The sequence below is a fragment of the Balearica regulorum genome, chromosome 8 (genome assembly GCF_011004875.1).
Source record: "Balearica regulorum gibbericeps isolate bBalReg1 chromosome 8, bBalReg1.pri, whole genome shotgun sequence".
Lineage (NCBI taxonomy): Eukaryota > Metazoa > Chordata > Aves > Gruiformes > Gruidae > Balearica > Balearica regulorum.
Window position 1 is genome coordinate 13,981,769 of NC_046191.1, and position 121,896 is coordinate 14,103,664.

Below are 121,896 nucleotides of genomic sequence, written 5' to 3' on the forward strand. Positions count from 1 at the left end.
CAGTTCAGAGGGGTGCTTGGACGTACCGTTTCAAGGCTTTGATCTTGGCAGCATGAGGAAGGGCACGTGTATCCTGAATGGTACCGTGTTCATGGAGCAGCAGCATCGGCTGGTGAGAAATTGCCTGGTCACAGAACCACCTGCATCTGAGAAAGGAATATGAGAAATTATTTTCATTTGCTTCATGGAAAATGTTGTGGTTTTGTGTTTTCTCTATACTTTTTTGACTTTTATCACAGCAGTAGTGCTTTGGGAGCGCCTCCGAGCTCCGAGTGCCTTTAGCTTTACAATATCTCCAAAAGATTTACGCAGCTCCATTTTAAGGGGGGGTAAATATGGAGCACATGGAGGCTAAAGATGTTTTTGCAACCTCAGCTACCTTTAGTCATCTGAATCTTTTCTGTTTCTCGTTTGGATTCTGTGTTTTCTGAGAGAGACTGCGACCCTGATAGGGTAAAGGTCTTTCTCAGACTAGCTGACGATAAGTAAGCTTGCGTGTTTAAGGATGCACATCACGGCCAGTAGTAGTTACCATCCTTGATTTACCTGTTTTGGACTAGAACTTGATTTCGGGATGTAGACGCAGATTTTTCCCCAACTGAATAGTGAGCCAGTGGATCTGTTGTTAATTTTTAGTGGCTTTATTATTTTTTCACAGAAGAGTACACGGGAGAAAAGGGGACTGCGTTTTTGCCGCTGATCCTGCAAAACTTTATGCATGGAAGTGTTACATCTCCCCTTAAAAATACCCTCTGGACTTTAATGTGGAGGAAGACTTGCTAACGCATTTTGTCTTCTCCAATTCCTTTTTAAGTACGCATTTAAAAAATTTAAAATCATTATGCTCAGTTAAAATTTACTTGTTAGCCCAAATACATATATACAGCCCAATATATACAAGTATGGTCCATGTTTTTCTTTTAAAAAGGGGAAGGAAAACATTAGGGGAAAAACATGTTGCAGATCTATAACGTAAAAAGCATTATGCGGCGTAAGTAGTACAGTGTGTGTACTAACATTTTGATGGCAGAAGTGGTGTGCTACGTATTTTTGACTTACATGGAATCACATAAAAATAAAATGAAGCATACTCAGCTTTGTTGCAACAAATGCTTGGTTTGTATACTGCAATATCTATATAGCAATGTTATAGGCAATTTGCTGTCAGTGTTTCTTTTCTAATGGCTGTTCTTAGGAGATAAAAAATGGTACATAAAATATGAAGATAGATACTTTTTGATTTCTCTCTCCTCTTTTGCAAATTTTTTCTTAAAGTTTGTGTTTATAGAGTATTACAAAGTATCTTCTGTCAGCTCTTGCCTATAGCAGACTGCAGCTTCTTTGTAGCATGTATGAATAATGGCAGTTCCAAAAACTTCTGGAAATTCAAAATAATTATATATTTTTTGTTTCCATAGAGTGGGACATAGTGAGTAGAATACTGCCTTGAGTGCTGCGTGGTTTAGGAGAAGGGGATATGCACCTCTGGATTCGACACAGGCATCAGTGACAAAATGTAAATACTCTGCAAATATTGAAAAGAACATACACTTTCTTCCATTAATGACAATTCTCAGAACTGCTTGTAATGAAATCCAAAGGAAGAGGAAGAGGTTTGGGAGGGTCTGCAAGGTTCCCACAGGGAAATGGAGCCTGACGGCTGAGCTACAGAGGAAGAGAATTTCTGATATTTGTTTGCACGTAACAAAATCGGTCTGTCTGCTCTGCTTTCCGTGTCAGTCTCTTGGTGACTGGTTTTTATTCAGTTTCCTGAAGTCTAGGATAGAACCTGGATTTAAAGCCTGTGTGCTGAAATGCATCAAAGTAGTATTACAGTTTGCCCTGTTTCCTAACTATCTGTAAAGTCTGCTTCTTGTTTTGACTGGCTGTCCTTGAGTACTAACAGGAATGTGACTAAGCAGCACTGCCATTTAGCTTATTAGTTGTTCTCATATAATTGAGATCCAATTGGAAGGGAAATTAAAGACATGCTGTTTGTATTTGGAGAGTGGTGTGAAGCTTTGGAGCAAATTTTTTTCAGTTTGTTGCCCTGAGCTTTGTCGCTAAGGGAAATGGCAATTCTCTGAATGCTATCTGCTAGATGCGAAATTGTAGAAGTCAACAGTTTCAAGATGTTTTTAAAACTTTTCCATCAGACCTTCTGGATCTTGCACAGTGAGCTTTGGTTCTAGTGAAGCCTAAAATTGGACAAAAAGGATGGAGAAGTTTCATGTATTGTGTCAAGTCCTTGCTTGACACAAATTTGATTTCTCTGTATTTATTTTTAGGGACAGGGAATTCTCAGGTCTTTCCTTAAACCAGCAAGGACTAAGATGAGTCAGAGTAACTTTATACCTTACAAGCAGGCAGCCTTGGTTCAAAAAGTCACCTTTAGAGTTATGCTTTTATAGTTACTTTCCTAAAGAAAGTTTGAATTGTACTGGTTACACCATGTGATACTTTCATTTCTTTGCAAACCAGGGAGACATACTACAGCTGTGTCCATGTAAACATTGTATAACTCAGCAAAACACTACTTGGATTTTTACATTTCTAAATATGTTAGAAAATGTCATGAGTTGCGTTTATTATTTACCAGCTGGGGATTAATTTTTTGAGTCGTGCTGCTGAATCTGCATTAATTCTAAATTCAGTTGTAGAGATCAAAGGCAACCAGATATGATGCAATCATGTTGCCTCTTCCCGCTTCCCCACTTGTGTGCCGCTGCCTACAGAGGACAGAATTCCGTCATCACGCTAACCTGGTGGACCTACAGGGAAGGAAAAAGTCAGTCTTTGAATTGGTTTCTTGACTTTGAAGTAATTATTGAACAGTATTAGTCAAATAAGAAGAAAAGAAGTGCCCTTGGGTGCCTGCAGAGGAGGTCCTGCTCTCGGAGGGCAGCTTAGCACTGCAGCAAGCTCTGGTCGCAGTTTCTGAGCCGGTGACTTGTGCCAGTTCAGGGACACGACTTTCTCACGCCTAGGGAGCAAGTGCCGACTGTCTGCATGTTTTGATTCAGTAAACAGTTGGTAGTGTATTTGGCCTTTTTATAATTTATGATTTCAAAATGACTTTGGAATAGTATTTTAAGAATTTAAATTAAAACATTAGAATGAAAATGTGATAGAAATAATAATTTATATTGACCTTGCTCCATTCTACCCCTATTCAGCTAGAGTTTAGGGTCTTGTTCTAGAAATCATCAGATGGCTTTTTAGAAAGGCTCCAGTAGCCGGGACATGGTCTCCTCTTTGCCCTCTCTTTGCACGCACTTGGCTTCAGTTGCCTGCAGTTTTCCGACGTGTTTTCTCAGAAGACGTGGAAGAGCTGCCAGTACAGTGCAGGCTCTTTGGAGGAGTGAGAAGCTATCATCTCGCTTCATACCCAGAGACAATGTGATGGTAACATGTCTGTCACTACCACTGCTCTGCCACCAGTGTTTTAGGATAAAAATGCTTAGGAATCTCTCGTGCTTGAGATTGGGCTGAGATTCTCTTAGTCCAGGCCTATGCAGAAATCTTAGCCTCTCAGAACTTCAAAAAGGTGGGGTATCATTTTATGTTGGTTTTAGTGATACGAGAAAGGAATCATTTTTTTTATTTCTGAATAACACTCCCAAATAATATAACTAACATGGCCAGAAAATTCTTATTTTATGAAACAGCATTGTAGATAGGGTAGATTTTATCTTATTATTTCAAATACAGGGATACACAGCTGAGTTGCTTAAGCATTTAACTATGTACATAAGCTGTACTTGCTACTTGTGAGTTCAGCTATATTATTTTTTTATATGTCAGTATTCAGAAGAGGTCACTTAAATGTTTTGGATGAAGCTTCTCCAAGTATCAGAATCCATAAAATTATGTATCAAATGTTCTTGTTGTCTTGATTTACGTTACGTAAATCCATAACCAAAACAGAAGTACTTTATGTTGAGCCAGCAAGTCAAACAGCAAACGAATGGATTCACTTAGAGGTGATTACTACTAAATGGAAAGGATTCTCACAAGTTTGCTAGATAACATGCGAGAAAATAGCACAGTTTTACAAAGTCCGGATGCCATCTTTTCCTAGATGACAATGTCTGCTGCCTCCTCCTCCAGGCATGAAATTCCCAGATTTGGCATTTATTAACTTTGCAGAATGCAAGAGAAGAACCACAAACCACAAACGAAATTTCAAAGTACATCACGAGGCAGATCAGGAAGCTGTATGTCTGTATGAAGTCAAGCATAGGATATATCCGAGAAGAACATTGGTTTATGAGCTCTGTTGTGCTGCCATTTGCTGCCCAGTCTGACTTGCATGAGTAAGGAGTGCACCCTCTGAGTCTGGCTTGTGGTGTTGGACCTCTAATAAATAAAATGTAGGACTGTCCTGAGAAAACATCCCGTGCAGAAGCCAAAGGAGTTGTCCAAGTTTGGGTGAGCTGCTGATGCCAGAGAGGAATGTGCCCAGCAGTTGTGGGGTGAAAAGCAGATTCAGGGAACTGACTTGTGTTTGTGTTGGCTCGGTGCTCAGACATTCCTCCTCCTCCTCGCACCAGTTCCCAGCTGTGCTTCTGCCAGTCTTACCAGCTTCCTTAGGAATGTTCCTAGGGGCTCTCTTCGCTGCTCCCATAGATGTCCATACAGAAATGCTTGATCAAATGCTTAATCAAACAAGTACAGTCTCCTTTTATGCGTTCACTCTGCTCCACTCAAGTTTAAACTCAGATGTGATGACCAGGAAGCTATAGGTAGGGCCTAGGAATACAGAGAAGCATTGAAAAAGGAGTAAAATAGGTTTGCTGGGATCTTGAGCGGTAGTTCAAGAAGAAGTTCTCGTTCATTATTATTTTTTAGGGGTTTTTGTTTTTTGGGTTTGGGGTTTTTTTTACAATGTATGTTTGTGAAAATACGACCCTCTGCACTCAGACAGACTGACCCTACCTCTCATCGCCCAATAAATCAGTGTGCCCATAGCATCAGTTGTAAAATATCCCGGTTCTTAGTTAAATAACTGTATCACTTTAAAGGCTTTGGAACTCAAAGCCTTACAGTGTTTCATCTTTCTACCAAAAAAGTCTTCATATGCTTTTAACATTAATAATAGAGAGAGAGAATTTACCGCCCTCTGGCAGATTCCTGGCTTTGCAGAGTCAGGCTTTCTTCACACAGGAACTCAGGTTACAAAACCTCAGTGGCAGAAAGCCTGCAAAGGAGGGCTCTGCAGGGCAGGAGCCCCGGCGGCATGTGTTTCGCTAGGGCTGGTCTTCCAAAGCCTAGGTTGCGGCTCTGCAAAGCGGGGAGGCCAGCCACAGCTTACTGGGCTGGTGTAGCTCTTGGGTATCCTCTGCCAGAAGCAGTCCTGCTGAGCCGTACTGGAAGACTAATGCCTCCACCCGTGTGAAACTGTTGGCTCCGGCAGCGTTGTTGCTGGTGGAGGTCTGTCCATGTGCAGCACCTCCGCAGGTGAATGAAACCCCCTGTGTCTCCACTGGCAAGAGGAGGGGTGTCAGCGGCCCCTGTCATGGCTTAAATTTTTCTAGAATCCTCTAAACCCTTTGGTGTTAATAAATTGTATTGTGTTGCAGCTTAAAACGTGTGAATCTTCTTGATGGAATCAAGGTGCTGTATTCCTTATGCAGACTTTAAATTGGAAAATGTGAAAAAATAAATACCTTTCATAAAAATGTTCTGACCTAGCAGTGGCCTCTCTCCTTGAAAAAACTCATCCCTGGAACTGTGTTGGCATGCTTTGTTAGCTCAAATTCTGGATAAGTCTTTTATTCTTTGCTCAAATGAGTCCCTGGTTTTGGAGGATATTCTCTGACTGGTTGCCATCCTTTGCTCAAGGTTCAGTAGAAGTAGTTCAGCAGAGACATATGTATGTCCTATGTAAAACATTAGAGGATTTCTAGGATGATAAATGTTACATGCTTGCAATTATTTACTTTGCAATTGGGATGCATTGGTGCTCTGAAGATAAGAGTTAATGCTGAAACAATCTCGCTCATTTACATGCTGTCTTGGTGCAATTTTTTGATGTATAATTTTAAAATATTCTATTTTCAGGTGGCAATGGCCAGAATTGGGATAAATGAGAGTCGTTCCAGGGAGAACTGTGAAACAATAATTTTCGCTCTCCGAATGGCAACGTGGAATCAGATTTTAGATCCCTGGGTGTACATTCTTCTCCGGAAAGCCGTACTTAAAAATCTGTACAAGATCACAAGGGGATGTTGTGGTGTGCACATCATAAACTTGCATATGTGGGAACTGAGCTCCATCAAGAATTCTTTGAAGGTTGCAGCAATATCTGAGTCACCAGTAAGTTCCAAACAAATAAATCTACAGCCGCTCAGCTCTATGGGCCAATAAAGTTAAACACAGTGTACGAAGAGATGATGGAGGCAACGCTCGCACACGGGCAATGTCTTAAAATTAATTCTGAGGCTCAGTGGTTTGGCATTTGTTTTAAATTGTGAGTGGTTTGCTCTTGTTGCTTACTGGTTTAATATTGCTACTTCAAAAGATGCACTTGAATGTTTTAATTCCCTTTAGAATACATCCCTTCCAAAACTGGTAGTAGAATGATAAATCATCCTGTAGTTCTCCCTTCCAGGTACTAAAGTGAACAGGGTTCCTTATAATAGTCCCCACCAAATCCTTTACCTTAGCAGGCTTCTTAAGAACACGCGCAAGTGCAAAAGTGATCTCTAAGGTGATTTTTAAAAGGGGTAGATTTTACTTGCCAGTGATACCCCCAGATCCTTTGCTGAGTCACTGCTTCCTAGGGTAAAGTCCAGCGTCCTTTCCATAAGGGTATTCTGTGCTTCTAGGCATTGAATTTTCCAGCTGGACACATGCAAGGCATTTTGCTTGTGCCCAGCTTATTAAAAGATCCAGTTTGCTTCGTTCATTGACTTGACCTCTTAATTGTTTACTGTTCCATGAATTTTTGGGAGAGCTGCAAACTTCACCAGTGTAAGCGTTCCTTTCAAACCACTGACAAAACACGAGGTTCCCTGTGGGAACACAGAAGCAGATTGACTCAGCTTGCTTACGGTTACATTTTCAGATCTATCAGTGAGTTTTTAGTCCTTTCAACAAATTTGGTTGAAATTAACAGGCATAAAGCTCTGGGTAGTCTGTGAAAAGACTAGGTTCTTTTTTTTCCCCCAAATTGAAGGCAGTTTCTTGAAGCGTTCCCCTAATGCATATACTGAAATGCTTGGGAGGTGCCTCTGCTTCATTTGCAAAAGGTCACGCATGTCTCGTGAAAAATGTGTGTGGCCAAATGAGCACCTCTGCGGGGAACTGCCCTGGGAGCGGGGTTTTGTTTGTGAAAGCAAACTGCACACTCTGGTTTTGCAGGGTCTGTGTCTGAAGAGCTGAGGGCATTCAGTATATGCGAGGGTGCCAGAAAGTTTTCAGGACTTTACACAGGAGGCCCTTCACCTTTAATGCTGCTAAAAGAAGCTTTGGGTTTTGTGACTGTATTCTGTTCAGAAGCAAAAATGAGAGCATCAGAGACTTTGTAGCAGAGGGATTGTTTTAAGATAGAAATGTGTATGTTATTTTTACCTACTTAACTTCAAATAACTACATTAGTGAATTGCTGGTATATTTGGACAAAGTAGTTAGAAACTGATTCACCAAGAAGACAGTCCGAGGGACCAAAACTATTCACAAACTACATATTCATGTTGTATGCGAGAATAGTTTAAGTCAGAAAATAAAAAACCCAAAAGGTTTAAATATTTCAATTTTTTGTTTTAAGAGCGATTTCCTTTTTGTTTTAAAAAGGTTGAAAAATAAGTGGGTTAAATAACCCGGTAATGAAATGAAATAGCTTCATTTACCCTAAAGAATTTCTGTATGTGATTTATTTCCTCAGTCACGGAGCTGATAAACCATGGACAGGTTTGATGCTGGTATAAGCTCAGCACTGTTGCTTCATGTGGGTTCTGCTGAAATCTGGAAGCGTTCATTCAGTGCTCAGTTTGGCTTTTTCATTACATAGAATGTGATGCCAGTGTATCTGTTGACATAAATTATTTGTTCTTTGTGGAAGATTGTTGTTTTAGCAGCTGCAAAAAAATGTTGCTCCGTAAATTGTTGAGATATTTGATCCGTGAATGAAGCTCATCAATGTTCCATTTTGTTATGTGAATAAATGTAGTTTGTGTAGTTCATACTGGTTGACTTGTAAAACAAACAAAAGTTTATATGTATATGTGATTTCTTATATTTTGTGTACTAATACATATTGAATGTAAATTGCAAAGCCTCATTAAAGTTATCAAACTGTATCTTGAGAGTTACGATATTTTTGTGTAACAGATCTGAAGCTGCTAAAAATAATCCCTCTGACAAAAAAACTTTACAGTGGCTTCAAGCCAGCCACTGCCGTTCACACATGTGGTATCAGTTGTGAAGGTAGGGAGGAGGACAGCGAGAATTCAAATAGGAGGTGCCAGTGTTTGCACACTTCATTGTCACTACCCAGTGCAGTTGGTGGTCTGAGGCAGACAAGGTCAAGTTCTGATGATCCATGCTTAGAAAATGCAAATAAAAGTGGAGCTGAGGGAGTTCGGTGTTTGGAATGAAAGTGTTTTTATCCAAATATCTGCTGACATGTTACACAGACTGTGATAAGTTTCACATACACTATGAATCTGGAAAAGAATGGGAGTTTTGCTCTTAATATTTTATCTTGTCCAGTGACGTGGTAGCCTGCAGAGGCAGCTCAGGATGCAGTCACCCAAGGATCTGTTCCCACTGAAAGGGATTTGATTATCACTGCATTTCATCTCACAGGAGAGCCAGCAATGTGCTGTGTTGTATGATTAGCAAATTATATGTTTTATGGAATATGAGACTATAAAAAAAATGGGACAGCTTCACACTAGGATCTGAGTATTCCCCAAAGGGCAGTCTGCTTAGCAATGTGCTGATGATCTCTTTAGAGGCTGGCTAACGATGTGAGCAGTCACGAGCTGCCTGTTTACTGCCAGGCAGTAATTAGTGTCTCCAGAGCAGGCAGGGGCAGTAAGTGTTCTGGTGGGAAGAAAGTGAATCTCATTTCTGACTAATGACCGAGGAAATCCTCAGGGTGGGAGAATATTTTAATCTAATTGGGATCTGAAGCAATGGCAGGCTATATAGGAAAGCACGTTATCCTAAACCGAGGTCCTAGCCTGGGCTGAATCAACCTGCTGAAGCAAACAACGCATCGGTGACAAGTTTCTCATCGCAAGGATTAGGCAAATATCTGTAGTTTGGTGCAAAGATGGAGAGCAAGGTTCAAGGTCTTTTTGATCTGATTCTTGAGGCAAAGTGTCCATCTTGTGTGTTTAATTTCAGATATTTGTATATAAGTGTTCTTATTACTTTATTCTGATATGTTAGGAATGATTTCAGGAACAGCAATACGTACCAGTTCTATAGCCATGGTGATCCTTTAGGACAAGATGTTGGGACCTTTCAGATGCGCCTTGCCTGCCGAAACACTTCTCCAGGATGTTACCGGTAGCACAGCACACCGCTGGTGAACTGCACAGGTTGGCATGAGATTTAATTCTCAACATTTGGGATGCTTGGGAAAAGCACTGAAATCTCAAGGGAGTTTGCAACATCTATCGTGACTTTTGTTGCTTCCTAAAAAAACCCAGGTGCTTTTCAATTTAAACTTCCGTGATCTGCCACCATTAAAACTGGCAAAACTTGTCTTTGATTTCAGCGAACGATGACTTTCAATTCAGTCTTGCTGCTTTATACTGAGGAAAGTGTTTACTCCTTGAACAGACAATGTTTTCCTGCTGAATGTGAGTTAATTTTAATACTTACTAGGAAACCTTAAATACTAACAGTGTAATGCGTTTCTAAAGATGAGATAAAAGAGGGGCTATTTAATACGAGTAGTTGCATTTTGTATTCTTGAGGTAACCCTGAGTTTACTACTTTGTGATGAGGAATAGCTGCAAGGAAAAAACCCCCACAATTATGAGTTCCAGTAACCATTGGCCCTCAAATAGTATTGAGTGTATATCTCAGAAGGAAAATATTGCACATTATTACTATGTTGACTGGTTCAGTAATGACTTGCTTTTTATTCTTATATAAATGACTTTTCAAAGGTGGGTTGCTCCTTACCAGTGGATGCGGCGATGTGGGGAGTGGTGGTGACGGGTATGGTGTGTATCACAGCTTCTCGCCTCAGACACTGGAGCTGGGTACACAATGGGAAAAATATCATATTTGGTTCTCTACATGGAACGACCGTTATCATAGCTGGAAGGAGACCTTTTTCTGTTGTAAATACAACAATTCAGCGCTTTTGGAGTGAGTTGTCTGAACCACAGCTGGGAGGACAAGGTCCTCCACATGCTCTTGCTGCTGCCTTTGCACTGGTTTTGGTGTTTGCACCGTCAGTTGACTGAACTTGCAAAAATGGGAAAAAAAAAAAAAAAGAGTGCAGCAAGGGAGTAGCTGTTTACAGGCATAATGTGTCCAATTGCTCTATGTTGCAGTGCCAGAAATTTTGCAAGGGTGAAGCAAAGAGAGCGTGGGGGGAAGAGCATCAGCAAAGGGAAGGACCGTGAGAGAAGGGCTGTGAGACCTTCCTCACCGAGGAGCTGTTAATTTTACTCAGATGTTTTGTGAACCCATGCCCTTGATGGGACGACATCAGGCTGGTGAGCAGGACCTACACTTGCTTATTGGTATAAGATTCTTAAATGTAACTCACAGATTCATTTACTTATTCTTTCTTCAGGCTTTTCCAAGCTTTCCTGGTTATTTAAACCAATTAGATCACAATTAATTTCTTTGTGTGAGGGCTGAAAAAGGTGGTGACTGTTGCAGGTTTTTTTCTGTCATCTCTTATTTGTCATTTGTTGTTGTTGTATTTAGTAAGTAGTAATCCATACTTTTTCTTGTTTTATTTCACTTCAGTAGTGTCTGGCAAATCAAAACAGATTGGCAGTGTGACCCTTAGTGCAGGTGGTACTCTGCTTTCATGCAGGTGGATGCACTGTACATCCATGACCCACAGTTCCCGCCTCAGGTTACTGACACGCTACGGCTGAGTACAAATTCTTATTAGCAGACTTCTCTTTCTGAGATCTGAGCTAGAGAGTGTTCAGAAAAGATCCAGCAGAACACAGATGTGAGGATTTCCAGCTCTGTTCTCCACACTCCTTCAGGACCAAATTTTTTTTTTTTTAGGAGAGAAATACCATAGGAAAAAAATCCCATCCAGCCCTAGAGAACTGTAGTAGTCTGATGACTTATTAGAGGTTTTATGTTTCAAAGGGGTTGGCAGTGTAATCGAGGAATATATCTATTGGTGGAAACCTAGGGATCTGACCAGAGAGATAGAAAATTGTGCAAAACCTGCAACATTAGGTCTTACTCAGTACAATTTATTCATAAGAAACAGGAAAACAAAGATCATATTTGAAGCAAGTTACAGGAAGAATTAATAACACAAAAATACCACACACCTAGTCGATCACAACTGTTTACCATAATAGATCTGCCCCTCCTCGTGTGGGGAAAAAGGCTTCCTGTGAACATTTCAGCAACTCCAAATGATGATGCGTTAAGAACAAATCTATTTACCTCACTTGTCCCTTTTTTCTACTCCCTCCTGTAAACAATGTAATGACTGAAGTGATTGGACAATCATTAAATATTAAAAAATAATTTCAAATGCAATTTTAAAAAAAAGTTTGTAATTAAGATAAGTTAGAGTGACATAGATATCCTAAGGACTTTGTTTCTTAGCAACACATTCATGGAGTCTCTCAAAAAAGTCCTGTGGTTGCAGGAATATAAACATGTATCTATCTAGTTGTTTAATTTCAGCACCATGGTTGCAAAATAAATATTTGCTACAGAAGTTTGCAAAGATAAACCCATTTCACTTTTTTTTTTTTAAAATCTACTGCCAGTAGTAGGTTGACAAGTTAAAATACTTGTGGCAAAAAATTGTTACCAGTAAAACATCACTATCAAATAGCTACCATTCCCAGCAAAAGTTTGTGTGTGTATTTACTTTCTTCTGAGGCCAGCATAAGAAAAATATTTTAACTTCCATTATCAGTTATAAATTCAGATATTTGTAATCTGAAACAATTTCTTCATTGGATTACATATTTCAGTCCTATTTTTGCTTCAGACGTGCTGAAGGCAGACTGTGTGGAAGTGAGGGCTCCAGCAGGACAGCTTATAATAGTCCACGCCAAAGCAGCCTGGTAGCCTAGAGCGAAACTTTTGCAATGATGTCACTTGGACAAGATTTAGAAAAAGTCTAAATTCCATTTCAGGATTCAAATTTTTTATTTTTATAATCCCTGATGAGCAGTGACTTCTAGTAATTTCTAGGGTGCCTTAATTTTCATCCATTAAGTTCCCCAGTGCCTGGAACACCATGTCCTAGCTGCTGTTCCTTCTGGTCTACGTAACACTGTCAGGAGAGGAAGATGAAGAAGGCGAAATTTTAGTCCATGATTCCCTGAAACACTTCAACCCCCACTTCCTAAAGCAGTGATTTGACATCCGTCGTCTGTGTTGAAGATACTCTGGTTTGCAAAACCCAGTGTGACTGACCCCCGCAGCAGGGAAGGATCATGACTCTGCAATGCATATCTGGAGTGCTCACCCCTCACTGTGAGGGTGTTCACCCCTCACCCTCAACTGTGCTGAGCCCCAGGGTCCAATTATTGCTTAACTCATGACAACCATGTCCCTTGGTGAGTATGAGACCTTGAACTTCATCCATTCATCTGGTCTGTGGGTGATGTGACTTTGTTGTTTTCCCTTTTCTTTCTCTGGTATTTTTCCACTGCAGTGGAGGCAATATCTGAGGCCTTTGGCTGATCCGTCTTGGCTGTTACCAGCCCCCATGTGGTCGGCAAGATTTCTCTTTCCATGGTGACAAACTCAAGGAAGCCGTGCCACCAAGTTTCAAAAGAACAAGGTGGTACTTGCCTTCAAAGCTTGCCTTGCTCTGAACAGGGGGTTGGACATGATGCACTCCAGGATCACTTCTAACCTAAATTATTTCATGTTTCTTGTGTGAATTCTCAGCCACGTATCTCAAGTTGGGCTTGTCAAAAGTAGAGTTTATTGTCTTACCTGTATTTGTGGCTGATGAAATAATAGGATTTCTAGCGGCTGGGCTTACTCTGTCAACAGATTTGTGCCTTCTGGCCAAATCTTTGGTGTGCTCCGTAAACTTCTGATGTCTGAAGTTCCTTGCAGTTACCCTTCTTCCAGCCCATGTTGCCTGCTACTGTGGGAGATCGGCAGTGATCCCCTTTAATATCAGCTTCGCACAATCCAAACTAAATACCCTCTTTGTTTGCACATCCTGGCTCTTAAAACTTAACAGAGCACATCATTAAAATTTCTTATTTATGGTTTTACATCATCTCCCAGAAAAGAAGGGGTGATTTTTAAGAGCAGGTGGTGGCAATATAAAATTTTAGATGATGTAAAATTAAATATCTCCTTCGGATTTATCTCCTCCAAATGTACCCACATGTTATATGCTTCTCTGCAAAGACGTTTAACGAGGAGATAATTTTTACTGCTTTACTACAGTCCATATAGAATCAGAAACTTGCAGACTAATAGCACATAGAAAGGCAATGGTGAAAGTTTTGGGGGAAAAAGCTGGAATAAAAAAAAATTCTTCTCACTGAGAGCTTTAGCAAATAACCATAAAAAAATTCCTCTGCCACTTTATTTAAGAAGTTTAAGGTGTCTGAATCTGCCAAGATATAAATGACACCTTACTATTTCGGTGATCCTCTGCCTCCTGCTTTCACACAAACATCATACAAAGCCTCACGTCATGCAAATGGCAGAGTCTCTTGGGAAATGTAGAAAATTCCACAAGAAAGAAACGCACTCACTTTTAAAGCAAAATTATTTAATTAAAAAAAAAAATCTAAAATAATCTGTCTAAGAGAAATCACCGCTTTTCATTACCTACTGGTGTCTGTTTGAAGACTGCCAAATCAAAGCGGTAGGGCTGCAGCTCAGGGGTCTGCTCCACATGCCGCACCGACATCTCCTCTGCACGTACGTGTTGGGTGAGCCGTCTGCTGTGTGTGAGTAGCTAGCGGCCAGAAGGAAGGATGGGGGTTTGGATGATTTAGCCTTCAAAGCTGAGTAAACTATTCTCATGTATGTAAGATGTGTTTACAGTTTTATACAGAAATATCAGTCTTTATACATAGCTTTTCAGTAATCTTCTCTTCCAAGAAACCATTAATCCACTTTAGTGAGAGACTATCATTCTTAGGCTGTTGTGTTTTATTGGTTCAGTACAACAGAATGAGTAAAGTGATTTTTAAAGCGTTTGCAATGTTTAATATTACATTTTTTTTGCTATACTTACTGCGAGCCTGTTCCTCTTGAATTCACTGGCAGAGTTCAGATTGACTTTGACGGAACAGTTTTCAGTTCTAGAAGATTTGACAGAGCTATAGTAAATCATTCACTGAAGAAATACTGACATGTTTTAAAATTACTTCCTTCCACCAAATAACTTGCAACTTGACACAAGTGAATCCCACAATATATCACTCACTGCTTCATTTCACTCCCAAATAAATGTTCACATTTTGCCACGTTTGGCTGGTGTATTTCTGCTCACTTCAGTGTCTTCTTGGGAAATAGTTTATATGCTTTCAGTGATCTGAAAGGAATACACTAGATAATTTGCAAATATATGAGAGAAACAGGTTTCTCACTTGAACTTTTGTAAACTTTATTTCAAATATTTCTGTTTTGAAACAAAGGAAAAGCAATTGTCAAGTGAAAGTTAGGATCATTCATACATAAAACGTTACTTTCCTTTTTAAAACACTTCAGGTCATCAGACAGGAACTATGCTTTTTGCTGTAATTAAGCAGGGATGATTCTCCCAACTTGTGTACCTCTTCTTTACTAAGAATTGTCCAACTCATTGTAACTAATTTAAGAGGATGACATTTTGATGACAGGAAAATGAATTATTGTAATACTGATATCCCAATAATGGAATATCACCTACTACGTCAATAAACTAGGCGCTTCGTTTTGGTCAGCAGATTGTGCTGTAAATAGTCCTGGTAGTGCTAAAATGTCAGCAGTTCATGAAGATGCTTAGGGTGGTAACGTGTAGAAAAAGAACGTTCTGAGTCAAAGCCTTGTTAAGGTTATACGTGAGTGCCAGTGGCTCCTGGCAGTGCAGTAATTAATGTACAGTCATACATACTGCCACGTCTCAGTTAATTCCTCTTTCTTAGCTATGAAAATTTGAAATGCCACTTTAATTTCAGAGCTATGCAGCGAATAACCAGGGACTCAACCCAGGGTGTACGTGTCTGTGCGCCACATGTTTTCCATAGAAATATGGAAGTACTGTCATTTTGCTGTGTAAATGTTCAGCAATGAAATAGAATAAAGCAATAATTTTAAATAGATTATTAGGAGTCGGTGATGATATTCAAAGCTGTTACTTGCATGCATTTTTTATTTTCTTCCATAAAAAAATCTTGGTAGATGTAAATAAAATAAAATCAAGAAGGATGTTAGACTATTGTAAGTACGTGTCTCAGTCTGATCTCAGTGCTAGTGTGAGGCTTGGCTCTCGGATATGTTAATGATAAGTGAGATCACAAAACATCTGGAAAAATCCTGGATGACAAAACCAAGCCAGTATAACTTCATAAAAGGTAAAAATCTCAAGTGTGATGTTGTCTGGTATACTTATTTTCAGGGAAATTATGCAAAGAACAGATGGGGAAAGTTACAGCTGTAGCCTTCCTGAATTTCAAAATAGCTTTTGACAGAGTCCAGTACCATGGCTGGATGGATGAGCTTAGTCCATATCTCTATACTTAATCCATATCTCCAAACAAGGGAAAAATTTGGCTGGAGACAAGGCAATGTGTATAATGTGGGTTAAATGATAGTGTCATTCACACACCAGCAGAATCCCAGCCAGAAGAGTCACTCTGCGTGATCATGCTCTCGCCAGGAGCCAAGATGATGCGGCAATGCTTCCCCATCTGTTTTACGCTGCAGGTCGCTCCGGAGACACCCCAGATAAGTCCCACTTGACGTTGCCCCCCACGTTCTTCTGGGTGATGCTCCTGTGGTGGGGATGTGATGCTTCCCAGTGTCAGCGACTGGCCTGCGGAAGCCCTGTGCAGTGGGGACTTTGTTGAGCGCAGCTGCTGTGACATCCCAGATAAGTCCTCGAGAGGCTGGGTGGAGCGGCTGAAAGCCCTGCCAAGCCTCCAGCGTCAGCAGATCTGCTACGCAATTTCTGAGGTAGGTGAAATCTCTTATTTATATTCTGTCCAGTGCAAGAAAGGTTGGTCTGAAGCCGGGATGGTGAGATGAATATGGATTCTTTTCATTGTGAAAAAGGAGAAAAAGATCAGTCCTGTAGTAGATTATTTTTTAAATAATAAAACATTTCACCTGAAATACAGTTCTGTGAGAGCATGCTACCCAGAGGGCATCAGCTCCTCCACTCTTCTTGGGACCCTTATTCCTCAGGGAGATAGAGGTCACCTGAGAGCAAGAACTAATTATAAATGTTCCCACTTACTTCAGGACTTAGTGACAATGTGCGGTCAGAGCAAGGAAATCTCTCAAACAAGGCCGTGGGGACGGTAGGTGCAGCTTGCAGGAGCGGAACAGGAATTCTTCATTTGCTTGAGACACTTTGGTTTCCTGCCCTGGACAACTTAATAAAATCAACCTGCAATGTGGGCAGTAATCCCATGCCAAGGGGTTCACCTGGTGTGGAGCCGGCTCAGAGAGAGGCAAGGACACAGAAGTAGAAAGTCTAAATAAATTCAAGGAATATTAGCATTTTCTGTGGAAAGCAGTATTGCTACTTCTGTGAACTGGCAGAGAAATCAAAGCAAGGCTGGGTGATTTTTGTTGGTATTTCTGTTGTTATGTCCTGCTACCCGATATGGGAGAAACTTTGTGTTTCGTTTCATTTGGTATGAACGTGGGACTCATTTCTGAGGCGACCCCAGGTTCGAGTTCTATAAATCCCAATATAGCAACAGTGCCCCTTCAAATTCAGATTTATTAAATTAAAATGGTGCCCACATTGAGGCTGAATCAATTATTTTTACTCACATGGAAAAATAGCTTAATCTGTAATCCTAGCCTGCTACAGAAGAAACTATTAGGAAAACAAACCAATAGAGAGAGGAAAAGCTACCCCGTAGCACTTTTAATCAGCACTCTTGTTGCCAAACTCTCTTGTCATTTCTATTTTTCATCTTTCCTCTGGTTTTTCCATCTCTTTCTTCTCCTTTCTGATTGCTTTGTATTTTCTGTGTCAGTGATGGGGATTTATGGTAGAAATAATCAGATTTTACAGTGTTACAATTCTGATATGCTTTTATATCACAGTTCCTTCCCCCAGCTGTCCATCTTTACTGCTTATCTTCAGGATGACAAAATATGCATCTCCTCCGCTGTTTTGTACATTAGTAGTTAGCAGCAAAATCAGTGCATAATGTCTTTCAAAATTAGAAGTGATGCAAAAAGACTGAGTTGCATCAGAATAAACAAAGGGAGAATAGCTATCAGTGAAATGCCTGTGGCAGAGGACTGAGTGTGATGCAATACACCGTATTAGCACGGCAAATTCAGAGCTGCCGTCCTCTCAGCCCGTGCACTGGGCAAAGCAACGAGCACAAGGACAGGGCTTGCAACTGCGGCCTTTTCTGAGAAAATTTCTGACTGGCAGGCACATGCTGAACAGAATTAACTCTCTGCTGGGGGGACATGAATAGCACCTACAGCCCCCATCTCCTCTCCACGAGGGTCTGCTTGGCCAAGGGAATCAGATCAGCTTTGCTGCATCTTACCTGCTTTCTCTGCAAGGAACAACAGCGAGAACATGAAGGCAACTTAGGACTGTGCTACTGATTTCTACTGATTTAATTACTTTTATGCACTGTGCTTGCTAATGCTTTTTTTTTTTTTTCTTTTTCCCCCTCTTCTCCCCTAGTATTAACAGACATTTCTTACTCTTTGCAAAGAAAATGAGAAATGATAGCAGTCACTCACTAAAAGTTGATTCTCCAATGCCTTTTCAAATTGCCATAATCTTTACTACCAGTTTAGAGCGGCTTGTTCTGATTTGGGGATGAGTTATTCTTACTGTGATATGCGGTGCATGATTCCACTGCTGCTAAGCAGTGATGACTCATGTTGCAGTTTTTCGTGAGAGCAATGTGTCTGCTAGTCCTACTCTAACGCCTCAAGTAAAAATGAGAGTCCACAACCACGTGGCCTGCCTAAGATAAAAATAGACGTGTGCGTAGGGTTAAAACAACGATGCTCAGTAAAGTCACTTGTGCTGAAGACACTATGTTCAAGTTCTGCCATCAGGAGGAAAGGAGGGTCCAGGTGAATTCTTCAACTTGCATGAGAGGAACTCATCCTTACTTGGTGGGACTCCATTCCAGCTATGGTTATGAGGAAAGTTTCTACTTATCTGGGGAAGATGAATAAGTAGCTCCCTCCCCCATTCCCTCAGATATATAAATATGCAAAACTTGTTCACTGTTAGCTAATGACTCTGTATGTGTGAGGCAATATGTGTGAGGCAGCATGCCACTATTTAACAAACTGTTTACCAAAACAATGCGGGGGTTGCAGGAGAAATGTTGTCACAGTGCACAGGCTCCATGCTTTTCTGACTCTTTCTTTGTGTGCCATTAAAAATGTAAACTCTCAGTTTGAAGCTCTACCCCTTTGTTTGATTCTGCCCAGTTTGTTTGACTGGATAGAACTCTATTTATATTTAACACAATTTTTATATTTAAAAAGTCCCTATAGCCACAAAGACCTGACAAATATTTATTAAAATCTTTGCAGTTACTCTAAATTTATTAATATGTAAACAAAATCCCTGATGCATTAAAGGACTAACCTGATAAATGTCTTCTTGAGACATCATGACAAAACATAAAAATAGCTACTTGGTTCTTTAAAAATATGCCAAGGCTATAAATTAGCCCATCAGAAGGCTTTATCGTCTTTCACCCGACAAAGAAACACAGATGCCTTCTTCAGTGTCAAAACTAGAGGTTGTTGTTATGCCAACATCCAAAGCTTCAAGCCAACTTCGTTTCTCCAGACTGCATATCTTTCCAATTTATTCAAAACTCTTTGCGTGATAAACATAACTAGCTCTTATCCATCTAGTTAAAAGTGTTATAGCACTCTCAGCGGAAGGAAAAAGCTGGGATTGTGGAATGGTTAGAAAAAGCAAGACAGAATGAAGATTTTTTTTTTTTCCCCGGGCAGCCTGAAGAGAATTTGAAAAATAATGAAAATGAACATTTTAATTGAAAAACAAAGTCTGGTTATTTTTTTAAATATTAGTAATGGGCAGAAATTGCTATTCAGTCAAAAATGAGTAGTACGTAATAAGTTTCTGTGATCACTAGAAGTTGAAAAAATTGCATTTATTACTGTTTTAATGGTCATATAACCTGTTCATTGCATGACCATAGCACTCAGGGTAAAATGCCAAGTGCAGGATGTTCCCTATCTCTCCGCTTTGGCTTTTTCCTTGTGGGATCTCTGTAGATGTAGAATGAGACACAGGGTCCAGAAGGCACTGGTGAGAATTGCTTTGAAATATTTACTTTTACTAACATTTAGTTCTTTTTCATTTGTAGTATATTTTAATACAAAACAGTTTCCTGAAATAACCTGAAAGGTGTGATAAAGATTTATGTGAAGTCCAACTTCCCATTACACTTCAGAAGTCAAAGATGGCTGAAATACACTTTATTTAATTTTTCCACTTATTATTTGATGTGGAAATTCAGGTGCTGTCCTCTGTGTTGATGCCATGCTTTTTTCTTTTTTCTTTTTTTTTTTCCAATGTGCAAAGAAACGGGACTTTGGATTCTCTTGAATGTTCAGGGATATATTTGGGCACTGAAGCCATGGAGATCTTTTTTAATGCTGATCACCTCAGCTTAATGTCATTATTCTTGGTGAGACAATAAAGGGACCTGCTTTCAGTTATGTGTCAGTAAACCCACTTATGCCAATCTACAGAAGTTTAATGGTGCAGCAGTAAAAATAGACAGAGACGTTCGCATGGTTTTCATTTTCTAAATGTGATTCAAGCTCAGCCACAAAAAGTCCTGTGAACTTTTATAGCTGAAATGCAAATACCTCAGAGAACGGAGGGCTGTGTTTTTAAGGCTCCGAAGGCCAGATAACTCCTTTGACATCCAACTTCCCTCAAAGCAAGCTAGCCTCCTCGTTACCATCACAAGCTGTAGCAATTGCGTGCAAGTTTCTTTGGTGAATAGAGCAGTATTTATTTCTTATGCCTTGAAGGTAAAACTGTTGAATATATTTCAGACCTGTATCTCCATTGCTTAAGTTGTGGTTTCTTGAGGAGAGCACAGTTTGTGTAAGAGCAGTTTATAAAAGTTCAGAGTCCGAATTGTGAAAACCGTAAGGAGCTAGCAGAGGATCCCTTGTCTGGATGTCATTAGCAAAATGCTGTCTGATTGCTGCTGGCAGCGTAAAACACCTCAGCCACAGCTCTGCTTTCTTAAGCAATGACTTATACTTTTTTTATCTGCTTTGAAATAATTTGTTGAAGACAAGAAATTACTTCATTTGAGCTGGTACAATAAAGATAGGTATGTAGATAGGTATTAAAATGCTTTTAAATTACATTTAAAACAAGGGAAGCATGATTAAATCTGCAGAAAGATTCAGTCTTGGATTTGATTCTGTTCTCAGCGTGATGGAAATAAAAAGCATTTAATGGAAAAAGAAAACCACCCCAAACAATTTAAAGATATGCCAACACTTCACGCTCCAGTGTGCAGTGGAGTGATACCTTATCTAACTTCAGATAATGTCGCAGGAGTACCAGAAACAGTCTCAGCGCGGCGTGGAGCTTCGCAAGGCAGGAATGCATGTTGTAATGGAATTCAAGAGATGGCCTTGCATTCATTCAGGAAATTGGCTCATAATAAATGCACATGGTTCAAATGAACATGAAAGAAATAAGTACATAGTGAAATAGGCCAATTTGGTTCTATATTCTAGAGGAAATAAAATGCTAGAGTTATATGTAATCACACATCAAAGTCGTATCATATAAATGATACAAAATCATATTACTTAGTACTAGATTTAATAATTGCGAGAGAGATAAGATTTGCTTGCAAGTCTTTTTCATGTAATCTAATACAGACCTCTTGTTAGACCGTGTTACGTGGGGCAGGAATTTAGATGATGTTCCTAGATCAAACGGCTGAAGGAACCTCCCTGCCTTTGGCTATGAGTTTGCTGTGAAGATGAGCCAGTAGTATAGTGCTGAATGCCCAACCTGGAAGGAAAAAGCAAGCAGAAGTACAGATTGTAAAACAGCGGCAGCCAGGCTTGCTGAGCAGATACATGTATTTTATCTTGAGATCAGGCAGATAAGAGGACACCGTGGGACAGGTCAGCACAACTGAATGGGGATTCATAGCATCTGAGGCAGATCTCAAAATGGTCAGGTAGGGTAATATTCATTCAAACCGGTGCTGTGAGCAGCCGCATGGATCAGATCCGTACGATGCAGTCTCAGTCCTGAAATAACTTTGTGGCCCAAGTGTAACGTTCATAGTCTCCTATGCCATCCCTTGCCTGCTCCCTGCATGGCAGAGGAGGGTAGGTGAGTTGTGCAGTGGCTGGACCCTTTTCTAATGAATTCTGTGTCCTCAAATCCTCGCAAAGGATGGTCATTGTCTATATCTATGTTTGCAAAGATGTGGTGGCCTTGTCTATGGGACCATCTGTGAGATTCTATGAGAACTCAAAGTACAACCGGTTGCATTTGCTGAAGTTTGAAGTGTTAACCTTTTGCTTGAAAAAGTCGTGTTGGATGGCTTCCTGAAGGGAGGCTTTTTGGGAAAAATTCAACTGAAGCAGTTCAGCTGTCTGTGGAGATGGGACTGGGGAATGAGATATTATTTGGCTCCCAGCCGGTGGGAAAAATAGCTAAGGATTGTTTTGTGGTGCACATGTAGATGCAGTGTAAACTTTGACTGCAAAGGGAGCACTAATTTAGGTGTTTCCTAACTTCTGAGCGCTTAACTTTCAAACCTTCATATCTTTAATGAATTTTTTTGTTAGTTGAATATGAGATAGAGAAGCTTGCCTTCATAAAAACCTTGATTATATGAAATCCCATCAGAAATAAACTGAGAAGGTGTTCACCAGCCAGAAAGTAGTCTTTCTTGGGGCTGTATCCATTCTGAATTTCTCTGGAATTGCAACACACTCGTGCCTTTAATGAAGGGAATGGTATATGAGGTTCTTGCAAAAGGGACAGGTTATGGGAGAAAGCACAAAAGTGTCGTGTGGGAACGGAGGTGGTGTGGAGCAGAGGTGAAAGAGCTGCACACAGGTTCTGGTCCTTGGAGAACTGCTTGCTGGAAGTCTGAACTCTCAGACTGTAGCGTAAAAATACCTTTTCATACAGCACTGAAAAATGATAGCAGCTAACAGGAGAGCCTCCATCACTGAGTTGCTCTACTGATGCAGTTACCATGAAGAGGTAAGCTGGTTTCTATCTTATGAGAAAAAAAATTAAGTCAAAAGTTCAATTTGTTTTTTGGAAATGAAACTTACCTTTGAGCACAAAAGACTACCAAAACTTCATAAAACTTCCAATGTTTTTTGTTGGAGAGGAAATATTTATTAGCTCTTAAAAAATAACACATTTTCCTGATTCCTCCATCTCCTAGTCAGATTATGCATATAGAAAAATTTAAGAATATATAGGAATCTTTAATTTTGGAAACAACAATATGGTTTCAAACTAAAAAACCCCATAAATTTATCTGCTTTCAAGTAAGACACTGCTAGTCTCGTAACTGCTATCAACAAACTCATCTTATCTGTTTAATTGTTTGTAGATGTTCATATATTTTTCACAGAAATATATGCTTGCTTGGGATTATATGCTAAATAAAAATATTGAATATGCAATGTGAAAACAAGAACAATACTGAAGTAGTGAAGGAATCAAATTATTAAAACATTAGTTTTCTGCTAGGAGTATGTCAGAACATAAACAGATGTGCACACATGCATATGTATGTATAACCCAGCATAAAGGTTTTAATTTATAGGGATTGAAGAAAGCTCCAAGCCTTGTACTTCACTTTGTAATTATTAAAAGGGCTGGTATATCAAGAGAAGGGACAAATTCTATGTGCGGCAATTAATTATGTGAAAACAATCTGTGTAAACAAAATACACCTCTTCAATATGTACTTCACCGGTACTTTTATTGGTGCAGAGGAAAGACCAAAGCACTTGTACCCTCTGTAAAAGGGATCATTATTTTCGTCATTTTAGCTTGACATATTATTATCCTCATCTGAAATACTTTTATTACTAATGTTGTAAGTTCATCTTGGAAAGTTGTTTTAACTCTCCACTGATTTCAGTTTACCTAATTCATCATTATATTATGTGGAATATTGACCAGCATATTACTCAGCTGTAATTAGAAAACCACATGGGACAATGTGATACTTTACACTTGTTACTACCACAGTAAAATCAGTGCCCGTAGTGTTGCAAGGCATTACAGTGTTCTAAGTCAGTCTAAAAACACAGGAAAATGTGATAATATGTTATTCATCTCAACACTCCAATCTTTATTATTTTGTTATTGTTATTTCTAAATGAAGTTGTTTGGTTTCCATTTTGTTGTTTACTACCAGAAAAAAAACCCAAACACCCCAAACCATAAAGAGCTGCAGCTGAAAACATCAAGCCTTTGTCTTATTGGAATTTTGATTCATTTGAAATCATTGTGTCTAATCATGTATTTCCTTCAGATAAACATTCTTTACAGATAAGCCTTTATGCAAATAACTTGCACTAGGGAACTATGTTTGAATGTGTGTTGCCTATTTTTGACACAGGAGGGATCGTGATGTCAACTGTTTGGGGTTTTTTCCTGAAAAACATTTTATTAAAATTACTGCTTGCTTGCTTTTTTTTTTTTTTTTTTGGTCTCTCTCTTTTTATTTTTTTTTTAATCAGTATTTTCCAATCTGCTAAATTTCTAGCTACCTCTAATCAGACGGCACTGGTTTGCCCTTAAAGTTGTGAGACGTGGCTCCAGGCAGTAGGACGGGTGAAGGCTGCACTATGGAGGTGTTTGTGTAGTGGAATCTGGGCTAAGTGAAGCAGCAGCTCCCTTCAAGTTGTATCAAGAGCTGAAGCAGCCGCTGATGCCTGCATGGTGTTTCATCCTGTACCTCTGTATTGAGCAAACTATAAACTGCATGGGGGATCAGAGAGGGACGTGGGAACTTGATCAGCTTCATCCATCAGCTGGAGGACAAAGAGATCTTTCTGCCAAAGCCGAGATGCTTATAAATATTCAAAGAGCAGGTGTCAAGAGGATGGGGCCAGACTCTTCTCAGTGGTGCCCAGCAACAGGACCAGGGGCAGCAGGCACAAACTGGAACACAGGAAGTTCTGTCTGAACATGAGGAAAAACTTTACTTTGAGGGTTACTGAGCACTGGGACAGGCTGCCCAGAGAGGTTGGGGAGTCTCCTTCTCTGGAGACATTCAAAACCCACCTGGACAAGATCCTGTGCTAACTGCTCTCGGTGATCCTGCTTTAGCAGGGTGTTTGGACTAGGTGATCTCCAGAGGTCCCTTCCAACCCCTACCATTCTGTGATTCTGTGGGTATCCTTGGAGAAATGAGGTGCTTGTGAAAGGAAAGGTTTTCCAGGATTGTGACATTGGATTTGTATGACTGAAATCCATTTTTGGATCTCTATGTAGTCTTTAAGGAGACTCCTGAAAGTCTTTACCCCTCTGCAAGGACAAATATGACAATTTCCAAGAGCAGACAGATGCAATGCTTGGCCAGGATTCCACTTGTCTAGCAACAGAAAGCAGAGAAAACCTAGAAAACTAGAAAACTACTGGCAAATACCACTCTATTTCCTATCTGCACCATTAAGTTCATGGGCCATACTGATGCTGCACAGGCCAGTATTCAGTCTCTGCACGTAGGATGGAGTAAAATGCTTCTCAAAATGATGCAAGTTCTCTGCAGAGAGCCTCTGTGCTGAGTTTCCTTCCTGTCCTGCTCCAGTAAAATGATCCCTGCTCCCATACTGGTTATCCTGTGGAGAAGAGCTTTAAACCTAAGCTGCTGCTGTTCTTTCCCTCTGCATGAACCTGGGGCTTTTGGGGCTTGGTGTATAATCAAGATCACCAGACAGGACACTTTGCATCAGATACTTCTGCTTATATGATGGGCTACGTATTACAAAATACACTCCTGAAATGTACTTCATGTTGTGACTGAAATTGGTTTATGCTCATAAGAATATAGAATTATTAATGATTTTCAGTAGTAATTTTATTACAGTTTCTAAAATTATAAGACTCGATCAGTTATTTAAGGGATTTAGATTTATTAACACATTTTAAAGTTGTTCTTGCTGAATGAGAAAATGGGAGTGGAATTCCTATGGGCTAGACATTAACTGAGCTTAGTAATGGACTTGTCAAACTAATAATTACTTTTCTCTAATCAATGTCAGAACTTTGTTTATGACATCTAAAGGATTTTGTCTAAATACATGAGGAAGCGCAGGAAAAAATTACTTAGTGCATACATTTGTGAGAGATGATATATTTTGGTTGATCTATTTTACTTACTATATATTTGTTATAGCTTTCATCCTCTAATGGCTTACACTATTTTCTCTTTCGAATTCTACATTGCAAGACTACCATAAGTAAGTGGATTATCTCCTTAGATGTATTTGACCTAGATGGCAATAATTTTGCTATGTCTGCTTTGGGTTTTGTCTTTTGGGCTTTTTTGTTTGTTTTGTATTTTAGCTTCCAGGAGATTGTACAGATGAAAAAAACCCAAACCCCAAACCCAAAATAATTGAGTGTAATTTTCTTTCCCATCTGCATTTACAAGTCCAGCAGGAAGAAGTTCATAGCTGAACAGATGGAGTCAGTACAAACTAATTACTACATCTGTTAGATTTTGAAATTATGACAGGGTGCTTAAAGCCCAGCTCTGTGCAAGGAAGACATAAGGGTTTATGAAGCCAGAGCCCGATGGATATCTGTACAGAGGGGGTGAAAACTTGTTACCCATGAAGAAAGATGGAATCACGAATCGCCGGTCTTGTGGGGCCATCAGTTCATCTTGTTCGTTTTGCTTCAGTGGTAAAATTCCTCATGTGGAGAGGAGCAGCTGAAGTCTGCCCGGGTGATGCTAGAACAGCTGGAGATGTGCTCTCTGCCTCAGGTATTTAAAAAGAGAAAATCATCTTCATTTTCCAAAGTCCTGAAAGAGTCTAGAGCAGAAGATGAAAACAAGCTGTTGGTCATACTTTCCATCTGATCCACAGGTTTAATGTGTAAAACAGGAAAATCCCTCTTCATGCAATTATCCTCAAGTGTGCCTTAAGCACATCATGTCATTTTTAGGATGACCGAAAAGTTCTGAATTAAATAAAACCAACCAACCACATGTTTATGTTAAACAAAACAGAAAAAAATATTTGGGCCTGGTTAATGATCCAGAATATTTTACTGAACACTGTGTCAACAAATCAAATGAAGGGAGGTTTGGAAACTTGACATAATATGTAAACAGAGCTGTACCAGGGCAGCTGTAAGGAAATACTTTCTTCTTCCTTTTTGAAAGAGAATGGGAAAATCCAATGTGAAATTACTTTGACCTAATTTTATTTTGGGATTCTTTTGCATAATCCGGAAGCTATGTATCCAATATAATGTTGTCTTTGTATAGTATCTGTATAGTAATGTTCCTGACAAATACAAAATAGGTAGGGTGTGAGTAGTCATGTAATACCTAAGACTTTGTTGACTGTGTTCCTCTTGAAGTTTAATGTTTTAGAGAATAATTCCAGTCACAAATATTATTGAGCAAATCTGACTGGGAAACATCACTGCCTTTTCTTATTTTCGTCTCTCTCTCTATTTTCTTGAATGTGTATGTTCTCTGTGGCATGTGAAGTACTGGTGTGTTGGTCCAAAAGCTAGGCATTTGGAAAAGCTCTGCAGCTGAATTTCAGTGTAAACTCTACAATAATTTCTGAAATAAGGTATAAAAGTGTCGTGGTTTAACCTGGCAGGCAGCAAAAACAACGACACAGCCGTTCGCTCACTCCCCACTCCCAGTGGCATGGGGGAGAGAATCAACATTATTTTCATCCTAAATCCAACACACAGCACTATACCCGCTGCTAGAAAGAAAATTAACTCTATCCTAGCTGAAGCCAGGAGAAAAAGGTTCCTCTTTGAAGCATATTCAAGTATCCCTGAACAATTGTACATGCAACAGCATATGAAAATGTTATTATCTGGGAGGTAACTGCTTGATCCTGTTCACAAACTAGGTAGTTTACATTTTTCAGCATGAGATTAAAGGTCAAGGACTATATTAGTAGGTGTATTAGAAAATATTGGGCCAATGTGGTCCATTACATTGATCTGTCAGTGTACATAATAGTGCTGTACGAATAGGTTTTAACTTCCTAACTTATTATGTATCTATAAATGATCAACTTTAATTGTTGATGTTCTTAAAAGAAACAGTTTTATTGTGGATTTTTAACTTAAGATTGTAAGGGAGGAGAAGAGGGAAAATAAGTTTGAATTTTTTACTAGCAAAGAAAAGACAATAAAAGCTGTGATTAAAATTAATTTCTACATAAACCCAATACCTTCTAATGATCAAGTTTCACATATAGTAGCTTTAATTCACTTAAGGACAATGAAGAACCAGAATGAAATGTAAATATGCAACAAAGCAAAGAGTTATGATCTCTGTGGATTCCTGTATAATTCACGTGGTATGGGGTCTGACATTTCTGCATACTGGCAGTAGAAGTTAAGAAAGACCATGTATTGTTACTGACTTTCAATACTTTTTCCTCTTTTAAGGATAATGAGGTCCATAATTAGGTAAGGTGTGCGATATGTGTTTGTAAAGTCAACGGTTCACCACAAGCAAAGACATCAAATTTTCTAGTTTGAAGAGTATAAAATATATGCCAAAATATTTCACTTGGAACTCCTGAGTCTACTTTTACCCTTCTAAACCATTTGTGAATTTAAAGAAGCTCCATGGCATTCGAAGGAATAGTTTTGGATTTCTGTTTCTTTTTTTCAAGAGGTATTTATTTTCCTTGCAGATGTCATGAATAAAAATTCTTCATAGAAGTAAATGTTTTAAAAAAAATAGTTTATTTTCCTCTCTTGCACCTTTTCTAATGAGTAATTCTGGCGGATGGTGCTCAGTAGCACCTCAGAAACAGTATGCACTTGCACGGTGTTTTAGTGCGTTTGCCAGTGTGCGTGTTGTCCCACCACAGCCAGCCCCACAGCTCCCCACCAGCAGTTCTTTAAAGGAGCGAATCCTCACATCTTTGTTTTCTAGGTACACATAATGCCAGCAACAGGTAAAGGCACAATTTCAAATTCTTACAAGCACTCCATTACCCAAATTACCAGTGAATGTACTGTTACAGTCTATGATGACTTGCCTCGTGCGAGGAACTGTGATGTTCCTGAAGGAGCCTCAGAGCTGTCAGGAGAAGATAAATCCACCAGTTCTTCTGCTTGGTTGTTTAAGTACGCTGTATGCTTGTTCTCATTGGAGATCACCACCTCCACATCAGTATCTATTCCTTCCTTCTTTCTCAGTTCTGGGAATAAAACTAATTTTGAGCTGCTTGTGTCTATCCGGACCTTATGCTACTCTCTGTGTTGACAGTGTTTGCTATTGCATGTCTAATACAGTATTATTAGCTTAAAGCGTGGACCCCCATCATTTAGATATTATTTTTGCATTCCTTTCCCTCTGTATTTGCATTTTCTCAGTAATGTGACCAAACTTCTCAAACAGTGCATTCCTGTTTTAAGTTTTCAGTTTAAAATAAGACCTTAGCCAATGACATTGTTTGCTTTAGGACAAAGCTTTGTGGTTTTTGCCGTTTGTAAAGCTGTGTGCTTTAACACATTAATAAAGATGGTTCAACTAATTCGGTCAGAGAACTGGAGTAACACATGTCTCAAATCATACTTTGCTGAAAACTGCTTAAATTCACGCCACTACATGATGGTGTGCTATCAGATCTGGCAAGTACTTCATTGTGGTGTCTTCCAGGTTTGAATCTGTTTTTAACTGAGGCTTTAAAGTGGTTTAAAAAAACCATCTGCTAGAATGCATCAGTGGACAACTTAATTGTTTATTGTGCAGGAACAATATTATAAATTCCAGATAATCAGAGGTGGTAGAAATGTGCAAAGGTCAGCCATGATATGGAAACTTTTTGGCACTTTGGAGTATTTCTTTGGCTTGGGCATTTGAGTCCACTTAATGTGAAGCCAAGAATATATGCCTTTAAATTTAAATGTTGTACTGCCTTTCAGATGTAGCCATTTATCTTCTGCTGTAATATTATTCACCAGTTCTCTGAAAAATTCCTTGGAGTTACTGTTACTCTTGTTATCCTTTCTGTTTATGCTGTGAAAACTCTGTTGATATTCCAAAATTCTTGCAAAGCGATAGAATCCTTTGAAGTTTTTGTATCTTTCCCCAAATACAGGGGTTTGTTTAGTGATATTTTACCCTTCTGTTTTGTTTTACAGTCTTGAAGATTGAAGTTCACATATCTCTCTTTATCTCCCACTTTATTTTGAATTTTTTCTTGTCCTTGGTGTCAGGACTTCAGCCTTCAAACTCAACTAACTTTTGCTTGCCAACAAGTAATTCCTAAGTTTTCTAGTCCTTCTGAATGTCCTATCGTATACTCAAACTGTAATAGAGTCTGAAAGAGCTCAGCTCTACAAAGACTAACTCTTTTCTTTTAAAATAGTCACAGACTGTATGTCCTTTTAATACTTTGTCTAAAATTCTCTTCTAATTTTCAGTATGGTGTGTGTCATATGTCAGTATACAGTACTGTAGTTACTTCTCTAACCAGACCAAAGCCTACTGAAAACTGTTTCAGAACTAGCAATATCCAGAAATAAAACTACCTTCTGCTTGTCGTCCTTCTTGCTCGCTCCCGCTGCTTGCTGACACAATCTCTGCTTTTGCTGTCCCCATATTTCCTGGTACGTTAATGCTGCTGCGGCTTTTTTAAAAAAGAAAAGTCTTAGCTTGCTTTTGCCTACTGTGATATGTTTTGTCTGTAGTTTCAAACAGGTCTGATGGAGGTTTGCTTCCAAGGGTCTTTAAGTTCCTGTATCACTTGAGCAACAGAGTCTGCTTTCATAGCCGGTCCCAGTTGCCTCAGACCACTTTCTCTTATCAATAGTTATTTAGTAAGTTCTCTGAACAGAGAAGCTGAACATCTGGCTCATCCCTTTAGCAAGATGGCATATGCCATTCAAAAATCTATTGAATGGTGCCTGGTTAGAGACAGGCTTTTGGTTATATTCATTTGCCAATATTTATCTAAATAAATGGTAAAGGTCATTCTGCAGGAAAAGCTAGCGCTCAATTTCCCTTCTCACAGAAGCTTTATGAAAAGAATTAAATGAAATATTGCATTCTAGTTGCAATCTCTGATAACCAATGCATACTGTATGGTAGTTTGATCAGATGGATCACAAGCTCTCTATTTTTATGAATAAATGAGTGGTTTAAACTGTAAGAAACTAGGTAATGCTCTTTTGCTGTGTTTGCTCAGGTCATGACAAAATGAGATCCAATTGCCTGCTGGTCTAGCAGGGACAGAAGGTGGAGTTTAGTCCTGTATCTGTTTCCAAATCACTGTCCTATCTAAGAAGTGAACTTACAACTTCCCTTTCACTGCATTGAACTGCTGCTGCTCCGTGAAGTATGACCCTTTATTATTCCTGTCTCAGTCTGCTGCTGCTTTCTTCTTCTGCTTTGCTTTCTGCCTGTGATTTTGTTTTTGTTCAGCATGCAGAGGAGGTGGGGGTGACATGGGTTGACAGATGAGGAGAGAACTTGGCCTTTAAGATATGAATTTATACTAACCTCAACATCTGTGAGTGGTCCATGCAAAAAGGAGCAAGTGTTCAGCCCAAGCAAGCCATCCTCAGCCCAAATAATCTGCTGTGGAGAAAAGGCGTATAATGGAACTAGAGGAGGTTGTCAGACACATCTGTGAAAGTGTTTACATGACAAAATAAATTAGTAAAACCATAACAAGGCAAACCCAACAGGAAATTACTGAGTCTGTATTTACTTCTTGTCTCCTTCTGAGGTTGGAGGAGAAAGGTGGCCTCTAACAGCAATGGCAAAGGCACGAAACTCAAATTACAAATTTGTGCCATATGTTTTCTAATGCGTGAATATAACACTCTAGCACATTTGTGTGTGGAGGTTTTACTGCTTAATGAAAGGCTGTCATGGAGCTCATCAGGTTTCTAACAAAATTGAATCACGAGGGTGTGATCAACGAACTGATGAGCAGAACGCAGGTGTTTGGAACAATTGCCCTTTGCTTGCTTTGTTTTGGTGATAGGATTTATATTTTGTGTGAGCACTTTCATAGATCTCTCTCGAGAGCTTCTCTATGTCAGTAGTTCCACTGTGTGCCTTTTCTCAATTGCAAATTTCACATGTTTGGTGTGGCTGGTTTAACAAGCATATTTGCTCCTCTTTGTAAACTAAAACTGGCTAATACTTCTTCCAATCAGCTGTGACTGTACTATCCTCCCTCTTCTTCTCCACAGATAGTGTCTCTCATTTATACTAGGGACAAGAATGAAACGAAACTGCAGTGATAAAAACATCAAGACAAACCAGTTTTTTCTCTCCATTTAACTTTATCTCTTCTCTTATTCTTTCCTTTCTCCTCTTTCATACTGCTCTCTCTCACCTCTTCCTTGCTTCATTCTCATTTCCCCTTCTTAGGTGTTACAGTAGAAGGTATGAAGGTATTGTCCTTCAAGACCAAAGGACAACCACAGAAGGAGGAGGAAAAGGATGCTAAAATATATATGTATTTGTTATATTTAATTTTTCACTTTTTATTTTTTTTTCCTGAGGATCAGAGAAGGAGGGGAAAAAAAAGTTTTATATATATATATATATATACACTACATAGATACAGAAGATAGAGTGGGCTTTCAGTAGTTTGATGCCACGTGTTTGTGTTTAATACATGCACTCACTGGTCAGATACTGCCTTCCTCATTGTAAAGGTGGGAGCTTGATGGTCAGTTCTCGCTCTCACTCTGCTCTGATCCAGGTTCACACATTTCCCTGTGTATTAGTGCACACTCTGGGTCTTAGTCTTCATAACAGGTTACCTGTTGTGAAAGCATGTGGCTTTCATTTCTTTATGCTATTCGGGCATAAATCCTATGCATTATGTCTTATAATTAATAATATATTGACTAATAAATTAGTTACTGGTGTATTTGTTATTTCTAATAGACATGATGGATAGTGATAGTGTTTATGGTAATGCTGTAATAGATAATATGGTGCAATATGTTGCTGTGCTGAAATAATGTCCTGAAACATTGCAAACACCTGCTTCCTTCTAATTATGAAAAAAGAATGAGTTATTTTGGTTTTTAATCTTTTATGTCAGTGCTCTGGCCTGGCAGTGATTCAATATGTTATAGTAGCTACTTCTAAAATGAATGAAAGTTGCTTCAAAACATCTCCACGATCATGGAATGATCTTTTCTCTTTGCTATGAATTAAAAAGAATTGCAAGAAATTCAGGATTACAGAGACAAAATAGTTGTTTGGAGAAAATTTCCAGGACTGCTAGCCATCTACTTGACCTGCCAGTACGGTAGGTAGGGAGCAACCACATAAATCAGCATAGGGCATTCTGGTGCCCAACTGTTGTAGTAATGCAAAATAGAGTAAAATATGAGGAGAAACCTAGTAATTTCTGAGAATCAGGGGGCATCAAAAGACCCAGTATAAATATAGTTGTATGCTTTCACCTTGCCAGCTAGTTCTGTCCTTAGCAATTATAAGTTGAGGCAGGGGGAAGGACGAGGGAAGAGAAGCAAGCCGCGTGAAGGCTGTGGTGGGAGGGCAGGGACTGCGAGAGCTCTGGGGCTCTGGCTTCTGCGGTGGCTGGGTGCTGACTGGCGCAGGGAGGGGGACAGAGGAAAAGCGTTAGAAGGAAGCACAGCATTTATTTGGAATTGAAAAATAACTTTTCTCAGCCCTGGCTACCATACCATCATTTGAATATCTCTTGCTTACTTAGAACTGAAGGAGCGGCCTATTTCTCACACACAAATCCCTGTACGTATAATCTCAAGAAGAATAGAAATTAAATGATATCTCTTGTTCCTTAAAGTCTCTGACAAACAGTGTATCTTAACACCATGAGTCATATCTGATGCCCGCTTGAAAATAGTGAATGGTGAATCATTTCAGAAAGGACATTCAGCTGCAGGATACCATTTTTCACTTTTATATTCTCTTCCTCAGGATCAGAGCAGGAGAAAAGAATTAGTAGTTTTAAATAATTTTTGGGGAAAAAGCTGTTAATTTATTAGTAAAATAACAATTTCTGCAGCTGACAGGTGTTTTTCTATTACATGTTGGGAAACAAATTCCTATATCATTGCATAACATTTAGGATCATTCACGCAGGAGGAAAATGCTAAAACAGTAGTTTCAAGAAGGATTCAAAGGACTCGCAGTAAAGAAACTAGGCTCATTTACTGAATTCTATGCTTTTTACTGGCTTTAGAAATGTAAGATAGGATTTATTATGGCTGGAGACACCTCCACTCTGTCAATGAATTGAGATAACGAGGTTCACATGTCTCATCTCTGAAAAAACCTAGCTGGATGCAGATTAAATTAGGCTTTCTGGTACTTCAGACTATATTTGTGAAGCCTGTGTTATACAGCCCTACATACATGCTTTTAATGGCTGTAAGAAAACACCTTTTTGTATTATTTATTGACTGGAAATTAATCTCATGGAAGTGGTCTATTCAATAAAGCCATTAAGATAAACCAATTTAACACATCAAAACCTAATGAGCAATAAGACCAAACCAATTATTCTGTCATTCATTAGTAAGTATTAGACTAAGAGGTGATAAAATGCTTTTCACCTGCTTATCATAAAGCCCTTTCCAAGTCAGCATCCCTGGTCCACGGAGAGAGACTGATGTGCTGAAGGTCAGTAACAGTAAATAGGCAATGGAACCCGGCTGGCCTGGGGCTCAGTCCTGTGCCCTGTGCAGAAATAGCCCAGTGACACTGAGATGGCTGACCTTTTCTGGAAACATTACTGAAACTAATGTCATGCATTGCCGCTTAAAAACATTTTGACTTAATAAAAAATTCCATTTTGAATTCTTTTTTTACAATCAATAATGTTTTGTTTCCAGTTACTGTAAAATTACTCTTCAGCTTTGGTCAGAATATTCAGCAGTGGAAAAATGATATTTCATTTATTTCAGAACGGTTTCAAAATGTCATGAGTTGACATGGGAAACCCAGATGTTTTTAATTCTGAAAATTGAGAAATAGATTTTGAACAGGAAAGCTATCTTGTTTGGTGTACATCCTCAGGAAGGAGGATAACAGAACATTCCCCAGTTCTCTGCTACGCTGTCATTTATATAAAAAAGATGGAGCGGAAACAGTTTCTGGGCATCTGTGCAGAGCCTTAGGAAGATCTTGGAGGAATAAGAGAAAACTAATGAGCCCCACAACCCCTGCATCTTCATCAGCTATTAAATCCCCTATCAAACTTCTCAGAGTAAATCTGATTGATAGGTTTTATTTTTCTTATCTTTTTTTTAAATACAGATAAGGGGAACTGAAAACACAGCTCATCAAAATACGATCTCAAAAATTAGCACAATAGTGTCAGGAAATGCTAACTTTAATTTTTGCAAAGATGTATTTTTAATTTTATTTTTTTTTAACCCAACTAGGCATGCTATGACATACTTCCATGTCACGCTCAGCAAGCAACATGGTAGGATTTCCATGCAAATGTGGAGAAGAGCACTAAACCTTCAGTTTTGATGGTAGCTGGCATAACGGTTCATGCAGGATCTGAAGCAGAAAACTTCCTTGCAGGGCAAGCCGTGTATTGCAACATCTCTCAGTCTTCTGCAGTGTGAGCCACTGTGGAACGAGGGACCCAAGGAGAGCTCTCCACGGCTCTGATGTGACTATTCCTCCAAAACCAACTGTTTCCAAAGGAATTTCTTTGGGTTTTTTTCTGACTACGTAATTCAAACAAGGTATGCGATGTTTCCTTCATAAATTTGAGTGAGAATCTGCGGTTTATAAATACATTTGAATGCATGGGTGATTTTTAAAGAAAGACTGTTAAAATAATCTCACTTATGAATCACACAGTATGGACAGGCATGGATCACGTCTCTCCTGCTCCCTTGGTGACTTTTCTATATCCTGCGTTCACTAAATGGGCCCAATGGCTAGCACAATGTTTTCCAGCCTATAGATTCCATCTCCTCTTTGTGCGAAATCTCTTAGGAATAAGGTGGAAAAAATAACCGGTGTGGTACTGGGATTGCCTGTAATACTGCCGAAGGGTTTGGAATATTCTGTGCAATGGAACCAGGGGAATGCTGTTGTTCATATGTTGTGTTCAGGAGCTGATAGCAAGATGTGGCAAAATGTGTAAGAGACCAAGAATAAACAAAGGTATTGGCACGAACCGTAGTGGTTTCCCACGTACAAGTCAGATGGTAGAGAAGGTGATGGTTCAGGCAGTTGGTATGGTGCTATCTCCAGCGCTTCACCTTTTTTGCTATAGTGTCCTCTTGTCTTGTCTTGTACTGCAGAAGCAAACCGATCTGCTGCACTTAATCTCGCTTGGGATAAAAAGATTGACTGAAAATATTTCTCAACATTGAACATCCATCCTAGTGTTCAGGAAACTCTGTATATAGATTGCAAATTAAAGAAAATTTTGCAGCATTTTTCCTCTAGTAGGTTCATATACTCGAGGCTGAATCCAACTTTCATACATCTCAAATGTCTTAGCCTTCACTTGGTAATCAGATTCTGCATCAGGATCAGTAACTGAACACCAAATTTCAGTGACACAGAATGGAGCATGAAAAAATCAGCCAGTTTAAACCTTTTAATGAGCCAGGAAACTACTTTGACACAGAAAAGCAAAAGTAGCTTGCAAAAAGGAAAGGTGAAATGTTCTTCTCTCTTTCATCTTATATTTTCAGTTCAAGGTTTTTTGTTCCAGAAAAGCTGGATTTCTGTAGAAAAATCCAATTTTCAGCCTGTCTTTGTAATCAAAACTTCCACAATACAATTTCATTTCCCAGTTACTGCCAATTGCTTTATTTCAGTTCACCTCTAAGTCTTCAATAGAATTTTTTTCAGAAGTAAAAATTCGTATTGGCAATTCCTGAAAAACACAAGTTGAAAGCATTCGTGATGCACCTTTAAATGTTTTGCTCTTTGACTAAAACTTAAAAAAAAAAAAAAAAAGAAAAAGAAGTTAACCCACTCAGGTGACCTGAGCAGTCCTTCCCCCCATATCTGTGGAAAGGGAAAAAGGGAAGTAAAACATTGAAACAGCTGTTTTTAAAAGCTGGAGAAAGTGGGGGATATATGTCTATAAAGTCCGTGCTATCATGCGCCCTGAAAGGCTCGCTTGAACATTTTGAGTAACTCTTCAAGAAAATATTTTTCCGCTGTTATTTCTGTCTCTGCACTTTAAAATCTTGTTTCTAGCAATATTATTCAACGATTCTGTTGAGGTTGCTGTGAAAACATCTCATGTTCTACTTCTGTAGTTTTTCATTTTACCTAGTGATTTTTTTTTCTGGGAAATCACAGAATAATTTAGGTGGGAAGAGACCTCAGGAGATCATTTGATCCAAACCCCCAGTGTAAGCAGGTCTAACTTTAGATCGGGTTGCTCAGGGCCTTGCACAGTCAAATTCTGATTATCTTCAAGGATGAAAATTTCAATGTCACTGGTAAATGTCACTTTGATTTCCATGGTGTAGGACTTGGGCTTAATGTATTTTAGTTTAAACACTTTAATACTCAACATTCAGGTGGTCATCAAAGTTGGCATTTCTGTGATGAATCCGTGGCTTGGGACAGCCCTCAGAAAAGAGTTAGATTTTCATAGCCATGTAGCCTCAAATGGCATGATGAGAAAGTCATTCTCGGGACTCAAATAAGGGATGTTTTCCTGTAAAGGAACAATCGCTGTTGAATCAGTTTGTTCACCAGTATTGCTGCTGTGTTGTCCGCTAATACAGATAGTTGTGACAAGCCAGTTTTAAAGTGCTTAGCAATATAAACACACACTCTGTTTCATGTTTGAACAACATTGTCTTGTTTCAATGGAATCTTGGTATAACTTGGATTAATTGAAGAGCATCCTAATATCTCTGTCTTGTTCAATGACAGAAATTATTCTCATAATTAAGATTAAATGGATTGAATAGTGGGACACTACCATTTAATACTTTAAGAGTCAAAACACTAGGATTGTGACTTTTTTGTTAATTTTTTTTTTTTAGTATAATGTATACTGGTTTTGCACGTCTGTAAAGATTTCAATGCAGTTATTTTACTTCCTAAAAAAAAAAAAGAATCTAGCCCAGCTGAATAGTCTATTCAGAGCTTATTTCTGCTGACTAAATTTACACATCTGAAATTGTTTTAATAGATATTTTAGCTATATAAGTACTAGTGTATATGGAAGCTGCATATAGCATATTTGGATTAAATATGTCTATTTCTACTAAGTTGTTGTAGATTTGCATTAACGTATAGAGTTCTCCTAAACTAAGCTATGAGAATATACCTCTTACAGAGGAACTAAGGGAAATGATTACACCTTAGAAATGTTGATATACCACTTCTATGTTGCCATAAAGGAAAAGATGACAGAAGAACTCGAGACTCAGAAATTATTTTTTTAAAAAAGTTAATAGTATATAATTTTTTTCATATCTCTATTCTTCCAAACTCAGAGGCTATATCTGAAAAAAACAAGGTGTGAATTTCAAAGGTAAACCACATACATTTAATTTTCTCATGTCTGTTTTGGAGTTCTTTGTTTTTAAATGCTCTTTTTAGCAGAGGGTTCTGTGGAAACAGTCTTCTTTCTCCACATCTTGCCTCCTGGGAGGGCTTTACATCACCAGGGTACAGTGAGGAATGGGAGTGAGCATCTAATATCAGGAAACTCATTCAATTTTATTGTGACCTGCATTGTGGGAAATGCGTAGTCATATTGCTTTCCTAATTTCTCTTTCATGCTGGCTCACTCCCAAACAAGATTTAGGAAGAGCAGATTCATCTGGAAATGTACTTTTTTTTGTTGTTCTTGTTTTTGCCAAATTTTCAATTAAAAGTGTTCAGCAAGCCAAGAAACCTGCCTCTCCTCTCTGCTCCCCCCCTATTTTTATTAAGTTTTTGCTATTTGGAATATTTTTGTACTTATATAGCCTCACTTTATGTGTACACACATAAATATTTGAGAATATTTTCCATGAAAAAGCTTGACAGGAATAGTCCATAATTTTTAGAGAGCAGAGAGAAATGCCAAAATTCATCTAATGGGGACAGCTATGTAGCTTATGAAGGAATGAGATTCCAGGCCTAAAGGGCAGAGCAGGCCCTTCAGTGTGGATCTCTCCGCTCTATATGAACATATTACCATGTGGATTATACAAATCTGTCTCATAAGGAATTGCTTTCTTTTAGGAAAAGGGATTTGACATCAATAAATGTCAAAACCTTAAAATCTATAGTGAATGATACTCTTGTCACTGGCCAGCTGGACTTTTTTTTTTTTCTTCTCTTCTCTTGTCTCCCCCAAATTTGTTTGGCCCTTCCTAGGAAAACTGGAAAACTTTTTGGGGTAGTTCAGTTTCACGGTATTAAGAGCACTGCTCTAAACCTAAAGCATGGAATAACAGCCTCAGTAACAACCTGGGACCGGTGACTTTCCCTGTTAAATGAACAAAGGAAAGCAGGATTTTTCACACACAAAAGAAAGCTGCATAACTTAGACCCTGTCTGGTAAAAGACTCAGTCTGATCAGTGAAAAGCTATTCAGGTATTCTGTGATCATTTACTTGTTCGTTTTCGAGCTAGAATTAAGTCATATGAGCCATTGTGTTCCCTGTAAGAACCAGAGCATTTCCAAAGAAAAAGACCTTAATGCGAATGTGGTCTGTGGCCCTTCTTAAGATGTTTAAAGGAGAAAAAAAGAAAAAAGAAGCAATAAACTCCCCCGTCATGCTGAAAATGTTTGGGACTGAGATATGCTCATGAAGCACTTCCTCTCTTCACCTTGAGGAGAAAGAGTGAATGGACTCTCTGTATTATCTCTGATTGAGAAGCTAACAGAATTTAATGAAATGTATACTGAGCGGGGAGGAGGGCTGATTCCCCCCACACGTGGTGGGCGGCACATTGGTTGACACCAGGGAACTCAGCACAAGAGGGAAAACGAAGGTAACACTTCAGGTAGAGGAAAAAGAGCTTGCTGGGACCGGCTTTGTAACACTCACTGGGCAGTGCACAGAGGAGAACTAACGCCTCAAACACCCCGTGCGAGTGGGGAATTGCTGCTCCACTTGAGCCCTCTCCCAAAAGACAGCTTACGGGAGGGGTTAGGGCAAAGGCAAGTGGCTTCATCAAAAGTTTCAACTTACTGTTTTATGTAGAAATAATTCAAAAATGGAATAAAACTAAAACTGTCCACCCAGGATCAGACAAAGCCCTTTGCTGAGTTTCATTTTGAGCCCTGAGTTTTTTATGCTGTAAATTAAACTGCTGAATTGCCCACGTGGCCAGAAAAAAGAAAGCTTCTGCTAAGCAGGTTGCTGCTACTTCCAGTTTCAGTGCCAGGTGTTAAGAGCAATGCTGGCACTGGAACCAAGATGCCAGCTGGATTGCTCTGGTATCCAACATTGCTCTGGGTAAATGTGTAGGTCACATAGTTTAGTTTAAAGGCTTAAGATCTCTGTGTTTAAATAGGTCTATACAGTTGTCTCTTGTTCTAGGGAACACACAGTTGAATAGTTTCTTGTCCAAAAATCCCTGTGAGCTCTCAGTAGGGAAATGCCCTAAAAACTCTGCTTCTGTTCTGAAGACAGCTGTTTCTGTCACTGGAAAATCCACAGATCCCTAAGGACATGAAGGAGGAACTGGGTCCAAGGTTACCGTCTAGCTAGACTACCCTTTATCCAAAGATTTACTGTTAGGTAGCTTGGGAAGCTCAGGAAGGAATCTATGGAATTAGCATTTAGTTATATAAATGAAAGTACTGACAAGAGACTTTGAGAACTTGTAACATTCTGAAATTCTTCATTCCATAAGATATGTGTAAAGTACATGTTTTTGAAAGCAGTGATTAAATAGATGTAATGATGATCCTGCTTGGGCAGCTGTTTAGCTGTGAGGAATGGTACAGCATATACTTGAAAAGTGAGCCAGGAGCAAAGGCATGCGCTTCTCCAAATAATGGCCCCAAAACATTTCTCTTTAAAACTCTGGTCTCTAACTATAGGGAAGTCAGAACTGGAAATAGCAACTCCATGTTTCAAGCTATTGGATCTTCAAAGTGTTTTGCTCTTTTGTTTCTGAACAAGCGAGAAGCTTCCTTTCTAAAGAGGAATCACACAAAGTGCTGTGCATTTTACTATGAATGCTGGATCCCAGCAAAGTAAAACATGGTAGTACTGGGGTTTCCATTAAGCTTTCCTAAATACAATTAATAATATTATATCCCTTTTTGGATTTTTAGCATGCTGTGACTCTCTGATGTCTTGTTCAAGTTCAGTATCTTTCAGTCTTGGCTATGAAGTTATTGGACAAAATGAAAAGCAGTCTGAAACTGAACCTCGTGTTTGGCAAGGGGAACAATTTTTCCATTAATCTTTCCCTGATTCCTGTCAATTAATCTTTGCCTTCAGCCTTCAGAGATGAGGGACCTCACACAACCCCATCAAACAGATGTAACACTAGAAAGAGTTTCAGGACTCATGGCTGCAGCCTCACACTTTTAGCCACACCAATTCAGAGTATCCAGGAAGTCACCCTGAGCCCAGTCTTGCCATGTTTTCTTCACTGCTGAAATTGGGCTGGTTCGTCCTCTCACTTCTCATTACTGCCAATCAAAATTGCACGGTGATATGCAGGGATGCTTTGATTCCCTCAACCGCAATGAAGAAATGCTTAGCGTGCCCTAGGAAGACTTGCTTTGATGAAGTAGAGCATGTTGCCTTTGGGCTCTGAGCTCTACAGGGTTTTGATCTCAACTTTCCCAAACTGCTCAGCAAAGGAGATTGCCCAAGAGGTTTGTTGAATCAAACATTCACAAAAAAATGGTACCTTTTACCACATCTCTGTCTGAGGGGAGGCTAAATAGGTGAATGCGAGAACCCCAAGGGTTAGTCTGGAAAGAGAGTAAGGACGTTTATGGCAATTTAGGAAGGGTATCTCTGAGATATTGAAACCAGAGGGTTCCTTGCCTCCCATATTTGTTCTACATTAAAGACCAATTTCAATCTCAAATGTGTTTCAGGGGTCTATTCAAATTGTGTGCCAGGAACTAAAGACAAACATCTTCAGTATGTAAATGAAAAGAATTTTATTTTTCCTGTAACTGCCAGCCTAGTAAATTAATTTTTGGCCCTGGAAGTCAAATCATGTTCTTTACTTCTATTTCATTATCAGTAATAAGTGGTCATCAGGTCAAATTATGCTCCCAGAGAAGTACGTAATCTGTTCTGATGGCCTGGTAGCATCAGAGCAGGAGCAAAACTGGTCTGTCACCAGGCAGCATCTCTGATAGCACTGCAGAACAGTAGATTCACCGGAGCAGGAAAAGGCTGATGCTCAGTGAAATAGAAAATGGTGTTAGGGCTACAGTGAAGTTGTATGGCTGTGTTTTTAAGGAACAGAGCAGTGAAATAACTGATAAGTGTAGATGCTGCTAGAATATTGAAAAAAGAAGCTGTTTTTCATAGAGAGATGCAGATATCTCCATGGTTTTAATTTTGCATCTTTGCCTGCCATGAGCTCACACTTGGTGCATCCTTTTTCATTGATAATATGTGATAGTCAAGGGCTCCTGACTGGCAGCTCTGAGGGACGGCTGTCTCAAAAGGACACTTCTGGGCGAGGGTCGGAGGGTGTTGTGTTCTCTGGACCCATCCATTTCTACCATGGCGTGTTTCCCCCTGCCCTCCCCTGCCACCACCTTTCTGGGGCTTAGTGGAGCAAATTGTTTCTACAAGCACCAAAATCTGTCCCCAGTTTTGTTCAAAACCCTCAAATCTCAGTCTAAGGTACCCCAGCAGCGCCCAAGCTTTGCTTGCTTGCGCTACAGATGCCGAGGGGGCTCGCGTGGGCCCCGTACAGGGAGGATGTAAATCCTGTAACTGGTTCTGGCAGCTGCTTCCCACACCTGTGCCCAGTGCCGGGGCAGGGTAACTGAGAGCTGCTGCTGCTTTACTTGTTCACAGCACGAAGAAGGATTTCTGTGATGGATGTTGCAGGAATGAGTGCAACTGTTCTTTTCCATGGACACAAGCCACAAAGGCCCATGATACAAAGCCACAGTATGAGGATGCATATATAAGTATATATACACAGGCATGTGAGTATATATTTTATATATATGAGATTTCTTCAGAGAAGTGAATATGGGAACAACAGTGCAAATGTTTTCTGAGAAGAATTCCCTGAAAAACTAGCCATTTTGCAAGACCTGGCCTTAAAGATGTTAGCGAAGAAGTATTGTTTCAAACTGGGTAATTGGACAAGTATAATTATGAAGATGTGGATTTTTGAAAGGCAGACTGTAATTTTAACACATTTCAGTGTTTATGAAAAGCTGTGAGATTTTTCTTGGGAAAACACAATAATCATAGCCGAACAAGGCAATGGTAATTGATGCTATGTAATATTTTGACAGGCTCAACTTCACTGAAGATTCCGTCAAGTTACCCAATTGATTTTCACCAATTTATGCTATGTTTTGTTTATCTGCTTTTATTAATTTTAGTGGCATTACTCTCAATTTGTCCTATCGTAAGAGTAAGGAGAGAGAGTGTATTATGAATAATGGATTAGTAAAAAAGTGTTTTCATTTAATGTTGATTAGGGATGAGAGGGATTCATTTAATGACGATCAGGGATCAGATTCTATGCCCTGGTTTCTCCCTGTTGACCTGTACTCTGGTGCAGGGCATACATTCAGAACGTTCTCCAGCCTCCTTCCTCTCTGATCCTTCCTCATACTGCGATTCTCTGTTGGTATAGAGAGATTCTGTGTTGATATATATTCTTCTGTCTATAGAAGACCTGTGATAAAAGCATTAAGAGAAATAATCTGCAAAATATTGATGTGTGCAGTATGATACAGTATCTTGTATCATTCAAGTCATCATGAAAAGGAATTAGTTTCAGCAGCTTCAAGGAAATGTTAGCTCTGGCTGCCAGTATTAGACAATCATTTTGGATAACTCATGGTCTTATTTCAGCAGTAGACGAAAGCTGCGGGAGCTGGGACGCTGTAAACTGCTAGCAATGGCAGAGGCTGTCCTAAACTTTTCTGGGATTTTTTTATTTTATCAATGTTTCTGGGACTGGAATTTAATTTATGGTTGAAACTCATGTATTAACCAGGTAGAAAATCATGTAATAGGTTCCCTAAACGATTTGTTCTCTTAGATCATCCCACTTTCCTATTGAAAATTGAATCTTACCTTGGATTAAACTGAAGTTTGAAAGTATCTTTTTCTTTTAAAGAAAATATAATGGATTTTAAAGAAAAAATTAATGTATTTTAAAGAACAAGTGTTTATTTCCTGTTAGTGGTACCTTGGATACTAGTCTCAAAAAAACCTGAAATGATTTAATTGCATCTTTTCTTTTTAAAGCCATGTAAAAATTATTTGGCACCAGTTTTTATTTTTACCCAGTATTATACTTTTCTGTGGCCTCCTTTGGTTTATTGTCCAGTTTGGGTGCTATGGTGGAGATAGTCAGGGACTCATATTATTTTTGGTTAATACTTATATTAATTGTTGTTAAGTACTTTTATATAAAATTATCTTCCCACTCTTATTGCTTAATTTTGGATGCAAAGACTGAGCCCATTTATTTTGCCTCTTGGCAGATGGCAGGGAAATAATGAAGAGCAGAAAGAGCCAAAGTTCTGTCTTTAATGCACCTGCCTCTGCAGCCAGGCAGCAGAAGCAGCACAGCGACAGAAATTGGTCTGGATATATTCCACAGTGACTTACTGTGCATAAGAGCAGCAGGGAAGACTCTGTGTGTGTGTCTGTGTGTGTGTGTAAGAAGTTTTTTTCAGTGATTCAGGCTCCTCCTCATTATGGAGACTGCAATGTTGCCCCATTGAAATCAAAAGAAAAAAGCCCCGATTTCTAGTGCCTCAATGGTTTGAAAAATATCTCTTCCCATGAAGACTTTCATGCTTTTTGAGTCTCATTTCTTTGGTCCCATTCTGGGCAGAAGATATACATTCTGACATAAGGGTCTTTTTTTTTTTTTTCTCTTTTCTTCCATGGAAGAGCTGTCAACCAGATGTTTCAGCATGATGGATGGTTCCCTGGAAAAGATTTTAAGTATTCATTTCTCTCAGGACAGAGAGAAATATGAATCTTAAAGCTGCTGGACACCTTTTACCTCCTTTTTCCTCCTATCTCACCTCGGTTGCCAGAAGCAGTGGGGTCACTTCTGCCCAGCTGCTTCATTGCGTGTTGGCTCCTTGATATATGACTGTGCAAAGGCTCTTCTTGCTGTTCGTACCTAAAGCTTTTTCCTCTGAGACACCTGTTTTCAAGCTTACTTGAAGTCCTACACCAAAGAGTTTGCTTGGCAGTTAGTTCTAGAGAAATCACATTGAGAGCAATGCTAAAAATATTATTTTATATATCCATAACTGCAAATTACATAAAGCCCATAGAACTTCACAGTAAAGAAAACACAGTAAAGAAGGTCCACCTTCAGGATGGTGAAGGAAGAGTAAGTGGGGAGCCAACTTTAAAGAAAAATTAATTGATAGAGGAGTAATAGAATCGTGTGTGAGACATAGAAAAAAGAGGATTACAGGGGGCAGTGAGAAAATGCCATCAACAAATTTTCTTTGTGATAGTGAATAAGTCCAGTTCAGATCCAGACATATTTTGCTGACACTGGAACGAACCAATGAAGCACAGCTTCTGTAGATATTTGCTGATTTGTTTTTTTGCTTTGAATTTTGCCCCCTCTGTGGTTTGCATTCAAATGGACCTAAAAGCTCAAACTCAGAGTCTGCCAAACTGAAGACACGAAGGCAGGTTACTGTAAGCATATGAGGGTGCTGCATTTCAGTGTACTCTGAGTTCACCCAAACACCCACACACCTTGACTCATTGTGACTTACAAATTAATGCAAGAGTTGCAAGAACTTTTTTTTTTTTTTTTTAAAGAAAAACAATGAAAAAACCTAAGGCTAATTTTCAGATTTGTCATTAAATCTAGGGAAATTTCTTTTAGATCCAAATTTCCTAAGAGATTTTGCACTTCATGAATCAATGGCCATCCTCTGCTTAGGGCTGTGGAAGCCTGCTACTGATGTGTGTGTGTTAACTAATCATGCTAAGAGAAATACACAGCCTTCAGTTTTGAATTCAGTATTGGAAGAGTTCAGTAGGTCCAGAGGCAACAGTAATAATACTGGGAGAGAACTGCAGGGAGGATGCTTGCTCCTGGATAGTCACTAACTCAGGGGAGAATACGGAGCTAAACTGACTTTGGTCTGATATATATATATGGCCGTTGTTTAATTCTTGTGCTGCTTCTGGTAGTCCAAACTCTTTTATAGGTCACAAATTTAAGAGCTGGTACGCCATGGAAATATCATGGATTGGTTCCTCAAAGCCGTACAAATAATTTTTTGTTTTATTAGGGAAAGAGGGAATTAGATTTCATTCCTTATGGAGAAGTCTTAATTTGCATTACTGGCATCAGTCAACATCTTCAGCAGCTTAAAGGGGATATGAAAGTACACTGACTGCATTAAATGATAACTGTCCTATTTAGCTATAACTGGTTTTGGCAGGTTATCTGTCTACAAAGAATTATTTCTGGTTTTACAGATGCAAAATTTATTGTTCTTTAATGGAATACAGAGCTCTGCTTTTGTATTCAAATTATGTGTTGGAGTGATAATCAAGAAATAATTGTTTCAGTGTGTCTTCAATGCTTTTCTAAGTTTTCTGGAACTGCTCAAGGATGCATCTTTCATCCTTTAAAGAACTGCCTTATTATTGGGCCTTTCCTAATACCTCACATAAGCTTTTCATTGTACTGAATTATATATGATCTGTAATCAGCTATGCAAATGTTGCTAACAAATATGTTGCTTAAGATTGGCATTACGGGCTGAATTATCTCCATTTTAGCTTGCAAGTACAGATCAGAGGTGAGTGACAGACTGAAGTTGGAGGGGGTGAAGCTGGCAAGTTTGGCACCCCCAAAACCTCAGCACTCAAGTTCCTTTTCCCTGTTAAGCCCTATACATCTAGAAAGGATGGAAAGACCTGCAGCTTCTTTTCTTGCCATGGGGAACAGAGAAGTCCTAAAATTTGCCCCCACAGTGTGGAATTAGAAACAGCAAAACATTGTCAACTGAAATTCATAATGTGTGTTGTTTTTTTTTTTGATTATGCTTATTGTCACCATTTTTAAGCACTGAAAGTCCATGGGAAATAGGCATACCTGACTAATATTTGGAGCATAAATTATTACTGCTCTTTTATTCAAGAGGCATGTTTGAAGTGTGATTGGTACCCCATCCTGTTCTGGAATAGCCCCACACTTTACCAAATCAGCATCATATTGTCATGAAACGAAGCCATGTTGTCATGATTTTAGCAAGCCTTTCATCTGGGCTGAGATGGGGTTGTCCTTCCTCCCACTGGCACTCCTTGTTGTAGTACTTCCATTTTAAAATTCTGAACGCGTTCAGGCAGGAAACTAGAAGATTTCTAGGCAGAAGACTATATGGGTCTTTAATTCCTTGGTCTGCTTTGAATCATCTTGAGCTAAAATTTCAGGAAGTGCTCTCATGAAATTCCCCAAATCTAGACTGGCATCAGCCTTAAAAGAGAGACACCTGAGCCCTGTCACTACAGCTAAGGGCTGCAGAGGGTCCAGCGTAAGCCACAGACAATTTAGTTTCCTTGCTTGATGTCACTTATTGGGGAGAAAACACAGGAAATGAAATAATGCCAGGTGGAATATGCCTGCAGATGGAATACCAAGAATCCTTGAGAAAACAATGACAAACAAAACATCCCGATGGGAGAGCGAGGAGGAGCTCTGCTGGCCCGGCGTCTGACCTGCCTGCAGCAGCCCCTGCGATGGAGAAAAGGATACACACAACTGACTCTTTCACAGTGGCTGTAGGCCTGCAAAAGTTGTACTGCGGGATGTGTGGCCGTGTGGAGGTTGCAGAGGGCAGTGCCAACGTGCGCTCATGGCTGTGCTGGGGCCAGTGTGCGAGGTCCTGTGCCCTGGGACAACTTAGCCACAAACTCAGCCTGAGGCAATCACTCGCCCAGAGTCTGCGAATTGATCTGACGGATTCAGGATTTTTGCTTTTTCTTCTGCTAACAAAAGGTAACAGAGGAGAAATAGACTTTAGATATATATAAAGAAGGAGAAAAAAAACAAAGGGAAGCCAGAATATTACAAGCTATGCATCATAAACAAGGCAAGGATGTTGTATACCTTAGTACAGACAATATACTATGAGGGCCATCTTGTGGTCAGAGAAAGTTTGTTCTCTGTGAGCATAGGAAAAAAAAAAAAAATTTCCCAGAAATTTATTCTATACCTGAAGATAGTGTCAGCTAGATTGTAATTCTTAGAAATTGGTTCTGATCTGTTGTACTGAATGGACCTGCTCTGGTGCTGGTCATTAATTGGGTCATTAATCCTCATGTGACTGACAGCAGAGTGAGCTGTGATGCTGTGCTGACGAACAAAATAATATGTTCCATGGGTTGGGAAGGCTGTTGCAGACTAATAACTGGAGTCAGAGTTTTCCCTTGATGAATATTTTATGCCTATTTGCTTTGGAAATTTCTTTCATCCTCTATATTGCAGAAAAGCTCTTTGAAATCCATGGATTAAATACCATCACAATGCTAGAGTTAAGAACACTATTAGCTATTGTCAAATAATAGTTCAAACCAAGAATCAACATCCTTTTCATGGTTATCATCCAATGAACCCATTCTGTGCAAGATAGGTTTCTCAGCTGCACAGCTCTTTAGCTCTATATGTCTGCGTTCTGGATGAAAGACTAAAAATATTGAATTCAAAGTGAAGCCTGCCCATTCAAATCAAATGTGTTCTCTGTCAGAGACATGGAAAGTTGAATATGATCTTTTCTGTATCACCTAATCCACAGTCAGAATTATTGCATTTCCCCTTTTTTGTGTGCTTCCCAGTGAATCCAGATGCTTCCCGAAGAACCCAGGAACTGTTCTCTAATGCTTCCCTAATGGGAACCGTCAGCCAACAGTGCTGGGCAGGCACAGCTTTGCTTGGTTTATAGGACCGTGATCCATGGTCCATTAACTGGGCTTTTTTGGTTCTAGAAGAGGTGTGTTTGCAAAAAACCAGCCCCACCATCTGGTACCATTGGCTGTAGGTCTGCTGTAGATCGGTCACAGTGAACAAATATTTTTCTCATTTGTCAGCCAGCCTTTGTCCACACACAACTGACTTTTCTAATAACATTAAGTGTTCCTTATTGTGCCATTTTACTGCTACTTATGGATTATTTAATTCTTTCAATGGTTCTGCAATGGTTCATTTGCTTTCTAAAATTATTCTTTAAAGCACTTGTGCAGAGGGAGAAAGACAGGGTTGATTCCTCTTGCAAGGAGCTGTTGATAGATTCGGAGATTCTGGCTGCTGAGCACTGCTGTAAATATTCACTATCTCAGCTCTGCAGGCTTAGCTTCTTTGTAGGGTGTTTGGGAATATCTGATAGTGCAGAATATAAAAGCAGAGCAGGGGAGAGCTGCCTTCAGCTTCCAAATGAAAATGACTGATTATAAACCCCGTATTTTAATGGCATTGTCTCTCCCAGGGACCTTTTGAAAGTTAAGGCAGCAAAGTCTCAAGCAGACTTTATGGGCCAGGCATATCCATCAGTTGTGCAGGCATGCGTTGTTCACTGGTAGTGTGCGTACTGATTCCCAGAGTCACGGTTTTATAGCTCTCCGTCCATCTTCTCAGCAGTACTACCAGCTGCAGGGTCTGGAGAGATGGGCTGTCTACACTAGTCACGAACCAGCCCATGAGAGATTTCACTTGGAAGAAGGTTTCATCGACAGCAGCTATTCAGTAAAGACGCCGTTGGCCTTGTTGATAGGAGCATGGTGTGATAAAACAGCCTGCCTCCTGGATGCCTGCTCAGAGGGGGAACCACTGTCACCTTTCCAGGAGGGGAAATGAGAGAAGCATCAGGAAAGGAGGCACATGTGTCCCCTGGGTGGGGGGGGATGTCCCTTCTCCCTTTCCAGCTCTTTCTGTGCAGGACTGTAGCGTATGGTGCTTTCGCAGTGCCCTCTGCTGCAGGCTCGTGATTTAAATCACAGCAGAGCGCTCAGTCTGTTGTACATCAGTTGGCAAAGCAAGTATTTCTCAATAGGTCAGACCCCAACACTGAAGTATGTCTATGCGCAAATAAATCCTTGGCACAGTAAAGGGATTGTCAGCTGAGCGAGTTGTGGCATTAAAGTGTATTTAAGGATTTGTATTTTTTAAAACCAAAAAGATTTCTTACCTTCATCTGTCAGAGTATACAAGTATTAGAATCCTTATTAGAGATATTGGTGAGTTTTCTTGTGACACTGAAACACTGAGGCGCTCTGTTAGAGATGGAATACACAGTTTGGCAGAAAGCATACCAGATATATGTATATAGTGTACACAATACGCCTTTTTACATTCTTGAATGGTCTGGCAAGAAATAAAAATTAAAAAAAAAAAAAAACAAAACCCTTAAGAAATTCAAATTAGAATTGGTTCAAATAAATAAGACTTTTTTTTTTTTCAAATGAAAGCATGCACACACACACATATATAGATATATGCAAAGTGCTATTAATTCCTTGCTTTCCACCTGAAACAATCAAGATCCTTGAACTGCAAAACACCTGGGTCCAAACTTGCTTGGGACTCTGTCAGTGAGGTGCATGTGAGAACTCGAGGGGGCATTTTGACGTACTTCTGCAGCTTTTGGAGGGGTAAAGATACTTGAGTCCAAGGTCAATTGGCAGGACTTGGCTTCACGCTGACTTTTGTCTATCTAGTCAGACTTTTCTCTGGCAGATGGAGGAAACCTGATTTCAGTTTTCTCAGGGAACCTGCCCAGAGGAATGAAGGAATCAGTGGTCTGGTGTAGGGCAGCATCTGCCTCTGAAACCCCTTGGAGGGACCCTGGTGTGAATGGTCTGTGCTGCTGAGTTTTCTGTCTTGGCTAGGAGAAAGGCAAGGCAAGAGGCTAAGTCCCCTTTCTGTCTGTGCCAACAAGATCATTTACTCCCTTCTGCTTTTTCATTTTGCTGGAAGGGTGGCAGGATTTAAGTATTTCTCCCACTTGTTCATTTCCATTTCTGACAGCATTTGTAGTAAGTGGCGAGTGCACAAAATTATAGCTCTTTAGTGGGTGAGAAAGCTGCTTGCTGCAATCGAAATGAGACAATTAGACACTTGACAACAGACTTTGGTGCTTGCACGGAAGAACAGAATAAATGAGACGTGTCAGGAATGATTCTGATGCTGTACCTAAACCTTTGGGTGCATCTTGCCAGACCTCAGCCCAGATCTTTAACCCTCCCATCTTCTTATGGCATTGTCACTTGTTAATCAGATGTGGCCACTTAAAGAAAAAACAAGATTTTTCCATGTGTGACCGTGCTAAATGCCATGTCCTGTGCTGAGACATTTCAGAGGGTTCAGTCTGTTCTTCGGAGGGATTGTAGCTGCATTACCTTCCTTCTTGTAGGGAATAATTGCCTCTTTACGAAAAAAATACAGTCCGACATCTATCTACTACACTCTCTAAGGAAAGCCTCAGCATGTTTTCATATTAATAACAAAGAACGTTGAGCATTGAGATGTTCCTTAGTATTAAAATGTTAGCAAAGTTAGGAAAAACTAACACTATCATCTAGTTAATGAACCAGACGTCACCAAAGAAATTGTTAAAATCTGGTTAATGCTCATTGATTTTTTTTTTTTGTCTGTCCCACAGCTGTCTCGTATTTTACATAAGGATATGATCACATATAGTTCAGAAATAGTTAATACAATTGATTAATTATTAATAGTTACTTTGATAAAAGCAGACCATCGTGTTATTACACATAACATGCAGACCAGCAAATCGGTATCAACAGTATATATCTGTATCTGTTTCTATTAATTTACTTTTAGCTCTCTGGAACTTAAGAGTATTCATGTGTAAAGCATGCTCTTAACATTTTAATTAATTAGTTTATCTAGACCAGTAATAGAAAGAGGGACCCTGTGGCACTGGTGCTGTCTGGTTTATTATCATCCTTCTACCTTTTTGGCAAACAATGCACAAATTTTGCTCTGTAAGAACTCCCCTTGGATTTACTAAGGAGCAAGAGAAAGGGAAATGAGAAAGGATGTAGAATAAGAATGCTATGTTTGCAACTTGTGCTCACTTTTTGTCCCCTGTGACAGTATAGGTTTGATGCAATATTTAAATACAAGCAAAGCAAAGTCATTGATACAATTTCTTTCTTGTGCCATGATCTATTTAGGCTGAATTCTGTTGACAGCTGAATAACACTGTTACCTGCCAGTATGATTACAGCAGTGTCCGCCTTCATTTTCAAATCCAATTTGCATTTAATAAAATGAAAGATGAAAGCAACCTGGCTGAAAGTGCATCATCAGCACCAGCTTGCTGAATAATGGATTTGAAAGACTGGAAAGAAGTCACCAAACTAGTTACAATGTTGGAGTGAATCTAGGGCAGGGAAACTTCAACATGACTTATTGTAAGCTGATGACATAAATCATCCAGGAGAGGCCAGTGAAGACCAGCTACCAAGCTTATTTATTGTAGAAGAGATTGGCGTTAATGAGCTGGGGGAGCAGAACGCATTCATCTGGGATCAAAATATCAGCGTGTCCTTCAAAGTAACGGTGACTATCCAGAAAACGCTATAGCCGACGTGTCCAGAAAGATCCCTTGCTTCAAAACAGGGGAGTGTTTCCTGCTGAGTGCCGTGTCGTGCCAAGGCATTCCATTTCCCTCCGTGCAGCACCAGGAAACACAAGAGCTGGAGTGGTCCAGCCGCGGTGGCATGGGCTGATCCATTGCACTGCCAAGGTCAACGGGCCCGTTCGGGGAGTGGAAATGGGGAGATGAGTGCTGTAGCTGTTGCTGCTTTTACAGCTTGGCTCTCCTGGGTTCAGCTGCCGTTACCTATTTTATCCAGCTCTGAGGGCATTTCCGCGGTGCTGCCGCAGGCATGGGGGCTGTGGGGAAGCTCGCGGCGGTGTTACTTACAGACCGTGGCAAAGCAAAAATCGAACCCTAGTGAAAAATGCTGGGTATCTCTTCTGGTGATTCTTCTTTTTGGGCACAGGCAGAGAAAATATTTCAGCTTTGGTTCACATAGGTTGAAATATTGCTGTTTGCTGCCTTTGAGCAGAGAGGATTGAAAGTTTGTGGTTTTGAGACTAGTCTTGATTAAGGCCTTTTTTCTCCTCTAGGGGATAAATATTCAGTACTCAGTTGGACTGGGATATTTTCCAGTGCAGTTCTGTTTTCAGCTGTGATTGCCGTTTGGCTTCCATTTCTAAATCAAAAACCTTTACAATGATGATTCTGGATGCAAAAAAATGGAAGTAGCTGGGTTGGATTGTGGGGGATTGGATGTCAGGCACCTTCCCTGATGACGTACATATGTTATTTTCCTCCCTTTATCTGCTGCACTTGTAAGGCCTGTTACCTAACTGTTATTTTCCTGGCTGGATTTCCTGGTTTGTGTTCTCGTCCCGGGGTATTTATTTCTCTTCTGTCTGCACCTGGTGCTCCTAAGTGTCTTAATTTTGTTTTTTCTTGACATGAGCCTGTGATGCTTTATTTTATGAAAGAGGACACCTGGCAGGGAAGCCTTGTTTAGCCCATCAGTTCTCAAGAGTGTTTATTGAACCAAAGAACTTCCTGATGTTTCTGAAGGCGTAAACGAGTTTGGCTACATCTAACATTCAGAGTTGTAAGTTATTTTAGTGGTCGTCCTTTGCAGGAAATGATAATTACACAACAGTTGTTTCTTTCAATTTTTAGTATCGCATGGATTGCAAGGCATGGGCGAAGCTCTTTGGTTTCAAAAATCTATGGATCTTAAAAGGGAAATGGCTTTGTTTGGGTATTACTGTCAGCATGGTCCCTATAATGCTTGTCATTTTAACAAACTGAAGTAAATATCTAGAAGTTAAGCTATATAAAACATGCTTTCAAGCAAGGAAGGAGGAGTTGAATATCCCTAACCAGTAAAGCTGAGCAGAAAACCTGTCTAAATCTTACTCTGGGAGCTGATGTAGCTAGAACCAGGACGTTGAAACTTTCAAGGGTCTGACAGCTATCAGCAGGACCTTAAGTGAGGGGAAGCTTTTGTTCAGTGGAGTTGATGAACAGCTCGCTGATGTTAACAGGATATTTTCCATGTACTTCAAATTTTGGGACTTTGAATCAGGTCTAACAATCTCACTGAATGTGTTATATTGCACTCCCTCTGTTGTCATAAGAATGACACCTTCTTCAGAGGAGGTTATTTTCTTTTGGAAAGGGAGGGACCCATGAAGGAAATAATTGATAGTCTTAAATCCTGTACTTTGGAAATTCAAGTTCTTTTTTATAATCCTCACAGAATAGGAAAAATGACTAGCAACTTCACAATACTTAAAGCACACCTGATAATGGAGTAATTATTTTACAGAAGAGCACATTCTTTATTGCAAAGATGAGCATTTAGTTCTATCTATACACAGCTTTGTAATAAAGGTAATAATTTCCACCAGAACATGTATGATTAACCGAGCAACTCAGTATAGAGTTGTCAATCCTGAATTTTCTGGTAGCAAGGAAAGAACAAGGACACCTTGTCACTGATTATTGTTATTGGGGTGGGGGTGGACAGAAAGATCTTATGAATAGTGTCTCAACTCACCTTAGGTGTATCCTTTATATCCACAAAATACAGAATATAACTGAGAATGGAGGGTAAGGGGAATAAAGAAGCTAAAATGAGTGCCTGCTTGCTGCTGAACAAAGCTGTCCCTAGGAAAAATCAAACCTGAAGTAGAAGCAAAAGATGGGGAAAATACATGATCTGTACCTGAGGAAAAAAAATATGGAAGTAGAGAGAGAAAAATGTAGCACAACTTAAACTTTAGGAGAATAACATTATCTAAACTAAAATTATAGTGCCTTGAAGACAATAAAGATATTTTAAACCATAATTGTCCCCATTTTTAATCTGGTTTTTTTTTTCCCTTTAAATTAGTAAGAATCAGAAAAGTGAAGTTCTGAGTAATTTTGTTAAAAGATGCAGGAAGCTATGTTATTCTTTCTAATGGTACATATAAGTGGATTAGTGTAGCTTTAAAAAATTGATTGTATTTTTTGTTGCTGCTTAAACCGATAATTACATTAGTGGTTCATAATCTATTAATGGCAATGTTACTTCCATGTATTTTGGGTAAAAGGCACACTCCAAAAAAGAAAAAAGCATTAGAGATGTGCAGTACAATCCTCAATGTGCTGGTAAACTACTTGAACGGAACATAGTGGAAATTAAAGCAAATTTTTTAGGAAGAAACATTTGTAATTTACTGTTTATATCAATGATGTGTCTTTGGAGAGCTGTGGATCACAGCAGCCGGAACTACAGTGCCTACTCGAACCAGTAACCTGGTAACGTCTTTGGAAGGCGACCGCTGCAGCGCACTTTAGGGTAAGCAGCTGCTTGTGCCGAGCACTGCACCTATCACCACAATACAGAAAATAAAGCGAGCTCTTTCTCTCATCCCTGCGATTTTACATTGCGTGGCACGAATTCTGATTAGCTCTTGCTTACATGTTGTGTAAGCAGTGGAACTATCTGCAGTATTTCAGTTTGTTGTGTCCTGTGGCATTGAATTCCACAGACTGCATTTGCATGAAGTGTGGTTTGTTTAGTTTTGTTGTGGTGTTTTGTTTTGTTGTTTTTTTTCTTCTGACTTTCCTGTTATTTCTCTACTTTGAACATCGGTTTGTGAAGACAAAGGAGTATGATTTCTGTTCCTTGAGCCCTGTTGCAACAACAGTTGTTTTACAGGAACAAAGCACTGGCAGAGGACAAGGGCAAGGATGTATTTGTTGGTGAGCACACAACTGTAGCAAGACATCAAAGGCTGTGACTGAATGTCACATCAGTGTTTAATTTGCCCATTTTCTGATTCGCTATTGTCCAAGTGCTGTCCCCTTTGGTGGGAGAGATGGGGTCTGAACAGATGGGGCTTCTCTCTCCATCCTCCTGAGGGCCTCTTGGCTTTTGAGGTGTTAGTGCTTTGCTACCTATGCTTACGCAGGTACTTAGTTGTGAGTGAGGTGTTAACGCGTATATCTGCATTCTGTATATATTGAGTAATATTGCTAAGAAACAAATCACATGTTTCTTAGTACCGAGTGTTCTTAGTGATGTAATTTAATGTTTTCTTATACAACCTGAGAAGATTTGCTATGGCACATGGTTTATTATAAAATGACTGGACAAATAATATTAAACTCTATTTATAGAACCTAAGCTATGCAATAGCACTGTGCCAGTAAAAGAATCAGTACAAAGATTCAGTCGCCCTCTCATCTTTGTGAAGCCTACACATACTGTGAAGGCAGATTCTTATTAGTTTTGAGCTACTGAAACAAGATGTGCCCTCCGTAACATTTACCATGCTACCCATCTGGACCGGGCATTCTGTAAACAAACATGTTCCCACCAAACTGCTGAACCGGGTTAATGCATCTTTGTTCTTTCTTTGCAACTGGTAACAGTGAAAGCCATCTCATTGTGGGAATGTGTTATTCATTCTGTTATTTTCTGCCCCTTTGAGCTGCTGGTGGTTTCATTTCTCTATTGAAAGGAAACTTACAGAGCGTAGGGAGGTCCATGCCAGACCCCAGCACTCACTAACTCACTCCTGCTCATTCAAAGGTATAGGTAAGTGCTATAAAGCTGTGGATCTGTGGTTTAAGGAAATCTAAGCTCCCACAGTGGAAAAACTACCCCGTGATAAAAACATAACGCCCCAATTGCTTCACAGTCCAAAGCTGCAGACCAGACTGGGGAGGAAGCATCCTTAGACATATACATTTACTTTTTGGCACAGAGATGGAAGAAAGCAAGTGGTGTCCAGGGAATCTTCGCAAACCTCTTTCTAAAGAGGATATAGTAAATGAAATAGGGACTGCGAGGTATGTGTGAGAGGAAAGCCAAAGTGAGCCTCAGCAAACCTGATGTCCCTAAAACCAGAAAGGATGAGCCATGTCTATATAGAAGTGGACAGGCTTGGGTTTAAATTTCATACTGGTTAAATCCTCTTATAAATACACAAGAATGGGCTATAAACCCTTAACTTTTGCTGGTTCAAAATCTGCTTATATGTTTTAGTGTGTCTATATGCATAGATTGGATCCTTAACATTACTGCTAGACCCTTTCCACCATCTCGGGGAGGGTTTTTCCACATCCCATTCTCTGATCAGCTAAAATCTTGCTGAAATCCCATCCTTTTGCCAGTGACAGTTTTAAGAAGGAATGGATCATAATGAAACTGATTTTTTTTAATCTCCCAATTTGCTCGGAGTGGAAAAATACACTTCTTTAGATGCAAATATTGCATAAAGAAACAGAGTTTTCCAAAGAAAACCCCCTTAAAAGGAACATTATCAAGAAACGCACAATGAGGTCTATCACTGTATAGTTGAACCCAATGTTTGTATTTATGAAATTATGTTTGTAGAAGGTATTTACGGCACCTATGATGAGCCTGATGTATTTCATTCTGAGCAGAGTTACTGCCTTTTTCTTAATTCAAAATACTTCTATTTCTATAGGATTGTAGCAATGCCACCAAACACTTAAGTATACAAAGCTGCTCGTTCTGCGCTGCAACTGTTTGTGAGAAACTATTCTTTTGTTCTCTGTAATATTTTTCCCTAGTGTTTTTTGGTTTTGATCAGGTGATCTTCCACAGTGACCTAACTAAAACTTTGTATAAATCAGTTTAGTAAGAAGGACTGAATGACAACCATGCCTAAAGAACTTTGAAAATAATTTCCTTGGCTTTTCAGGGAACAGTTTATAATCTCCTCACTTCAGATAGTGTGCTGTGTCCAAAAGAACTTGTGGGTCCCTCTCGTTAAGCACAGAGCAGGACTGTACTAGTGGTTGCGGTCTGGTGGTTGTGTCAAAGCATCCCTAAGATACAAATATTTTCATTTCTTTGGTTAAAAATCTCAGCAAGGTGGGGAAAAACGTTCTAAAATTGCTCAGCAAGTTACTGAAATTAAGCTGAGGCAATGAGACTTTGAACGCATCCCTAACTAGCATTCCAGTGTCACACCAAAGGCACCGAGGTGTGGCTAGTGGTAGCAAGACTGGGGGGCCAAGGGAAGATGCAGTCATCTTGGTATTTGCAGGATGAATTTCTGCTCCCAGTAGGAGAACTGTTAACTTCAGTGGAGCCTATGTCCTCAGCTCAGAGCAGTGCTTTCCAATTATTTTTTTTTCTCTGAGTGTAAAGTAATGAAAACTTCAACAAGCAGGGCATGCTACTTATCTCTTGGATTTGTCTGTAAATGCATTGAGTTCAATTTTTTCTCTTACAGAATAATCATTCTCTATAAAAGTGCTCTTAGAGTAAGAATACATATACTGATGCTTATAGCTCATTATCTCTCTTCCTATATACAAATACACATTTTATCACTTAATTCTGTGGAAAAAATCATGTGAAGGTTTAGTGTGTAAATCCTTTCTAATTGTGTGTCAAAAATCTCGTTCCTTTCTTGTGATGATAGCTCTGTTGGATCAATATTTGCATTCAAAATTATAAGTGATTAGAAAATGGAAAATAAAATGAAGTTCTTTTTTTTTGGCAGGCATGTCTCAGCCACCTGACTCAGGCTTTAGAAATGACAGAAGCGTCAGAGATACTGAGCAGACTTTCAGTGCTGTGAAAACAGTGGGGCGATAGCAGTCGCTAACAGAAGAAAATAACTTTGTTTTCTGAATTCCTTCATTCAATGGCATCAACACTCAGAAGTTCCTATCAGGTAAGAAATTCCTGGTCTGACACTCTTCTAATCAATATACGCAGAAATTCAAAACCATATTCCCAAGTTACAACCGTATGGCTGAGACTGGAGTGTGCCTTTGGGAATGCGTGCTCAGCGCTGCCTGTGCCACACCGCTAGTCTGGTGAGAGTGCTTCTCTGTGGGAACCCCGGCGCTGAGTTTCAGATCAAGTTCAGGCACGTAATTCTGTGGGGAACACCAGCGAGCGTGTTAACCACGGCCCTCTCTCTCCATCTGCAGGCTAGGTGACGAACTTTCAAGTGACTGTAGCACAAGAAATTAAAACATTCCCTCGGCAGCAGAGATAATAATTCGGTCTTTGTTTCCAGGTAAAAGTGCGGACACTCGCTCGCCGCCGCAACAGAAGTAATTTCAAAACAGCAGGTGTTAGGGAGCACTCCGTGGGCTATGGTGAACTACAGGTTTATTGCCTTTCAGATCTTTTGTATCATTTTTAATCTGCCTAGATTCAGATTACCCGGGAAATCTTGAAAAGATTCTTTTAGATTGTCTGGGATTGAGAGGAGATAATGTACATATTTGAGGCAAAGCATATGCATTGTGCCTTATGAAGATTTATTTTTTAGCATCGTTATCAAAATTCTGGCTTATTTACAGGTAGGTGACCTAATGATTCAAAGACACCTTTTGGTAATACAGAATAAGAAATGTGAAGACAGTCTGACACACTAGTCAGGACTTTGCAGTCTGGGCTAGGCATACCTAACCAAAAAAGGACACTAACCTTGTTTGCAGGCTGTTTTCACATCTGGCTGAACAGCAAAGATTTTTTCTGGCAAAGCTATCGGTATGGAGAAAGGCAAAGGGCACAAGCAGGGTGTGATAGAAAAATAATTCAAAGAAGAAAACCAACAGCTGGTTTGAGTTGGGTCAACCCAAATACCAGTTCATGACACCTATGTAGAAAGAAGAGAAGCCAAGTTGGCTAGGAAAATGCACAGATAAAGTTGATGTGCTCTTTACAGGATGCAATTTGCTGGAATTCCAGAACTCGAGAGGTTTCTGTAGACAATAAAAATGTCAGCAAAACAGTCTGCTCTATGATCAGTCTTTATAGAAACTCTTATTTAAAATACGTCTGTAAAAAATGTATAAGTAATGCAAAAGATTAGTGAGGACATGGATGTAGTTTTCCTTGTGCAGGACTGACTAGTCCAATGCTTGTTGACGGCCTTTACTATGCTTAGTAGACACAGAAAAACAGTCACCCCAAAAAGAGCACAGTCAATGAGCCTGTACTGATTTATACTGGTTAAAGAACTGTCGTCTTGTGCTTCTTTTCCTTTATCTGAAAAATGGAGGTAAAAACAATTTTCTTCTACTCTTGTTTGCCTTGTTTGTTCTGACTCTGATGACAAGGACCATCATTTTGTTCAGGCAGCTCTCTGACCTCAGTAGTCCTGACCTCAGGCTGGTGTTTCCAAGCATCACAGTTAAAACTATAACAATATTAATGTTACCAGTAATAGGCATGGCATCTGACAATGCGATATATCTATAAATATTTTTTTTTTTACGTTCCCTTTCAAGAGAAAAGAAATACCTCCAAATTACTGGGATGTAATTTTTTCTCTTCTTTACAAGAGCAGTGTCCATGGTTACCTTGTTGCTGCCAGTCACACCAAGTGATATTATCGAGGTCTGACTGTTGCAGTCATACATAATAAAAGTGATTGTGTTTATGGAGGTTTTATTAGTCAAAATTATATTTCAGCTGAAAGGTTTACTAAAGATGAAATGGAATTTCACTTTGTATTAAACAGGAAGGAGTACGAAGGAAAAAATCCTATTACAATAAGAGACAATGCACTGTATGTGGGTTTATAAATTTGACCCTCATTTTGGAAATGGATCTCTAATCTTGCTGTGCAAGCGACGCATACCACACAATAATAGCGCAGCCATAACATCAAGTTTTAAAAACTGCACATTCAATGTGTCAGGCTTCCTTGAAAATGATCTAACTTTTGTGGACTCTGAGTCAAAGGCAGGTTAATGTAAAAAAAAAATAATGTATATTGTGGTGAACTACTTCTAATGTTGCACTACTATATCTCCTGGTTATTTGCAAGTGTCTGACATTTCCACTGAGACAAATTGCATGGTAGTAAACCCTTGCAACAACTAGTCATGACTATTGTTGGGCAAGTGGCTTATCTTGAGAACTAGCTAAAGTAGACTCATGTTCTCCTAGCAGGTCATCTAGTTGTCTTTGATACTTGAATCTTAGGAACTTCTCCATCCCTATGAAATCCAAATGCCTTGCAGGTTTAAATGCACCTACGCTCAAACTGCTTCAGTTAGATAGGAAATTGGACAGAGTAAAGCTGAGGGCTAATTCTCTAAGGAGGTACAAGACATTTTATGCTTGGAGTTGAGGTATCTATCTCTTGGGTGCCCTGATACCCATGGGATCAGTAGGGCCCAAGGGTGGGATTCATGAAAGCTGCTATGCTGAGAGCCATTTCATCAGGCCAGGTGTGTACATCCTTGCCATCTGATAGGCACTTACCTCCAGGCTGTAGGCAGAAGGCTTGGTACACCAAAGGCTCCATCCGGGGAGGAGGAATGAGGCAGTACCTCTTGCATGCTCCCCGATCTTAGGGTGCTGACCTGGAAATGCAGCTGTCCAGTAGATCTCATCCCCATTGTAGGGAGGGTGAGATGTGCTAATAAAAACAAGAGCAGATGAATTATAACATCTTACTATTCCTTGTCAAATCATCTTTACTCTGAAATCCTCAAGGATATTTATTCTAAAATCCTTTAGGGTATTCATTCTTGGGTAGGGGTTTCTGAATTTTACTTTCCTTTTTCTGCAACCTAATTAAACATTACTTGAAACAGGGGGATGATGCCCCAATTAAATGGATGACTGCTGTAATCATGGAACATCTTTGCAATTAAACAGGAAGGATTCCTGCTCCAGGTGCAGGCAGTACCATGGATACCAAGGATATGTACAGTCCCAATTAGAAATGCATAATAATAGTGAAGCAGTAGTAGTTGCATTAATGTTACTATTACGTTTAACTTCGCTCTGATGCAGGGAATGGTAAGGTAGCGTGTACCAAACTGCTTCAGTGAAAGAGAGGAAAGTACATCTGCACTGTGCCATGGAGAGGCAGTACAGAGGCACATACCTCGTGGCATTCAAGCTGCTGCAGAACTGAAATGATATAATTGCATCAGCACATTGCAAATAAGGTCTGCCAAGAGGACTGGCATCGTTATCTAACCTAGTGATTATGGAGCTTGGCCAAGAGTGATGTATTCTTGGTCCCAGTCTCTATGTCCTTGATTATTTCTGGCTTGTATCTGTTTTTTAATCCAGATGCCATCTAATGTTAGATATTTGAATATCCCAGCGAACAGAAACTACGTCCCAGGTCTCTAGCACTCGGATCCAGATTTGTGCTTCTTTGTAGGCTCTGCCTGGCTCAGTCCCCCCGCCCGTGTTTTCCCACAGGAGGTGGAAGCCATAGTTTCAGCCCTCCTCAGCAGGCAAAAGCCTGGAATCCAGGTCTACCACTTCCTAAGCAAATACTCTACTCGGGTATTATGCAAAATGCCATGGCTGTGAATAAAAACTTGGCACGCATTAAGATTGCTCAAAGCATACCAAATAAATCAGACTCTTCAGGAGGGACAGCTAGTTTGTAAATCCCAAACAGCCTTTGTTGACAGAGAAGTGCTTAGATTGTCAGCTCAGCTTGGGTTTTTCAGAAATCTAGTGCAAAATCCCTTTGTGTCTTCAGTTTTCATTACCCCCTGAGCTGTGAGGCAGAGTATTCGTGTTCGGCATCCAGGATGAGGTGCATTTTCGCTCTTTGCCTGTCCTGCGCACCTATAGCAGCAGGGCCCCAGAGCCCCTTTTCTGTAAAAGGTTTTGTGCCCAGAAAGCAGGAGCGGAGTGAGAGCAGGAGTGGTGCTAGCACCGTTTGAGGACACAAGCCCGGCAGCGTGTGGGACCCGGTGAATCAGGATTCAGCACAGGAGGCTGGTGAATGCTTCAACAGGGAAAGCACAAACAGGTCCCCAGTCTGCTTGCACTTTCAAAAGCCGCTTTTGAAAGAAAAGAAGAAAAAAAAGGTTATAGATAAAATAAAGAAGTTAATTTTAAGAGAACCGTATGAGCACAAATGGGTGGTTTGAATTCAGCTCTGAAAGGAAACTGCCATACTTGTGCAGTTAATGCCTGAACCTTACTAGTTTCCCAAAAAAGTGATGCTTATTGCTTGCAAACTGAGTGCTCAGAGCAACTGTCCAGAGGCTGTGGCCCTTGCCTAAGCAGCCAGATAACTTAATAACGAGCAACAGAATGTTCTTTTGTGCAGCTCTGCTGCACTTGGCTAACTGCTCAGGATGTCCCGGAAACTGATGTCTAACGTCAGCAGCATAGGTGAGACATTTGTGTCCTGGTTCTTGTTTCAGAAATGTGATGTTGGAAAGCTCGACACGACTGTCCTGGGCACTGTTCACCTCACGCTTCTTACTGCTTACTTCTTACTACGCTGGCATATCTCTTCCTGGACAATATTAATTCTCCAGTTGAGCTACGCAATGGCTTACATATGCTAAATCTATTTATGTGTTCACAGTATAAAGCTTGCCAGGCCTTATTTGCATTTGTGGTTTATAAAACCTGAACATGATTTCCTGAATGCATGACGGTGCCATATATCGTCTCCTGATATGCTCTGAAAACCAACCTCCTAATGACTTTTAGCCTATTCCTAAGGCTGCTTACATTATTGTAACACTGTTGAGTTACCTCTAACAGAGCCAGCAGCTCACTACAGAGATTTCATTCCCTTGTGAGATGGCAAAACAACTCTTTTTCTCGGCTGCATTAGTTGTCTCGCTGCAGATAACTCGGCCCAGATTTGCATAGGTGTTGAATGTCACAGCTGCGTGTCCCAGTGGCTGTGAAAGGCACTGGGGAGTGCTCAGTGCTTTCTGAAAAATGAGACTATTCAGATTTCAAATTTACCACTGCAAATTAGAGGAGTGGAAAGTATGAGGCAAAGAGGGATGGGATTTATTTGCATTCTCCTGATTCCAGTATACTGGTGTGACTACTAAATATATTTTGAGATCTCCTGAGTCTTTGAGAGCATGTAATATTTTTATCTTAACAAGGAAAGGAAGAAAATGATGGATGAAATCGGATCGTACAAATTTTATTTAAACATGCTGTCATTGATTTGCATTTTATTTCTTGGTCCAACTGGAGCAGGAAAATCCTGCTTTTTCAGCTCTGCAAGTTCTATGATTACACGAGAACCCCCTGAAGAGCTGATAAAACAAGTGTGACAACTCAAGATAAATAATTGCTTCTGGCTAATTGTTTCCAAACTACAGATGCAGTCATATAGTCAAAAATCATCATGGCCAGTTCATGGAACAGCTGTTTCATATAGAAATGCTGTGATTCATTTTGTATTCCTGTCCATTATGTGCTCTTGGTGAATTTAGTACAATTACGTGTAGAAAAAGGTTATTGCTTTTTTTGAGGAAGGCATTGGAAGCTGCCATTTTTCAACAGTGTATTTCTGTGCTGTATTATCCCCCCCTGACAAAAAGCAGCCAGAAAGGTGTGTCAGAAAGACAGATTATCTACAAAAATGCATAAAAGGTGGCAGTCTGGTTTCAACACAGTTCTGTGTAATTTATAATTGTTTTCTGTTGTGTTAACTGCTAACTGTCCTGTTTGGTAAAGATGCATGTAGATAGGGAAAAAAATCCAATGAGAAGTGACAGGATATTCTGAAGAAAATTGCTTGAGAGAAATTTTGCTGGGCTTTTCCTTCTATAGCAACAAATAAACAAACTACCACACAAATAGAAGAGATTCTGCCCAAATTTGGCTCTCCACCCATAGGAATGGATGCGGAACTGAAGCTGCAGTGATCCTGGCTGTTAATTTTTCTGGGTGTTTGCTCCGTTATCTCACTTTCCTCCCTGTAAAATGGGATATTAATCCTTCCTTCTTTCAGAGAATTAGTTAGGTTTCGTACAGTCCTTTGGCACTATTAATGAAGGATTTCCTCTGCAATTTAACTCGCCTCTCCCGCTTTGCACAGATACTCCCGACTACACCAGGAACCTTTCTCGGCAGAGTCAGATTTGCTGTTTTGCATTAGGAGCTGATGAATGTAAAGCTGAGATTTTCCCTGAGAATCTGGAAGAGAAGCTGAATTCGCTTCAGTGAAAAGTGAGCCAGCGTGGTGAGTTTTATATCCCTAAATTAGCACTGAAGAGAAGGGGAAAACTTAAGAAGTAATTTCACAGTAAAGCCTCAGTGTGCTAGTGAGTAGGAAAATAAAGTATTCTTCATCCATGAATCATGCTCTCTCCCAGGGAGCAGAGATAGATACTTATTGCTCTTGCCATTTACCCTCTAGCCAGCTGCCTGGAGAAGAGTCATGCACCTATAGCCACATGTTGAAAATATCTTCTGTGCTCTCTCGAGTTGTTTTAATGGTTAGAACAGAGAGGAATTGTGAAGGACTTCATTATTCTCACCATTTAATTTTGCAGGATGCCCTTTGGTGCTTCTGCTCTGCGGTACAGCAGAGTCATCCTGATTGATGTATACATCTGGTGGACACCAAAATAAGGCTACCACTACTAAGAAATAGTCACTTTGATCTCATGAATTTAAAAAAAAAAAGGCACTAAAATTATTTTGGGAATATGAAGTAGCAATGCTTATTTATTTAGCAGCTCTAGCACAGGAGGAGAACACCAAAAAGCAAATAAAAACCCCCTAAAGTATGGGAGTCTAGTGCAAGCAAGCACCAGTTCAGTCTTATCTCCTATGGATACAGTTGGACGCAGCAGCAGGAGTGTTATTTTCTCCCTGCATGATGCGAGTCGCTTCCACAGGAGACAATATGCAATCCTAAGAGCTAAGCGCTAGGTGTTTCATATTTGCTGAATCTCTTGCTTTGAGTCATTGATTTCTTCACATCGAATCTCATCTCTGGCCCAGTTAGTGAGCCATTAAGTGAGGAGTCTACTGTGCTGATGAAATAATAATTCTGTTTACAGAGCGCCTTCTCACCAAGGCACTGTAGGTGCAGCACAGTATCTGCTTAATTCACACTCTTTTAATAATTAAACCTTTTCTACCTAATGCCTTTGTGAAAAACTGAATTCTTGTGCTGTCTTCAACCAGGAGCAATTGCAGAGAGGCTGCTTGGGGAGCAGTTCCTAGAAGGTTGCCCATTTGTTTGGCACCAGAGCATCCTTTCCTAGGATGAAGAAAACATTTCCTTCTTTTGAGGAAAGTGCTCAGGCCATGTACACAGCACATCAGCTGAGAAGCAGAATGCAGTGGTACTCCATTTCTGCCATGCTTTTGTCCTATTAGAGACCACCATACTCCGAAAATATAATTAATGGGACACTTCAAAGTCTTTTTTCCCCTTCTAAAAAATTAATATAGGCTGAAATTATACCTATCCCTTAAAGAATAAATTAGCTGATGATAACAGAGAAAGTTACCAGAAACTTTGGAAAAGTAAGGGCTAGGATGACTTGCTGCATCCAGCCCAATTCAGACCAGCAGGAGTTTACCCCCAGCTGAAAATACCCAGCTTGAATTTTTGTAAAAAGAGACATTAGGGCTCTCTACATAGCTTATGTAGGTGTAAAAATGACACACACACACAAAAGGGATGTAAAGGATCAGATGTCATAATCCTAAAGTGCCATCACTAGAGATTTGCATCTGCAGACCTGCTTTTGAGCTAATACAGCATAATTAATTAGTTATATTGGCTGGATACTCTTCTGCAGTGGGAAGTGAAAAATGAACCTGAGAAACCAGCTATGAAGGGTGGTGACTCTCACACCTGGCTGACGTGACTTCCCTTTACCTGTGGGAAAGGCTCCTGGAAGCTTGAGCTTTTGTAGCAGAGTTTAGGCTTTAAGTCACATTACTGCTTGTGTTTGAAATATGCTTTGAGCAGGACGAGAGACTAGCAGGGGAAAGATAGTCTGTGCTGGCAGGAATGAATCAATCTGCCTCTTGCACCCATGCGAACGTTGGCTTCAGGAAGCGATGTCCCTTCCCGCTGCCATGGCAGGTCCCTTGGTGGCTGTGTCAGGGGACCGCCAGCATACTCGATACATTACACTGGTTAAGCTGAAACATCTTGGAATTGTCTAGCTTTCTAGCTTTCTCCCAATGTGCTTGAATTTCTGTGCCCTCCCTTCGCATATTTGAAGGGTCCCTGGGTAAGGAAGGGTGTAGAGATAGACAGTCGTTTCAATTCACATTGCGTCATCCCAAACGCTTCTCCTGAAGGTAATAGGCTGTAGTAGTAGATGAATAGTTCTGGTGGCATCAGCCCACTTCTGAGTAGTCTCTTTCCTGAAAACCATCATCTGTCACGGTGTCTGGGTGCTGACAGAGGGCTGGAGCTCATGGGGGAAGGGTGACCAGCCCCCCAGGAGAGGTGGTGGCTGAGAGCAAACTGGCGTTGGCCACACTGCACCTGGGTGGCACTACTGCGGGCGTGAAGGCATGGGAACAGCTAAAACTTACAATCTCCTCAAACAATACCTTTGAAAATATTTTCCTAAGATTTTTACTTTGCTTCTGTCACAAAAAGCAAGACTGGAAAATAGTTTGAGAGCTCTTTAAGATAAATCCTTTTGTGCCTTTCTTACAGATGCAGGTAATTGCAGAGAGATTTGGGATCTGTCTAAGTCAGATCCTGCCCATTAAAAAATATATCTCAGGGTTGGATTTGACATGCAGTGTTGACATCCTTCTTTCTATAGTAAGGCAGATGATATGTTTAGCAGACAGCTTCTTTGACAACTTCCCTTCTGAGGAGCTGAAGGAAAATGCCGAAAATTTCCTGTAGCTTTTGATATTTTATGTGCTTGCTGGGCTAATCTTTATAAAATCCTGATGCTGGGGGGGGGGTCACACGAGGCAAATGCAACTCCAGAGACATCAGTGGAATTGCATCTCATTGCAGTTATGAAGCTGGACCTCCCTTTGAAGAAAAATATTGCCTTGGTTACATTAAAGGGAGAACAGACTTGCCAACTTCTGAGCGTTGATACCAGTTCTGCAGGCTTGTACGACTGCAGGATCTTTCCAAACCTATCATTTCTTTCCATTAGGAAAATCACCTGCATAAACCTTTCAAGAAATTATAAAAAATATTATTTCCTCCTTGTAGTTTAAATTCCATCATCAGTTATTCCTTACACATTCTCTGTGTTCTTTACTTTCTTCCTTTCACTTTGTTACACAAGAAACTACGTTCTGTATCCTAATGTTGAACAGCTAAATGCCCATATTATGTGATAATGACTAACTCCAGAAACAGACCCTGAAGCCATTATAAAGAGCTGTTGAACGAGACTTGAACTGCCAACGCGCGCATTCAGAATGAGGTAAAAGCCAGGCAAGTGCCTTGGAGAGAGAGTCAGTCTAGATGTTTCATTCTATCATGTCCTCCTTTACCAGAAGATTCCCAGAGCAGGGTGTCCACAGTTTTCTGGAAACCTTCCGACTGGTTACTGTGAAGTGAATATATTTTTCAAAATAATTATTTTCCACAAGGTGAAATGTATCTAGTTTGTTTTCACTTGTATTGGTTTGAATCACATCAAGAGGTATACCAGATTTTTACTTGAATATTTGAGAAGAGTGTTTGACTTGCATATTTATAAGATATTTAGGGCCACGTGTAATGAAGTGGCAATGTGTTTTGGCACAGTTGCAACTGTGAATACTTTTAGTGTGCTTGATACTGGTGTGTCTGGTAAAAGTTACCATTACTGCATCTTTTCTGAAGGTACAGTTAGACAGAGAGGCTTCTTTTCACACAATAAGACCTAGTTAAAATTGTTTATATATTAATGTAGAGAGATTTCTTTTGTTAATTGGCTTGGTCACGTTTCCCTCTAGTGTCAGTGAGTTTGCAAACGACGGGCCCCCAGGAGCCAGACGAGGAGGACCCTCTGCAGAGAACATAGTTAATGGATTTTATTCTACTCTGTTGTTTGGTCTATGGTTCAGTCTATTTATCAGCCCCTACTGGGAGCATATACCTGTCCAGGGAAGGCTTCTCCTCTCCTAGAGGTCAGGGTGAAGTGTGAATAAGCCTGCTTTCCCGCTGCTTCATTCCCTCAAAGGCAAAGTCGTAGAGGAGATCACCAAGTCTCTTATCTAGAAGATAAGCACAGCAGCAGCTGGTGGGAGCGGAGGGGGCTGCAGTTAGGTTTCCTGGGGGTTTGCTGTAGGAATCTGTTCAGCTTGTTGAGACGCACTTGATTACGTAGAGCTTTTATTGCGACCCTGCTTTCTGCCTAACAAGGGAAAAATAAGCTCTACAAGTAGCATAATGAAGAATTTGGGCAAAGAGAAGAACTTAAAGTAGGAAAGGTCTTTTCATACAAAGGAAATCTTTTGGGGAGGGAAGGGGGTGGGTAATGAAACCCAGTAGCTGTGAAATTGCTGTGTGATAACCAGGTAAGCAACCTCTCAGAAAAATTATTGCAGTTTTCAGACTTGAGTCATTGGGGTAGTATGGCAGACTATGCCACGTATTTTATTTCTCATACACTGTTTAAAAGATCTCCCAACATTTTTGCAGCAGAAGAAACTTTTTTTTTTTTTTCTAAAGTGCATGTTGATGTGGAGGAAAATGACGAGGTTCAGTGATTTCAGTGCTGTTTGTGCAATTATTGAGGAAATGATTGAAATTCAAGGATGATGTAATGTGGAAATTATCAGGTATCTTCCTAAGGGGGCCAACCCTGGGTGATCCCGCTTCATCTGTATTCCAAACACCCACTGACTTGAGGCCGTTGGTTTTAAAAAAGTACTATTTTTTACCATCTTGATTGCCTTAGGATGAAGGGCTTGTAGAATGGTGGAAATGTAACGAGAGCCTTATTTGATGAAGGACTTCCTGAGCTAAAATATGAGTCTAAAGCGCAGAGGTTATCAGAGGTTATGCAAATGTAAGCTGTTGTGGCAGTGCAAGGCTTGTCTCTTGTGCTCGATATGGAGCTGCAGTTAAAAGGGGACTTGATGACTGGAACAATGGTGAAGGGACGTACGCAATTACAGAAAATATTTATATTGCCATAACATGTGGGGCAGTTCACGCGTACAGTCCTGATTACCTAATCTCAAAACAAATCAGTTGCGTATATAAATAATTGGAAAAAAAACCACCACCACCTTTAAAATGAGACTGTTAAGGAAGGAATATTGTCCAAAAGGATGTTAATGATAAGGCAAGAGTTCAAGAGGAGCAAAACCATATATATTTCAACCATTCTCCAGTGCCATGCTGAAAACTTGCAGCAAGTGAGTGAAGGTGACATTCAAACGTTCATACCATAAATGATTTAGCCTTAGAATTGGTGGTAGAAGCTTTGAAAGAAATGAGAAATCCTTCTTAATTATATTTATATTTATATTGACATGATAGAAATCAATACTGTAGTCTGAGCTACGACTCTGCCTTGGCCAGGCCAGGATTCTCTCTGTAGGTGTTTGTTCATGCAAAGCTGCAGATTTGGTAGGAATGAGTAGTGCACAGAGCACAGAGCTTTGCCTGTGCCCCTAACCTAAACCTTGACCTTTAATTCAGGTAGTCTGTGCCTACCCACCAAGAGAAATCTGGAATGGGATGCCAAACAATGTACAAAAAAATGGTGCTTTGGGTTTCAGATCCTTTCAAAAATATAAATGAAATAAGCTCATCACACCGCACCTGAAAAGCTCCTCAGTCCCCTGCGCAAGTGAAGAAAGTGAGGCGGAGAGCAGCCTGTACGTGCTGCAAAAAGGAGCTGCGCTCAGGGGAGCTTCGAGCTGTCACATTGCGTCTCACTCTGCGCAGGAGGGAGCTGTCGGCATCCCAGCATTTCTCATGAGTGGAGCAATCCATTTTGTCGATCCACCAGCTGGCCAAAAGGTGGAGAGAGTGCCAGGTTCCCTGTCTGCCTGGTGCTAACCAGCTGGCCCTGGGCATGCTCGGGAGCCCGCGGAGCCAAGCTGAAGGCAGGAGGCAGCGCAGGGGAGCTGGCTGGTTGCTGGACTCGGAGCTGGCAACCTTACCTGGTCCAGGAAGCTGTGTAATCCATGTGGCTGCAGCTGGGGATCTGAGGACTTGGCAAGGGGGGCAACCTGCCTGCCAGATTTATTTTGGTCTGTCGGGCAAGGTCACCAATTAATTCCTCTGGAGCATTTCAGTTGGGTTGCATCAGGATTTTCCAATGTGAAGCTGTAGCATTGTAGAGACTGATGCCCAGCTTCACAGAAGAAAGTAAAAGACTTAGATACAATGTAGGTGCTTATACTCAAGATTGAAATCCTTAATACTCCCTTCTATACCTTTAAATAGCAAAGTCTATTGGTGCCTAATTTTCACAATATCTGTGCAGCGCTCCAGCATCCTAAAGAACAGCATTGCCTCTGCTCAGAAGTGCTGGAAAAGCTGTGGGGCTCAGCCCTTTCTCACACGTAAGACATGAAAAGCCTCACACAAGATGTTCTTCCCTCTATAGCCCTTAATATCTATCAGTGAGTCCTACAAAAGCACAGTATCTGTGACTGTGCTCATTCAATGATACAATGGTGGTTCCCACCTATTTTCAGACGATTTAAGGGGTTGAACAGTCACCTGAGATGTGAGATTTGTCCCCCTTCCCACCATCCCCCAGCTGTGTTTCAGAAGGGGCAATGTAGCTGCCAGAACCTAGAAGATGATTTCAGGTATGGAAACCTGTTCCCAGGGAAGCCAGGGCCCTGGGAAATGGGATGTATATGACGACATCTTCAGCATTTCCCATGGAATAATGTAGGTAGCTATCAGGCTGGAGGGGGAAGATACCTTAGATCCCACCCTTATACTCTCCTTAGTATAAGGAATTTAGCACATCACTCTGGGGAGAAGATTGTACTCTGGCTTCAGACACATGAAAGTCAGGTCTTGTAATACAGCAATGATATCATGATATCATTGGGGGCACGGTGACCCATGGTGTAGAGATGTCCAAGTTAGTGTCAAATGGAAGGGGTATAGCCACATTTCACAAAGGTGAAACACCATTCAGAGACACCAATGTATCTGCATTGAGTCTGAAGTAACGTAGACGGGTTAGTGTCATGGTGAGATAAACATTTGACTCCCAGTTCTAGCCCCAGCCTGACCCTGTGCCAATCTCTTATGCCCATAGTGAATCTAATCTGTATATCATCTCCCAAGTCTCATGGTCATGAATAATCTTGAACATTAATAGTTTTGTTTTGACCACATAAGCAGGAATCTAAGTAGAATTCTAGCACGTTAGCTTATTCAGCCCAGATTCTTGGCTCTATTTCTTTTGCTATAATTATCTTTTTATCAGCTGGCAAGAAAACAAGGCATCGAAGCACAGTAAGTAGAGTAAATTCTCAACCGCATGAGAGACAGATATGACCACTATTAAACAAGGCACTTAAATATTGTTTCATATATAATCTATAAAAAATGTTGAGTTACTGCTACTTGCGAAGGTTAAGATGATACGTGGAGGAAATAATGTAAAAAAATAATGGAGATGGGTTTGAGGGGAGCTAGTCACAACATTTCATGCGTTTGTCACCACTTACTGTATTTTGAATTTCATTTCATTACCGAGAAGAAGATTTTAAGAGTCATGAAAGTGCCCTGAAGCTTCAGAATGAAAAGAGACTGTGATCCATTTTCCCAGTGAGACAAAACAAAGACGTGGCAAAAGCATGAGGACTGTTACTTCGGCACCCTAATTTAGCACCAAATACAGTGACCCTTGCAGAGTTTATGCACGACTTGAGGTTTGATGGTGCGTCTCCAATTGGTATTTTTTCCTCCAAATTGCTCACAATTTACCTAAAGGCAAAATGCATCAAAGATGATGGAGAACGTGGCTATCCAGTAACAGGACCCAAGTTTACTCGGACTAACAGTATGCACAACCTGATTAATACCAGTTAGCTGCTGCTGCAAAGATTTTGATTTAATTTTACCTCTATTATGCAGATGGCAATTGGAAAATTCCAGGGTAATCCACAGAGGTCTTGGATGTTCAAACTCCTTCTTGGCTCTGAACTCCAACCTTGTCTAACATCAACAACCTGTCTTATACAAGTACCGTGTCACACGTGTCCCTGGCCCTTAGCCTGTTTGTAATCACAGATGAGTGAAGGATACTGCAGAAGGAAAGCACAGAGAGAAGAGAGAGAGCATGTCTGTAAAGCTCCGAAAGCTTCATCAGGTGGGGTGCAATGTGAATTTTCAAGCTGCCTGAATAGCTTCTAGGTGGGGCACGGTGCACATCTGCAGGGCTGCCTGCTCCCTCCGGGAGCGGGGTGGAGGTGTGCTGAGGGGTCCACGTTTGTCCTGCTGAGAGAAGCTGAACAGGCCAGTGGACACAGATAAATAGGGAAGGGAAACTGGGACGTCAGGGGGAAACAGGCTACAGATAATGAAGGGAAGTGCTGTGATCAGATCTATCTATATATAATTCCTGCTTCCCAAAGCCCATCTGAAAGCAAACTTAATAATATTAGGACATATAAGTGGTCACTGTGAATTACAGATCAGTGAACTGCAAGGGTAAAAAAAGAGGGAAAACCAGATATTTTTTGTGTGCATTAAAGCATTTTCAGGGACCAAAATAACCTTCTCACACTGATTGAGGAAGAACTGTAAGTGCTATTTTCGAACAGCTTTGGATTTTCTCAGTAAACTGTTCTCCCAGCCCTGCTTGCAATGTAATTACTGCTTATCCAGCAATAACAGAAATGAGAATGTCTTAGGCAATGTCTTTTTCCTCTAGAGACAATGTGAAATGGTGTTCAGAAAGGCACAGAATTGTAATGTGCTTACAGGAAAAAAACATACTAATCAAATGTGGAGGTTAGAGGGGAAAAAACCCACCCCAAACCTTGATTAGAATTTATATAAAACTGCCTGGAATGTATCAGACCTATAAATAAACCTGGAGGAAAAAGATTTAAACCATTGTTAGTAAACAGAAAAGCCAGTAGATGGCATGAGAGACCTTGAGATTCAACATAAAGCTCAGATGGCCACTAACAGCTACTCTCTTCTGCAACCTTCTGTGCTGTCTCTGATTTTAGCCCTAACTACTGTATTTGCTAGATTCCTGAGGTTTCTTATTCATCAGCTGCACTTAGATCCACACAGTACATTTATTTTTAGGGACAACTAAAGTTCGTTTAATAACTCATTCAAACATGCTGGGTAAAAGCCTAGCTCTGTTGAGTTTAACCATTGACTTCAGTGGGGTTAGAATTGCACACGTTATTTTTTTTTAACGCTCATGCTGTGGAGCAGGCATTTCATTTCCAGGAGGGGTCTGATATTAACGGTTTTGTCCTTTCCTATCACACTGCAGCTCCTTTCTCTGGAACAGAATGACCATGCTTTCCTGAGAGTCACTGTGTCATTTAAAATTAGTGAATCAGAAGAGCCAGGTCTGATAGACAAAAGGTTTGTTGTCTTTGTCTAGCATACAAAAGACTGTGTCTCCAATAGCCTTCTGCCTATCCCACTTTAATAGTGGGATCCAATTCTAGGCTTTTATGAATAATCCATGAAGGTTTAACCAAAGCTGACCGTGAACAAATTAAGTACATCATTGTTTTGATTTTTTCCAAATGTATAGTTATTTTACAGTTGGATAAATCTGAAAATGAAAACCTTCAACTTAGCAATAAAATATACTCCTGTGGTTAGGAGATCTAGTGGAAAAATTTACTTTTCATCTCTAGAATCACTGAAGAACTTGCAAAAGACATACGGGACTATAAATTCATAAGCATTTCTGACTCCATCGAGTAGGTAAGTAGTCATATCCTTCTGATGCAGAAAACGAGGCACAGAAATCCCCAGCCTCATGCAAAACTGCATTACAGAGCTGGAAAGGCAGGATTAGCACTCAAGCCTGGCCTATGCTTAGGCCTGCATCTTTTTTCTGACACTCATTTTTTTAAACAATACTGGAGTACTATAATTGCAAGGTCATATTCCTTGATTACTACAGTAAAGTCCAGAGTTCATTAATTCATATCATTGAGAAGCACTAGGAATGAAAAGTAGAATGCATAACAGCTCAGACTGTGAAGTACACATTTTAATACTCGGTAGGCTGTATAACTTTGGTTTGCTTTATCAGATAGGACAGGCATGATTTCCAAATGAGGTTTAAATCTGGACTGCAGATAGCGTCCCAGATGGGTTGGAAATGTCTATGTGGTGCATTAGAAACTCCAGAAGGGCTTTCTCACACTTGTACTGCTAATGCTCTTAATTCCTTTGGCAAAATGAGCTGGTTCTAAGCATTTTGCTTTGCTGTGCCCACTGCCAGTCTCAGGCTTTACTAACTTCCATTATATTTGGATTTTACAGCTGCAGCATCAGTGGAGTCTTTCGGTCAGTCAAAGGCATTCAGCTGTCCCAACGAGAAGGCACTAATGAACAGAACTGGGCAGAAATGAAAGCTGCCCCTTCGAAACGGAAATAAGAAGAGCTGTGCCTGAGCCGTGCCCTGCACCGAGCAGAGGAAGGAGTGTGCCTGGGTTTTGCTAGCGACTGCTTTCCCCTCTGTCCGAGCCTGCACCCCAGCTGCGTTACCGATAGGGTGATGGTGAGTGAATTCCCTGGCCGTGCTGCCACCGTGGGGCATTTGCACCTTTCTTTCCTTGTGTCCAGACAGCGTGCGTTAGGAGTTTCTTTAGGGCTTTTGGGCTCAAGCTGTTGCAGGCAGCATCTTGCTGTTGGGAGCTTTATTGCCCGTGAACACCACAGCCAGTGGAAAGTGCTGACCGGGGGGGAAGGCACGCGTGTGTGGTTTTAGCGAGGAGCCCTTTTCCCAGGCACGACAATTTAGCAGAAAGAGACATGTAGCTGTTCTGGTGGCTCCCTTTAATTGGGGCACCGGAGGTGCCTTCTCGTTGGTGCAGGATCCAAAGTAGGGCTTCAGCAGGGACAGGCCTGACCTGGCACGCTTATTGGTTTTTAATGTTGTACAGTATGTATTATTGTATATCCTCATTGTAGAATAAACAAATTTAGGATTGCTGATCAGTCTCTGCCTTCGAGTTTTATCCAGTGACTTTAGCAGTCTGTAAATTGTTTCTGGGAGAAGGCATTTGCCTTTGTGAGCTGCTTGTATTTTTTGTACTGTACATCCCAGCTTGATCATTGTTAATTAGTGTCATGCTTCTGTGTAGATGACTGTGTTTTACTGCGAGCAGAATTACTTCTCTTACTAATGGCTCTTTGCTGTTACTAAATTCCTGTTCCAGTAGTTGAGCACGAAAGTCCATTTTTCTTCTCTCACTACATCTCTTCACTACCTTTGTCTTATCTGAAGTGGTTGACTGGCAAAAGTTTATCTTTTGTAAACAAGCGGATTAAAGAGAAAGGTGTTGGATTAAAGATGACAGTCTGATCCTATGAAAGTCAATGGCAAATCTCCTGTAAGCCACAGTGAAAACAATACCAGGAAGAAAAGGGCTCTCCAGGTGTGTAATATTAGTGTGATTTTAGAGGAAAGTGGAATGGAATATTCTTCATCTCCCCTCTTGTTTGGGGCTACCATTTTTGCAGTGTGGCACTTCTGATGAGTTAGCAAATCACAGCTTTTGTACAGGGAATTTGTGAATGCTTTTTTACAAATAAAAATACAGTGCAAGAACTCATGTTAATGGTCTTAGTTTGAGCATGCTTGCATGAAAAAAAAGCTGTTGAATAGAGCACCGGCTATCCGCATGTAGACCCAGTACACATGAAAGTTCTCAAATACAACATAAAGCCTAAATTAAGGCTTGGGGAAAGGAAAGAGGCAAGTATCCCACTTTTGCCCTCTGTAGGTTATCCTCCGGAGACAGGCTTGCCGCAGGGTACGCACCAGGCGTCAGGGCTCAGCCCACTCAGCCCTGGTTTGAACAAATTCATAATGGCTTATATTCTTCTGGAAATAATGAAGTAAGTGCAGTACACTGAGAAAAACAGGGTCTTTTCTAATTTCAAGCGGGTGACAGGCTGCGACTTGAGAGTGAGAGGAGTACCATACGTTACTCATGTTTCTGCTCTTGAAAGAAAAGCACTGAGAAATGTTACCCTGCAACTGCTCAGCTATTTAGTCTTCAATTGTCTTTCTGATAGCTCAATTTTTAGTTAGAAAAAAAAGTATTTTCTTTAATGACAGTTTCCTGACAGCATTTGGGTCCAGCAGTACCTTGCCCACGCTAAGGCTTCTCTTGGAAGAGCATGCTGGCTGCTATTGCCTGTTAGGGAAAATGTATCACGGCTCACTGCACGGCTGATTCGTGTACAAGGTGAAGAGGCATTGTGCCATTGCTCGGGATTTGAAGGTGCCACCTATTCCTGGTCCCCTGGGGTGGGAGGGAATTGCCTTTCTGCATAGGCCAGGTGAAAGCTAGCAGATTGACACTTCACTGGTTAGACACAATCTAACCGTCCTGCTTGTACTTTATTTTAGCTTTATGAGGCTAGTGCTCATATATATGTTTCTATCATCTATTACTTTTTTGGAGTATTTGGAATGCTACCTGATATATTATTGTTCCCTGAAGTTTTTGAAGGCATCATTTTCATAGATATACAATAGCAGATGGTAAACCAAAAAAAAAAAGTTCCTATTCATACTTTTAGCTCATGAAGCAACAGCACATCCATTGAAATTTAAATGAAAATGGGGACTGTGTCACACACTATAGCTCTCTGGAAAGCTACAGTGGGAGTCTAGCAGTCCAATTCATTCCTTTGTAGAATGTACTAAGGCTAATGGTCTTGCTGGGAGTAAAATGTATTTTTTGCAGAACGGTTCCAAGAACAGACTTTGCTCTTTACCAGAAAACATAAAAGAAAACAAATGCTTACTGTGTCTTTAGTATGCTAAATATGAAATTCTTTGCACAATGGAATGTTAGCAGTAGCCGTAATCATGTTTTCCTTTCATCACTTAGTGAACATAATTTTAAGAGAGGACTGCTGTAATTATATTTCAGATAAAAGGAAGCAGAATTTCTGGATAATATTATAGTTGGTCTGATTGTTTTGTTGATAGGGAAAAATAAAGAGAGAAACCACATGAATACTTATTTAATGAACAACATATTTATTAAGCAGTGCAGACTGTACATAATGCATTTGACTTTGGATGCAATGCAGTAGGCTTATTTTCTTTAAGCACATTTCTTAATATTTTACTACAGCTATTACGTTACCTTCTTATCTGTCCAGCTATTCAATTATTTGTATAGTATGTCTATAGCACAACACTAAAGCGTTTAGCTTAACTACAGTTGCCAGTGCAGGTACAATCAATGTCGGCATCCACAGACTCCACAACATCCTCAGATGCAGATTTCTTATCGCCGCTTTTCTGCCATTCCAGCAGGCTTACAGCAGTATCTGTCAGAAGAGTGAAGCCATTGTTAACTAATATGAAGCAAATTAACACATTTCAAGGAAATACTGTTTTGATGGCTGCCAACTCCCTCATCAGGTAAAGAATGAAAACCTGCCCCCACAACTGACATCTGACTCATTGACTTGGAGCAGGATTTTCATCCATTATATGCTCCCCTAAAAACAAAATGAATAACATTTTGTGAAGCACAAAGACAACAGGCAGGAGGCTGTAAAAGTATTGGAGGTAGCCACTGTCAATGTAAGACCACCACGTACCAACACACAGCAGCAATCTCTTTTTATGTTAGTGCTGCATATCACTGCGTATTTCAGCTGACTATTTGTCGAAGTTCATTCTGAAGGATAAGCCCTTTGGAGAATTTTCAGAGGTTCATAAACTTCTAATTAAAGTTTCCCATATATTGTGAGATCTGGCAGAGCATTGTCAGTTGCAGTATTAACCTTACCACACTGCTTTATCAACAGCAGCTTGAATAAGCCATATCCCTTAATGCTGAAATAATCTAAATGGAATAATGATATTCATCCTCCCAATAAATATTCTTAGCTAGTTGGAGGTTTATCATTGCATCTGGAAGAATATTAGGACATCCATTTAGATTAAGTTTGTATAATGAGAATGGGTAAAGCTTTCATAATTTTACCTCCATTTGTTTTATCCCTTACTTGGACACTACATTTATAACATGCCATCTCTCATCACAGGGAAATCTGGAGGCTGCTGTACGGGTTCAGGTTGTATCAGTCACTTATCTCCTGAAATGCTAACACGCTCCTTGGCTAAATTACTGTCCAACTTGAAGCACAGGTTTTGCATAATAAACTGGATAATAAATATTTCCCAGAAGGGTGCTGGAGATGCTTTTAAAAAATATATAGTATTTTCAAGCTGTGAAATGAGAAATTCTATAAAATGTCTGAGTTCTGGTTTTTACATACATTAATTCTTGTTATGTCTCTTACTCTTGGGCACACTGTGGGTCTGATCACATTCACATCCATGTAGAAAACAGTTCCCTCAGCAAACTGGATCTGGCTCAGTAACTATAATCCCTATGGGCAGGGCTTGTGGCATGTTTGAAATGTAAACCAGCATGTGGATTTAAACTTGGACTGATGTCTGCCTCAGTCAAGATCCTAAGACTACGATTTCACTGATTTGAGGACAACAAGGGAAATTCTGCATCCTTGTACCTCATTTTATCCCTGCTCTGCTGGTGACAGTGATGTAGGCCCTCTCTTTTGAAACAGCAGACTATCAGGTCTGAGTTCTCATATAAAGACCTGAGAAAGGTCTTTGCTCAGTGTATGCAAATACATGCTCTCAGCTCGAGAAAGATGAGGATTTTGTTTCTGCCGCTTCTCCAAATCATCGAACAAAGAAAGAAAAAGAACAGTTTTTAAGGGCTGGCCTTGCGTTCCTATTGATCCTTAGCCCGAGGAAAAGCAATCATCTTGCTAAAAAACCACAAATGGCATCTTTTTCTTTCCTCCTCCTCATCCTTCTTTTCTACCTCCTTTTCCTCCTTCTCCTCAGGATAAATAAATAAAAAACCCCCTTGATTAGGAGTGCTGCTAGCAGACTTCCCAGTCTCTGGTTCAATAAATGAACCAGAGAAGCCTGCAGTTACTGTAAAAGCAGCACTGGCTGCGACAACTAACATATCTTTTTTTTCCTGATTTTCCTCTTTTCTCACACATTTTTGTGAGAGAACGAGACAGCTTTATTATAGCCTAATATTCTGAGGCAGTGAGTGGCCCGGGGTGATGACATTTCAGAGATACAGACTTGGACACACAAAAGAAATCTGTGAAAACGTGGATATGACAAGATTTTGGAAGGTTTTTTTGTTGAGGGTGGGTTTTTGTTTTCATAAAAGGATGCATCTATTCACATCTCAGGGAACCATCAGAAAACTATTAGCACTTTCTCTGTGCTACTTGTTGAATAGGCTGTTGTAGATGGTGGGCTATTATAGAAAGATACTCATTGCTTTTATGGGCTGATTCAGCACATATTGCAGATATTAATAACATGAGCAAAGTGCAAAGTTCTACACAGACGTTGTTTAAAATGAGACATAAAATACTCTGTTCCTCTCCAGTATTACTCAACACAGGGGTCCATTGGCTTCTGTGAAACTACACTGGATTATCCCAGCTAACAACAACAGATTTGGCCAACAATGGTTAACACAGAGAACAGACCACTTCAGTAGATACTCCCTAATGGTAGGTTTCCCTCTAAGGTATATATGTACTAATTCATTAAAAGATTTAGGAAGGAATGCACCAGAAATATTTGTATTCTGGATTCTCCTCTCTTGCTTGTATAACTTCAGTGTGAACCTGTGTTAGACAATGCATAGCATCCATGACAAATTGGTATAAGCGAAAGGAGAAAAAGGCTCAGTATTTTTAACAATCTGGAGCACGAGTGTGTGTGCGTAAAACACCTTCAAAAACAAACCATTTTTTTGGAACAATCTAGAGAACATTTCAGCAACGTGTTTTTTGCTGATGTATTGCACAGTGGCATAGCATGGCAGCCTAATCACAGCAGTCATGTCACACTACTTGACTGGCTTTCAATTGCCTTGCTTGCCCCGGTCTACACAAAATTGCAGGCTGTAATGTGCATAAAAGGACTCAGTGTTGCTTATCTCAACTTTATGGAGATCCTGAAAAACGTGAAAAAAAAAATTATCGATCACTGCTGCCCCTTTTACCACCTCAAATGTTTTTCTCAGATGATGCTACCTGCCATCATCTAAACTAGCTTTTAGCTGGCCAGTACTGTCAGTGGTTATAGCAAATACTAATGGGATTAAAAACAGCAGCTCAGAGAGGAGCCAGAGCAATACAGGTCTGTGCGTGGCTGTGCTGTATTTTGTTCTTTTGAGTGCTCTGACAGAGCTCCTACAGTACATGACACAGAAAGAGAAAAATATCATACCTTTTGGGAAACAGTGGAAGCCAACCTTAACTGAAGTTTTTTCGATTGGAGTACAGTCTTTCATACATTTCAGTACTGGGTCAACAGAGTAGCACGTAGATTCCTCTCCATCAATAGTAGGATTTCGATTCAGCTTCACATAACTGCGCTGCAGCTTGCACCCTAAGAGGAAAAGGAAAGGTAGTTAAAATTGTAGAAATAAATCCCAATCGATCCTTGCAATAATAAACATCCATATTTTCTCTTCAGCTTTTATTAAAACACAGGTGCCTGACAAACCATTTTCACAGTAGCGAGGTTATCGAGATAGGATGATAATAAGTTGGGGGATAGAGGAAAGAGTCTGAAAGGGGAGCTATTTTTAAAATCTAATTGCACAATATAACCCAAATGGAATCATGTATACCCAGTTTTTTAGAACTACATAATACACAGAAAATAACCTCTCATGTCTGAAAGCTATTAAGGATAGATACTGCAAGCACAATGGCTACTTCATTGCATTAGGAAAAATGTCAACTGTAGTGAATGGATAAAAAAAAAAGGCAGCATTTATATAATAACATCAAGGATAATTTTTGTATTGGATGATTTTTATAATGCTGCAATTATCTCACTAGAAAGGTATAAAGTAACTTAACAGGATCCCAGCTATGACTCCGTTTCCTGACACACAGATAAGTACAATTCTGCTGCCACTGAAGTCAAGGAGAAAACAACCATTAACTTCAATAAAGTTATCTCAGGTCCAAGGTAAATGGAGACCTACACAACAAAACTGCATTGATGGTATGGGAGACCATCGTTATTTTTCCAGCTACATGTGAGAGGAAGCTCTTTTACTTTAGGAGTATTTCTAAATATTTCCCTGGGATGGCACCCTCGGATGGTGCAGAACAAAACCAAAATTTTGTGCACTCTGAAGATGTACATAAACTTAGGATCTGACCCTGCATTCATAGCCTGCAACATGTTTGATTAAGTTAAGTCTGCAGACAACAGCTGAAACTGCTTTGATTCAGTGGTAAAAATCACACTTACTTCAGCAGGAGCAAGATTAGGCCTGATTTTTGCCTCTCCAAGAAAAAGCTACTCAATGTAAGAAATTATAGTAGAATCAATTATTTAACATTGAACTGTACATGAGACAAAGACTTTAGCTATAGTATGTACTCCCTATATTCACAGGCAGTGTTTTAAACAGTCAGTGGTTAATGAAGTTAAAATGGATATATATTGCTATTGTCTTTTCTAAGTAAAAGAAGATATCTGCTGCTTTTAAAAAAAGATTTTCTAGCTATTGGCAGAGGAAAAGTGAAATCATATTCTCCCCAAGCATAAATTGTTTTCAGATCTACTCACCACCAGAGCAGGTTTCTTCTAGCAATACCCATGAATGAACAAAAGCAGAACAGCTGTGTGCCAGCTTATGATTTGGCATTAGGAGTTCATTGTGCTTTTCTCTGTCATTATTTCCACAAACTCCACAGGTCTTTCCTCTCATCCATGAAGCAACGGTAACCTATAAAATAGCACATCTTTGTAGTGAATACTGAAGTGTTGGTCCGTTACATTGCCAAGGTACTAAACAGAAAGAAAGTAGTAACCTTGAAAGTAAGCCCAATACCTTAAGGATCACACCATCAAAAGTCACATTCTTCAGTCCATGTGTTGGAGCTTCCACAATAACTGTTGTTCCATTTTTATAAATTTTAACATTGTCTGTAAAAAGATAGTGATTCATGAGGTGATCTGCTTAATTTCAAATTAATGGAGAAACTGAGTAGCACAAAATACACCATCATGCATTTTCCTTCACAATGATCATTTGCTGCTACAGATGATTTTTTTTTTTGTGGCGAGAGAAAGCAAAAATATAAGAAATTATCTCTTTATTTGCAAAAATATTCTACTGCTGTTCCCTATAGTTGGAATTGACTTTTGTATCCAGTCTGCTAAGTCTCAAAATGATAACAACATTGGTGGTGCTCCAGCTCCATATCTGAACCAAAGTATCTAACTGTGACTATGACAGGCACTTTTTTCCTAAACAATCACCAACCTGGACATACCATATATATAAGAAAGGGCTTTATTGACCTGTCAGTTATGTTGGGGGGGAAATAAGAGCATATATACTATAGGAAACAGGAATGTAAGTCAATATAAATCTTAAGAAAGTAAAGTCTCTAGTTTTTCTTTGAATTAATCCCACTTGTGTTTTCTTTACATTAAGATTTTTCTGTGGAATTTATAAAAAAATCTTGAAGCTATTTAGTTTCCACATCAGTCCTTGAAAAGTGGGTATCACAGCTTACCTTTTTCATACTCAGAAACTCCACTGTGTGATAGAACTGGTTCTTCATTCCATGCCAGGAGGAGAGATGAATCTGCAGCAGGACAGATTGTGATGTTCCTTCAGAAAAAGAAAAAAAAAAAAAAGGAAAAAAGAAGAAACTAGTGGTTAATTTAAAATTTGAAAAGTAGAGATATTTGTGACAAAAGCTAGCAGAGAACCAATTTGAATATCTGAATTTTGAATGAATGAACAAGCTGTTTTCCTTCCAAGGTGCAAAATTCATTGGGACATTGGGTTTTGAAATTCAAACTTTAAAGAAAAGACAGCATGGGGACTTAATGACCAGGTTATCGCATATGGTGCCTGTGAAATTGAGGATAAGAGCAACTAAACCAAAGATTGTCTGATGAGGGTTCCTTCTGGAAATCCTGTCTTTCCCCAAATATCTGATTGTAAACCAGTTTCACTTAGGAGCTAGACTTCTCCCATCCCCAGACCAACTTCCTGAGATTTTGTACCTAATTCCTGAGCCCTCAGGATAAACCACACTTACGCTGAGGTTGTATTTATGTGAACCTCTCTTGAGAAAGACTGAGGATCAACCTTTCTTGTAGTAATGATGAATTTTGGGTGTTCTGTACAGTCTTGGGCCACTATCAGGTTGCAGCTTTTATTGAAAGAATATGTACGGCTCGCATGATCGAATGTTTTGAAATCTCCCTCGCTGACTTCACATGTGGCTGCAAAACAAAATCAGAAAAGAAATGGCAAATGTGACAGTAGCGTGTGTGCTGCTGCAAAGTATGGAAGGCCACCTCTGTGAGATTGAACTACCCAGGGAACAGGAAAGAAACTTCAACATCTCCTTGGCAGAAGCTTTCAATGCTGCCAGAGCCTGTAAGGACAGGATAGCACTACAGAATAACTACCAGATACAGACTACACTAGTATCGATTTTGATTACAGGCTAAACACAAAACTCAAGCTATCAAGGACTAAAACGTACCAAATTCTTGAGAAACTAGAAATAGTAACCATGATAAAAAGTAGCTCACATTTCTCACAGAAGTGCTAGGCACCAACCAGTTAAGGCTCACATGACTCCTTTTTGAAGAAAATAAGCAGGGCAGAAAATACATGATCTGTCTTGTACCCATCGTCTGATGCCTCTCAATGCAGAGATGGCACCTTAGAAGGGGCAAAAGACAACCTGTAGGACTTGCAGACAGGAGTGATTCCTGACCTCTGAATATTTACATCAGTTTGAAGGCTCTTCATTCACCTGCCAACAAACATGCTTCTAAGTGAAGGAACGAGCTCTTGAGAAAGCAGGGCTAGAGACACTATGCCTCCCTATAAGACCACTACAAGGAAAGGCAAGGCCCAGTCATGGAAAAAGCCAGATCTACAAACATTGCTTATTCATGAGACAAACGTATAAGTAAAATTTACATTGATCTTCTTGTGCTATTTGCGAAGCTATTTCAGGAAATAAATTCCAGGCAGTGATATCTCGAGGCTTGTAAGTTGGAGATGGGCCTAAGGGCAAAGTGAATGGCATTCGGAGTGCCTGATAGTAAAGTGTTACCTGAAAAAGCAGAAATGAAAATACATTAAGATAAATTGAACCATATTGCTCAAAGATATGACTGCAAACAAAAAAAGACTCTTATCTTAAAAAAAAAATCTTGAAGATGTATTTATACAATTGCAGTTGTGTTAGTCTCTCCAGGATGCACCCAAACCTTAAGCTTTTGTGAGGAATCATTGTCTTCTCTTCTAGTCACACTTCTTGACTTTTTGAGAAATTGTTAAGGATATTGGAAAGTAACTGACATAGATGAAGTTTAAGTGATAATTAAGTGACTTCTTAAAAAATAAGGTAACAAGTTAAGTAACTGAGTAAGTCAATGGATGTGTCTGGAAAAGTGAACAGCATCCATTACAGACTCAAAACCGGCGTGATGAGCAGTGGGGTAAGATTCCTCACTGTAGCTACAAATTATATTTACCAAGAGAATCAAATTAATGCCTAGTGTGCCTACTTCTTCATTATCATATATTAAAGATCCTGCAATCCTGAAGCACCATGGAAGGTTAAAGACACACTAATTTCTCTGTGTATGAATAGCTAGCTGTTATTAATTTGCCAGAGATCCATAGGGGAAATTTTTCAAAGTGGTGCATAGGGATTTGGTGGACAAGGACCAATTAATCAGTGGGATTCTGCAGATCCAGCCTGTGCAAGCTGCTGTGAGACTGTAACTAACTGCTCCAGTTTGGTTAAGGCAGAGTTATATTTGTGGCTGTCATAACTTGCTTGGACCTGTATCATCAAGCATGGTTACTGCAGATGTGGGACTTGAGTGCCAACCCAGATAGATGCCATACATGGTTCCAATGGAGCGCAAGGTCTTTTCAAGGCCTCCGTTATCTGCTCTGAGACCCCTATACATCCCACAGAACTAGTCACACTGGGTAAAATGAATAAAGGTGTGAGTGCAGTCATACTTGAGACAATTCAGGCCTAACTGCTGTTCTCAGCATGGCAATAAGGTATTTGACTACTGAGTCTGATTTTCAACTTATTGCTACATTGCACCAAAGCAGCACAAAATCAAGAGTACTCTTGTGCGTATTTCAAGACCCATGTAATGTACTCAGGTATATAGCAGCTTCTCTAAAAGGGAATGTTTTGCCTTTTTTTTCCTTTACATTAAGTATCAAACATTATTAGTTCAAAATCTATTCATTGTAAGGAAAAGGAAAATAAAAATTGACACATACCCCAGGAGCTTTAATTACTGTATCAATTGTTCTTGGAGATGTTGCGGCTGCCCTTACTATAAATTCATGAGATGGATTTCTCTGATGTGCTTCTGAGAAGCCCAACACAAGTGCTGCACCAGGAACGTATTGCATGAATCTAGAGATAAACAAAATGTGGCAAACTCAGGTACGTGAGCAAAAGCAGGCATGGGTGGATAAGGACTGCTGGCAGTTCTGAAAAATCAGAGGAACAATGGAAGAACTGAAAAGTCAAAGAAGTAATACTTTGGGTCAAATTAAATGGTTACTTTTATCCAGAGGACACACATTGGTTTTATTTTGCTCATTTTAACTGGCTATTTTTTGAGACTTAATAGAAGGACATTTCAAAACAAAAAGGCATTTTGAACTGAAATATCAAATCATTTAATATGGAAAATGAAATTAAGCATGTCAAGTTTTTAAATATTCAGGGCATATCTCTTAATGCGAAACATGTGAAGAAAGTAGAACACATTCACAAAAGATTTTTGTGCCACTGAATTTGTGTTTTCCATCCAAAAAAAAACCCCAAACATGTTTGGGTTGAAAATTCTTTCAGTGTTTTTATAAAGCCAACTAGCCTAAGAAAGACAAAATAACAACATAGGAAAGAGCGAATTACATACGCTGTGCTTGTCTTTTTTATCCAGGTTGGAAGGTTTCTCCATTGTACCTTCAGCTGCACGGCCGGCTTCCTCGCCAGTTGGCCAGTGGTAGCTATGGCTGCTATCCTGTAGTCCCGACACTCTCTGCCCCATCTCAGTCTGGCCTTTACAAAAAAGGGAAACAGTCACCCAAATTTCAGACAGGAATCACAGAACCACCCTCAAGCATTTCAAAATGCAAGTTTTTCTTCATTTCCGAGACATCACATCGATCCTTAATGTTTCCACGTCTGTTTTTTGCTCTAAATAGGCTCACAGAGAGATTTTGACTATATCCAGAAAAATCTGAGGCATAGTAGAAAAAAAGTTTGCTAGGCTGTGCAGACCTACATGTACATGTTCCTGTCTCAAAGCAGCCCCTTAGACATCAGAGTTGTCATAATTTCCCGAGATTTCTTTATACTTGGTAACTTCATAATCAATATGTATTTTTTTCTAGAAGATGACTGCACTATAATTTCTATCTGCCTTTCCCAATACCTCTTGATTTGAACCCCACCCCACTTTTTTCAATACTGAAATATCAGGCTGAATTTGTTAATTGGAGCTGTGAAAAGCAGAGGTTTGTAAATTGTTATGCAAAGACTTCTTGCATTAAAAGGCACATGGGAAGCACAGCATAGGGAGATGCAAAAAAAGAAAAGACCTGTTCCTTCATTTATGATGCTCTCTCAGGCATCAACCCATTACCCAACTTTACTTTTTCAATCTTTTCATATAAATCTAAGAAACACAACATTTCAAATGCATTTGAATTATGAGTCTTCTGAAATGAGTTATATAGAGAAAAATAGCCAGATTCCCAGACAAGAAAACTCATGGTAGAGTAAATAATAAATAGGTAGTAATGAAGCAGTCAATTTTTCAAACATTTTTTATATTTCTACTGTTCATATTTTGATATATCTTGAAAGTCTTTCAAAAGAATGGTGAAAGATAGGAACATTTTCTGAAATTTCACAAACTATGTGAAACATTTCAAAATATGTATGTTTTTCCTGTTTAGTTCTCCTAATCAGCAGGTGCTCTGTGCTTATTTAAAAAACTCTGGGCTTTTCAGATGTCTCTCCGGGCGAAGCTGTCTGTGTGCTTACCTGTGCTTTCAGAGGCAGTATTACAGCATCGGCACACGCTTTCCAATTGGTTTCAGCCAGCTGAACCACAACTAGTTGCACATCAACTTTGGCAGCATCAGAACGAACATATGTTGTAGCTTGATAACCTTGATTTCTGTTGTCACTCCTTACTGCCTGTGCCACAATCGTAATGCCAGGTGGAATTACGTCTCCCAGGAAGTTGCGCTGAAAAACAACCCCCAACCATCTGTGCTTAAGTACTTCTGTGTATTCACTGGAGAGCCAGTTTATGTGCACTGATAGCAGGAAGCAGCTCTCGTTCTTCACCAGTTTACCTTGCGGTATGTATTTCTATATCCCCAATATTTAAGAATAAATTTGGTTGGAATCTTGATTATTTCATTACCACCAGGAATTTTCAAAGACATGATTGTTTTGATGCAGATCCAAGACTCTTCCAAACTATCTTTATGCACTTAGCAAGATTTTGTGCATTACTTTAATATTTCAAATAGCCGCCCACAGTGTGTACTAGATATGTTCATAGCAGTATACATATTCACAACATATTTTAGGGCTCCTTCAAGCCAATTGATTATTTTGAAATTTTCCTTAGTAGCAGAGTTCCCACAGACATTGCCTGCATTTGCAAAGCTATTTATTCTATTATTATATAGATACCTTTACTTAGCGTAATTATAGAATACTAATAAAGAAATAAAGATGTAATAAAGAAAAAGATGATCTGTGCTTAATGGGACTTTACATTTACCAACCACTAACGACCATGGAGAGTCTGATTTTAGTTATGCTCTGCATGCACTAGTGACCTCAGGTTTACATTTAAAAATATTAGGCAAACTTAAGTTAAAAAAAAAATCTTTAAATAAAACCTATTTATTTCCTCTCCATTTTTACCTTAATGCAATTCATTTTGCATTTTGGGCTTTCATAGGACAAGAAAATTCTTTCCCCTTTAATTTACAACCCCATTCCTTTCAATTTTTATAATTTTCAAATCCAGGCTTTCACAGACTGCAAACACCTTTAAAGATAAAGGAAAATATACCTAAGAAAAGTATCTATATGGACTTTGACTTTCCATTTCAAACTTGACTTGCAGCATACTTCCTGAGCCTAAGCCCCTCAGAGTACCACCAAATCTACAATTCCTGCTCAGCAGCCAGCAAAGCCCGGCTGCTCATTTGTACCACACAGATAGTAGTACCTCCCGTGTCAGGCTGGAACCATGGCTGTGGTGACCGCTGGCTCCTCTGCTCACGTGGCTCCTCCTTGAGCTGTGGCCAGCGTTTTCCCTGTGGCGGTGGCTGCTGCTGCTGCTACTGGTGCTGCTGCTCGGGCGTCTGCTCCTACTGCTGCTGCCACTGCTGCTGCTGTTGCTGTGGCTGCTTCCCGACTCAGAGGAAGATGACGATGAGCTGCTTGACATCTTCTGACCTGAATGCTATGAAACAAAAATAGGTTAAAAAGCTATGGCATGGCCTCTACTTTTACAGTGTAGACATCAAAATCAGAGCTATCAGCCTCTCTCTAGGGGTAACAGACAGACTTAGACATATCTAGACAGTTATTTTTATTATCATAATGCCAACGTGAAATATGTTGGGTAGGAACGTGCCTCAGATCTGGACCTCTCTGCTGATAGGAAGGCCATGTAGATAATTGCAAATGGCAACAACACACTGTCCAGGTCTAATGTTAGGGATAATAAAACTGACAGTGAATAAGTAGTCAAACATATCCATACTTTTTAGAAACAAAAAAGAGATTACAATTTAATTAAAACCACTGTAAATAATCTTCCTCTTTCATAAGCAGGATACATCATTTTACAGGTTAACACCTACAAAACCCACTATATTATTGCCCTTCTAACCTAAAGGTGTTCTGACCAAAATTTGAGGATTGCAAGTGCTGCAACAACAGAAGGATGTAGTATAATAGGTGATATTTTAGTAATAAATATGCTTGGCCATCATCTATGTTGATATTGAACAGTATGGAATGCTCAAGTGAAATGAACCAAACAAAACCCTTTAGTAATATGCCTAATCATATCAATTGTAGCTACCATGGGAATGTGCACTTGAATTAGGGACCTACCCAATGGATGTGACCAGACCTGAAACGGAGCCGGTATACTTTTGGAAGATGATCCTGCAAAATTCCAAAAGAAGTTATTACCTACAGCTCGGTAAGGATCACCTCCTAGCAGAAGTCAAAGCATTAGAAAATTTTACCCATTCTGTAGAAATGGCGTAACCACTGTGACTGTTAAACTGGGACTTGACATGTTTCGCCTCAGCTTGTCTGTCATATTTGCTGTGGCGAGGGGAAACACCAATGCTTTCACTGCTGCTGCTGGTGCCACTGCTGGTGCTTCTGCTGCTACTGCTGCTACTCTGTGTTTTATGCTTCTGGTCACGGACACCCCTCTCTCCTTCAGCAGCGCTGGCATGTGGAAATGATGTGGTCTTGGACTGCTTCTTAGCCTTATGCTTTATACCAGATGCTTTACTGCTGCTGCTGCCCTTGCTGCTGCTACTACTGCTTCTGCTGCCCTTGCTGCTGCTACTGCTGCTACTGCTTTTGCTACTGCTACTACTGCTTTTGCTGCTACTGCTGCTGTTACTACTACTGCTTTTGCTACTGCTGCTACTACTACTACTACTGCTACTTTTGCTGCTTTTGCTGCTACTACTACTACTGCTACTGCTGCTACTACTACTGCTTTTGCTGCTGCTGCTGCTACTACTACTACTGCTTTTGCTGCTGCTGCCCTTGCTGCTACCACTACTGCTGCTGCTGCTACTGCCGCTGTCTCCAAAGGGGTAGAATTTCTTTTCTTTGGCTTTGGACCGTCTTGTTTTCAGATTTATCTGGGTGCCTCCCTGTGATGCTCTGGTGTCAGAGTCGCTGCTGGAGGGGCTGCTCATTGTACTCTCGCCACGTCCACTGGTGCTGCTGGCACTGGATGATGAACTTCTGGATTTTCTTGTACCCTAGTCAATGGTACCATTGGAAAAACAAAATTATTTTTCTGTGTTCCTGCAGAAGGCTGGAAGTAAAATCAGATACAGAGAGCTATGAATCTCTCTGCTGCCTTAGAAGACAAAATGTACTGCTAATAGCATTCTTGCAATACATTACAACAAGGCAAATTCATAACAATATGTTAAAACCACACATAAGTAGAACAATACCCCTTTTGTGATAATGAACACGCGTAGAAATTGTCGATCATACAATTATATGTAACTAATGTTGGTATGACAGTGCCATAGCTGTGCCTATCTCAGGGAAAGTTGTGTAGGCAGGTGTCATATCTTTTTGCTAGAGTTGCAGTAGCTGGAAAGAACGGACTACCTTTTCGGCGCACAACAGTTACTTTGTGTCTTACAAGAGATTTTCAGAAAAACCTACAAAACTAACCTGCTCTTTCTAATGTCCTTCACCTGCAGAAGAAGAGATGAATGCAAAAAAAACACCTGCAGAAAGACTTGTGTACCCAAAAGCCTGTCTTTATTTTCCAATTTTTGTATACTATCTAAACAAAGGAGGCTACTTAGTAAAAGAAATATAAATAACTATGCTTTGTGTAATGTCTCCCACAAATCTAGAAGGGGATTTTTACAGCAGTACCTGGTCATCAGTATCATCAAGGATTTTCTTCACTCTTTTAATTGCTTCTTTGCCGGAAGATACTTGTGCCTCTGGATCTTCAAATGTGACTAAACGTACCATTTTTGTAGGAGCTTGGTCTCCTGCTTGAATTGTGACTTGTATTTTTTCAATAGGTGCCTCTGTGTAAGCTGAAAGTGCACGACAATTAATATTACTGCTAGTATTAGCAACTGGATAATAGAATAAGCCAATTTTTGGTACAATTTATTTAGCCATTCTTCCCGAAATGAAAATAAAAATGTTCATTGATTATTTTTGGTATTGAGCAACTTTGTTAAAAAGTTTCTGTAATAGCTAAAGCACATACTGGCAATAACCAAATTTTAACATATGAGCACGATACTAGATTCTTTTCAAGTCAATAAACAGAATGATCAGCAGATTTAAGTCAAGTGAATTGGATTGTTTAACTAGATAACACTATGGGATAGCGAATTAGGCATCAGAGAGGAATTGAGGCTCAATTCTTGAATTGTAAAGAATGGCCCGATGGTTAGGCTGTTTGATACTTAGAAGACCCAGATTCAGTGGCCTGCTGTGCTTTTACTTCTTATGATCATGGATTAAGACATTAAGGACTAGATCCTGGCAGGGTTAATCCATAATTCCCTTTAAGAGTCTGGGTTTTTAAAAGTGTAGCTACAGGACACTGCATCAGATCCGTTGCCCATGTCCAATTGCTCTGTGCTTGCATCCCAAATCCAATGATTCAGGATGCATCAGACACGCTCTGCAGGCACAGATCAGCTCTGCTTGACGCTGGCCATGCTGAGTGGCATTGCTGGGAGAGCTGGGAAATGGCTGCTCGGATGAGTGGGGGAGAAATGGCTTCCTGCTACAAGCGTAGACTGTTGCCGATACGGGTAAGGCTGGGTAGGTCTGATGGTAGTTTTAGTGGTACTTAAGATACAAAAGATATATATATGTACATATACAAATATATATGTGTATGTACACACACCCCTACCCACCCACCCATTACCTTCTTTTTTGTGCACAGTTGTATTTACCTGGCTTGAAGCTCATTCTAAGGGCATGCTCTCCAACTAGGTAATAAAGAGGCACGTTTTTGATAAATGCCGCATGTACGCTTTTCCTCTCAACGCACACTTGAAACCCAAATGTACTTGCATTGGAGCACATGGATTGGACAAATGGCTCTTTTTGGGAAGAAGAGTGTCCAAAGGAAAATGAATTTCCCAATGAAACTTCTTCTGCAGACTGTCTGTCCTGTTAGATAACACACATGTCAAGTTAAACTGGACAACAGTAAGAGGAATACTTGCATGTTTCAAGTGCTGTTTTGGTAATAGTTACATGTATTCTGAAGGAGGAATTAACCAGTTTGAGATAGCAAGGCTATGACATAGGACAACTTGGTTTTCAGTTGTACAAAATTATCAACTGAACGGCTTGATCAGACTATCTAGTGTAAAAAGAGCTTCAGGCTATAAGAATGGAAAATTATATCACAAATTAATTCTAAATATTTAATTTTGTTTTCCTGGAGTATTAGTCAGTGTTAACAGGTTCTTGATAAATGCGAGTGTGCTCTAGACCGACTGGAGTTCTTTCCTTTGATTTATGATTGGGTCAAACAACAGAACCTTCATCTATGTCCATGAAAATTCTGTCTCAGTTGAGGTCTGACATGAATGTGAGACTATATGTACTAGATGGTCAAAGCACATCAGATGTTAGAAATTTCCACTCAAAACTATGTAATTTACATGTGCTAAGCAATGCTTGCAGAAGAACAAATTAAAATTAATTAAAATTAGAATCAAATCCATGAAATGAAAACTATGATTTCCTGGAGCAATGAAGCAAATAGCTAAAGACACATAATCATAAGCTTTCATTTCACATGTAATAAAGGTTCACAATTAATTTTTTTACTCAGTTTATCATGTCTCACAAGATTACAAACTTGTATGAACCCCACTGAAAACCTGGAATTTTAATGTTAGTATTTTCTTTCCACAGGAAATTATAATGATACTGGGAAATGCTCCAGTTAGTGCCATTTTTCAGTTGCTGTTCATTTAAGAATAACTGCAGAGTGCTGAGTTTTCAGGAAAGACAGCACAGAGGCAGAAAGCAGAAGAACTTTGCTTGCTCCGGGATATTGGAAACTGCTCTCACTGACAGTACGTTTGCCTATTGACTTCTCCATAAGAAAGTGCTGTATTCATCCTCTGTTCATCTCTTATTTTATCTGAAAACCTTTCAGAGTTGCAGGACAACAATGAAACCAGAACAGGACAGCATATTCTTCACCTCTGTCAGTCTTTCACTGACATGAATTGTCATGGTGATGCCTTCACAACGCTGCCCATCATAGAAAGCCTGTACTGGCTTTTACGGAAAACTGTAGCTCAGGAAGTCATTTGACTTGACACACAAACTGCCATCCATCCTTGAATCGGGATGCTCATAAGCATTAAATTTGGCTCTACAAGTTGCGCAATGGAGCATCTCATGGAACACTTGTGATTGCCCCAGGAATGTGCAGCTGGCATAATTGTTGCAAAGTACGTTAAAGATTGTGGGCCTATCCTGTAGATGGCAGTGTAAAATTAATTACCAAAGAAAATGCTTTTGCTTTTGAAAAAGTGTTGCAAGTCTGATGTATTACACTCTAAATTTTAAAATAGTGTTACTATAGGGCTGTTTGTGTTATTAGATTGAACCTGACTTACTTTGAGTGAAGCAGCATTGGTCAGAGATGAATTGTACATTTTCCCATGGAGAAAAGAAATGGTCTCCCACTGATTAAAAGCCCAAAAAAGAAGAGTCAGACACTACATCATTTACCCTGAAGTTATCAGTCTTGCCTGATGCAGAATCTGAATCGAAGGACATCTTCATTATGTCAGGCACTGCTTCAGGTAGAAGAACTGGAGTCATTTTAGTAGCAGCCAAATCCCCGATATTTCGTGTAACAGCAAATGTCTTGGACCTGCAGAATAAACATTAGAGGAAACCTGTATCGATAAAGCACTGCTGAGGAAAAGACCTGAATAATGCCTGGTAGCATATACTCAGCAACAAGTATCATACCTTGCAAATTGCTTTATCGATATTTACAGCATCTTTCCTGTTAGTTGTATTTTCAAGGACTGCTAAGAGTGAATAAGACATGGACCAATCTCAGGGGCAGATAGCTCAGTTAGGCTTTTAGAATCACAGGTACAGGTTAAAAGCATTGCAGTTGATGGGATTTCTGTATGCCTAACACCTTGAAGAACAGCCTGCCTACTTAGAAGCCTGGCTGTAGATTACATTATTAAATTTTTGAGTCTCCTGTTTTTATCTTCTGGACTTTTAAATTTTTAAATTCATCTTCTGTGTGTTCACTGCAAAACTTAGTTCTCATTTCCTTTGACATTATATTTTGGAAAATACTGCCATAACTTCAAAAAACAACCTGGGGACTGGTGGCTATAGAATGCTGCTTCCTGTGCAACTTTTCTTAAAGCAGAATTAAAGAAAGGACCCTGAAATCATCAAATTAAGTGTCTCCAGCTTGATCTAAATTCACTGGTACTCATGGCTTGGCAAGACATCACAGAGAGATGTGTAGGAAGGCTAAGAGCCTATTTATGTAAACGTGTTCAGTACATTGTTTCCAGTGTTGTGGACTCTGAGAGTATTAGTCAGGATCCAGGATGAGTGACATATGGTGCAGCATGAGACTGGGACTCTCACAGCTAAATATCCTGACCCCCTGGTTCCATACCCCATGTTCTTCATGGAAGTTTTTATGGTGCTGAACAGTTTTGAAAGATGAAAACCCATTTCCCTCAGCTATTAACATTGCGCTATCTCTACCTTGTTAGCCGTTTATCAGCGCTGATATCCAGCTCAAATTTCCACACGTGCTGTTTCTCAAGTATGAAGTTGATCTGCTTGCCCTGGGGCTTTTGTGGTCTGCCAGTGGAGGTGGCCTTTGTGACAGTGAATGGAAAGACGGTCTGCAAAATGGTCTCTATTTTAATATGGTCCACACTGTACTAGCTTGAGCAATTCCAATCTAACCTATTTGAAAGATGAATTTGTATTCATTTGATAGCCCTCTTTTCCTCTTGAAGGCTCCTACCGTGCTGTGTGCACTGTAAAGCACACAATTGCACTTCATGTGGAACACCTCAATAAAACGTGTGTCACCTGTGGGCTTTGTTTTCTTTTCCATCTCTCTCTTTTTTTAGATAAGGACATGACAGCAACGCTCCACGCTGGGTGATAGGAGAACCTTGAAGAATGGAATCTGAAATAAAATATTCTCCCTAACAAGCTGAGGGGATAAAAGAAAATACAAATCAACTTGCATTTCAGATGGCTCATCTGGGTAAAGGGACAAAAAGGGAAATGGCTTTTATTTTAATCCCATTCAATAATTCAAATGACCACTGAACTGCAGGCTGGGTCTCCAAGCAGAAAGCCCTGGGGTTTCTTTTCCAATTTTTTTTAGTATTTTTTATGCCAATAGTCTACTCCTGCCACCTAATGAAAGTGGAGGATCGATTCCTCCCTGTTGAGCACAGAGAGCCGACAAATGTAGCTGCATCACAGGTGACACATGTCAATGTCTGCAGAATCACACGGCACAGTAAAAATAGGCTACAAGAGCCAGCTCTGGTGCTTTAACAAGAAAAACAGTCACAAAGAAGGCCTAAAGCTATGGTATGAAAGAATCTGTTCTCTCTGATCCCACACAAGGGAGAAAAAATAAAAGGGAGATTTTCCAATATGTATTAGTGTATTTTTTGGATGAGAGAAGAAGCTGTGCTATAGTATAAGCCAAATTCACTGCAGTGGTAAGGGACAAGCAATTCAGCTGTGTTGGGCCCACTGATGTTTCCGTGAGTGTGGCCTTACATACATCCCTAACATGGGGACAGAAGAGCTCAATGTCTGTTTAAAACAAAGAAAAATCAACGAAAAACTATTTTCCCAGGTTTCAAAGCACAGCATGACATCGTATCTAAATAAATGAGAAGCAAGAGACAATCCTCCAACCAGACCTTTAGCTCTCTTTCCGCTGTGGTGAAACAAAAATTTCTGCCTTTCCTACGCATTATCCTTCTGACCTTGGTGCAAAGGTGTTATAAAAACAGAGACCTGGAACGCCAGTCATTTCCCTTCTCTGTCCCCAAACACGCTGTGCTGCCTCATGAGCTCACAGCATACGCTGGCTCTTCTGCATTTTCTGTTACACGTGCTGCATAAATGTTGTATACAGTGTTGTAATTTCATAATTCATCTTATAAATAAGATGCCCATGTGAAGCAATTTCTGCTTATCCTACTGTTAAAACAAGCAAAAAAGCCCCACGATAGAAGCTCTATTCAAGATTATGTATATACTTCAGTAGCCTGTCATTATGAATATGTGGTGTATTTGCAAAGTGCATTCTCTGGCAGCTCTCCATATTTATACTTTAATCACAGGGCTCTAATTTTTCCCTGAAATCTATTTGATTTTTACTTTTTCCTGTAAAATTTGTTTAAAAGTATGTTTAAGTAGCCATCTGTAGTATACCAAATAATTATGTTGAGAGCCTTAAAAATAACTATTATTTTAAATTAAATTTAACTTTGATAGGATTGAATTGAAACACATGCTATATATTCTCTCCATGGTATGATTAATTATTTTGCTCTGATTTTTGCTATAAAGAAAGCCGAGTTCGTAACATGCTGATTTGTCTTGGGAATGCAATCTCTCTATCACCGAAGTTTTCATTATTTTTTTTTCGTCTGCAATTGCTCACCTGAGTTTCTCTTCGGCTCCTGAAAATTTATATAAATCCCACTGCTGTGACAGGTTATAACCTGTACAGTGTGTAGGATATAACTGAACTTAATGCTATTGAAGACTGTTTGCTTCCTGCATCTGGGTGTGAGAGATGAAGAGGAAAATAATATCACATCCTGACTAGCTTTAATGACATGGTACTATAGAAAGTAACCCACTGGCCATCAAGACAAAGTGCCCAATACTAAAATATTTTGAACAGAGCTCACAAACAAATGAAAGAGCAATAGCTTTCTAGAACCATTTCTTTAAATGGGGAATTTAAAGCTAACAAGGGAAAGTGTCAGAATATCTCTAAAATATTGAAGTCAATAGGTTCTTTTTTCTTTGGTGGATCTATGCAAAAGGAAGAGAAAGTCTATGTTAAACTAAAGTTTTTGACTCATTCTATATAGAATATACATGTATTCTTTCTCTCTCTATCATGCCTGCTTGTTTCTCTTCATACCTTTAAGATTTTAGTTTGCTTGGTCTTTGACCTCCTCAGTGATGTGGTTCAATGTTACATTCTCTAGTTATTGCTTTGCCTTCACTTGTACTCATTGCTGTTTCATTGCTCTGTGTGGTTTCCACTGACCATTTGTTTTGTAACAGTGAACACGAATGCTTTTTGGAGAAAAATTGATGGTGCTAAAAGTTAGCTAGTGAGTATTAGCTTTCTCATATACTTGGCATTGTAGAGCTATTTCCGACTGACTACTTCACTTTATAAATGATAATGCCTCAGGGTCTAGAGCAAGGCTTGGGCTGGAACTCATGGACTCTTCTGCCGTAATCCCCCACCTCTGATAAGACTCGCTGTACGCTTTCTGGCAATGCTTTTAACCCTTTCTGTGTCTCATTTGATTTCCCCTTAAGTCAAAGGAGGAAAATACTTTTTATTTTGCTTTGCAGGGAGGATCCTTCTGCTAACATTTGTAGCTCTGCTTCAGGCTCTAAACTCCGTATCAGTGTCCACTATTCTCATTTCAGTTCAGCATCCTTATTGAGTTCATTAACATCCGCCTCACTCTCTCCAGCTGTTAAGAGCTAGTGAGAGCAGGTGCCTGCTGTCCCTGATGACCTTGGGAGCAGATTATCCTGGTCTTCACAAGAAACTGAACAAAACTTTTGGGCTGTGGTGCACCAGCATCTAACACGCAGCTACCTGGTGCTCTATGAACTGCTGAAACCCTCCCTCCTCTGCATGGAGAACCTGATTACAATCACATTTGATGGAGCGGAGGAATCATCTTAGGGAGGAGGACGTGATGTCAAATGCTGACTAGGATGGTCTGTGACCATTGAAGGGCAAGGGAGAATAATGATTAGCCTAACTGGTGGCTAAACTGAGGAGACCTGCAGAGCTTCTCTGGGCCAGCAGCCATGAATGCTAATTGCAGCTGGATCAAGCAACTGAGCTCTTTTGTTACGGCTGTATTCCTAGTGCAGAAACTTGTTAACATTTCTGTGGATTGTATAATAGCTGGTTTCTGTTGTCAGTGATGCTTTTTCCTTTGTGATGAATTTTCGGCTTGTCTTTCTCAGTATTTTTTCATGTGTGTGGGTGAAGGTTTTCCAAGCTTTGGTCTACTGCTTTGATTCCTTGGACATACTCTTTCTCTTTCCTTCCTCTCTTTGTGCTTGTATTTCCATCTGTTTTCATTTGTTTGGCATCTGGCTACAACAGTTTTCCAGAGTGTATTGTAATTGCATGCACTGATAATAAATCAAGTAGACCTAACAGGCAAGAAAACCAAATGGCAGCCACAGGGAAACAAGGTAAAAACACAAGAAACACCAAATCCTCTATGCTCCAAGGCATCAAATGCAAATATATATGGGTTATCTGTTGTAACTGATAGGATTCAGCTGGCTTATATCTTACCTAGTGTCTCCAGTCCAAATATATGTATTGGGATAGAAATTTTATACCATTTTTGCTTCAAATAGCTTATGGGTCTCAAAAACTGAGAAATGGTCCTAAAGATGATTTTCAGGTGAAGCCCACAGGAAGTAACACATAGTTTCAAGCAAAGCTTTGGTACATGTCACTTCATTTAAAATAAACAAACTACACCAATCATTGCCAGTTACCCAAGCTATCAGTCAAAGACAAGATCCCTAAGGAAATGTTCTGTTTTATTTGGAAAGACTGCATTGCTACATAGAAAGATAATAATTGCTACATCTTACCTTACAGTAATTATATTAGTCTCATCTTTACATGGTGGAATTTCAATTTTGATATTTTTTTCCTTCATATGGACAGTGGCAACAACATTCACAGGTACGTGAGCATTCATCTTGGTGTGTGCTTCCAGCAATGCCTGGATCGCGTGTGTGTTGATCCCCATTGCAAAGGTCATCTCTTTAGCCACGCTGAAGAGGTAGAACGAGGGTAAGATTATGTTGAGACAGCAGACAGCTGTTGTATTTTAATGGCCTCTGTCACTTGGAAATATAATTCTTTTAGTTTGTACTAAATATTTACCTTAGACTTGTTTTAGATCGTAGCCTAATGTTGGCATTTAGTAACTCAGTCAATCTGAAATCAGACTTTGGCGAAGGTGTAATCTGTGCTTGAGCTATTACAAAGAAAGAAAAGAAAGTGTTAAAAATCCCCCTCCCAGTCCTGACAAGCATGTTTGTATTGCTCAATTCTTGAAATACGTTACCATTTCCTGCCACTTTTGTGACAGAAGAGTAATAGAAGCTGGTCTCCGCTGGGAACCCCGTGCAGGTGGGCACGATACGACGGATCTCAGAGGACAGTAAAGCCTTGGTCCACTGCCTCCCTACACCACTTTGAAGGCTACTGATTATTCTCCTTATCGAAGGGATTTTTTCATCCGGTCCATACCATGCCTGCAATTACAGAGTTCAACTTGTCTAAATAAGCAGAACTTCAATATCATGATCCGTGTCATTAACTGTGCCTCAGGGGAAAGTCTGCCAGCAATGATTATAGCTAATCCTGATCAAAGCCTCACCTTATTTGCCTTGATTAATACTAAAGACAAAAACCCCCTTGAATTAAAAAGTTGAAAAAAAGGGAGAGAATGTATGAAAGAAACACTGTTTTAAAGCTTTTGATGCTTGGGTGGTGGTGTTTTTGAAATGATACCTGCAATGCATTTTGGATAGCATTTTTATCGAGTCCACCGAAGAACAACTCTTGGCCAAATACCTTCAGGTAGCCTGACACAAAAGGTTTGTCACTGGAGAATGCCTTCCAGTCAGAAAGCTGCATGAGAAGATGAAGAAAGTCTGATTCTTCATAACATTTGGTGAAACTACGCCTTAGAGATTTTCTTTTCCCCAAGAATTTACCGTTTTCAGGATTTCCTTGAAATTATAGTCGGTCTCCCAGTCCCTGTCAGGAGAATAACCTTTAGCAAACATCTCCTGCACTCCTTCAACCGTTATTCCCACCTGTGGGAAGAAGTAAAATTTGAATGCCAATTGGATGATGGTTGTAAGAAGGAATGAGAGGGGAAACTGCGGGTAGACCAATTACCTCCAAAGGATCAGCTACTCTTCCAAGGAAATGTGTCCGCAGCTGGGACATTGCTATCGTTGGAATTAAGCTGCCCGCATTATTCAATACCAAATATTTAGCTGCCAGTCCACTCATAAGGAACTCTGAAGAGAAATAGGCAGTAAACCACAGCACAGTTAGTTTTTAAAGCCACAGATGCAGATTGTATCAATTTACTAATTACATAATTCAACTGATACAGCATAATATGAGAAAGGCCAGAAAACCTAGCTATAAAACTGATGTTATCAAACAGTCAGAAACAGAATACTCTGCATTTTTGAACTATTAAGGGGCAAAATTACAAGCCCCTTGCTCATTGCATGGTGGTTATGCTATTTTTCCAATTGCTTCTGCTATATCATTTACATCCAGTCAGATTCTGTAACGTCAGCTTATGAAATGCTTTTATGAGACATCATTTAGGGCAACTTGACAAAGGGGATCAGAACTGAAGAGTTGCCATCCTTTGCTAATAGTTTAGGGAAGGTGATATAGTTTTCCTATAAGGACAAATGGTGAGGTGTAGATTTGTTTCTCAGTTGACTCAGAGGCAATTTAATACACCTAGTTCCAAATGCTGTAACTCCTTACATGAAATGCACTAATTGTTAAGTAATTGTTAACTATTGAGTCAACTTTGAGCAAACATAATTTGTGACTATTTATTCTCTCTACTTTAGAATTATCATCTATAATGTTCTTAGATACAGATAATCAGTGCAGAGCACAGTTCTGTATTCTTCCCGATCCTGGCACAGGTCTTTACAGTCCTGTTTTCTGAGACAAACTAATCCCATGGGTTTTCCAAGTTTCCTTAGGTTTCAAGAGGAATAAGGTGGACATGATATGTAAGCATCCCTGTCATGCTTCCTTTCTTCCAGCCCTCCTCTCCCTACACTAGTTGGAGGACAGGGAAGTATTCTAGGTGTTCCTATGTTAAATTTCTGATATCCTCATGTTAGACATAGGCACCGTATACTGATCAAATCCCAGCACCACCAGAAATAAGCTTTGGAAATCCAGTAGAGTGAGGTTAATTGATCCAGACCAACAATTTCAGTACCTGTAGAGAAATAATTGATGAATTGTAGGAAATATATTTCCAAACATTATGAGATGGTGTGAGTCTTCGACCTCTTTCCAGAAAAGGAGTGCCTAAATTCTCATAAATTATTTAGCCGTAAGTTGGAGAAAAGATTATTGCTTGGTTCACAAATGTGGGGCGTTATGAATACTCACACCCACATTACTTCTCTAGTGCCACTGTCTGTGTTTCAGCTAACATCTCACTTGTGAGTCAACACCTTCCCATTCTCTTCTGAATCTGCACATGCAGACAGGGGTCTGGATGGTCCTTTACCCTCGTTTACTCCTCACGCTAAGTCGTTTCGTATCAGATTGCTAGGACTAATTTTGATTTCTAATTTCTCAGGATAGATTCCAACTTTTCATGTATTTGAGAAACAGTCTGTTGGAAAAGCAATCCACTTAGCCTACTGATTCTGTATGAACTGGCACTTCACTACATCACCTTCACTGTTTTGCTGTATGAAGCTCCCGTGCTACCCAAGCTGGTAGGCACTATCTACCTACAACATATGTAGTTCAGTAACAGCTCCTACAATCAAAATACAGGTATGCATGCCACCCCACTGATGGCAGAGGAATCAGTGGAGAACCTTCAGCAGATGGCAAGGAGAGATGACAGAAGCTCACATTTTAATTCTGATCCTATAGAAAATAAAAAGCAAAAAGTGATGCCACACTGGTGCATTACCAATAAGCAGACTTGACATTTGGAAATGTGAAGACTAGTTTTTCTCTGAAAGAGCTTAGCCAGAACAGTCCTAGGTGTTATGTGGACTGGACACTAGAATGAGGTGTGGTACTTCTAGTGAACTTGTCAAGGCTCTTTTTTTGTGTTCTAACCCACAAAAACTTAGTTAAAAAACCCGACATGATACTTACTGATACTTAATAAGAAGTGTTGCTCATAAATGAACAAATGATTATACAGAATTCATTGACTTGAGGAGAGCAGGGATATTTTCCATACCTCAGGCATTACATAACGCTAATATTCTAAGAAAATATTTACCAATGAAAAACGCTACTGACACAGTCAGATGATGCACTGTAGCCACTTAACTGTGAGAGCGTGATGGTACCTGCATATATCTGACTAAATGTCTTGCCCCAAGGAAGAGGGAAAGAAACATTGCCGATCAAAGAAAGCAGTCTTTGGTACCTAAGAACATTAGTACACATATTTAATTATATGAATCTGTGCATATTAAGAGTCAGATTTTGTCAGTGCTCACACTGAGCAGCACCTGGGTCATCCCTTGGATTTCAGTAGCAGTGTGTAGAGCATGAAGCACTATTTGTGGTGGCCATGTGTGACAGATTCCAGATTAGACATAGATTCAGCTGACATTATTGCCTGTCATTAAAAATTTAGCATCTAGCACCACAAAGATCTGTGATGCTGAGGGCACATTTTTGTTTTTAGCAAGGAAATAGGTACTGCATTACAGCCGTCACTATGGTAACTCCTCCAGAATGGACTCACTGAAACACATTTCACCTGTGGCTAGTGGTGACAAATCAAATCAGAAACCTGGAGGATGGATCCTCCTCCCACACCAGTGTAACAGAGGATTGACTTCATTTAGCTGAGTTATCCAAGTCTAAGATTAGCATGTGTGAGGAAAGGATCTGGTTCCTTATTCTTCAGGATGAGAGGTTCAAATATTACATATGCATGGTAACCAAATTTCCAACACTGGTCTTGACCAAGAAGTAACAGCAATTCACTGATGTACTGCATTTCCAGGCTACAGCCAGAACAAAATTATCCATTTCATATAGCTCTCTGCCAGCTACCCTCACGCATACTGCACCCTTCTTTCTCACTGTGCGAAAATTCAGATAGCTTCATTTTAAAAGCAAAAATAAGAGGAGAAAATGGGTACCTAAACCTAGAAAGACATATCTGTGTATTACTGGAAAATTCAACTCTCCCCAAATGCATTTTAAATGGTACAAAAGTTCACACAGTATTAGTGACTGTATTTCTTTACGCAATCTCTGTCTCCATTTCTGAGGCAGCAAGCCTATGTATTGTGTATTACTGTGTTTGTTGTGGTATGTATTACATTTATTCCTATTACAGAGCAGATTAAATTGTCATGTAAAAACCATGAAACAGGGGCAGGGCAACAATAAGATCTACTAAAGTCCTTCAAACCACTCCCCCTGTCCAGAAAGAAGGCAAAAGTACTTGTACACTTAGCACTGTGGATTTCAGATGTTTCAGAGTGTCTTTCTTCTATTGATCACTTTGAAAAGAATCTTGACATGTACCAGTGAATAACAAAAGTTCTGAAAACATCCAAGTCCTCCTAGATAAACAGCATGTGTAAGGAGACTGTGGCTGTAGATATAATCTCCCTAGTCCGCCAGTTACATATGCCAAATCACTGAGACTGTCATGGTCATTCACATTGGGGAGTCACTTAAAAAGTCTCTACTGAGAAAAATAACATACATGCTACAACTTGGCCCAGCAAGAGCTGTCTTCTAATCTGGTCCTCCCCATTTTGACTACATTTTTATGTGCAACTCCCATTGATGCAACTGGTCAGCCTCCAGATCCCACATGAGGATCTGCTCATTCCAGTAAAGAATCCTGAAAGGAAGGTGCAAGAAAATCTTTAGACAATAAGCCTGAGTTAGCTGCTCATGGGTACAATGAATTGTCACATCTGAGTATTTTCAGAGTTTGCAGTTTCACCGGGCACTACTATTGGGGTGAAGAGTATTTAGCATCACATTTGAATTCAGCAAGAGTTGTAGGTGTTCAGCACCAGCAGAAATTAATCCACTTCAGCAGTAATTTAGGTCCCTTCTGTTTGTTTGGTGCTAAACAATAGTATGAAATTGTTAAGCACCACTGAGACTATGGCATTTGATACAGGAGCATGTGCCTCACTGGCTAATGAAAATGGAGGGTTAGAGCCCCACAAGCCCTCTAGTAATTTCATGCTGTCAGTGTACAATGCAAAACACACAGGGACCTAAACACTTTCCAAATGGAGAGCCTGAGATTTTTAGGGTTTTTTTCACTGAACATAGGAGAATATGGAGGAACAACGTGCAGCTAACCAGCTGGCTAGGAGAATTGGGTTCTCATACTGTACGATTTTTTTCACACCTGTATATATTTCTTTACAAAATCTTCTGAATCTTACCTTTAAACATACTGAAGCGGAAAACCTTGCTGAACTGATATCCAGATCTGTCAAATCTGGGACTTAATACTCTGATAGCCATTCTGCAGCCAGAAGCCCTGAAAAAATTCAGAGAGCACATTAACACCTTAATTAGTTTACAACAAGTTTTTCATCTAGAGAAGGGATCCAGATTTTACTTACATCACTTGAAGATCTGGAGCTGTGCTTCTACCCAGGGCCCTCAGGTGAGAGTAGATGAAACTTGCCACTTGCATGCTAGGTTCTTTCAGCACAGCATCAGCTAATGTCATCAGTATTGGAAGACCCGGCTTGGTTTCAAGCAAAACCACTGCAGCTAACATTCGGACCCGAGGATGAATTTTGTGATTCAGAAAAATCTCAAGGGTAATAGCCTGGACCTGAAAATAATAGATACATTCAAATTTACAGTGTGTTTGAACATTTTGCTAATAACCATTCATCACTGGTGAATGATGTCTTCATCACTAACAAACGCAGTAAAAATTTGTATTATTTAATTATTACAGCAACAGTGTTCCTGGTTTCATAGTCTGAGGGCTGGAAGTGGCATTATGGTAATGTAGTCTGACTTCCTACACAATCAAAGCCAAGGAACTTCACTGGATAACTTCTACATCAAATAGCTTATCCTTTTTTGAGCTATAGCAAAATATCTCTGTAGCATAACCACTCTAGGTAAAAGAGATTTAATGGATCCATCACATACCTGAGAAGTGCTTCAGTGATCACATATCCCTACCCATAAAGGTATGCCTTATTTCCAATAATTTGATGTCCTGGAGCCCTTTCTGCTAGAATAAAAACCAGTTTACTACCAGAAATCTCTATGTCATGTAAGCAGTTTAAAACTGAAAGTTTATGCAACAAATGTAATTTCCCCAGCACTACTCGCCACCAATGTATTTCACCCTGGCAATATTCAGTATCCAGACTAATTTTGTACTGGAACCTTTCCCGTTTCTGTGAGCTGCGCTGAAGTCTTTGACCCCAACTTCAAAATGTGTGTGTGCGGTGTTAACACCGTTCTGGCAGACTCTCTGCGCAGTCCTGCCCTGCCTGGGACAGCGTGTGTCCACACTCTCTAATGAAAAGTCTGATCAGAAAACCTCAACAAACTTTGGAAATACCTGATTGGTTTGATTAATTTGCATATGTTGATGATCAAATACCAAGGTAAAAGTGGTGACAAAGATGCAGTAGCCTCTTTCTAAATGTAACTACCTTTTCAAATTAAACAATAAAAAGGACAGACCATGTATTAAGTCTATTTAATGCAAATATGGGTGTGTAGCTAGCTGCAAACCAGGCATTAAACTGGTTTTTGAAGAATCAAAATCTGATCACAGTCATTAAATTGCTCCAGATCAATTTTCTCCAAAGAAAATGCATAGAAAATGGAACTAAACAGTGGTCTGGGTCACATGTGAAAAGCCAGGCCAAAGGGCAACCAGAGACACAGCACTGTTGTCAAACACCAAATTGGCTTTTTTTCTTCCCCAGCAAATACCCTAACTCCTACCCTTGCTATTCTCTCCTCCACCCCTGCTTTTACCCATCCAGCTCCTGCACTCTAGTAAATTGTTTCTTTATTCTTTTGCTTAAAAGCATACCCTGGCACACTATTGTCTGTGGATCAATATGTGCACTCAAACTGGGAGTCATACGCAAAAAAAAATGAGTATAATGGAAAAACTGATACAGATTAGCAGAAGAATAGTTAATGAAAGCTTTTATTTTACTTTTTGTATTAAGAATAGTCTTATATAAAACAAAAATTTCAATATTGGAAAAAAAATCTTGAAAATGCAAGGTTTCCTTTTAGAAACAGATTGCTTTAAGGTGAAAATGATTGTAAAGTGATGTCTGTGGTGGATGAGAGCATGCCTGTGTAACCATTGTATGTGATATCTAATCATTAGCTCGTTCAGGGACAAAAGTCACATTTAGTAAATGTTCTGTTTATGACTTAAACCCACACAATGTCTGTAAATTTGTAATTAGGATGCAAACCTCTAGTATCTATTTACAATAAGATCTGGTCTTGAATTACGATTGGATGTGACACTCAGTATTAAATGTCAATTCTCTGAAAACCTTGTTTTGTGGTTCTCTCACATACCAAAGTTGAAGTAGCACTAAACACATTTTGGTCAATAATTTAGCTTTCTGTCTAATGTCCTTGGAAAAGAAATGTTTGCAATGGAAACAGTCTTCAACAACAAGGTAATGAATGTATCCTTTTAATGGCGTTTTTGTTGCAGTCTGAAATACTAGAGGTTAATGTCAAAAGGAATAAGACATGCCAACTAAGGAATAGTGAAGTATTTTTAAAAAAACACCCATATTACCGCTATACTTGAAAGAAAAGGTCTGCTTTCCCCTCATCACCCATCATTGATTAGCAGCCTTATGTTGAGTTATCATAAGTGTAAAGGAGGCAGCTTTTTTCCTTACCATTTTTGGGTCTTTCATGCCTATGTTTTTCAGGGCCGTTACAGCAGTTGCATGGACCTTTAGTGGCAGATCTGAGGCACTGGCTGCATATCCTGGCAAAAATTTCTTGATGTGCTTGATGCTGGCTGGATGCCCTACATTCCCAAGGGCTTTCAAAGCCAGGGAAATTTCTTCTGTGTTAGACTTGCTCAATGCCTCTCCTGCAAAGCCATGAAGTAACTGAAAAAAGAAAACAAATCTTCTGTTGAGTTCAATTCCAGCTCTTATCTATATCCCATCCTCCAGCCTATTCTGAGGTTTGACTTTGATAATTTCAGTTTGTTCAATTCACTTATTTTAAATATTTTCAAATTCTTTTTGTCCTCATGAATAGGACATTTTATTCATAGAACAAGCATAGCCAAGAAAGCTGCAATGAACAGCTTCATCACGATGCCTTAAAGTTATCAAGTAAGATTTTTAAAGGAAAACGTAATGGCTAGGACCTAGTTCCCACTGCTTTTCAGGGTGAGTTGGGAAACCTGCAATAACGCTGCTTGAATATCTCTGTCTGATGGTTGAAGACAGGTGCAAAAATGCAGATACAGTTAAATTCTTCAGACCCTTAAATAAGATTCCTGAAGACAGGACTAGTGGTGTTGCTCTTAATTTCAGCTGTAACAGCCACTTTTTAGTGTGAATTAATAGCTGGCAATGAGATCACCAGGTCACTTTACAGCCTTCATTGTAAGCAACTAGATCACACTTACATTTATGTGGCATGATTAGAAATAGTTGTCTGAAGGCTGAATATGGGAAAAGAACTAAATCCTAATAGAAAATTGTTTTTCATGCTAAAAATGGCTCTAAAAAAGAAACTCTGAGATGTTATAGAATAATTTCAATACAGTTGCTTTAAAAATATCACATTTGAGATCCATTGACGGTGCAGAAACAGTCCATCTGACATTACTAATTGAATGAACGGACATTTGAAATGCATTGAATAAGCCTATACAATCATTTGCTTTGGGAAAGAATTTCCATTCCCGGGCAGTGGGCTTCTCAGATTTAATTAGCTCAAGAGCATTGGCGGCAATTGTAACTCAGGAAATGCATGTAGGAATGTCAGCCATGCCTATGTACTACAGGAAAAAAAATCACGCCAGGTACAAAATGTATTGGGAACACCTTACTCTTACTGGGGATGGCAGACTGACCATTGTCGAAGACTGAAAACACCTACTTCTCTTTCTCTATCACTGAGTGGCCGACCTCCACAAAGCATGACATGCATCTCTAGAAGGTGGAAATGTTATGTACTGCCTATTTAAATTGTTTTCAGGCCTGCTGATTAAAAGCAGTACAGAACAGGGAGCCTATTACTATTATTAAAACCTTATAGTCCATGTGGATGACCGGGTTCTGCTTCTGGCTGAGAAATGGCTAGGCTACATGACTTTGGGCAAAAAACTGGGCTTTTGTGTCACTTTTAGTTTATTTATAAGTACATATAAGCATCTATATTTAAAGTATTTCAGAGCAGTGCCATGGGACTTCATTAATAATTGGCAATAAAGCACTCAGAGATACTCAGATAGAAAGTGCTATGAATTATATGCTTCTTCCTCTCACTCTCTTTCGTGTGTTAATCTAAAGATAAAAATGCTGTATTTAACCAACTGGGGTTCCTTTCCCCAAAGGAAACACTGTAGTGAAGTGAAATACAGGTTTCTGAATAATGAAGAAAGAACTCAAGGCTTAATTTTTCTTTTAAACGATAAATAACAATGTGGTTACCTGGAGACATTCGGAGCAGGAGTCTGATGAAGAGCACTGTTTGTGGCACAGTGACGCGTAGCTGAGATGGCAAACCTTTCCAAGTACGGTACTTGAGCGTGGGCAATGTTTTTTCACGATGAGCTGGGGAGCAAGCAGTTGTTTGTTACCACCATTAATGAAGAGCAACAATACTAAAAAATTCGTTTCTGCCAAATGCAAGGCAATATCAGGTGTTTGATATTTTTGTATCGATGGATTTATTGTTAATCAGTGGATATTACTGTATTTGACAATGCAATCGTAAAGTAATTCCAAGTAACATCTGGAAGGCAGATCTGTTGCTTTTATAGTGTTTCAGATTTAGATTTGGCATAGGCTGTAATCCAAAGGGAGGAAATCACCCAGTTATGGAATGGAAAAACACAGATTATTTAAGACACATTCATCATTGTTTTATAATTGGCTCAGCTATAGGTACAAAAAACTTGAGATACATTGTGAATGGACCTCAGTACTTTGGGCAAACAGAATATTTCATATAAATGTAGGAGCTGACAGGAGGCACCAGCCCACTGCTTCCTTGAGTGGGAAGCAGAGTGTTACTGCACAGTAACAGCTGGGCTGTCACAGCTTTTACAAAGGGTAAAACTCTGAGATTTGTGGTCTCTACCTAAGGTAGGCAGACATAAGTTCCTGCATCTAAGGGTAGAATTAGACCCTGCAGAATAGGAAAAATTGTAAAAATCATTCGACTTTCTCCTATGTGGGTGCCACATTGGCATAATTCCCTTGATTTTGATAGATCTACTCCAAATTATATCCATCCTGCCAGGTCAATCAGGATGAATACATGGATATAACAAATATGTATTTCTTACTCCCTAGTCGTTGTAGACACTCAGTTAGAGATCTAATCTAATGTAACTATAAAGTACATTTGGACAAAGGAAAACTAGAAACCACTGTTTGCAACAATAACCTCTGTCACTGAGGGGTATATTGCTTTTTCTTTCCTGCTTCATTCTGGATTAATTTTTGCCCTTTTGATTTGCATTCTCCTTCTCTTAAGACAGTCATCAAATAAACTCCTTTTGACCTCACTGGAGCATATAAAACCTTTACATTTTCAAAGCCTTTGCAATCTTGTCAAAGGAATAAATACGACAGATGCTAAAATCAGTAAAGAGCGATTCGAGAGCGTTTAGAGAATCCTACTGTTGCTTCCTCCATCACGTCCTGAGTTGGTGTGCTTGAGTGCAGAGCCACAAGCACAGTCTGAGCTGCTTCCCAGTTGGTGAGTTCTTGCCTTTCCATTTTATGCCTCAAGAACCTGAGTGCACGGTGACTGGCAACTGCAGGAATTATATCCAAAATGTAGCGCCTGTAATGGGAAAGACAAGGAACGTTTTCCAGATCTGCATTTGAACATAGTCATTCCAGAAAGTCTCCAACAGCAGAAGGATCACCGCTTGTATTGCTCATACCTGTATGCTGGCCGGCTGTAGAACTGCTTCCACACCGACTCGTAATTCTCCTCATTTGCTGCACGGAAGAGGTGCATAAGCTTGAGGGCTTTTGCTGGTGCATCGCTGGGAAGCTGTTCAGATGTGGTCTCTACTAGTTCTTGCAGGCTTTCCTCTATCTGCAGGAAGATTAAAATGCACGAAGCTCACAAGTGTTGTTTCCCACACACACGGATTCCAATCTCCAAAGTCTGTCCAGTGGCTGAACTTTACCTGGCTTTCCACATTTTTTATTCTGAATAAGTGGACAGGAAGCTGAAGCAATTCACTGCCAAACTGGTACTGAAGTGACCCACGGTTCTGGAATTCTTTCCGTGGGACTTCCGCCACGTGCTTTTGCACATCAGTCAAAGCAAGTTTCTGCCTGGAATGGAGGAACCCAGGGAGATAACATCACAGGATGCAGGGTACAAACTAAAAACAGAACAGTTTCTGCCTCCCTGCATTGCAATATGTCTACAGTTGTTTCAAAAGGGTTTTGCTATTGAGGGGCGAAGGTATTTACAAATAGATACTTTTGGACATGATGCTCAGAAGGTGCGTACTTACACGGGAGGGCTCAGATCAGAGCCAGCCTTTGCCTTCCTTTGGGAATAACATGGCTTGAGAATTTAAGGAAGAAGTGGGAGGTGAGAAGCTGTGGCTTGAAGATCACAGGAACTGTGTGCTGTGCTGTGTCTTAAGGACTATTTTAAGAATTAGAGAAAAATAACTGTTGGGATACTTTTCTAGAAATTATCACTTAATTTCAACCTCTTAAGAAGTTCATAAAAGCTCTTACATGTCTGTGCCCCCTGGAAGCTTCAAAAGAAATTGATACAATAAGAAATGCTACAATCTTTTTACTTGCACTATTACAATTCCCTCTCCATTTTGCCTGGCAAGCTGAATGTCCTGGGGACTGCAGAAAATAAAAGATTCTCATGAAGTTTCAAATTGGATTTTCCAAACAAAAAGGGCCAGATAAATTCAGGATTAGTCTTCAGAACAGTACTCAAGTTTTTGGAAACTTTTCAAGGAGCACCAAACCTTCATATTTTGTTATTAAGAATAATTCCAATGAGAGACTGTCTTTGTAAATATTTTCTATCTTTGCAACATTTTCAGCTAAAAGGATGCATCCTATCCCACCAATTATGTTTAAAATAGGTCGTTTAGGACACCATAATAAAGTTAGGCATTTGTACTGAACAACTGAAAACATTCCAAAAGCAATATTGTTGTACTACACAGTATCTCAAAATCTCTGTAGAAAATTGGTGTGTTTATTTTGGAATCTCTACAATGATCTTCTGTATCATTTCTATCCACTCCTTCCATATGGATTGCAGAAAATAGCATATAACTGCTTTGCAGACAAGCCACTGGAATTCGAATAGAAATCGCTACAGAATCAGCAGAGATTTTTTCTCTCTTGAAATTTTATACAATATTATTGAAAGGGCATTTAGGTCAGAAAGTATAATGTCAGGTACACTTGGACAGATTTAACTCCCCTTTCCAGAACATGATGAATCTATTATGTCTTCATCTTCATCGTTTTGGGAAGAGCTACATCTGCCTAGAATAGATGGGAAAATGTTATACTCTGAAGAGAAGAGCAAATGAATACTAAAGATAGGATTAAAATGGTGAAACAACAGTAAAACCTCTCTTGGCTTTGAAAGGTGCTGTGAGAAGCTTACGCTGAACAGGTTTGAAAACTCATCTCCAAATGTTTTAAGTCCTTGATGTTAGATTTTTTTTTCTTCTTTTTTTTTTTATTTTTTTTTTATTTTAACACAGAAAATGCATTGTAGGAATAACTTCTGAAGACTTGGGTAACATATCCACATCTTCCCAGCTATCTTATATTTGGCTCCATCTGCTGGGCAATTCAAAAGATCTAGAGAAAATGTGGAAAAGTAGAGGCACTACCCTTTCTGGGGACTCAGTACCCGAGTGAGAACAGTAAGGAAGACAGTCTATGCAGGCTTGGAAAAGAAGAGTTTAAATCAGCGGAAGTCTATTGACTCCAGCTGAATGGTCACTCACAACAACTTATAATCTGATAAAAGCACTACAGCTGTATCTATCTTTACCTTGATTCCATGAGATAGTAAAGCCACTTTCACCTTTACAGTTCTTTTGTTTTTTGGTTAGCCAAACTGAACGTGTTCATGATATTAATGAAGTTAATCAGTGATATATTGACATGAACTTTCAGATGTTGTAGTTTCCAAAACTGTATATTATACCAATAGATTCTTGCAGAAGCTAATAGAGCAATGCAGGACTACAGCAGCTGGAGTGGGATTGAGGTATATCTTCTGTACAGTGACCTTTATGCAAAAAACCTCCCTCTTCAGTGCGGCACCCCTTTCTATAGAGTCCATCACTAAAGCAGGCAACTAAATTTTTTTTCAATAGATGATTTTGAAACAGATGAAAACATTTTCAAACACGGAAAGTTTGGGGGCTTGAGCTAAAAATGAGCAAGGGTTTAATTTCTCAGACAACCATATTCTCATTTTGCCCCAAACTTGTTCAAGAAACATGCAAAATTCGCTGTGGAAAAGCAAATACATTTTACATGCTTTGTGCCCAATCTTTTTGCAATAAAACCCAATTTCCTATCAAGAAAGTGTTTTGATGGGAGATTTGCAAGCAGCCCACTGTACTTAGGAAGTATATCGGAATCTAAAGTCCTATCTAGATTTCTTGTGAACTAGTCTCCAGGGTCTCTTACTGCATTATTATTTTCCAGGGAACTCTCTTTCAGTGAGTAACTGTCTTTCAAAGTATTTTACTGCAAATATATTAGTTTACAATTTTTCAGATGGAATTACATTTGTTTTGGCTTTTATGACATAAATCAAATATCCCTGAGAAATAAAATAGTCAAACCCTGCCAAGTTTAGCTAACAAAATTTGGATAGTGATGTGCATGTTTCAGATTTACAAGTAACGGTGAAGGTTGTTTTTCTGAACTGCTTGGGATTTTATGTAATTAAATGCTGGCAAAAAATAGGCTGTGGAAGTAAAGGATTTATTTCAGTTATGGAGTTTGACCAGATTACTGAGATGCTGAGTTAGTTGCTGAATTAAAGGCATATGTACAGTACCTTGCTTCTACTATAGCATTTCCTCCTGTTATCTCATTGAAGGGTGCAAACTGGTGGATTTCCTCAACATCAGCTTGTGTAATTACAGCTTCATTACGTGTATATTTAATTTTGTAATTGTAAGTAGCAGTTGCCCGGGAATTCTTGTTTCTCTTTATAATATAAAAAAGCAAAGAAACAAAGAAAATAGAAAGTAATTCTAAATTCTGTGACTAGAAGCTATTACATCACCCACTTCAACCCACTTATTTTCCAGGGCTGTTTTGTTCATTGTCCATACGAGCGCTTTATGTGAAGTCTGCGTGCACACTTCCATGGGAGAGGTCGGGCACGCTGCCTGGCTCTGTTACTTTTACTGCTGAGAAGTGTTAGCTGGTTTTTCCCTTTCCCAAATATGAGTAATTGGTTATTCCCTTGAGAAGGAGACACATTTTCTGAGGAGAGCAGCACTGTAAGCCACATGATTTCTTATTTCAAAGACAGGATTATAATAAGATGCAGCAGTACCTATCTTGAATAGCAGAAACTGGACATCGTGACTATCTTTTTTACTCGAGTAGGTGAATTAACTCATGCTGTTAATTAATGGTTTCCAAGCCAGCTAGTTTAAGCTAGTTAAAGTGTGTCTGCGGTACATGACAGTCTGCAGCACAGACCTCTGCTGCTCTGTGGATCTGATTTTCACACAGAAAGAAAATGTTCATAACTAGATACAGCAGATCTGACTTCTCTCATTTTAAGCGTAACAAAGCAAGAGATAGCGTGGATGCCAAATGGCTCCCTGTATATGAATATAAAATATGTATACATGATACAACTCTAACTTACCTGCTGGCAGGTCCGGCATGGATGGGTGTATGCTGAACCTGTGACCATTTCAACTTTCTCTTCACAGCTGTTCAGGTCCTTGGATTTGGTCACATAGACTAGGTTTGCTCTCTTGTTTTCCTGGATTGCGTATGTTGTGTTGCAAATACCTCCGATCCCAGCCTGGCAAAAATGAGAATGGGATCAGAGAAGTTCAACCCTACACAAAACTTCATTGATTCCCCACATGGGCCTTCCTGTTTAATTCTGTGTTTTCAAAATTCCAGATAGAAATTAATGCTTTTTTATTTATGGTACTCTCCAGAAGCAAAATCAGGATAATTGTTACTTTAATCTCTTTTTTTTTACATGTACAGGTTTTCAGTTAAGCCAAATCAGAGTTTCACTGAGAGAACTAACATTCTCTGGAGTTTCACTGAGACAAGATTTGGAGCCTCAGAAAAGGTAAGCAGCAATTTCCAGTTAGAGCTGTTGATTATGAAATAGGATTTAAGGAATATTAATAAAAAGTGCCAAAATAATTTGATCAGTCAGAATAAAATCGCAACAGCAAAGTATCTTAAAGTTGGAGATGACATTCTGCCCTTAAAATTTGCTTTTATAGACAGCTTATAAATGTCTATGGAACGGGCCTTGCAATATCAGATGATCTGTCACAATACGAACAGCAATAATTAAAAAGAATTTCAGGATAGCAGAGTTTTGATTGTGGGTTTTCTTGAGTTTGCAGTTTTAGCTCAGATCTTCAATAATATTTCAAGCATATATATTTATAAGAGCTCTTAAATCTCCTCAGTCAGTGAGGAGATTTTTGGAGAGGAAAATATTTGATTGCATTTTAGGAGGAAGGGTTATTTTCATTATTTTTTTATTGTTATTGATAGTGTAGCCACTCCAGAGAGCAGCAGCTCTGGGCTATGTCAGTACAGCAAAATGGTCATGTGGTGGTTGGGAGGCAAGACATACCCACTTCATCTTTAGCTTAACAGTATTTCTGAAGATGCTGTGGCTGTGGTAAGGCTAGAATTAAGAATTGCCCAAGCTTTCTGAAAGACTTGTACTCTGCAAATACGGGCATGGGGCTTCTATGCAGACTGCATGGTGTGGCAGAGACATCTAGACTTTAACTGGGAATGTCCAGCCCACCGGGTTCAGTGGGATGAAGTAGCCTCCTGCCTAGCCGGACTTTCTAGCTGTGTGCAGTTGACAGCTAGCTCAGATACCCTTACCCTCCACCCTGCAGGATGTGATGGAGACTTTCCCAGGTTAGTCCTTTAAAACTCTCTGCAGCTCAGATTTTGGGACTAGTAATGCTTATCTTCCTTTACAGAGTGACTTGAGATTGTCAAGCAAGGGTGCCAATGCTCATTAATCAGTTGCTGTCTCAGAAAAGCAAAGAAAACTTGGAAACGATTCTAGGAGGTGAAGTCACATATATTGCTCAGCAGCGAGAGTAGGACATATTGCTAACTGAATTAGAAAGAATGAAGATATAAAACTAGATATGAAAAAATAGCACTGCAGAATATGTGGCACCACCACCTGGGTTTTTATGTGCAAAAGCAGCGTGAAAATATTAAATCATGTAGTTCCTTTCCCAGAAACAACTCTAGTTACATAAAAATAAATTTTTAAAAAATTAAAGTTACTCTGGTCTGCATTTTCAATAAAAATAGCATGAAAGTATAATAATTTCAAGGTTTTTTGCTGATCTCTGAATCGAATGTAGTCTAATCAATGTAAATATGGTTTCACAAAACCTAAACACATTGCAATTTCTGTGGTGAATAGTAATATCAGATGATTTACCTTGACTAAGATATTAAAACCTGAAAACAGTGGAAATTCCAATAGAGCATCAACTGCAGCTGTCAAAGCTATTACAGTAATGTCAGGGCATATATACTGTTTTCCTCCTAAAAGAGGAGCTAGAAGAGATTAAAGTATATATGATTGGTAAAAAAGTAAAATTACTGTTATTTTAGCTTTAATCTTGTCCTGTATGTTTAAGCTTGTTTTAATACAGTATTCAAATTTTATGTAGGCTTCTGCTTTCACAGGAGCTTACTTTCTCTAGAATCACAAGCCAGATTTTCTGGGGGTCCAATACTGCAAATGCATTTTCTGAAATACTTTGATCAACCAGATGAAAAATCTGCTATTCTGTTGTCCCGTTTAGCTCCATCAAATGTTGTCCCACAAGAGCAGCTTAATCATGATTTCCCACGCTTAGGTGTTTCTTTTTAGTGAAGTTTATGTCAAGGGTGGATTCAGAAAATGCAGTAGAAGAGTCTGAAGAGAAGGATTATTTATTTACAAAGCAACCACAATGGCCAAACCAAAAAGCTCACCTCCTGTAAGCTGTATGAATACTGCATCTTCTTTATACTTAGCTCCAGCACATTCAGAATCCCTCTGTAGATGTTCAGACCATCATCCGAGACAGAATCAGGAGCCATAAGGTTTCCAACGTGGCCATTGCTATACTCGAACTTGATGGGATTACTAAGTTGCCCGGTTAGTACCTGGGTCAGTTTGAGTGATCGAGAGAATGAGCTTGTAGGCCAGACACCATTGTATTCTGCTGCTTCGATTGAGTGAATCTAGAACAAAGGGGGGGAGTATAATTCCTCTTTAATTTTTTTTCAGTTAACTTTTTTCAATGCACACAAACATCTAGAGCTTTACACACGTCAAAACCACGCTTTTACATAACGCAAAGCCTCTTCAAAGGCAAGACTTAAAAGTTGTCATTTAACATAGCTAGTATCTATATACATATTTCCATACATAAAAGGAAAGAGAGTAAAGCAAATGACTGATATTTCCACAGTCACTGCACTCTGTTCTGTTTCACAGATAATCCATATTGCCAAAGGTTGACTTGTATGAAGAAATGAGCCAGAGAAGAGCTGCATGAAGCTGGTTGCTACCCAAAAGTAGTATAGAAGATCCGCAGGAAATTGCAGAAGAAAGTTAATGCTGCATAAAGCATCATTAACTCCTGTTGTGAACTCTGTCGTCTCGCTCACTGGGGTCACAGAGCACAGACAGCAGTCAGAAACTAATAACAACATGGCTGCTGGGCCAGCCAGATAGTCATAATTAGTTTGAGCAGTGGAGAGCAGATTACAAAAATTGTCGTTCCCTACACATTCTGCTGCGGAGCCGAAGGCTCAGGCTCAGGCTCAGGCTCAGGCACCGGCCCCAACCCCGCTCTGCACTTCACGCTCCAGCCTCAACCTGGGGCACATCCAAGCAAGTAGAAAGTTGTGCTAAACTATGCATAACTTGAATGATTTCTACCCCATGGGAATGGGGCGCGTTTAGCTTAGTTTCTCAGAGGACCCTTCCCTTCTATATATTTTGACAATTTAAAGAGACTTTTCTCTGACACCTCAGGCTGGAGATGTGATGCAAGATGTGGATTAATTTCTCAGAAAGCCACACAAACTAAATCCTCATACAGCAAATCGCTGGAGACTGCACTTTCATATTTATTTTTGTTATTGTTGGTGGAGATCACTGCCAACCCCAGTAACTGAAGCTTACAGAGGCGGCTGTTACGGAGCAAATCCCTCATGCTGCCTCTTGGACATGCTTCTGGCATATTGCATATGGGCAGGTTTGGGACTGCTCTGCAGGGTCAGGGCGAGGTAGTTTTCCCCAGCCCTCGGGGCTTAGTCAGGACTTACGTCGTCTGCTAGGTTTTGAACACAGCTGGCAATTCTTACTTGTGGGTTTGCGATGAAAAAATTGTCAGCTGGAAACCGCCCAGGGAACACAGCTTTTTGCTTGGACTGAATGAGAACTAGTAGGCTACAGATGAAAGATTAATTCCCTGAACCATCCCTCCAAACTGTCTAATTTAAATATAACAGCAGCAAAATAAACCTGTCCCACAGCAGAAGGGAATAAATGTATCGTTACCTTTTGCTTAGAACTTGCCCCAAAATCTCGTGATTTTTTTTTTCTTTTCTCTTCTTTTTCTCACCTGAAATTCTTTCTATATTTATTTTTGAAACAGAAACTTTTTTCCAAATGCACGAGGGCAGGTGAAGTGATATTGGAAGGTTTTAGGGAACAGGAGTAAATTTTTGGTGGAGACTCACCCTGACACACCAAGAGTTGCTTCAGCAAGAATGGGAAAGGATGTGGGATGAAGACAAGACTGCTTCTGCCTCCTCTCTGCCAGGGAAGCCTTCTACTCACCAGTACACACGTGTGACTCTTATTTCCTTGCTTTTTTTTCAAAAAAAATCCAGCCATTTGCAAAGGTCATGGAAAAGCAATGTTTTCTGTCTAGATCTATTATAATTTGAACTTATAAAAATACCTAGTAACAGAAGGCTAATTCAGGCTGGAAGGCTCCAGCATTTACAAGCATTTATCAGACAGTCACCAGTCTTTTTAAACTGCAGTTTTCACTTTGCCAAATAAAAGCTTTTAAAAAGATCATTTTTCTTCCACATATACACAAGACTAAGTGGAGTTTGTGTAAAGCAATTGAGGAGTGCGTTTCAATACATTCATTAGAAGCACATATAGGCTTCTGTTAAAGGCAAAAGTGTTTTTCACATAATCAGAACTCTTAGTAATTACTCAGCATGCAGTAAAAATATACAATTGAGGATGACAAAGAATGTCATTTGGGACCCTGCAGAAAAAGAAGCCACCAGATGACATTAATTATGCTAAATATTGAATCACATTCAGCTACTGTCGCATGTGTTATTGCCTTTCATTTGCTGGTTACGAAATCAGTTGATTAAATAATCCCAGGTTGTACAGTTTGGAACAATTGGATTGATCCAGTTATAAATTATTGTGCATTTCAAATTACATTCTATTGTCTCCCTGACCACAAAGCAGAAGAAATCCTTCAAGCCCAAGGTTGGCTTGAGCTGAGAATTACCTAGCAAAGTGCAAATAGAATTTAGGGCACTGCATAAAAAATAATAGTGTTAGTTACATTCCCCCTGACTAAGCACAACACATGATGAAACTTAATTACTCCCCAAAAGCTTAAAAAAGAAGTCACGTATGAAGAGAATTTTACCTTTCAAATGGAATACATTTTCTTACCCTAATAAGACAAAGTTTTGGCCCAATACCACTAATTTCCACTTTACTTTTTATTCTGATTCCAGCTCTTGCAAGTCCTTTCTCTGGAAGTCCACTGAGAAGCATGCTTTCATAATTAAATGTATAAACCATGTTTTCACTGAAATCGGGTTCTGCAAAGAAATGGTTCCCATAAAACATTATAGAGACTGTACAGAACATATTAAAGTCCCTGTATTAGAATGTATGGAACAAAAAAGATGAATTTGTTCATTTTTGTATTGCACCTGAACAAAATTAGCTGTTGTAAAATTATATTAAACATTGATATACTTTTCAGACTCTATTTTGAATTTCACTCATTATAATTATATTAGCTGATAGGAAAATTACTTACGGTAATTAAGATGCTGGCTCCCTGAAAGAGAAGGAAAAAAAAGAGAGTAATGAAATGACAAAGCAAAAAAAGCCACCCCAAAATGTTAATGTATTTTAGTATGAAAGGCTATAGCTCATCTTGTACATATGGCATAACTCTTTCTAATTAACTTTGCTTCTAGTTCAGCACATAGCCAAAAGCCTTTTTTCCCTGAACAACAAAAAAATTGTCATAAAGTAATTTTTTCTATAAAATGTTAAAGTTCATGTTTGTAAGTGAACTATATTTAGATTCTGAAACCTTTTCCTGTATTTATTTTAAATTCATCAAAGCAGACAAGTTACTTACCCACCAGGGTTAAAACCAGGGCTAAAATCAAGCCCCTCATGATGAGGATAAAGTAAAGGTGAACATATTGGGTTCTCTTTTATAAAGGTATGTGCTATCACATGTTTCTTTTGGCATGTTGGTTTGACAAATAAGCGTATTTTAGAATGTGTATTGATCAATCAAAAATAAACATTTCTGAGGTCATGAATGCTGACAACTTCAAATCACCTCATGATTTCAACTAACTTACTTTCTACATGAAATAGAGATTTCATTTTCAAATTATCTTGCTTACTATTTTTCCCCCAATTTCTCCACATTTTAGCTACATAGCAAACCAACAATTAATATTTAAAATTAAATAAAAACAGTTCCTCAATCATAACTGAAATAATTTAGCTTTTCTCCAATCGTGTCTGCAACCTCCTGATAATTTGCTCTTGCTAAGGGTAACAGCTTTGCAGACACACCTTACTCTGTTACATTGAAACTCTACTTTTAGAGCAGAATTTGTGATTGATTTCATAGATTTAGGATTGACATACCTTAGAGCTCATAGACATGCAATGAGAAACTCTCTTTCCATGGTATCTACCATGGCTGTCTTTCCAAGCATATCTTGTCACCCACATCTGGGAAGACAAATCTTGTCAGTGTGACCTTCACACCAGCTTCTGGCTAATGCTCAAAGTTTGTACTGTGAAAACAAGAGGGAAATTGATTTTCTTGTTTATGAGAAGAATCTAATAAAAAACAAGTTACATTTCCAGAAGGACCTCAGTGAGTTGGGACCGTTGGGTCCTTCTCAGTGGGTTCTCATGGGGCTTTGGCTGCTGCCACTCTTGGGAAAATATATCCAGAATTTCCCACTTGTAGTAATAACATTTAACCAATCCTTAGCAAAACTAAGTCAGGAGGGAGTTTGCTCGCAAACCTCAGTTATACATATTTTTTGCAAGTGTTTAACATTTACTTTGAATTTAAGCTTGACTTTTGGTCAAATGGTAAATTAAATATCACATAAAAACCCAGCTGGTTACAAGGGTTACTGAGGGGGCAGGAAAGAGAGCTCAGGAATGTATATCTGGTATTTCCTTGAGGCTGTGAAAGGTACAACATACTTGCAGGTAATGCATGTAGTCAGGCAGCTAGGCTCTATCCTTCACGAGGAGGACAAGGTTTTCTTGGCCATTGCTGTTCATCAGGGAGGAGAAGGGTGAAACCTGGGCACGGCTCCTGAGGCCTCCACCATCGGGCCTGAGAACATAGTTACTGCAGGC

The 121,896-nt window shown here is 39.6% G+C and overlaps 2 protein-coding genes and 1 long non-coding RNA gene across 6 annotated transcripts in view; 2 read left to right on the plus strand and 1 right to left on the minus strand.

Moving 5' to 3' along the window:
* The window catches only part of PTGFR (prostaglandin F receptor), a 22,172-nt gene extending 13,869 nt beyond the window's left edge, over positions 1-8,303 (plus strand). For all 4 annotated transcript variants that reach the window (XM_075759760.1, XM_075759763.1, XM_075759762.1 and 1 more), the window contains exon 3: positions 6,064-8,303. In XM_075759760.1, the coding sequence (XP_075615875.1) occupies positions 6,064-6,369 (306 nt within the window). In that variant the 3' untranslated portion in view covers positions 6,370-8,303. The remainder of the gene's footprint in view (positions 1-6,063) is intronic.
* Positions 8,304-77,704: 69,401 nt separating this feature from the next.
* Positions 77,705-120,684, minus strand: LOC104631972 (vitellogenin-1). Its single transcript, XM_010297684.2, has 35 exons — positions 120,635-120,684; positions 120,305-120,325; positions 119,929-120,080; positions 117,195-117,446; positions 114,844-115,005; positions 114,016-114,167; positions 111,125-111,275; positions 110,873-111,030; positions 110,604-110,769; positions 109,407-109,529; positions 107,628-107,846; positions 105,333-105,550; positions 105,150-105,247; positions 100,873-100,997; positions 100,686-100,787; positions 100,480-100,599; positions 100,031-100,220; positions 99,847-99,940; positions 99,549-99,734; positions 94,371-94,515; positions 92,564-92,783; positions 91,512-91,681; positions 90,110-90,871; positions 89,973-90,026; positions 89,077-89,313; positions 87,867-88,073; positions 86,734-86,876; positions 86,084-86,222; positions 84,749-84,884; positions 83,850-84,036; positions 83,316-83,413; positions 82,625-82,719; positions 82,360-82,519; positions 80,998-81,159; positions 77,705-78,020 (listed from the first exon to the last, which is right to left on the minus strand). The coding sequence occupies exons 1-35, from the start codon at positions 120,672-120,674 to the stop codon at positions 77,902-77,904; spliced, it is 5,763 nt and encodes a 1,920-aa protein (XP_010295986.1). The 5' UTR covers positions 120,675-120,684; the 3' UTR covers positions 77,705-77,901.
* LOC142602750 (uncharacterized) lies at positions 115,179-120,246 on the plus strand. The gene is made up of 2 exons (XR_012836522.1): positions 115,179-115,287; positions 117,703-120,246. It is a non-coding gene; the product is annotated as an uncharacterized LOC142602750 (long non-coding RNA).
* Positions 120,685-121,896: the final 1,212 nt, after the last annotated feature.

Excerpts from the sequence above, each read along its gene's own strand:
- LOC104631972 (XM_010297684.2), bottom strand. The coding sequence starts at position 120,674 with ATGAGGGGCTTGATTTTAGCCCTGGTTTTAACCCTGGTGG. Across the intron at positions 120,081-120,304 it reads GAGCCAGCATCTTAATTACC|AACCCGATTTCAGTGAAAAC; the intron begins GTAAGTAATTTT and ends ATTTCTTTGCAG. Across the intron at positions 84,037-84,748 it reads AATAGCACAAGAAGATCAAT|CCACATGTGAAGTCAGCGAG; the intron begins GTAAATTTTACT and ends TTTGTTTTGCAG.